Consider the following 144,179-nt stretch of genomic DNA (forward strand, 5'->3'; position numbering starts at 1 on the left):
TTAAGTCCCATAGTGCTCAGAGCCATTTGAACCATTTTAGAGCTAAACACGTTTATAAGATGTGACCAGGGCGAACCTTAACCATTAAAAACGCAGAAAATGTGTGTTGTGGTCCTCAGTGCGAAGACTGGTTTGATGCAACTGTCCATGCTACTCTACGTGCAAGCCTCTTCGTCTCCGAATAGCTACTGCAACCTACAGCACTCTCAATCTGCTTACTGTATTCACCTGTTCGTCACCCTCTACGATGTTTACCCTCACACTTCCCTTCAGTATTAAACTGAAAATCCCTTGATGTCTTATAATGTGTCCTATCAACCGATCCCTTCTTTTAATCAAGTTGTGACACAAATTTCTTGTCTCCCAAAATCTGTTCAGTACCTCCTCATTAGTTACGTGATCTACCCACGTAATCTTTATCATTCTTCAGCAGCACCACATTCCAAACCCATCTATTCTCTTTTTGTCCAGACTGTATATCGTTCATGTTTCACTTCCACATACAGCTATACTCCAGAAAAATACCTTCAGAAAAGACTTCCTAGCACTTAAATCTGTATTTGATGTTAACATATTTCTTTTCTTCACTCACGCTTTCCTTGCCATTGCAGTCTGGTTTTTATATCCTCTCTACTTCGGTCATCATCAGTCATTTTGCTGCCCAAAAAGCAAAACTCATCAATTACTTTAAGTGTCTCTTTCCTAATCTAATTCCCTCAACATCACCAGACTTGATTCAAATACATTCCAATATCCTTGTTTTGCTTTGTTTACGTTCATCTTATATCCTCCTTTCAAGAAGCTACCCATTCTTTACTTTTGAATACATTGTGGGAGTATGCAGTGATCAGTGTTATTACAAATATTTACTATAAAAAACAGTCTTGATCACAAATTATTTAGTCCGGTGACCAGTTTCGACCACAAATGCGGTCATCTTCAGACCAATGAGTAAGAACCTCCTTCTGGTGGTAAATCACAGTAGATGACCACAGTTGTGATCGAAACCGGTCACCGGAGTAAATAATTTGTGGTCAGGACTGTTTTTGATTAAAAAAAAAAAAAAAGCTATCCATTCTGTTTAGCTGCTTTTCCAAGTCCTTTACTGTCTCTGATAGAATTACAATGTCATCGGCAAACCTCAAAGTTTTTATTTCTTCTCCCTGAACTTTAGCTCCTACTCTGAATTTCTCTTTGGTATCCTTTATTGCTTGCTCATTAGATAGATTAAATAACATCGGGGATAGACTCACTCCCTTCTCAACCACTGTTTCGTTTTCAGGCCTCTCGACTCATAACCGCGGGAAATGTATTCGCAACTGCGAATATGAACCATCATCACTGTATATTGGAATGGCGATAATGAAAATTTGTGTCAGACCGGGTCTCGCTGAAATGTAGGCCCTGGATGGTTTGGCATGAAAGGCAACACAACGGGGCATAAATATCGTCGTCGTACCACTGTGCTGTAACGGTGCCACAGATGACAACTAAATGGGTCCTGCTATGAAAATAAATGTCACTCCAGACCATTACTCCTGGTTGCCGGGCCATATGGTGGTGACAGTGAGGTTGGTATCATACTACAGTCTGGTGTGTCTTCAGACCCATCTTCGACCTGGAATCTCATTGACTGGAGTAGAATTTTCTTGAGTGATGAGCCCTACTTTGAATTCGATGAACAGCGAAGACGTGTCTGGATACGTCGTGGTCAGCAGATGGATACCAACCTGACTGTCGCCTGCCCTACAGACCAACAACCAGGACTGATGGTCTGGGGTGCCACTTATTTTCACAGTAGGACCCCTTTTGTTGTCATTTACAGCACCCTTAATAGCACAGTGGCACATCGACGATATTCTACGGCCAATTTTGTCCCCTTCAAGTCAAGCCATCCTGGGTTTAATTTCAGCAAGATAATGCCCATCTACACACGTCGAGATATTTCTATTGCTTGTCTTCGTGTTTGTCAAACCTTACCTTGGCCAGCAAGCTCGCTGGATCTCTCCCCAATTGAGAACGTTTGGAACATTACGACCACGGTCCTCCAACCAGCTCGGGATTTTGACGATCTAACGCGCCAGTTGTACAGAATTTGGCACGACACCCCCCAAAAGGACATCCAACAACTCTTATCAATCAATGTGAAGCCAAATAACTGCTCGTATAAGGGCCAGAGATGGACCAACGCGTTGTTGACTTGCTCAATTTGTGAAGCTGTTTCTCTTGAATAAATCACCCAGTTTTTCTGAATTGTAATTATTTTTTTGTATCTACATGGAGATCACATCTACCGATTTCCGTCCCATGCGGATAATTCCTTCGTGGTGCGTCTTTCTTTTTTTTCCCTTATAGTGTATGTTTGTGACAGACTGCAGAACAATTTACTCTCACGAACGTTATAAAGAGATGGTGAGTCTGTCTTCCAGGCTAGCAATTGTTAAGTTGCAGTACACAAAATGGTCCTATCAGCTGATGTGTGTATTGTTATGAAACAGTGCGTGTACAGTATGTGTAGTGCGTGGAGTGTTTGGGAGTGAGAAATGAATGAACAGTATAGCATTATCCTTTTGCGATATTGAGTAACATATTTGTAAAACAGCTGTCCCATCCTTGTCATACTAGACCTGTAAATAAATAAATGTCGATGTATATGAATTACTTTAATTTTGTTGTTCATAAATTGTTATACCAAGACATGACCAATATTCTTGTAAAACTGATTTACAGACGAATAAAATTACAACTGCTATATCTCGCCAACGGCCTTGCCGCGGTGGTAACACCGGTTCCCGTCATATCACCGAAGTTAAGCGCTGTCGGTCTGGGTTAGCACTTGGATGGGTGACCATCCGGTCTGCCGAGCGCTGTTGGCAATCGGGGTGTACTCAGCTCTTGTGAGGCAAACTAAGGATCTACTTGACCGAGAATGAGCGGCTCCGGTCTCGTAAAATGACATACGGTCGGGAGAGCGGTGTGTTGACCACATGCCTTTCCATATGCGCTTGCAGTGATGCCTGTAGGCTGAGGATGACACGGTGGCCGGTCAGTACCGTTGAGTCTTCCTGGCCTGTTCGGACGGAGTTTAGTTTTCTACTTCTTTATCTCACATAAGCATCTCGAAGACATGAGAGGTCACGACTCATACAGAAGTACCTAATCGTTTTCCGATCGCTGAAGGATCGTTATTTGATGGTTTGGTACTCCAAGAGACATTCTAGAACACATGCAATAATATTATCGCATATTTATGCTTCCGAATTAAAATTTATATGAAACAAACGGAAAAATGACAGAATTTGATAGGCCTGACAACATCTATTGCCATGTAAGTACAACGCAAAGGACGGCATATGAGCTAAAAGCCGTTTGCTAACAGCACTGAACACATGCCAAAACTCAACTTAATAATTTAGTGTCATCCAACAGTCCTTATGTCTGCAGTGTTAAATGAAATCAATCGAGCAGAGACGAAGCTGTTTGAGACGAAACAAATAATGTAACTCCATACAAGAATGTTTGCATTCGACATTATAAAGGTCCGGACAGTGGAACCATTGAGATATTGATGTGTTGCTCGTGATTTTGGTCACCCGGCTGCAGGCAAAGGTTTTACAGCGATTGGGATCATTTTGTGTACAACCTAAAGCAATGGCTGAATGAGTCCTCATAGCTACTTTTCCAAGGTCTCAGGTCATAGCTTGGCACAATTAAGTTGAAAGTTTTTTACACCTGTAAGTGCCAGAGACAGTTCTAGGCATGCCAGAGTAGCCCTTCTGATGGGCGGAAGTCTTACCTTACTGTATGCTAGAAGAACGACGGCAAATAACACAGATTTGTGATTGAGGATAACAGGTGGCACAGTACACCCATTCAGAATCGTCGAAGAACATGTGCGGTGAGGTAAAAAAAAAGAGCGTCTGGCATCGTTGGCCGGGAGGCCCCATCCAGGGGACGTTCGGCCGCCAAGTGCAAGTCTTATTTCAGTCGACGCCACATTGGGCGACTTGCCTGCCGGTGATGAGGATGAAATGATGATGAGGACAACACAACACCCAGTCCACGAGCGGAGAAAATCTCCAAGCCGGCCCAGAATCGAACTCGGGCCCGCTTGCATGGGAGGCAAGCTCGTTATTACCCAGCTAAGCAGGCAGACGTGCAGTGAGGTAATTGTCTTATATAGAGAGCTGACGTTTAGGCAAGATTTGTTAAACATTTCTGGAGACTGCAGCTCGGATTGAAAGGAATAGTTGGATTGGTTTCCTAGGGATGTATTTATAACCACAGTATCGACATCGGACATTACTACAGGATTTCTAATTAAATTTTGACAAATGCAGTTGTGGTTCCTTCCAAAGGGCACTTTTGCAGGTAGTCTTTTGCTGGTCAAGGTCGTGGATAATAATAACAGAGAGTGTCGCGAGTTGAGTGATGAAATGGTCGTGCATGTGGATTTGGAGAAATTTTGCAAGTCTGCTACGTTGTGGAACATTGAAATATGTTCAACTATAATTAGAATTTGAAATATTTCCGACAATCATCGATTTAGAGCCATTCAAGATGAGGTAGACTCAAGGTCAGAACAAGAAAGCGACCAGCAATGCCTGATGTCGAAAGGCAAAGTCTCATCCCATGCAGGCGAAAACAGTTGATGGAGACTCTAATCAGCTCTGTCCCTTCAGTTCAAACAATAAGAAGATAATAAAATGATGGAATTTAAGTTTTAAGTAATATTTCTTCATCTGAGCAACTAGACTTGTAAATGTTAAGCAGTATATATTGGAAGACAGCAATGTAGAATCTGTTCCAAAGTTAGTTGTTGCATAACTTGGAAAAAAACGAAAATACTCATCTGGAATATTTGATGAAATACGTGGCTCAGCTCATTGTCTGGTACATTTTGGGATATTATTCTTGAAGAGGCCAAGGCTTTTCACATTTCCAAGAAGATATTAATTTGTTCAAAATAAATTATTGCAGTATATTTGCAGCTTCAATATAACCATGCATCCACTTATCATTATTAACATACACTACACTACACACTGCCTTCATATCCGATGACTTTGAATTTCTCCTCAAAACTGATAAATCACAAAAGTTGACATTTACATTACACATGGCTTTGTCCACATTCAATGCAGAAGATAAAATTTCATCTTACATAAAGATATGTCCCAATCCATTCTTCCCAGATCCTTTCATAGCCCCCAACACACCAAGACTTTCTCTATTAAACGGAACAAAGATATCACAACTCGCTGATACAAAGTGTCAGTGATGTGTTTTTACAGTAACTCTGAATTAACATTTACCAAAAAATTGTATTTAGGAAATAAAAAAAATTGTAGAACTGAAAAAACTGTGTATTCTGAACCATAATTTTATAATAAATTTTTGGTGATCGAGTAACGCTAAATGCATGAATATCTGCCAGCTTCTGACAAAAGAATCAAATGGAATATCATAGGATAACTAATAGTCTTACAATCCAAGAAATGAATTACTAAAATATTAAGGAAAAATATAAAAGAGGAAATAAATTTCAAATAAATATCTCCAGATAACATACTGACCCTGAAAGCACTCTTCAGGAACATAGGATATGCAGTTTATGAAGAAACACAGTTAAAATCAATAGAATTGAGAGTTGGTTGGACAGAAAATGTATCATCATCTACTGCTTAACACAAGTCCTTACTGTACAGGTTCATTATAAGATGTCATCTGTCTGGAAGGACAAGCCCACTTGTTAGCGGCTAACTCTCATCATATGATACCATTATAGATGTTAAAGCAGTTGTCATACATACACTCCTGGAAATTGAAATAAGAACACCGTGAATTCATTGTCCCAGGAAGGGGAAACTTTATTGACACATTCCTGGGGTCAGATACATCACATGATCACACTGACAGAACCACAGGCACATAGACACAGGCAACAGAGCCTGCACAATGTCGGCACTAGTACAGTGTATATCCACCTTTCGCAGCAATGCAGGCTGCTATTCCCCCATGGAGACGATCGTAGAGATGCTGGATGTAGTCCTGTGGAACGGCTTGCCATGCCATTTCCACCTGGCGCCTCAGTTGGACCAGCGTTCGTGCTGGACGTGCAGACCGCGTGAGACGACGCTTCATCCAGTCCCAAACATGCTCAATGGGGGACAGATCCGGAGATCTTGCTGGCCAGGGTAGTTGACTTACACCTTCTAGAGCACGTTGGGTGGCACGGGATACATGCGGACGTGCATTGTCCTGTTGGAACAGCAAGTTCCCTTGCCGGTCTAGGAATGGTAGAACGATGGGTTCGATGACGGTTTGGATGTACCGTGCACTATTCAGTGTCCCCTCGACGATCACCAGTGGTGTACGGCCAGTGTAGGAGATCGCTCCCCACACCATGATGCCGGGTGTTGGCCCTGTGTGCCTCGGTCGTATGCAGTCCTGATTGTGGCGCTCACCTGCACGGCGCCAAACACGCATACGACCATCATTGGCACCAAGGCAGAAGCGACTCTCATCGCTGAAGACGACACGTCTCCATTCGTCCCTCCATTCACGCCTGTCGCGACACCACTGGAGGCGGGCTGCACGATGTTGGGGCGTGAGCGGAAGACGGCCTAACGGTGTGCGGGACCGTAGCCCAGCTTCATGGAGACGGTTGCGAATGGTCCTCGCCGATACCCCAGGAGCAACAGTGTCCCTAATTTGCTGGGAAGTGGCGGTGCGGTCCCCTACGGCACTGCGTAGGATCCTGCGGTCTTGGCGTGCATCCGTGCGTCGCTGCGGTCCGGTCCCAGGTCGACGGGCACGTGTACCTTCCGCCGACCACTGGCGACAACATCGATGTACTGTGGAGACCTCACGCCCCACGTGTTGAGCAATTCGGTGGTACGTCCACCCGGCCTCCCGCATGCCCACTATACGCCCTCGCTCAAAGTCCGTCAACTGCACATACGGTTCACGTCCACGCTGTCGCGGCATGCTACCAGTGTTAACGACTGCGATGGAGCTCCGTATGCCACGGCAAACTGGCTGACACTGACGGCGGCGGTGCACAAATGCTGCGCAGCTAGCGCCATTCGACGGCCAACACCGCGGTTCCTGGTGTGTCCGCTGTGCCGTGCGTGTGATCATTGCTTGTACAGCCCTCTCGCAGTGTCCGGAGCAAGTATGGTGGGTCTGACACACCGGTGTCAATGTGTTCTTTTTTCCATTTCCAGGAGTGTAGTTCAGTAAACTAGATAAAAAAATCAGTGGTGTCATATCTCAAGGAAGAACTTGAAACTTTTAGCACAGGGCAGGAGCATGTAGAGAAACTATGGCTCAAATTTAAAAGAATAGTTGCTGGTGCTCTGGTTAGATATGTAGCCAGTAGAACAGTTCGTAATGGAGGGGACCTCCATGGAACCAGACACTGTAAAGAAACTTCTAAAGAAACGGAGATTACTACATAATAGGTATAAAACAAAGGGTAGGGCTATAGATAGAGAGATGCTGAATGAAACGCGTTTGGCTGTCAACAGACCAATGGGTGATGCCTTCAATAACTACCGTAGCAGAATATTATCCAATAATACTTCACAAAACCCAAAGAAATTTGCAAAGGTTGTCAGTGGCGCCAAAGTTAATGTCCAGTCCCTACCGAATGGGACAGGAACTGAAATTGAGGGTAGCAAAGCGAAAGCTGTAACGCTTAACTGCATTTTCAAATGTTCCTTTACAAAGGAAACCCCAGATGATTCCGCCCTAATTTAATCCTTTTAACACTGAAAAGATAAATGAAATAAGTATTATTGTCCATGGTGTTGAGAAACAGCTGAAATCTTTAAAACTGAACAACGCTGCAGGCCCCAATGAAATCCCTGTCACGTTCGATACTGAATTCGCGGCTGAGTTAGCCCCTCTTCCACATACACTGAAGCGCCAAAGAAGCTGGTATAGGGATGCGTATCCAAATACAGAGATATGTAAACAGGCAGAATTCTGCGCTGCGGTCGGCAACGCTTGTATAAGACAACAAGTGTCTGGCGCACTTGTTAGAACGGTTGCAATCGCAGGTTATCAAGATTTAAGTATGTGTGAACATGCTGTTACAGTCGGCGCACGAGCGATGGGACACAGCATCTCCGAGGAAGCGATGAAGTGGGGACTTTCCCGTACGACCATTTCACGAGTGTACCATGAATATCAGGAATCCGGTAAAACGTCAAATGTCCGAGATCGCTGCGGAAAAAGATCCTGCAAAAACGCGACCAATGACGATTGAAGAGAATCTTTCAACGTGACAGGAGTGCAACCCTTCCGCAAATTGCTACACATTACAATGCTGGGCTATCTACAAGTGTCAGCTTGCGCACCACTCAACGAAACATCATCACCGATATGGGCTTTCAGAGCTGAAGGCGCACTCGTGTACTATTGACGACTCCATGACACAAACCTTTATGTCTCACCTGGGCTAGTCAACACCAACATTGGACTGTTGATGACTGGAAACATGTAGCCTGGTCGAAGGAGTCTCGTCTCAAGTTGTATCCGGTGGATAGACGTTTATTGGTATGGAGAAAATCTCATGAGTCCACGGACCCTGCATGTCAGCAGGAGTCTGTTCAAGCTGGTGGAGGCTCTGTAATGGTGTGGGGCGTGTGCAGTTGGAGTGATATGGGACCCCGGATACATCCAGACAGGACTCTGACAGGTGACTTGTACGTAAGCATCATGTCTGATCACCTGCATCTATTCATGTCCATTGTGCATTCCGCTGGGCTTCAGCAATCCTAGCAGGACAATGTGACACCCTACACGTCCAGAATTGCCACAGAGTTGCTCCAGGAACACTCTTCTGAGCTTAAACAGTTTCGCTGGCCACGAAACTTCCCAGACATGAACATTATTGAGTATATCTGGGATGCCTTGCAACGAGCTGTTCAGAAGAGATCTCCACCCTTTCGTATTCTTACGGATTTATGGACTGCCCTGCAGTATTCATGGTGCCAGTTCGCTCCAGCACTATTTCAGACATTAGTCGAGTCCATGCCACGTCGTGTTGCGGCACTTCTGCATGCTCGCGTGGGCCTTACACAATATTAGGTAGGTGTACCAGCTTCTTTGGCTCTTCCGTGTGTGATCTATTGTAGATCCCTCGAACAAAAAACCGTCGCCAGTTCTTGGAAAAAAGCACAGGTCGCACCTGTATACAAGAAAGGTAGTAGAAGTGATCCATAAAACTACCGTCCAACATCCTTGACATCGATTTGCTGTAGAATCTTAGGACATTTTCTGGGCTCAAACATAATGAGGTATCTTGAACAGAAGACCTCCATGCGAACCAGAATGGATTCTGAAAATATCGATCATGTGAATCCCAACTCGCACTTTTCTTGCATGACATACTGAAAGCTTTGGACCAAGGCAGTCAGGCTTATGCAGTAGTCCTTGATTTCTGAAAAGCATTTGACTCAGTACCACAACTAATCTTATTGCCAAAAGTACGATCATCACTTGAAATTTGTTTCTGGACTAAGGACTTTTTGGTGGAGAGGAGGCAACATGTTATCTTGGATGGAGAGTCATCGTCAGATGTAGAAGTAATTTCAGATATGTCCCAGGGAAGTGTGTTGGGATCCTTGCTGTTCATGTTGTATATTAATGATCTTGCTGGCAATATTAATACGAGGGTTGGAACTTAAATAGTGGCAACTACTTATTCACAACCAATACAAAAGAGTTACATGTTTGCACCTATTACTGTCCTTCAAAGCAAACACCAGCGTTGGGTAGAAACCGTTGCCAGCGATGTGGAAGGCGTAGTATACCGTTAGCAGAGCCTGTTCTGTTGATGGTGCGAATGGAGCGGTCTACTGTCTGTCGAATCTCTGGAACAGTTCTGAAGCGAATGCCACGAAGTGGTTCCTTCATCTTCGGAATCAAATCAAAGTCACGAGGACTTAAGTCCGGAGAGTATGGTGGATGGTACAATACTTGCCAGTCCCATTGACCGAACAGAGCAGCCACAGCTTGCGCTGCATGCGCACGCGCATTGTCGTGCAAAATGATGGGTGGGTTGGGCAGAAAATGTCTCCGGTTCTTTCGCAAAGCTGGTCGCAGGTGACTTAACTCCTTGTGACTGGAACCGCGCGACCGCTACGGTCGCAGGTTCGAATCTTGCCTCGGGCAAGGATGTGTGTGATGTCCTTAGGTTAGTTAGGTTCAAGTAGTTCTAAGTTCTAGGGGACTGATGACCTCAGAAGTTAAGTCCCATAGTACTCAGAGCCATTTGAACCCCCGTAAACGATGAAACATGTCTGACAAAATTTCTCTAATGTAACCACAGATTTGTCAAGCAAGGCCGTGCACGTTCAAACAACGTTTGTCAATTTAACCTCACTTTGAGGCAGACGCTATCCGTCTTCGTAAGTGTTGTGACACTAATGACAACGGCCACAAATGCAGACAAACCAGTCCTGGCACTAACTTTGGCACTGTGTTTAAAGAAGAAGAAAACAAGAATCTGGTCCAGGGAATGGCTTAAAATGAGAGACTTGTCCATGAATATCTACTAAAGGAAATATTACCCTCAGAACCCGATGATTACATCAACTTTCTTCGAATAGATAATGAAATTTTTTAAAACTTGTTAAGGCCGTCCTAAAGGAGCAAACATGTCTCTCGAGTTCCCTCTTATCTAGCCACGCATGTCTCAAACATGCCCGTACACGTGCCAAGAAAGCTTGTCAATTTAACCTTACTTTTGAAACAGAAGCTTTTCGTATCTGATGTATTTGACACTAGTGGGAATGGCTACAAACGCAGATAAAACATTTTTAGTAGCATGCAGAGCTGCATCAAACCACTCTTGGGACTGAAGACCACAAAAACAACAACACTGACTCTGGCACTGTGTTTAAAGAAGAAGAAAACAAGACACTGGTCCAGGTTGTGGTTTAAAATGAAAGAGAAATATACAACTGGAAACCTGTTAATGAAAGTGTTACATTCAGAGCCTGATGATTACATCAACTGTCTGCGGATGGACAGTGAAACATGCAATAACTTGTTTAGCGTTACTTCGCTCTCACATTGAAAAGAAGACGCAACTATACGAACATTTATTCTCTTCTACTTTTTCCTCTAAGGCAGTTCGTTAAAATACCATAAGGTAGGAACATATAGCCCGCACCGTCCGTGGAAGAACCGGAGGACTTAGATTTGTTTTACTTCATTCCACTTCCTCTTGTACGTGACTGTACTCGAAAAATATCGAATTTGTTCATAACCTTTTTTTTTTGAGTAATATGTGGCAGTGAAAGATTCTATTTCTCTACCATTTTGGTAATTTTCAGTGCTATTTTGTTTTTATACTTGACCGCAGTTTCAATGGTTGTGGAAACTCACGATATAATGAGATAAATTGTAACAAGACAATTTCTCACTAAAGATTTGCGCGAAACATCTCAAAGATAACTTTCGCCATCTTTTTAAACTTTCCGTCAATCAAAATTTCTGGCAAACACCTCAAACAGGATCGATGCTTGACAAACACACCAAACAGAGCCGTACACGGTCAAATTTTGTCACCATAGTTAAGTTTGACAAAATGTTTGACCGTTTACAGGGGGCGTTACTGCTTCTCTAGTGGGAAAACGATTTTAATAAGAGGTCGAGCCACTCCATACTCTCTGCATAAGGGTTAGGTTTCACTACAGTGAGGTTGGCGTACATCTGCTTAACCGTAACCATTAATACGTGCTCATCTGGAGATAGATTGGGTCGAAAGTTGAACGAAGGGTATCAGTTTGAAGGGCGGAGGAAGTGCCCAGGCAAGAGCCAAGGGGAAAAAAACTTCTGCGATAGTTGGGTCGGGTTGTAAGAGCAGTAGCGGTTTTCTTGCTGCCTGTGACAGGTCATGCCAGGGTAGACTTTGTTAGTAATGGATATTTTGCAGGTCGATACCTTTGTCGTTGTGCGGTGGTGTTACTCGGCGACTGCCGCTGGGTGCCGCTGTTGACTTCTCGGTCAGCGTCGGCATACCTTTAATGGTTAGGTTCATCATCGTTTTGTGTCCGGTGGGTCATATATCAGATTCACAGTGTAGGGTAATTAATGTTGGCGGTTTGTTTGTGCGTCAGTGTGCGAGCTTGTCGGTTTCCCTGCTGTAGCCTGTCGGTCGGCTTTAATAGCAGCTGGCATATCCGGTCAACGTTATTGATACACAGGGGCTTGCCGATGTTGCCGCTTGTGGATGTATGTTAGCTTGCCATAGGTGGCTATGCCCTAGCTAGTAGAGTCTTTGGCCACTTATGCTTCCACCTATGGTTGTGATCATAGTTTCCCAGAGTAAGGATGAAAGGATTGTTATAGTGTCTCGAGTTCCTGTATAGTCGTGTGGCGTGTTTTTCTAATACTTCTTTGAGGGTTTCGAGGCGGTATTCATTGTGAAGATCCACGGGGCGTGTGTAGCGTGGCACGTTGCTAATCATACGTAGCAATTTGTTCTGTATGATCTGCAGGCGGCGCAGGCGTGTTGGAGCTGCGTATCCCCAGACTGGAGCTGCGTACGTCATCAGAGGTCTAATCAGTGTCATGTATATGGACCTCGGCACCCTCCTATTCAGGGTACTTTCCCTGTTGAGCATTGGGTAGAGTTGTTTGAGTCTCGCGTGCGCTCTGTTGCCAACGTATTCAATGTGATCCCTCCATGTAAGCTTCCGGTCCAGCCAGACACAGAGGTATCTGACTTTCTCCCGGAAACGTATCGGGCGTGCATGAAGTGTTACCTGTCGACAGTGTTGGTGTTTGCGCAGTAGCTTCGGTCTGTGTGTGAACAGAACTGCTTCGCACTTGTCGACGTATCCTTTAATAAGCCATCATTCCAACCAAGGCTCAGCAGTTCTGAGTGCCATCTGTATTCGTGAATTTATGTTCGACTGTTCCCAGTCTTGCGCAAGGATGCGCGTGGATGGCTAACGTCGTGTTTAGCGTTGCTAGAAAGTCATTAATGTACAGGTTGAACAAGGTGGGCCTGGGAATGCTTCCCTGCGCTACTCCATCTTGGATAACATGTTGTGTCGATTGTTTGCCCTGCACGTCAGTGTTAAAACATCTGTTCGTGAGATATGAGTATGTGAGATGTACGAGTCCGTCGGGGAAACCAGCATCGCTTGGCTTTCGTATAGGGCCGTTGTGTCAGAGACGATTGAAAGCTTTTACGATGTCCACGAACAAGGCCCCTGTGGCTTTGTTCGTGTTGTAGCCGTATGTTACATGTTTGACTACGCCGAGGAGTTGTGTTATTGAGTGGCGATTCCTAAAGCCAAATTGCTCTGGCCTTAGGTTGTCATTGGCGATGCAGTTTCTGGTGATGCGTTTAAGTATTACCTTCTCAACAGTCTTGCTTAGGGAGCACAGCAGACTGATGGGTAGGTAATTTTGTGGGAGGGAGTGGTCTTTCCCTGGCTTCCTGAACATCAGGACCTTGGTCGCCTTCCAATAGTCAGGGAAGTGTTGGTGTCTTCAGATGGCATTCGTTATATGTGCAGGGTATTCTACGGCTCTATCTGTAAACTCCTGGAGGACACGGTTTTGAATTCCATCGGGTCCACGGGCTTTCCTAGCATTCGTAAGCTTGATAGTCCAAGTAACTTCGTTTCTACTAGTACGTCTGATTTCGGCGTGCGGGTGCTGGGCTACAAGTCGTGTAACCTCTTGGTCCGTTTCAAGTGTGAATACTGGATCTGAAGGAGCAAGATTGGGCATTAAAGACGCTGCAAGTGTTGTGGCCATAAGCTTTGCTTTCTCCTTCGCGGATTAGGCTGGGCCGTCTGGTCCCTGTAGAGTGGGAATGTATTGTTCCTCCCTGGTGAAGTGTCTGGCTAGCTTCCACTCGCCAGGACGTGTGGAATCTAGCCCTGCGACTTTCTGCCCCCATTGTTCGTTTCGAAATCTTTGTATTTTGTCCCGCATTATACCCTGGAGACTGTTGACGTGCAGTTTATAGAACAGGCACCTGGTACGCTGCCAGTATCTCCTGAGGCGGTTCCTCATTCAGATAAGGCCCAAGATTTCCTGGGACAGGGCCGTCGAGTGTTGTTTTGGTGTTGTATGTGGAATGGCGTCAGTCATCGCGTCTTGGGCAGCATTAGTAAGAGCCTCCACCGCCTCATCTATTTGTTGCGTGTTGTTAATTTCGTGGGTGTCCGAAATACAACTATCAGGCTTTTCCTTGAAGAGTGTCCAATTCGCGTGCATTTAGTTCAGTATTATGCGTGGTTCTGTGGCTTACAGTGTTTCTTCCATGTGCAGTATTACAGGCATGTGGGCTAAGTCCCGATCGTCTTGAACCATAAGGTCGAGTGTGCATGTGATGCCCTTGATGAGAGCTATGTAACACGTCTGGCCTGTGTCGCGCCTGTGCAGGCACGTACGTGGGAACGTCCGTCCCAAGTATAATGTAGTTTCCGCCTAGTGCATGATCGTATAGTTTCTTGTCGTTGGAGGTATGTATTAGTGAATTCCAGGCGGGGTGTTCTCCGTTTAAAACTCCTGCGGAGATACCCGCGGTGCTTTGTTGAGAACTGTGATGATATCGCGTGTTACTATGTTTTAAGCAGGTTTGTACAGCGATACCAGTGTGGTGTTGGCTCCGTTGAACTTGATCCTGATGGCCGTGGCCTCTAGTCTCTTAAGCGCACGGAGATCGATGTTCGTGTGTTTTATGTCTTTGTGTATGATGATGGCTGTGCCGCCCCCCTTCCTGCCGTCCGCTCGGTCGGTACGATAAACGCAGTTACCTGGGATGTTTAGCTGTTTGTGAGGCGTAAGGAGTGTTTCGTTCACTAGGGTGATTCGGATACCCTTTCGCTCCATGAACGCAACCATTTCGGCTCTTTTGTTTGCGATCCAGTTGGCATTCCAAAATAGGATCTGTGAATTTGTGTTGGCGTTTTCGTTTCGGGGCTGGTGTGGCGTGTTATCCATGTACTTGTGTGAACAGTGGTATGATAATAGTTTGTATCCTAGTCAAGATGAGCGAGCCCGACATGAACTGTGTGAAGTGTTGTAAGACACACCCCGTAATCTTCATGACTACTTCGGTGCTTGTGAATCCAGGGAATAATGTCTCCAATATTCTTCGGGGTGTTGAGTTAATGTTGGCAATGTCAGCCTGTGGGTTATTGGTTGTGTTGCCTGCAGCTGGTACATGTGTTGGCGTCTGGTGTGGGCTAGCTTGTGTGTCAGCTGTTTGAGTCGTAGTTGTGGGCGCCTGTGTGGTCTCTGTGGTGAGTGGGTGTGTTGTGTGGGTCGTTGTTCAAATGGTTCAAATGGCTCTGAGCACTATGCGACTTAACTTCTGAGGTCATCAGTCGCCTAGAACTTAGAACTAATTAAACTTAACTAACCTAAGGACATCACACACATCCATGCCCGAGGCAGAATTCGAACCTGCGACCGTAGCGGACGCTCGGTTCCAGATTGTAGCGCCTAGAACCGCACGGCCACTCCGGCCGGCGTGGGTCGTTGTGTTGGTGTCCAAATTTTGTATGTTCGTATTGGTGTCCCGTTGTCTGTGTACTTCTTGTGGTTTGGTCATGCTTCCCCTGTTCCAGTTGCTTCTCCTTCTCCTTCTCTGGCGTTGCGGTTGTTCCTCTGAGGGTGCGACTTCTGTGGTCTGTGGTGGGCTGCAGTCCGTGAACTCAGGGGGTAGAGTGGTGTTGTAATTTATGTTTTTTGGTGCATAATTTAGCAATTATATACAACCACTCGCTCACAGAAAGATCTGTACCTAAAGACTGGAAAATTGCTCAAGTCACACCAATACCCAAAAAGGGAAGTAGGAGTAATCCGCTGAATTACAGGCCTATACCACTAACGTCGATTTGCAGGAGGGTTTTGGAACATCTACATCTACATACATACTCCGCAATCCACCATACGGTGCGTGGTGGAGGGTACCTCGTACCACAACTAACATCTTCTCTCCGTGTTCCACTCCCAAACAGAACGAGGGAAAAATGACTGCCTGTATGCCTCTGTACGAGCCCTAATCTCTCTTATCTTTGTGGCCTTTCCGCGAAATATAAGTTGGTGGCAGTAAAATTGTACTGCAGCCATTCTCAAATGCTGGTTCTCTAAATTTCCTCAGTAGCGATTCACGAAAAGAACGCCTCCTTTCCTCCAGAGACTCCCATCCGAGTTCCTGAAGCATTTCCGTAACACTCTCGTGATGATCAAACCTACCAGTAACAAATCTAGCAGCCCGCCTCTGAATTGCTTCTATGTCCTCCCTCAATCCGACCTGATAATGATTCCAAACGCTCGAGCAGTACTCAAGAATAGGTCGTATTAGTGTTTTATAAGCGGTTTCCTTTACAGATGAACCACATCTTCCCAAAATTCTACCAATGAACCGAAGACGACTATCCACCTTCCCCACAACAGCCATAACATGCTGGTCCCACTTCATATCGCTCTTCAGTATTACGCCCAAATATTTAATCGACGTGACTGTGCCAAGCGCTACATTACTAATGGAGTATCTAAACATTTCGGGATTCTTTTTCATATTCATCTGCATTAATTTACATTTATCTATATTTAGAGTTAGCTGCCATTCTTTACACCAATCACAAATCCTGTCCAAGTCATCTTGTATCCTCCTAGAGTCACTCAACGACGACACCTTCCCGTACACCACAGCATCATCAGCAAACAGCCGCACATTGCTATCCACCCTATCCAAAAGATCATTTATGTAGATAGAAAACAACAGCGGACCTACCACACTTTCCTGGGGCACTCCAGATGATACCCTCACCTCCGATGAACATTATGAAGTACCTCGAAGAAAACGATTTATTGACACAGAGTCATCACGGTTTCAGAAAATATGGTTCTTGTGGAACACAACTAGCTCTTTATACTCATGAAGTAATAAGTGCTATCGACAGGGGATGTCAAATTGATTCAATATTTTTAGATTTCCGTTCCTCACAAGCGTCTTCTAACTAAACTGCTTGCCTACGGAGTATCGCCTCAGTTGTGCGACTGGATTAGTGATTTCCTGTCAGAAAGGTCACAGTTCGTAGTAACAGACGGAAAGTCATAGAGTAAAGCAGAAGTAATACCCGGCGTTCCCCAAGGAAGTGTTATAGGCCCTCTATTGCTCCTGATCTATATTAACGACATAGGAGACAATCTGAGTAGCCGTCTTAGATTGTTTGCAGATGATGCTGTCATTTACCGTCTTGTAAAGTCATCAGATGATCAAAACGACTTACAAAATGATTTAGATAAGATATCTGTATGGTGTGAAAAGTGGCAATTGGCCCTGAATAGAGAAAAGTGTGAAGTTATTCACACGAGTACTAAAAGAAATCAGCTAAATTTCGATTACGCGATAAGTCACACAAATCTGAAGGCTGTAAATTCAACTAAATAATTAGGGATTACAATTACAAATAACCTAAGTTGGAATGATCACGTAGATAATATTGTGGGTAGGGCAAACCAAAGACTGTGATTCATTGGCAGAACACTTAGAAGGTGCAACAGGTCTAATAAAGAGATTGCTTACACCAGGCTTGTCCGCCCTATTCTGGAGTATTGCTGTGCGGTGTGAGATCTGCATCAGGTGGGACTGACGGATGACATCGAAAAAGTACAAAGAAGGGCAGCTCGTTTTGTATTATCGCGAAATAGGGGAGATAGTGTCACAGACATGATACGTGAATTGGAGTGGCAATCATTAAGACAAAAGCGTTTTTCGTTGCGACGGGATCTTCTCATGAAATTTCAATCACCAGTTTTCTCCTCCGATTGCGAAAACATTCTGTTGGCACCCACCTACATAGGGAGAAATGATCATCACGATAAAATAAGAGAAATCGGGGCTCGCACAGAAAAATTTAAGTGCTCGTTTTTCCCGCGTGCCGTTCGAGAGTGGAACGGTAGAGAGACACCTTGAAGGTGGTTCATTGAACCCTCTGCCAAGTGCTTTATTGTGAATAGCAGAGTAATCACGTAGATGTAGATGTAGATGTATCCGGTGCAGGTGTGGTGTTGGGTGTTGTATGTCTTGGCTGCATGTCTGTTGCTGGGGATGTTTGTTGTGTGTGTGCGCAGCTCTGAGGCTCCTCTGACCGCACCTCGCTGTTGGGGCTGCCAGCTACAATTCCAGCAAAGGATATTCCACTCCTTACTGAGCCCGGGGGCTGTTCGGAACTACGATGGTGGTAGTTTTTGCATGTTAGCTATTTTGCGCCTCAGAGCCTCCTTGTATGCAATACACCCCCTGTAGTGGGCCGGATAGGCTGCACCACAGTTGGCGTATTTGCGACATGCTGTGTTGTGGAGTTTACACCGTTGAGTCGTGTGACTACCATAGCGTTTGTGGCAGTGGGGACCGAGCCCCTATCTGATACCTACATGTGCAAATCGCTGGCAGTTGTGGCATTGTTGGGTGATGTTTGGCGTGTTGTAAACCTCTACATTGGCGACCATGTGAAGAACTAATTTTAACTTCAGCAGGTCGGGGGATTTGGCCGTGTCTGCCAGCTCCACCATGTAGTTATATGATTTACACGAATACATTCCCACCCAAGGGAAGTGAGGTCCTTGTGCACTGTCTCGATTGGGGTTCAAGGGTCTACACCCTTGATTACGTACTGCTGGGTGTTTTCCAAGACTGTCCTGTACGTCAGGTTTTCTAACTTTCTTTTTTTTAGATAGTTCAGCAGGTTTGTATAACCTGACTTGTTCGCCACGTACAGTGTGGCGTGGTCCCTGTGAGTTTGAACCAGTATGTTGTGGGGTTGTGCTTGTTATTAAACTCTTTGTTTAAGAGACTAAGGTCTCCATAGTTGTAGGAAGCCAGCCGAGGACTTGTCTGGATTGTGCGTAGCTGCTTGTGTACTTGAGTATGCTGCAGCCGCAGGGTTGTTTGTATTGTTTCCTATGCTGCTGTTGTTGCTGTTTTGCGTTGTGGGAGTAGACAGCAGCACTCAGCAGTTGCCTCGTGATTTTGTGGGCTCACTTGTTTGTGTGTTTTTACAGGGTGTCTTCATTGCTGTTTGTGTCTTCTGTCGGCTCTGGCTCCGGCTTTGTCGGTACCTGAGCCACTAGAGGTGATAGCGAGGGCTTGGCTAATGTATTTGTGGCAGGCACTTATGTGTGTGGTGCTAGTGTCGGTGTTTGTGTGTGTTCACTCTGCATGAGCAGCTCGATCAGCTTTTCCTGCTCAGCGATCTGCTGATCCTTTGAGACAACTGCCTCTTGGAACGCTGAGAGTGGGACTAAGATGCTAGTGGGAACAGCCGGCATTCCCGCTTCTTGTGGTGCAGCTTTGCTGTGGGTTACTGGAGGGTACATGCAGGAAGGATTGGACATCTTTCCTGCATAAGGATGTTTTATTAGGATAGGTTCAAGAGGGGGTGTACGACAATTTTGCTTCTTTCGAAAACGATAACTTTTGCTTTTTTGGCGAAAATGCAATTTTTTTGTGTAGCTATAGAAGAAGAGGCAACAGCTTTGCTGCAATTGATAGACCGGTTCCTGTCAGATCATCGAAGTTAAGCGCTGTCAGGCGTGGCCGGTACTTGGATGGGTGACCATCTGGGCCGCCATTCACTGTTGCCAATTTTCGGGGTGCACTCAGCCTCGTGATACCTATTGAGGAGCTACTCGACTGACTAGTAGCGGCTCCGGTCAAAGAAAACCATCATAACGAAAGGGAGAGCGCTGTGCTGACCACACGCCCCTCTTATCCGCATCCTCAGCCGATGGGCCACTTGTGGCCTGAAGACGGAGTGCTCTTACAGAAGAAATGAGTCGCAATGGCCTATCTGCACGAAGTGCAATGCGCGGCACTAGAGTGCTCGGGAAGAAGAGAGCGGCCTACTGTACGCGAGGTTATCCGACGTGAACGGATCCCTGACACTGAAAAACCCTCCCAAAGAACAGGAGAGTCCCGCTGGGGGGCTTTGCAACCGAGGTTGCGGTGAGTTGAGCCGAAGCTCTTGCCGCTTAGCGCTCGGAAGCGTTAAGCGGCTTACGTTTGTTCGCGGCGCTCCGAAATGTAATGAAATAAAATGGCGTGTGACGAGGGCCTCCCATCGGACAGACCACTCGCCTGGTGCAAGTCTTTCGATTTGATGCCACTTCGGCGACTTGCGCGTCGATGGGGATGAAATTATGATGATTACAACACAATACAACACCCAGTCCCTGAGCGGAGAAAATCTCCGACCCAGCTGGGAATCGAACCCGGGCCCTTAGGATTGACAGTCTGTCGCGCTGACCACTTTTTTTTTATAAAAACATTTATTAAAAAAAACAATATTACACATTCCAAATACATACTAAGTTATACATAGATGAAGTTATTTTAACAAAACGGTTTGATCATTTCAATTACGCTGACGTTAAGGAAAGACAACAGAAGATTGTGTTACTGACTAATTACTAGAAATAATTAGGCTAAACATCAAGAAATTTTTTTTTAAAGACATTCAAACTTCAACCTGAAGAAGTAAAATCTGCACTTTGAATTACATGAGCTGCAATCTTTACAGAAGCATAATTTCTTTATGATGGATATCAGAAAGTTGGTTGGATAATTTTAAATATAAAACAATTTAATAGTCATATTAGACAATTTCTGAAATACTTGAGAATGGCGGAAAGGAGATATATAATAAAGCTGACTAGCCTTCCAACTACACTTTCTGGACATTAATTGAATCTTAAGTATCTGAAGTGATCAGATCTATATAATCAGTCTTTCACTGCGAAAGTGACTTACACATCACATTGCAAAAATGAACAGGGCAATGTGCCAGCCATTGAATATTACATTTATCAGATAGAATCTTATAATTTTAACCAATCGATAAGGACATTTCTATAAAAACTGTCTATTTCCAAATTTCTAGTATAAGCCAATAATGCACCTTTAATGTTTTGTGTTTTGACACTATTAGACACACAATCTCAATGTCACATAAGTTCTGTACATTAGCTTATAAATTTCAAAAACTACTCTCTGAAGTACAAAAAGTCCACTGTAAAATCTTAAATAGTATCCTTAAGGTAACTACAATACCTCACTGTAAACACAGTCTTCTTTTTTATGTTAACTAATGCCCGTTCTTTCAAATACAATTTTTAACATATTACCGAACTTTTTCTTGTGATTCGAATAGCTTCTAATTTTGTGGAACTCACACAGCATGTGTACCTTGAACTCTATGATGCTATCGGATCCTAATTTGTTAAGGACATAGTTAACAAAATTTCCTGGCGATTTCCTTAACAAGTATATCAGGTCGTCTTTGAAGAAACGTGCCCTGTCAGCTCGACGAGAAGATATTTAGTCCTATTCCCCTTCCGGATTCCAGTCGATCCACCTCGCTTACTGTAATCCCTTCCCTCACGAAAATAGCTGTTCCAACACTTGTTTCGAGAGACACACTTATGTAACTGACAAAACCGGGAATTACCAAATCCGAAATTAGAACTTCTTGTAACAATTCAATATCAGTCGCGGATTCGTACAAAAATTCCTTAAGGGCCGATAATTTCAAACCGGTCGTGATTTTATTTATGTTTATAGTGGTGACAGAATAAGATTGCGTCATTGTGCTGTCACTATGTAGTTGTTTTGATGAACTAATTTAGTTTCCTGTGGTTCAGGGTTCAGTTAAGCTGTAACAGTTTTCTCGGAAGGCTGAACATGGAATAACACTTCAATCAGTTTATTAGTTACTGTCCCGTTTTTTTTCTACTTCTGATGTTTTCTCTTGTAACGCTAGCAGACTGATTTCCTGGTATACTTTCTGATTTTTCCTCCAGTGATTCGTGTACGCCCGTTTCGGACTGAACATTCTTTGGGCTTGGGTCGCCCCTACCGGATTTCCCTTCCCTTGGTTACGAGCTACATTCTCATTTGGTTGCATCGGTATTTTACTTCACGGCTTATCTGGAGCAGCAGCAGACGCTTTCGCAATTTCGGTTGCCGGCGCCTTCCCTGAGGCGTTGACCGTGATTTCAGTTTGGCCACCACTTCCTCGTTCTTTATTAATTTCACTCACTTTCTGATCGAGGGAAACAAATGGAGACTGCAGTTTTGCAACCTCTCCCTGAATTTGTTTATTAGCAGATAGATTCTGATCTTTGCAATCGGCTACTGCACCTGTTGTTTCTTGCAAATTAAAGCTGCTTACACCCCCTTCATTTTCTGGTACCGTACGTGTATTATCTTTCTGTTCATTAGTTTCCACTCGCATTTTGCCTTCAGGTTCCTCTGCCTCCTCATCACACTGTTTTTGCTTGTGAAGTGAGGGAGTGGGACAAGACAGCTCGTCCTCTGAACAACTATCAGTTATCTCCAGAGGTCGTTTTTTCGGTTGCCTTTCAGTTTCACGAGTAGTGGCAACAGGGTTTCCTTTTGTTGTTAACGGAGGAAATTGACTGTTATCGTGAAGGGAGACATCAGCTTGGCCCTCTGCGTTAACATCCTCAACCAGTTGATCTAGGCTATTCTTTGGTAACAGATCATTTAAGGTAAGCTCCTCACGCTGTATCAAATTACTTTTAAGAACAACAGTTCGCCGCGGACATTCCTGTCTGAAGTGGCCGGTTTCGTTAAATATATGACAGGGAGCTTCCTGACCTGTATAAACAATTTGTGCCTTATACCCACAAACAGTTATGTGAGACGGAATATTCGTCTTAACGTCCATCTCTACACAGCGCACCCCGTTAAAACACTGCAGTTTAAAACGAGGCGACCATCTTTCATTTGCAGTTGATTTTACATCTCCGTAGTTTGAAAGAGCTTCCTTAATCTTATCATTTTCAATTTCAATGGGAAGATTCAAGACACGAACGGTTTTGTAATGAATCTCCGCTCTATAGATGGAAACCTTACTTTTATAACCATTTCTAAGCACAAAATCTACATCATAGCCCCACTTTCGTAACACTTTGTCAACAGTCGAAGCACTGATTAACTTGACAAAAACACAGTATTTTTCCTGATCCAGTTGCCGGGTATGGACGGTTTCAGAATTTAGACCAATTACCTGTGTAATCCACTCATCTATTTCCAGGGACGTCGGTTGAACAGGACGGGATTCCTTGTCAAAAGCAAATACCAGAGTATTCTTCCTGATATTTGCATTTTGCAGCCATGGTTAATCCAGCGAAGCAATTTCGGTTACACAACCGAAATTCCAAGTAGCCGCAGCAAGACTAGAAAGAGCGATCAGATCACAAGTAACAGGAACGAACACGGAGATTAACGGAAGGACGGCACTCGGCGAAGCACAAGTACAGCGATGTAAACACTGAAGTGCAGCGCAACAGTTAGCAGCGGCCACTCGCGAGCGCGGCTGAAACGGAACGCTGCGTGCCGGCTAATTTGTTCGTAGCGGACGTCCGATGACAGCTGGTCAGGTTCTTTGTTGATCCGTTCACTCAGTTTTTTTTTTTTTATTACAGAGGGTAGCTAACCCTCTGACCGAGCACGCTGAGCTACCGTGCCGGCGATTAAAACTGTGTGCTTGGCCGAGAATCGCGGCGCAAGAGTGCTCGGGAAGAAGAGAGCGGCCTACTGTACGCGAGGTTATCCGATGTGAACGGATCCCTGACACTGAAAAACCCTCCCAAAGAACAGGAGAGTCCCGCTGGGGGGTTTTGCAACCGAGGTTGCGGTGAGTTGAGCCGAAGCTCTTGCTGCTTAGCGCTCGGAAGCGTTAAGCGGCTTACGTTTGTTCGCGGCGCTCCGAAATGTAATGAAATGAAATGGCGTGTGACGAGGGCCTCCCGTCGGACAGACCGCTCGCCTGGTGCAAGTCTTTCGATTTGACGCAACTTCGGCGACTTGCGCGTCGATGGGGATGAAATGATGATGATTACAACACAACACAACACCCAGTCCCTGAGCGGAGAAAATCTCCGACCCAGCCGGTAATCGAACCCGGGCCCTTAGGATTGACAGTCTGTCGCGCTGACCACTCAGCTAGCGAAGAGCATCACTCGCAGATATGCCTGTTACAGCTTATTACCGACCACTCCGTAGATCTATGATCGGGCAGCTACGCCAGGTGTAGAGATCAGCGGTCCGCTCGGGTCGGCTGCTCGACTGCAAATACTAGAGAAAACGAAACTCCCCGCCTTCTTTAATACCGGCGGGTTCGCCACTCCTGGCATCTAATGGCCAGTTTCGCATTACATATGAGGGTCCAGATACTTTTGATCAGATAGTGTACCAGTGTTTTGGTGGTCTTCAAGGTCTTACCCCCACGCAATATTGTAAGTTATTCAGTATAACAATAGCTAAACTATTATACGCGATCTTCCAGTGTCATAATACGCTATTTTTTCATGATTTCGATTATACATTAATAGTGCTTCCCTTCACAAAAACCAACAAGCAACTGAGCGTAGAGGAATTGAAAATAATCATTCTAGTTAGAAATTATTAGAAGCTGAGGTATCTTTGCATTGTTGCATACGCGATGCTTTTACCAGACCACCTCGCAGCTCCTATTTCACGATAATTGCCGAGCTAGTTATTTCAATTGCTCTGAAATCGCAACTTCAGCTCGGCGCGGCGGCGACATAGAAAAGAGCAAAGCGTGGAAAAAGTACCACATTGTTGTAAGAAAGGTTCAGTCCTTTAGACTTTGCGATTTTGAGAGTTCAGAAAGTTGTATTTGCGCACATTCAAGTTGAAGCATTTGTGTAACTCTAAAATAAGAACATTTCTCCACTTTCTTGAAAACCTACCTGGACAATTTTTAGGGTCCAAGAAAGAGGACACGTCCAGGTAAAAAGAGGTCGTCTGATAACCCTAAATAAAACGAAATTCGTATGGTGATTTACATTAAAATTTTCTAGTTGTCAAACAGACCGATTTAAATACTTTCAATAGTTGTAAAGCAATTAAAGGCATTATTGCTACACTAATGAAGAATTTCCTGAAGAATATGTGCCACTAGGTCACACAACTATTTTAAAACAAACTTCCGAAGTAACGTTGAGCACTAGTTTAGAACACGGCTTCTGAAATGGCTTCATAAGAGGGAAATTGTGTTACACGTTTCGAAAGACCGATGACCGCCGCAGTCTGGTCCCTTTAATCCCACAAACCACGTTTCGAAATGCTAGTTTTCCAGCGTAATTAGAGTGTAACGATGCTCAGGTAGTTAAAATTTTCTTAACTGCCATGAGAAGATTGCTTGATTTTATTTACTTTTCTTCTGCACTCTGTTTACCATTTTGGGTAGAACCTTATGGCAACATTGACTTTTTCTTATAGAGCTGAGATTTATCTATAAAGTATTAATTGCCAAGAACGGTCTGTTACAAACCGTTGAGCATCTTTGGTTCCATTCAGCAGAGTGAGCAGCCTTTCATTTTCGTAGAGTTGGCAGAGGGCATATCACGCATTATTTGTTTTGATGCTGATTTCGTTTCTCAACATAGTCATAAATGTAGTGTCATGGCTGACTTCGATGCAATTTACGAAGAAGAAGAAGAGGAGGTTGAAGTTCCATATGAAGAAAGCTATGTTACCCTTGTCCCAGACCCAGTTGTTGTTCGTGGAGCAGGCAATATGACGGTGTAAGTGTTGCGCGTTTCAGGAATATTTGGAAACTCATGTTCGTACCAGTGATTACAGTTTGCATAATAATAGTATATTTATGTATACTTAACGTGAAACTGAAGTGCAGTGAGAAATATGCTGTTATAATCTTGATAAACATATTTACGACAAGTCCTGTGTGAGGCCGTTAAAGCTCTGTTGGTCTTCAAAACAATGTGGAATATGCATATTAACCATTCCTTTTGTTCTCTGGCAGGTTTGGGTTAAGCAACAGGTTTGAAGCAGAATTCCCAAATGGCCTTGTTTCTCGTGTCGCTCCGGAAGAATACAAGGCAACAATTATGCGTGTGAACAGTGTTTTGAAGAAAACCTTGCCTGTCAACGTCAAGTGGCTGTTTTGTGGCTGTGTTTGCTGTTGCTGCACGTTAGGCTGTTCCTTGTGGCCTGTAATCTGCCTCAGCAAACGGGTATGAGTGAAACAAGTTTTTCAGTTATTTAGTTGCATGCTCATCATTTCACCATAGGCCTAAGTGTTATGATTCAGAACATGTCAATTGAGCTATAGTTTGCTAAGGTGGCCATAAAAAACCTGTATTCTTCTGGAAATTTACAAGTGCAGAATTGATTACTTATGCATACTCAAGAATCCCTTAAAGAAATAGTTGTTTAGAAGAAATTACAAGCCTATGTACTTGCAAATACTTGTGCTGTCTATTAGACATTTTATTTCCACAAGCAGATTGTTAAAGAGTTTCATAGCTGTATTTTTCACTCCTCTCTCTGTTAGATTCACTGGAGTAAAGTGCAGATCATTTTTCCTTCTAGTATCTCTGTTAATCTAGAAATGCTGTGTTTTAATAACAGATCTCTCCAGTGAGTCGTGTTAAAGCTGTGGTTAATACTCCCCAATTGCTTAGACCGATGCCCTCAAGAGATATAGATGGCAATCCCATACATTATGTTAATTACTTTCTTTCATACAATGAATACTTTTTTGCTTATGTGAGGAATTACTGCAGTATATGCTCCGTACTGTATGACTTCAGTGATAAAAAGTCATCTTAGTCATTTCTTTGTTTTTGAAGTTTACAGTTATTTTTATGGCAAAAGTTGGTAAACCTAAATGCTTTAGCATGCCTGTGGTTGTTCAGGTTGTTTTCATCAATACTGATACCCAGAAAGTTAAAACTGTGTATTATTTGTCATTTAGTGATAGTATACAAAATTAATAAAACAGTTGAACAAGCTCTTTCTTCTATCCTCCCTACCCACTCTCCCAAGTACAGAATTAGTTCATTTGTGGAAAATCAGTTAACAGTTTTATCAGTTATGGGAAATTTCCCAGGTTGATACATCTTTGTATTGTTTGACAATAATGCATAATGTATCATCTGCAAAAGGGACTAGTTTTGCCTCCTGATTCAAGTTATTACTACAGTGCAAGAACAAGAAACATGTGGCACTCTCGTTGTCCCTTGCAGGTGATAGGTTGTCTGTGTTTGTGAAGTTATCTTAATGTCCTAGTGTAATTTTCTGTACCCTCTTTCTTATATAGCAACCTACCAAGTCATGTGCTTAAACATGTAGCCCAACAACATTTTATTTCAGTAATAGAACATATTGAATGTCACAATCAAACACCTTCAATAAGTCAACTAGGTCCTATCCTGTGAGTGGTTACATTTATTCCTTGTATTATTGAAGAGTATTCTCTACTGATCTGATATCATAAATGGATCTGTCAAATGCTAAGACTGCTGTAGTGTAAAGTTGAGTGAGGCATGTAATTTCATAATATAAACCCAATTTTCACAGGAGAGACAGATTACTGTAAACTGAGTGTACTGTTTCCCTAGGTCATTCTTTAAGTATCTCTGTTTACACATTTCTCTTTTGTTGGACAATATTCGAAAAAGAAAAGGGGCAGAACACTTGTTTTGGATGTCTACATTAACGCAGATTAAAGCAGGTGTATCTATTTTTGAAACTTGTTTGTTTACAATGTAAGTGGTGTTTTTGGTATTCTATAGGTTATTTGCAGTGAATTGTCTATAGATAGGCCTAAAAGGCAATTTGATATTGCTACTAATGTAAATTTTATGTAAATGTGGAGGTTGCTATGTTTAAAGCAAAACTTCTAAAATTGTCAAACAAATTGCGCACGCACGCACACACACACACACACACACACACACACACACACACACACACACACACACTCACACACACACACACACAAAAAAATCTCATTAACGAATACAAAGTAACTTGTTCGGGCTTTCTGGATTACAACAGAGACTAGAAGACAGCACTTTTGCATAAAGAAAGTAAGAGTTACAGGCTTGGCCTGCTAGAAGAATTAGAGATTTTTATACGTTTTACTCACAAAGATGGATCAGATTTAAATAAACAGGTTCAACTCAAAAATAGAAGATGTTTCAGACCTCTACTTTTGTTAACATAGCAGGGAAATGGCGGTCTTCCATGTGACAGTAGGTTATGTCATTTTCCTCGCCTGTTAATGCTAGTGGCACTTGCGTTTCTTCTTTGTTATGATGTAAGTTATACTTCTATAGGTTTTATGTTCATAGTTTTTTCAATTGTGTTGTATTTGAGAGTATTATACGTTTTACAATCTTCTTCCCCTCCCCGTGCCCTCCCTCACCATCTCTTTCCTTCCCTCCCTCTGCCCACATTCCTCTCCCCTTTCACTCTCTTCCTCCCACCTGCCATCTCCACCCTGGTTCCTTTTGCTATTGTTTCTATTTCCACTATTCATAGTTTTACATAATTTGTTTTTACTACAATTACTTTTTATATTTTATTATTTGTTACTATTTCATTAATTTTAAATGTGTACACAGCTGATTATGAGCAGGTTTTTAATTTTAACTTTTGAAGCAACTTTCGCATGGTAAAGTTTTATTCACTACCATGCACCCTCCTTGTGCATACTGCTAGTACCCTCTCTTGCCAGAAGCTTTCTTTAGCGCAAGTGTTGCATATGTAACACTAGTGCACTAGCTGCACATTGATTTGGAAGTATCATGTGACAATAACCATGTATTGTGTGTTTTAATATATTATGGAGGTGAAATTGTATGTTTGACTGATGCCTGTCAGCTGTATTTTAACATACCTTTGCCACAACATGTAATTCAATAAGTCAGAATAATTTTTTTGTTTTTGTTGATGAGATATGGTTCTGTGTGTGTCTATATTAATCTTAACACTTTTTACTGGTAACTTACTTAGGTTGTCTAAATTTCCTTCTGAAGAAGACATTTTTTATAAAAACAGTGAAACCATGGTAAAGGGGTTTTACTAAACCTTCCAGTTTGCAACTGATTGACCGTTTACTATTTCTGCAGCAAAATATGATTTTATGTAACTTGGACTAAAAGTACATGTGACTTCACAAAAGTTTCTCAATGCAGTTTGGCTTGTGTCCAATAGAACTAACTGTTGATCTATAAAATAAGACAAAAACTAGACAACTGCAATATGCCTAAGAGTTTTAGAACGTGTCCTGTTGGCTGACACACCCATAGAGGTGTTGACTGTGTTTTAAGGAAGTGTATTGAATGGTCGTATATTTGCAAATATGCACCAAATGATGTGCACATTCACATTTGAAATGTAATAAAGTTTTTCAGTATTAAGATGTATGCTGGCTTGGAATGTTTTTAATGTTATTTAGTTGGTGGACTCTCACTGCATGCATGGAGGAATGGGAGAGATTTTGGTGCAAGAGAGGTTTGGAATGTCTTGTTTTTATCCAGAATTTGAAGCATCACATATTCATTGTTTTCTTTCCCAGTAAACAGTTTACATCAGTAACACATAATTACAGTCTGTTACTTTTCTTTCATGTTAGACATTAAATGCATGTTGTTTGTGTAGTGTTGGGGGATTTTTTTCTTTCCATGGATGTAGTGTGGTTTAAAGGTGAAGAAGTTTATGATGATAATCTAAGATACTTTATTATTACCAATTGCGGGTTAAGTATTAGTCTTGATGTTCCTGTGCTTTTGCATAATATTCAAAATATTTGAATACAGTTTTTTAAATGCTTGCAATTTATCGCCTGGAAGTTGTCTGAGCTACAGTGCTAAATAGGAAATTTTTGATTCAGTTGTATGTTCCCGTTGAGCTGTTGAATGTTAGAGTATGAGAGAACTGTCAAAGTTGTAGGTAGCTGAAACATTATTCATGGACAGTATTTCTCTAGGTCTACATGCCGGAGATTGACCTGAGGAAATTTTGCTGAGACCTCTGTCATTCTGTTGGCTTAAGACTACTACCCCCCTCCCCCCCCCCCCCCCCTCTCTCTCTCTCTCTCTCTCTCTCTCTCTCTCTCTCTCTCTCTCTCTGTGTGTGTGTGTGTGTGTGTGTGTGTGTGTGTGTGTGTGTGTGTGTGTGTGTGTGTGTGTGTTGGGAGGGGGGGGGGGGGACATATTTTTTGATACGGTGTTTGTCCATCACATTCCTTGAAGATTTGTACTATAGGGGCCAAGGTACATGTATGGACACAACATCATAAAATACACATTACTGGATTCTTATAATTCGTGCCAGAGTTGGTAAATGTTATAAGTCCAAAAGTTAAAGGTTGAGTTCTTTGACATGCCTGTGGAATTTTCATGACAGTTTCTGTGATCTCCACCTCTCACATTGCTTTGGCATATTGGACAGTGTTTCATACTACATTTTAAGTAAAATGGTTTGATAAGTTTCTTCAGAAGTCAAAGATAGTTGAGGTCATACTACCCCTTTGCAGATGAGAACACTATGATTTTCAAATCAACCTGTTGCGTTCATGACTGGCTTATGTTTGCCTGTCAAATTGTGCAGAATGATGTAGCAAAAGATTTGGTTGTTTTTATGGATAGAACAGTTCCAGATAACGAATAATTTATTCAGCTTCAGGGTTTTTATTGGTTACCAGAGGCTTGGTCCATATTAAGTCAGCTGAGGGTTATATCGTCCAATATTTATTATTTTTTGTCAGTTGTGTGCACCCATGGAGTAAATTAAAGATCATGTTCTTTTAATGTGTTGATCCTGTGCTATTCAAATGTCAAGACATTGAAAAAAAATTTATTATTTGGAAAAGTCAAGAAACAAAGATGCATATGGCTTCCATACCAATGATTCTAAGCAGCTGAAATTTATGTCATTAAAAGGGCTTTGTTTAAGCTTTAATTTGATTCACATCAAAATAGTACTGTAAGATTTGTTTGATTATAATAAAATATTTTCAAAAAATTGGGAAATCTGAGGTGCTACTTTCTCTAAAAAGAAAAGAAGTTTCCTTGTGCAGCCTATGTATACAAATAGTGGTTCACATTTAAATATGGAGAAAGTATGGTTTCGTGAAACATAAAAACATTATATGAAGCAAAAGGACTAAAATCTATCGGTAACAAACAGTGAAATCTATCCTTTTCATCAAACACAAGTTGAGGTGTTGGGCTTCCCATGAATTGAAAAACATGTTTATTAATTATTTATTATGTACCCAACAAGATATTTAAATAATAAGTTGCCTAAAATAAACTACTTCATAAGAATATAATAGAGGGAAACGTTCCACGTGGGAAAAATATATCTAAAAATAAAGATGCTGTTACTTATCAAACGAAAGCGTTGGTATGTTGATAGGAGACAATAAAAAACACACACACAAATTTCAAGCTTTCGCGACTCAAGGTTGCTTCGTCAGGAAAGAGGGAAGGAGAGGGAAAGACGAAAGGATGTCTGCTTGTGTGTATATATATATAACAGAGGGAAACATTCCACGTGGAAAAAATATATCTAAAAAGAAAGATGATGAGACTTACCAAACAAAAGCGCTGGCAGGTCGATAGACACACAAACAAACACAAATATACACACAAAATTCAAGCTTTCGCAACAAACTGTTGCCTCATCAGGAAAGAGGGAAGGAGAGGGAAAGACGAAAGGATGTGGGTTTTAAGGGAGAGGGTAAGGAGTCATTCCAATCCCGGGAGCGGAATGACTTACCTTAGGGGGAAAAAAGGACAGGTATACACTCGCACACACACACATATCCATCCACACATACAGACACAAGCAGACATATTTCAATATGTCTGCTTGTGTCTGTATGTGTGGATGGATATGTGTGTGTGTGCGAGTGTATACCTGTCCTTTTTTCCCCCTAAGGTAAGTCTTTCCGCTCCCGGGATTGGAATGACTCCTTACCCTCTCCCTTAAAACCCACATCCTTTCGTCTTTCCCTCTCCTTCCCTCTTTCCTGATGAGGCAACAGTTTGTTGCGAAAGCTTGAATTTTGTGTGTATATTTGTGTTTGTTTGCGTGTCTATCGACCTGCCAGCGCTTTTGTTTGGTAAGTCTCATCATCTTTCTTTTTAGATATATATATATATGTGTGTGTGTACCTGTCACTTTTTCCCCTCTAAGGTAAGTCTTCCCGCTCCCGGGATTGGAATGACTCCCTTAATACCCACATCCTTTCGTCTTCCCCTCTCCTTCCCCCTTTCCTGACAAAGCAACCTTGGGTTGCGAAAGCTTGAAATTTGTGTGTGTGTTTTTTATTGTCTCCTATCAACATACCAACACTTTCGTTTGGTAAGTAACAGCATCTTTATTTTTAGATATACAACTTCATAAGAATATATTTAAGGTTTTAAATGGTGGTGGTATCAACTAAAGTTTAGATCAGGGCCAGCAACAGTCACGGTGGTGTTTATCTACTGCTCATATATTGGCAACACGTCAGTTTTGCATAGCTAGTAGAAAGATACTTTTACATATCCAGTGAAATTGAAACCATTGTCTTGTTCACTTTTTTTTTTCACGTGTTTGTGAGTTTCAGAGAATTTTTGTTATTGTTGCAGCCAATTATACAGGCTGGTCCATTGGTCCATTGATCGTGGCTGGGCCAAATATCTCACGAAATAAGCGTCAAACGAAAAAACTACAAAGAACGAAACTTGTCTAGCTTGAAGGGGGAAATCAGATGGCGTTATGGTAGGCCCGCTAGATGGCGCTGCCATAGGTCAAACGGATATCAACTGCGTTTTTTAAAATAGGAACCCCCATTTTTTATTACATATTCGTGTAGTACATAAAGAAATATGAATGTTTTAGTTGGACCATTTTTTTCACTTTGTGATAGATGGCACTGTAATAGTCACAAACATATGCCTCACAATTTTAGACGAACAGTTGGTAACAGGTAGGTTTTTTAAAATTAAAATACAGAGCGTAAGTACGTTTGAACATATTATTTCGGTTGTTCCAATGTGATATGTGTACCTTTGTGAATTTATTGTTTCTGAAAACGCGTGCTGTTACTGCGTGATTTCCTGTGAATACCACATTAATGCAACGTCAGCTCCAGTGAACGTGCTTCGAGAACCAATCCACCTGTCATGAAATATGCTATTCAATACCGCTTCAACTGGACGCGAGCTATGTGCCAGACATCCATCATGTTGGAAGTACATCGCCATTCTGTCATGCAGTGAAACATCTTGTAGTAACATCGGTAGAACGTTACGTAGGAAATCGGCATACAGTGCACCATTTAGATTGCCATCGATAAAATGGGGGCCAATTATCCTTCCTCCCATAATGCCGCACCATACATTAACCCACCAAGGTCGTTTATGTTCCACTTGTTGCAGCCATCGTGGATTTACTGTTGCCCAATAGTGCATATTATGCCAGTTTACGTTACCACTGTTGGTGAATGACGCTTCGTCGCTAAATAGAACATGTGCAAAAAATCTGTCGTCGTCGCATAATTTATCTTGTGCCCAGTGGCAGAACTGTACACGACATTCAAAGTCGTCGCCATGCAATTCCTGGTGCATAGAAATATGGTATGAGTGCAATTGATGTTGATGTAGTATTCTCAACACTGACGTTTGTGAGATTCCAGATTCTCGCGCAATTTGTCTGCTACTGATGTGCGGATTAGCCGCGACAGCAGCTAAAACACCTACTTGGGCATCATCATTTGTTGCAGGTCGTGGTTGACGTTTCACATGTGGCTGAACACTTCCTTTTTCCTTAAATAATGTTACTATCCGGCGAACAGTCCGGACACTTGGATGATGTCCAGGATACCAAGCAGCTTACATAGCACACTCCTGTTGGGCATTTTGATCACAATAGCCATACATCAACACGATATCGACCTTTTCCACAATTGGTAAACGGTCCATTTTAACATCGATAATGTATTACGAAGCAAATACCGTCCGCACTGGCGGAATGTTACGTGATACCACGTACTTATACGTTTGTGACTATTACAGCGCAATCTACCACAAAGCGAAAAAAGTGGTCCAACTAAAACATTCATATTTCTTTATGTACTACACGAATATGTAATAAAAAATGGGGGTTCCTATTTAAAAAAACACAGTTGATATCCATTTGACGTATGGCAGTGCCATCTAGCAGGCCAGCCATAGCACCATCTGGTTTCCCCCTTCAAGCTAGATGAGTTTCGTACTGTGTAGTTTTTTCATTTGATGCTTATTTCGTGAGATATTTGGCCCGGTCACTATCAGTGGACCACCCTGTATAAAGTAGAAAGTGATTCAGTTCTGCACGGTGATGTAGTCCGTTGGTGCATGTCTCGTGGATTAATTGCTGAGAAATTAGAATGTGGCAAATGTGGAAGTGAAATGACTCTTGAAAGAGTCAAAGGTTTGTGTGGATGGAATCATATGAAAGTTCAGTAATAGCTCTTGCTTCTTGTAGTGTTCTATTAGAAGTTATTTATGGATTTATGAGCGTACATCAAAATTTATGTACCGAGAACTGGATTTGGTCAAGCAAACTGTTGGATGGGAGACAATTTTGTGTAGAAGTTTAAGTGGAAATCTGCTTGAGACAGAACGAGAAACATGGCAGATTGTTGAGATTGATGAATATCAGCTCGTTATGAAGTAGTTTGGGAGATGGAATACAAAAAAACTGGAAGATACCTGTTTGGCAGTATCCAGAGAGGTACAAACAAATTTTTGTTGTTGTTGTGTGTAGGCGTTCAAAAGCTGTTCCTTTAAAAATTATTCTAGAGAATATTTTGCCAGGGATAACAGTGATATCTCACAGTTTCTCCACATATAAATGTCTAAAAAACAAGGGTTTCCAGACCTTAATGTAAATCACAAGTTGACTTTCAAGTATCCAAAGACAGGTTCCCATTCAAATACCATAGAGAGCACATAGGGTGCCATTAAAGGTCCCAGCATGGCACGAGACAGTGCAAGACATTCTTCGATAGCTGTCTCTTCGAATGTGTGTGGAGGAAACAAAATGGAAATTTGTCGTGCTTGTTTTTATGTATTTTGCAGGCGGCTGCATTGGTGTCCAGGCCAAATGAATAAAATTTGTTGCAGTTTCATTTTTGGTTTGTTTTCACTATTAATTGTTATTCCTAAATAGAGCAGCAATTCTATTAACATATTTTGATGCGACAACTACTTGGCAGATGTGGAAGTGTGCATGGGTGTTGGCAAAGCCAATGATTCTGAAAGTCAATCCGAGGTCTGGGTTAGGTTGGAATATGACAGTTTCACTCACAAAAATACTGCACCGAGCAAGGTGGTGCAGTGGTTAGCACACTGGACTGGCATTCGGGAGGATGACGGTTCAATCCCGCGTCTGGCCATCCTGATTTAGGTTTTCCTTTATTTCCCTAATTGTTCCTCACAGATTCCAGGATGCTTCCCTTGAAAGGGCGTGGCCGACTTCCTTCCCCATTCTTCCCAAATCCAGTGAGACCAATGACCTCGCTGTTTGGTTTCCTCCCCCATAAACTATTATAATGAACTTTCTTGTAACGAATATTTCACTATTTTCCAAACATGTCACAAATTAAGAAACTGTTGTTAGGTAGCATTCTAATTGCACAGCATCATTTGCTGCATGTGAGGCGAGCAGGAATTACGTTAATAATCTTCATTGTCAGAAGTATTTATTGCTTTTTCCCAATCCATTGCGAATAACAAAGTTAGAGATAGGTTTGGAGCTAAAAACACATGTTAAATTGCTGCAAGTAATACAAACAGCAGTTAAAACAATTGTAATCTTTATTGTCAGAAAGTCTCATTGCTCTTTTTGAATATATCGTGGGTTACTAGGCTTTCCTTAGGTTACCAGATACCAGCTCAATTTAAATAGCTGTGACTGAAACAAGAAGCAATTAAATTTAAAATCCTAATTCACAGCAATGTTTCACTCTTTCTTCCACCCTGACAGCTGAAACACTCTTTCATTGCTTTGGTATGGCTCGGCAAGCACTGACAACTTTCCTGCACAATACAGCTAAGTATGCCACTGACGTATTCTAGGCTTTCATCATGGTATCTCATCCTAAGTCTCTGTTTACACTTTTCCAGTAGGTTTGGAAAAGAATAAAAAATGAAACAATAGGTCCCTTTGGATAAAGAACACTAATGCCGAATTTCCTGCGCGCTCGTTTTCGAGAAAGTAAACAAAGTGTTACCAACTTTGAGAACTAAATTATTGGATTAGGCATTTGTAACATCTACATCACAATGTACTACTCCATAAGCTATCTTATGGTGTGTGGTGGAGGGTACCCTATACCACTACTAGTTGTTTCTTTTTCTGTTCCACTCACAGATAGAGTGAGGGAAAAACGACTGTCTGTATGCCCCTATACGAGCCTTAGTCTTTCTAATCTCATCTTTGTGATCCTACATGAAATGCACATTGGTGACAGTAGAATTGTTCTGCAGTCAGCCTCAAATGGTGGTTCTCTAAATTTTCTCAATAGTTCTCCTCGAAAAGTGTGTCGCCTTTCAGTGATTCCCATTTGAGTTCCCGAAGCATCTCCATAATACTTGCGTGTTGTTCAAACCTACTGGTAACAAATCTAGCAGCCCACCTCTGAATTCACTGACAGTCAAATTTTCTGAGCAAGTATGCTGTTTAGAAATGATTTTGCATAAATGGTTTACCATTAAGGAGTATTACTTAATTTCAGTATGAAATTCAGGCACAGGAATAAGAAAATAGTTTGAGTACCTTCAATGATTTTAGAATTGATGAATCGGGACAGTAGCTTGTCACATTGTTCCTCTGTTGTTCAAAACTCAAAGTGGATGCCAAGAATGGGTTTTTATGGAAAACGGTACAACTCCTTAGGCATTAGGATGTGATTTTCATATGATCTCTGTAAACTTGCTTTAGACCCAAGTCTTTCGACAGTGCCTCCAAACCCATCGCAAAAATCAAATGGCTCTAAGCACTATGGGACATAACACCTGAGGTCATCAGTACCCTAGACTCTAGACTTAGAACTAAAAAAGAACCTAAGGACATCACACACATCCATGCCTGAGGCAGGATTCAAACCTGCAACTGTAGCAGCAGCGTGGTTCCAGACTGACGCGCCTAGAACCTCTCAGCCACACCGGCCAGCCCCAAGCCCATCGCAAGTCTTGTTTTAATAAATATTCTGAAGACATGTAATAAGAAAATGTTCTTTATTTTTATAATGTGGGGCATTACCATCATAAAAGTAGAACATATTTGGCATGTAGTAATTCCATGGAAACATTGTGATTACAAAACACTTTATTCATGACACGCTTTAAGTAATCACCATCTTGTCAAATAGTCTTAGGAAAGCTCATACAATTGATCAGTATAAGAAAAATGTACGATCTCATGTGCTGTTGCCATTGGGTGTATTTGCAAAAGATGTTATTTTGATACGTCACATGCCAGTAGAACACATTTCTTTTATGTTAGGCAATTTTTCCTTTAAAACTGAGACCACCTTTGATAGGAAAACAGATGCCAGTGTGTTGTGTTCTTAGCAGTCAGAAATTAAGGCTCAGTTCAGATGTTTTCAATTCTGTGTTATCCTCACTGTAGTCCACAAGAAAAGGATGCAGTGTGGTTGGCTATTCCATGTAATAGGAACTATTAAGTGAAATCAGTGTGGGCCAGTGGTATAGTCAATAGTTGATTTCCCTTTCAACACATCCTTTCCCCATCTTAAAATTATCAAAGGCAATCAGAAATTTGTAGTAAATGCACATATTTCAGAGAAAGTAAAAGAGGGATTTTTGAGATTTTAGAAAAGAAATTGTTTGCATTTTAGTAACTTCATTTTTTTCAAAAGCCCTTCACTAAAAAAGGACTAGCATGGTAGTATTTGTTAACGTTATTGTATTTGCGCATTGTAAAATATTTTTAAAATATCAGAGATAACTGTGACATGAAAAAAAAAAAAAAAAAAAAAAACTAACCGAAGTTGTTGGATTTAATGTGGACAAACCCCTAAACCATTTCAGGCACATGCTAAATGTTCACCACATCAGCTAATAGATTTCCTGCTATTTGATTGCTTATTTACGTGTTCAGTTCTTTGTTCTGGTCAAAAACCTTCCTTGAGGTCTTCTTAAATTTGACTGTACACTTTAAATTTTACAACATACACATAACGGTTAAAAACAATGTATCAGTGTGTCACAGGTTTATTACTCTAATACATAATAGAAACTGCATAAGAATGTAGGAAAAAAAGATACTCTTCGAACTTGCCAAAGATTACAGATCAGAATGTAAAGGTATGCAGTTAGTTCTAATCATTCCCAGAGAACATTTTAGCTTTGAAACTAAAGCTATATGTACCTTCTGTGATGTTAAGAAGCAAGTTACTTCATAATTTAGTGTTAACAACACAGAGGTGGTTGTCTTTGATTTATTGACACGAAGTCAGCATGGATTCAGAAAATATTGTTCTTGCAACAATCAACTAGCTCTTTATACGCACGAAGTAATGAGTGCTACTGACAGGGGATGTCAGATTGATTCCATATTTTTAGATTTCCAGATGGCATTAGACACCGTTCCTCACAAGAAGTCTTCTAACCAAACTGCGTGTTGATGGAATATTGCCTCAGTTGTGCGACTGGATTCGTGATTTTGTGTCAGGAAGGTCATGGATTGTAGTAATAGATGGAAAGTCATAGAGTAAAACAGAAATAATATCCAGTGTTCCCCAAGGTAGTGGTATATGCCCTCTATTGTTCCTGATCTATATTAACGACATAGGAGGCAATCTCAGTAGCCGTCTTAGATTGTTTGCAGATGATGCTGTCATTTACCATCTTGTTAAGTCATCAGATGACCAAAATGAATTGCAAAATGATTTAGATGAGATATCTGTAAGATGCGAAAAGTGGCAATTGACCCCAAATAAAAAAAAGTGTGAAGTTATTCACATGAGTACTAAAAGAAATCAACTAAATTTAGATTATGCGATATGTCACACAAATCTTGAAGGCTGTAAATTCAACTAAATAATTATGGATTACAATTACAAATACCCTAAATTGGAATGATCACATAGATAATTTTGTGGTTAGAGCCAACGAAAGGCTGCGATTCATTGGCAGAACACTTAGAAGGTGCAACAGGTCTACTAAAGAGACTGCTTACATCACACTTGTCCACCCTATCCTGGAGTATTGCTGTGCAGTGTGGGATCCGCATCAGGTGGGACTGACGGATGACATCGAAAAAGTACAAAGGGCAGCTCGTTTTGTATTATCGCGAAATAGGGGAGATAGTGTCACAGACATGATACGTGAATTGGAGTGGCAATCATTAAGACAAAAGCGTTTTTCAATGCGACGGGATCTTCTCATGAAATTTCAATCACCAGTTTTCTCCTCCGATTGTGAAAACATTCTGTTGGCACCCACCTACATAGGGAGAAATGATCACAACGATAAAATAAGAGAAATCGGGGCTTGCACAGAAAAAATTTAAGTGTTAGTTTTGCCTACGCGCCGTTAGAGAGTGGAATGGTAGAGAGACAGCTTGAAGGAGGTTCATTGAACCCTCTACCAGGCACTTTATTGTGAATAGCAGAGTAATGATGTAGATGTAGAGATGCTTAAGCACTTTTAGTTTGAAGGGGATTGAAGATAATAGAGAATGTGAATGTCACCTGGAGTTGTGATAACTGAGAGAACTCTGAAACATTCTTTGTGTTTGTTAATGACACTTTTACTGCCACACACACACACACACACACACACACACACACACACACACACACACACACACTAGAAATTTGTTGACTTCAAACATGGGAGCTCTTACTATTTGAGACCTTACCTACTAAAGTATCATGGTAGTCAAAGAGAAAAAGTTATCTTTCTTTTTGTTAAGTAAGCACATGGCCCCAGACCAACAGAAACTGAATTTTCGTTCTAGATAACTGTTATCTAGATCTTTAAAGGAGTAACTTAAGAGAGATTTTTGCATTATGTAGAAGTGTGTGTGAAAGGATATGTGATCTGATATGTCTTTCAGCTTAGCAAAGTGATTATAATTTGGTAGGTTTGAACTTAGGTTCCGCTTCGTTGGCCCAGTTGTAATCAGCTTGGAGAGATTTGTAAATAAATTTAATGGTCACGTTGAAGATTGAGTATTTAAAGAAGATAGTTGTAAGAAAAGACTAGTGATCCTAGTGCTGGTATTGACAACTTGTAAGCTCTGATTTAAACCATTTATAGACCGTAATAGAGAATCCCGTTCATTATATTTGCAAGCAGAATGTTAAAAAGAAGTGTCAAAACCTGTACAGCAGTAGAGAACAATTGTAATTGCTTGTTGTCAGAACATAGTTCATTTTTTGTTATGTACTGAATGCCACACCAGTACCTGTTACGCAAAATGTGTTGATATGGAAAATGAAATAAGATTTGCTACCAGATTGAAAATATCCTTACAACCACAACACAGTACATTATCTTGTTTGGGATGTCATTTACAGTTATAATAGTAACGTCTGTTGTGTACCACAGAAACATTGTCGGGCCTTACTGTTAATGTTAGTCACTAATGACTTTTGTTATTTATGGTTTCAGAGTTTGAGAAGTATTTGCCAATAAAATTTCCATCCACTGAAGTTTCCACCAGTGATAGATATGTTAATCTTTTATCCACCAACACCAAATTATGTGGTTTCTAAGAAGGCTTAAATCATTGGAACTTTCTAGCAGTTAGAAATTTTGACAGCCTTATATCATGTAGGTTAAGTATAAAATAATGCTCAGCACCTGTTACGAACTTCCAGCAAAAATTAAATTTTCTGTGATTCACATGTAACTTTTGTGGCCTTTCTACAAGCTTCCTCTTGTATACTTTCAAACTGATAAGCAGAGGGTTGATGTGTTGGTAATTATGAAGTTTGCATGTGGTAGTTGAGGGATAATAGCCTCTCTCATTTATTATTATTTTTTTATGCACTTGATTTCTTCTATGACTAATTAGTCCAAAATGAGGCACACTGGGATTTGGGTTTAGTTAATTTGTGTGTTCCGTGGACCATAATTGTGCTCTGTAGGTATGTTATGGTACATTTCAGTTAGTTTACAACTGACACTTTTTGTTTTTAATGTTCATCTTAGGATACCTTTAATTTCATGTTATTGTACTGCATTGTTGCCATTTTATTTGACTTTGGAACCCAGAATAGAAGGAACAGAGTTAGTCCCTGTTTGGTCATACAGATTTAGGTGTTACGTTGTGAAAGTTGGTCTGGTTTCTTGAACAAGGCCATTTCAGGTTTCCTTCACCATCATTACCAATCTAGCTATTGCACCCTCCGCAGTGACCATCAATGTTTATGTATCAAAGTGATTATTTTAACTTTGCATTAATTGTATTTTTTTTGTTAAAAGAATCCTTGCAGTGATGCGAAAACATGTTTTTTCCATGGAAAAAGATTTTATATTCTCCAGCATGTAGCCAGCCTCAAGCGTTTGCAATTCAAGTAGCACACTGAATGTAAGCTTTTGATTTAAGCGTCTTAGATCTGAATTTTTCCTGGAGGAAGGAAAAGTTTTCTTTATGTGGTAATGCGCATAGGTGAATTTCTAATGATTTTTAGATGCAAGATTTATACAAAAATAAGTACCCATTTTCAAAAGATACATTGTACACTTGGCTTCATTTTATGGACTAAAATAACAAATGGTGAAATATCCTCTATTGTAATAAATAGAAAAATGATCATTCAATAATTACCGTGCAAAATAACAATTTCAGTTATACAGTGGAATGTAACGAACCAGCCACATCTGTCTATTCTGGTAATAATGAGCTGCTGCATACTGCTACATTGACTTGCTGATAGTTTCATAGAGATCTCCAACAGTTAGCAGCTTTTGCACATGATGAAAAGGTTGAACATTTGCTAATGTGTACCTCAAGTTTCCACTGGGAAAAATGCTTCTGTTGCACCTAAGATACAGTAAAATTTAATGTACTTAATTATAGCCAGAGGCACCTGAAAGAGTTAAAGGAAAAATGAAGTTCTAAATTTGTTTGAAATTTGTTACTGCTGTGTTAGTGATTGTTTAAACTTTAAAACACTGATTATTAAAATATAGACCTGTTGTTGCTATCAGCAAGCATTTCTTTTGTTACTTATTAGGTATTCATGTGTATTTCTTAACCATTCTTGGACGGGGAGGATGTTCATCAGTGATGTCCTTAAAACCACTCTGACAACTGACATGACATGCAAGAAAATCTGATTTATCGGTGAGGTGAAGTGATGATCGCACTTTTTTTTTCTAGATGGTTTGTGTAGTGAAAATATTGTCCTCTGTTGTATTCTTAATCTTTAAAAGCAGCATAATGAGATGCTTTGGTGGCCTCTAATACAAAAGGCATGTTCAGAAAGTAAGTGTGTTGTGACAGTAATGGGCTGCAGTCTTTCTTTTTTTGAGGCTGGACAACACTGAGTGTTAGAGGGGGAGTCCCCTAACAAGAGCGACTGTAACAGTAACCTGGTAGTTTATAAACTCAATTTGTAGGATCCAATTGTGTGAAAGATGTCGGTAAGTAATCATTTTGAGTGCAAACCATGTGAAGTGATAAAGTTACTGCTCATAGAAGGAATAAAACCTACAGAATTTTTTTTGGGAAATGAAAACTGTTTAAGATGAAGGTGTTAGTAACAGAATGAGTGTGGTTAAGTGATACAGGGAGTTCAGTGGAAGCACAACAAATGTTCAAAACAGAGCAATGGTACATCTTACTTGATAACTAATGAGTTGGTGCAAAAAATTTAGGAAACTGTTTGTGAAGGCAGCAGGTTTACAGTGGGTGAAATGTCTGCGGTGCTTCAACAACTCTCCAGAACTATCTTATATGAGACACTCGCAGAAATGCTGGGCACCAGAACAGGTGCACAAGATGGGTCCCAAAACAACTGACGTCAGTAGTGCAAGAAAAATTGGGTCGGTAGCCCTTGCAGGTTTAAAGAGCGACTTGAATTGCAAGATGAAGATTTTCTGAGATCTGTGGTGCCTTGAGTTAAAACATTGGTGGCTCATTATATGCCTGAGACAAAAAGACAGTCATCACAGTGGCATCACACCAGTTCCACATCTGCCAAAAAATTCAAAACCACAATTTCAGACAAAAGAATCGTGACCTCAGTGTTTAGGGACAGAAAAGGCATCACTTTGATCGAATTTCTGCCTAGGAGGGAGACCACCAATGCACAACGATATTCCAAGGCCCTAAAAAAAACTCAAAGGAAGCATTAAAAACACCAGGAGGGGAATGCAAATGAGAGATGTCTGCTTGTTGCACAACAACACCTGTCCTTGTCCAGCATTGACCACCAAAGTGCTCTTGGACTCAGTTGGTTGGGCCCATCACATACAGTGAACAGGATGGCGATTATGTGGAAAAGTAGTCATCAAGTGTATCAACAGTATACTGTAATTGCTCAAGTACATTTTTTCGGAAAAAAATTATAAACTTAGTACACTTTCTGAACATTGTTCGTACTTTTCAAGTATAAATTTTTGCTGAATATTGAGTAAAATTTTCTCGAATTTTGATATTAAAACATGTCTTTTCAGTTTCAGTAACTTGAAAACTTTGCTCCTTTGTCTAATAGATAAGTGTAATCATTGGACTTATTTCATGTATTTACTCATTTTGCTTTTACTATTGTAGACTCAGCACTCTATAGACAAGTTACTGGAGTGGGAAAACAGTCATTTGTACCATAAACTTGGCCTGCACTGGAGACTTGCCAAGCAAAGATGTGATTCTTCATCAATGATGGAATATGTAAGTGCATTATTTAATCCTGTACTATATTTTTTACTGCCAGAGAAACCAGACAGCCCAAGTACCAGAAAATAATAATTTCCAACCCACCGTCTCCCACTCTGCCTCTCCCCCGTGATCTGCCTCTCCCCCGTGATCTGCCTCTCCCCCGTGATCTGCCTCTCCCCCGTGATCTGCCTCTCCCCCGTGATCTGCCTCTCCCCCGTGATCTGCCTCTCCCCCGTGATCTGCCTCTCCCCCGTGATCTGCCTCTCCCCCGTGATCTGCCTCTCCCCCGTGATCTGCCTCTCCCCCGTGATCTGCCTCTCCCCCGTGATCTGCCTCTCCCCCGTGATCTGCCTCTCCCCCGTGAGCTGCCTCTCCCCCGTGAGCTGCCTCTCCCCCGTGAGCTGCCTCTCCCCCGTGATCTGCCTCTCCCCCGTGATCTGCCTCTCCCCCGTGATCTGCCTCTCCCCCGTGATCTGCCTCTCCCCCGTGATCTGCCTCTCCCCCGTGATCTGCCTCTCCCCCGTGATCTGCCTCTCCCCTGTGATCTCCCTCTCACACTCCTCCCACCCCCATCCCTTCTCCCATTCCCCCCACACCTCACTACCCCCAAGCTCATGCAACCACCCACTCCCCCCCCCATCTCCCATCCCACCCTCTCCCCAACCTCCCTCAACCTCGCTCTCCCTCCTCCTGCTCCAACCCCCTCTCCCTCCTCCTGCTCCAACCCCCTCTCCCTCCTCCTGCTCCAACCGACTCTCCCTCCTACTGCTCCAACCCCCTCTCCCTCCTCCTGTCCCAACCCCCCTCTCCCTCCTCCTGCTCCAACCGACTCTCCCTCCTACTGCTCCAACCCCCTCTCCCCTTACTCCTCCCCCTCTCCCCTTACTCCTCCCCCTCTCCCCTTACTCCTCCCCCTCTCCCCTTACTCCTCCCCCTCTCCCCTTACTCCTCCCCCTCTCCCCTTACTCCTCCCCCTCTCCCCTTACTCCTCCCCCTCTCCCCTTACTCCTCCCCCTCTCCCCTTACTCCTCCCCCTCTCCCCTTACTCCTCCCCCTCTCCCCTTACTCCTCCCCCTCTCCCCTTACTCCTCCCCCTCTCCCCTTACTCCTCCCCCTCTCCCCTTACTCCTCCCCCTCTCCCCTTACTCCCCCCCTCTCCTCTTACTCCTCCCCCCTCTCCCCTTACTCCTCCCCCCTCTCCCCTTACTCCTCCCCCCTCTCCCCTTACTCCTCCCCCCTCTCCCCTTACTCCTCCCCCCTCTCCCCTTACTCCTCCCCCCTCTCCCCTTACTCCTCCCCCCTCTCCCCTTACTCCTCCCCCCTCTCCCCTTACTCCTCCCCCCTCTCCCCTTACTCCTCCCCCCCTCTCCCCTTACTCCTCCCCCCCCTCTCCCCTTACTCCTCCCCCCCTCTCCCCTTACTCCTCCCCCCCTCTCCCCTTACTCCTCCCCCCTCTCCCCTTACTCCTCCCCCCCTCTCCCCTTACTCCTCCCCCCCTCTCCCCTTACTCCTCCCCCCCTCTCCCCTTACTCCTCCCCCCCTCTCCCCTTACTCCTCCCCCCCTCTCCCCTTACTCCTCCCCCCCTCTCCCCTTACTCCTCCCCCCCTCTCCCCTTACTCCTCCCCCCCTCTCCCCTTACTCCTCCCCCCCTCTCCCCTTACTCCTCCCCCCCTCTCCCCTTACTCCTCCCCCCCTCTCCCCTTACTCCTCCCCCCCCGTCTCCCCTTACTCCTCCCCCTCTCCCCTTACTCCTCCCCCTCTCCCCTTACTCCTCCCCCCTCTCCCCTTACTCCCCCCCTCTCCCCTTACTCCTCTTCCTCTCCCCTTACTCCCCCCTCTCCCCTTACTCCTCCCCCTCTCCCCCCACCCCACCCCCGCTCTCCCATTTTTCCGACACCTGCCCGGCCAAACTCCGGCTCCCACCCGTCTCACTGTCCATGCCCACCCGTCACATGTATTCACTATCTTCCCACACATCACTTTGCTTTGTAGTAATCATATAAAACATAAGTCCTTTGTTAGTCTGACAAGATTGACAGCTACTAATGGCAGTTTGTCTCGATCTTCTTGTTCTCTGTTAATGATACCTAGTAAAGGCCTCATACTATTTAGCAGTACTCAAGAATTGGTCAAATGAAAGATTTGTAAGCCACTTCTTTAACGTATGAATTAAATTTCCTTTTTTTCCATTGAATGTCATTCTGGTATGTGCTTGTTTTACATCTAGATATATGGGAAAAGGATAATTATTAAAAATTATCCAGTCCACCCATTCTTTATCTATTTATAAAACATTATAACAGGTTGCTGAATCTGCAGAATCTGTTAAATATCTACAAAATGGGACGTTTGTAAGTGAATACACACAGTCCCTTCAAGCGTCTCCTGTTCTGAACTCTCCACGATTACTTCATAGTAATTGAACTAAATAATTTAGCCAGTTTTTTCTCAAGAGTATTGCATCTTGCTGTACCAGAGTGCTCTTAGAAACATTTAAGTTGCAAAAAAAAGTGTGTAAGTAATGGAATTAAGAGATCCAGTGATGAATTACCAATAACTTCACATATTTCCTTCACTTTCAATTGATGTCATTTGTCCAAGAACATGCAGCCATCAACAAGTTTATAATTAAGACTGTGCATCCTTGTTCCAATGTAATGCTTCTAGTGTCAGAAATTTGCCTATTCTAACCTAAGATCAGAGGGGTAGGTAACATATGGCAAATTGGACTCATACGTCCACATGTCTGGAACCAAATGTTTATGGACATTAGTATGTTTACTTGCTCAGACAATCATATGGTTTTGAAAAGTGATTACCCTGTGTACACAGATAGAAAATTTAATTAAAAAACCAAGCAAATATCCTAGAAAAGTATAGAACGTGTTAAACCTTCACCAGGAGAACTGTTCTAAATACATACATAGCAATACAGATGAAGCTATCAGAATCTCAACAAAGTTAAAGTTAGCCACTAACCTTATGCACACTAACAGCCATACACTTTTGAATACAAGTACATAGTATGAACACATCAAAATCAATCCAAAATGCTGACAACACGGAGAGTACATCTACATCTACATTTATACTCCGCAAGCCACCCAACGGTGTGTGGCGGAGGGCACTTTACGTGCCACTGTCATTACCTCCCTTTCCTGTTCCAGTTGCGTATGGTTCGCGGCAAGAACGACTGTCTGAAAGCCTCCGTGCACGCTCTAATCTCTCTAATTTTACATTCGTGATCTCCTCGGGAGGTATAAGTAGGGGGAAGCAATATATTCGATACCTCATCCAGAAACGCACCCTCTCGAAACCTGGCGAGGAAAGCTACACCACGATGCAGAGCGCCTCTCTTGCAGAGTCTGCCACTTGAGTGTATTAAACATCTCCGTAACGCTATCACGGTTACCAAATAACCCTGTGATGAAACGCGCCGCTCTTCTTTGGATCTTCTCTATCTCCTCCGTCAACCCGATCTGGTACGGATCCCACACTGATGAGCAATACTCAAGTATAGGTCGAACGAGTGTTTTGTAAGCCACCTCCTTTGTTGATGGACTACATTTTCTAAGCACTCTCCCAATGAATCTCAACCTGGTACCCGCCTTACCAACAATTAATTTTATATGATCATTCCACTTCAAATCGTTCCGCACGCATACTCCCAGATATTTTACAGAAGTGACTGCTACCAGTGTTTGTTCCACTATCATATAATCATACAATAAAGGATCCTTCTTTCTATGTATTCGCAATACATTACATTTGTCTATGTTAAGGGACAGTTGCCACTCCCTGCACCAAGTGCCTATCCACTGCAGATCTTCCTGCATTTCGCTACAATTTTCTAATGCTGCAACTTCTCTGTATACTACAGCATCATCCGCGAAAAGCCGCATGGAACTTCCGACACTATCTACTAGGTCATTTATATATATTGTGAAAAGCAATGGTCCCATAATACTCCCCTGTGGCACGCCAGAGGTTACTTTAACGTCTGTAGACGTCTCTCCATTGATAACAACATGCTGTGTTCTGTTTGCTAAAAACTCTTCAATCCAGCCACACAGCTGGTCTGATATTCCGTAGGCTCTCACTTTGTTTATCAGGCGACAGTGCGGAACTGTATCGAACGCCTTCCGGAAGTCAAGAAAAATAGCATCTACCTGGGAGCCTGTATCTAATATTTTCTGGGTCTCATGAACAAATAACGCGAGTTGGGTCTCACACGATCGCTGTTTCCGGAATCCATGTTGACTCCTACATAGTAGATTCTGGGTTTCCAAAAACGACATGATACTCGAGCAAAAAACATGTTCTAAAATTCTACAACAGATCGACGTCAGAGATATAGGTCTATAGTTTTGCGCATCTGCTCGACGACCCTTCTTGAAGACTGGGACTACCTGTGCTCTTTTCCAATCATTTGGAACCCTCCGTTCCTCTAGAGACTTGCGGTACACGGCTGTTAGAATGGGGGCAAGTTCTTTCGCGTACTCTGTGTAGAATCGAATTGGTATCCCGTCAGGTCCAGTGGACTTTCCTCTGTTGAGTGATTCCAGTTGCTTTTCTATTCCTTGGACACTTATTTCGATGTCAGCCATTTTTTTGTTTGTGCGAGGATTTAGAGAAGGAACTGCAGTGCGGTCTTCCTCTGTGAAACAGCTTTGGAAAAAGGTGTTTAGTATTTCAGCTTTACGCGTGTCATCCTCTGTTTCAATGCCATCATCATCCCGGAGTGTCTGGATATGCTGTTTCGAGCCACTTACTGATTTAACGTAAGACCAGAACTTCCTAGGATTTTCTGTCAAGTCGGTACATAGAATTTTACTTTCGAATTCACTGAACGCTTCTCGCATAGCCCTCCTTAGGCTAACTTTGACATCGCTTAGCTTCTGTTTGTCTGAGAGGTTTTGGCTGCGTTTAAACTTGGAGTGAAGCTCTCTTTGCTTTCGCAGTAGTTTCCTAACTTCGTTGTTGTACCACGGTGGGTTTTTCCCGTCCCTCACAGTTTTACTCGGCACGTGCCTGTCTAAAACGCATTTTACGATTGCCTTGAACTTTTTCCATAAACACTCAACATTGTCAGTGTCTGAACAGAAATTTTCGTTTTGATCTGTTAGGTAGTCTGAAATCTGCCTTCTATTACTCTTGCTAAACAGATAAACCTTCCTCCCTTTTTTTATATTCCTATTAACTTCCATATTCAGGGATGCTGCAACGGCCTTATGTTCACTGATTCCCTGTTCTGCACTTACAGAGTCGAAAAGTTCGGGTTCTGTTTTTTATCAGTAGGTCCAAGATGTTATCTCCACGAGTCGGTTCTCTGTTTAATTGCTCGAGGTAATTTTCGGATAGTGCACTCAGTATAATGTCACTCGATGCTCTGTCCCTACCACCCGTCCTAAACATCTGAGTGTCCCAGTCTATATCTGGTAAATTGAAATCTCCACCTAAGACTATAACATGCTGAGGAAATTTATGTGAAACGTATTCCAAATTTTCTCTCAGTTGTTCTGCCACTAACGCTGCTGAGTCGGGAGGTCGGTAAAAGGAGCCAATTATTAACCTAGCTCGGTTGTTAAGTGTAACCTCCACCCATAACAATTCACACGTACTATCCACTTATACTTCACTACAGGATAAACTACTACTAACAGCGACGAACACTCCACCACCGGTTGCATGCAATCTATCCTTCCTAAACACCGTCTGTACCTTTGTAAAAATTTTGGCAGAATTTATCTCTGGCTTAAGCCAGCTTTCTGTACCTATAACGATTTCAGCTTCGGTGCTTTCTATCAGCGCTTGAAGTTCCGGTACTTTACCAACGCAGCTTCGACAGTTGACAATTACAACACCGATTGCTGCTTGGTCCCCGCATGTCCTGACTTTGCCCCGCACCCGTTGAGGCTGTTGCCCTTTCTGTACTTGCCCAAGGCCATCTAACCTAAAAAACCGCCCAGCCCACGCCACACAACCCCTGCTACCCGTGTAGCCGCTTGTTGCGTGTAGTGGACTCCTGACCTATCCAGCGGAACCCGAAACCCCACCACCCTATGGCGCAAGTCGAGGAATCTGCAGCCCACATGGTCGCAGAACCGTCTCAGCCTCTGATTCAGACCCTCCACTCGGCTCTGTACCAAAGGTCCGCAGTCAGTCCTGTCGACGATGCTGCATATGGTGAGCTCTGCTTTCATCCCGCTAGCGAGACTGGCAGTCTTCACCAAATCAGATAGCCGCCGGAAGCCAGAGAGGATTTCCTCCGATCCATAGCGACACACATCATTGGTGCCGACATGAGCGACCACCTGCAGATGGGTGCACCCTGTACCCTTCATGGCATCCGGAAGGACCCTTTCCACATCTGGAATGACTCCCCCCGGTATGCACACGGAGTGCACATTGGTTTTCTTCCCCTCTCTTGCTGCCATTTCCCTAAGGGGCCCCATTACGCGCCTGACGTTGGAGCTCCCAACTACCAGTAATCCCACCCTCTGCGACCGCCCGGATCTTGTAGACTGAGGGGCAACCTCTGGAACAGGACAAGCAGCCATGTCAGGCCGAAGATCAGTATCAGCCTGAGACAGAGCCTGAAACCGGTTTGTCAGACAAACTGGAGAGGCCTTCCGTTCAGCCCTCCGGAATGTCTTTCGCCCCCTGCCACACCTTGAGACGACCTCCCACTCTACCACAGGTGAGGGATCAGCCTCAATGCGGGCAGTATCCCGGGCAACCACAGTCGTAGTCCGATCGGGGGATGCGTGGGACGAGCTGGCCGTCCCCGACAAGCCCCCATCCGGACCCCCACAGTGATGCCCATTGGCAACAGCCTCAAGCTGTGTGACCGAAGCCAACACTGCCTGAAGCTGGGAGCGAAGGGATGCCAACTCAGCCTGCATCCGAACACAGCAGTTGCAGTCCCTATCCATGCTAAAAACTGTTTTGCAAAGAACGTCTGAACTAATCTACAGAGAGCGCAAACAAATCGACAAAATTGAAACGGTTATTAAAATACAAGATTGCCTAGTAAATGCAGTAATGCTGCTACTTGCGCACTGCTGACACACTGCTCGACAGCGGAAGGAGACTACGCGATTTTACACTATTCAGGTACTAAAACGCGATGCTACAACTCTGAAATACTATAATACGCTCGAAATTTATGAATTAAACAATGCAAGTACCAAAAACACGCAAAGAAATTAAGAATTAAACTATGTAAGAAATGAGTGAGCTAGGAGTATACGACTTGCTGCTGCAGCTGCTTATCCAACGGCGGCAGGGAGCATTGGCATTAAGAATTAAACTATGTAAGAAATGAGTGAGCTAGGAGTATACGACTTGCTGCTGCAGCTGCTTATCCAACGGCGGCAGGGAGCATTGGCACTCCACCTTCTTATGCAGAAGACATGTACCTGTGCATGTGCTTGCAAGAAATGCATTTCAATGAAAATGGTATGCGTTTCCCGAAGAAGGTAAAATATATACAGGAAGAACCACAAAAGTTTAAGGACATATGCTTGGCTGAAAAGCTGGGTACTTTCCATTCTGTGAGGACAAAAATTGTTCTGTCAGTTTGAGAGCAGGAATAAAGACTTCGTGGATTCAATTAATTGTTCCACTCCATGTGTTAGAATATGTGAATCAAGTCATAGATGCTCAGTAAAGGCAAAAGCTTTTGTAGTCATTACTGCATGGAAAAATAGTATACTTCAAAACCACATGAAAGGAAACAGTAGCGATGTGTATTGCCGTGCCTTCTCCATCTGGTAGGTGGATTAACCCTTCCAATTTTTCAGAACACTACTGCTATGGGAGGGAGACATGCTTTTTGATAATTTTCTAGAGAATAGATTGCCGTAAAGGAGTGTTTGAATGCCACATTCAATAAAGTTGCCATTTATGGTAAGTAGCCCAGTGATTACTATGTGAGTAATGTTATAAATTGTGAGCTCTGCTTGCACCCCATGCATGGGGCCAGCAGGCTTCACCACTTCTGCCAGCCGGCTGTAGGAACTGAGGGTGGCCTCAGAAACCATGCGGCAGGTATTGTTGGTGCCAACGTGAGCCACAACTTGCAGACAACTCGCACTCAATAGCTGCAGTTACAGCCATCCCCACATCTTGGTTGAGGCCCCTTGGCAGACATTCAAAGTGCACATTGGCTTTCTTTCCAGTCCTGAATGCCTATTTTCCTAATAGGCTTCATAATGCACCCAACATTGGAATTCCTGATAACTAGTAAATCCCTCCTCCTGTGTGTCTGCTCATACCACGCTGAAAGATCTGCCATCTGTCCACTCACAGAGTGAATAGGGAAGGCTAGATGGCCAGTCTCCACATTGGCACTCCACCTTGAGTGACACAAATGCTTTGCCATCTGCTACTCACTCTAATGTGAGAGTGGATCCACCGCGTCATGTACATTCGGCAGCAGAGCCTGTGGGCAATGTGAACTGTGGCCAGCTCCTCTTGTGTCTGCACACAGCATGCACACGTCCTACCCATCCTAGCAAGACTAACTGAAGAAGAAGTAAACCATAAAAGCAGACAGAATCCCAGAGATGCAGCTTGCTTCTCTCCTGACGTGTCACCAGTGTGCGCCGATGCCCCAGTGAGCTATGTAACTAACTGTTCAGAGGAAATGAAAACTGCACTACAGACTGCCTGAATTTATACTTACAAAATGTGAGCTTAAACCTCGTAAACAGAAAAACACGTACAAAATCATCTGATAGATATCACTGAAAGAATAGAAACTTTACTGCTAAAGTGGTTCCCATAATTCAGTGCAGCGTGAAGGATTCAGGATTAAAGTGAAAGAATTGAAGCTTCTTGCACAGACCTGATCAAGAGTGCCAACAGTGATAGACGGATTAGCAACCACGACAATGTTACAGGAACAATGGTCACTAAAGGCAAAAAGGTAGCCAAGAAAGCTAGGAGAGTAAGAAAAGAATTATGTTTGGCCGAACTGATAGTGAATCGGTATCCATTTACTTAAAATGTGAACTGAGAACATTTAGTTCAGATCTGGCAAATGTGGAAAAATTGAGGTTTACCTTGAAAGACATGAAGTTAGTCTGGGTAAGTACTTTACAAGTAGGTAATGGGACTGCAATGACCTGGTTTAATGGTACCATTCATAGAATTTCGTGAAAACAAATAGTAATACACTTTCACTACAAGAAAGATTACAGGGATAGTGGCAGAGAAAAGTTAATAGCAATTTTTGTATCTGTAAGAAGGCCTATGTGTGAAACGCAGAATAATTTTCACATTCAGATCCTAGCAAAAGATTTATCAGAAAATTCTGGGAAGTTCTGGTCATGCAGGTCAGTGAAGGGATTCAAAAAGTCCATTCAATCCCTCATTAATGTGTCTGGTGTCAAAATCAGGAACAGCAGACAGAATTGAGAAATTTTGGATTTCAAATTTAAAAATACTTTACAACACCAATGTTTGACCACAGCACAAACTCACAAATGAGTGACATCCATATTAGCATCCACAGTATTCAAAAACAGATAACACTACCTCAAGTATATGAGACACGATGCTTTGTCAGAATTCCAGTTATGCGTTAGGTTAAATGCAACTCATAATTAACTCCTTTCCTACCTCAAATTTATCATAAATTACTCACACAGTGAGTAGTACCATGTGACTTTAAAAGAGCACAGATCTTTCCTGTTTACGGAAGGGTTAATAGTTTGGGCATGCAGAATTATACACTAATATTGCTAATGTCGTGTCTGTTGCAGAATCCTAGGACATATTGGAAGAAGGAAAAAAATCATGTTTTTAGAGGGAAAAGAGCATCTCTGAAAGTCTGCACTGTTTCAGAAAAAGCCTCGTGTGAAACACAGCTTGTTTTATTCATACACTACCTCTTGCAAACAGTAGATGCAAGTGAACAGGTAGATTTCATCTCCCTAGACTTCTGTAAGGCACTACACATTGTACCACAGTGGTGACTACTATTCAAGATGCAAAGATACAGAGTAAAGTTGCAAACATGTGATTGGTTTGACGAACATTTGGTTAATAGAATCCAGTATGTTATACTAGATAGCAATGGTTCCATTGAAACTAAAGTAACATCAGATGGGCAACAAGAAGTGTAATAGGACCTCTAATGTTTTCAATATGTATAAATGACTTCCTGGATAGGATTAGCAGCCCTGAAAGATGGTTTGCTGTTGTCCAGCGAAGTATTGTCATTCCGTGATCATGAGAAAATGCAGAAAGATTTGCACCTCTCTTTAAATTTGGATAAATCTAAGATAATGCTAGTAACAGTGAGAAAGAACTGTATAGTAGCTGACTGCAAGATTAGTAGTAAACATCTCAATTATGTCACATTGTATTTAGGGGTAAGACTGAGAAGAGAACTGAAGTGGCACAATCAAGTAAAATCATTATTGGGGAGGTGAAATGGAAGAATTGGATTCATTGGAAAGGTTCAGGTAGAGTCCAGTTCATCCATAAAGGAAACTGTACACAAGACTATATGCGAGTAATTCTAGACTATCGTTTCAGTGTTAAGAGTCCTTATCAACTAAGCATGGCAACAAAACAGTGAATGAATTCAGGGAAACACTGCTATAAATCTTAAAAGTTAGTACAGTATGTACAAAAGTATATCAGAAATACTCTGAGAACTTAAATGAGAATCCTTGGAAATAAGACAGTGTAGTTATCACGAGACTGTTGGGTAAATTTAGAGAACCTGTCTTTGAAGAAGACTGTGACCAACATATTTCTTGCATAGGGCTCATGAGAAAAAGATAAGAGCGATTAGGGCGCACATGGTGGGATTTAGACAGTCATTTTTCTTCACTCTGTACACAAGTGGCATAGGACAGAAAATTGATAATGTTGGTACAATGTACTCTTTGCTTTGCATTGTACAGTGGTATGTTGGCATTCATGTAGATGGTGATGTAGTGAAGTCGCTTATGTGTAAGTCTACAGGAGATGCATCACACCTGTATTAAATAGCTACATTCTAATCGGAAACGGATGTTTTTGGTGGTGTAATGACAAAGAGAGGGTAGTTGTGTATTGTAGTGATATTTACAGCTTCTCTCTGTGTACCAGATAAAACCTTTTTCTCAGATTCATTGAAGATAACGGTGTACTCTTTACACACTGGCCGCAGTATAACTCTATAGCCTCAGAGACCTTTTTGGCTACTCCCATTTCATTCCTTCATCTAAATTTTGACACACACAACATGCTGTGTGATCTTGTCAACACTTGCCACTTGGCTCATGTTGTACAGCACATCATTTGCAAAGAGGAAACCTATCTTTTGAGCAGAAGGCAAAGAATGTTCTTCAGCTCTGCGACAAAGCTGTTGTATCCTGTTATTAGTTTCTTCTTGTGCCCTCATCTGCTCTAGTGACCATTTCACCGTAAGTTTCACATATCAAACAGAACAGCAACTGAAAGGAGGCTCAGCAGTGTGAGTTTGCCATGTACAGCCAGCTAGCTGTGTTTTAACACTGTGACTGCACCTGAGATATGACAAATCACATTATCAAATATCCATCGCAAAAATCGTCTAGTTAACTTTGAAGGCAGCTTGTTTTATGCTGGAATGAAATGTTCCTTTGCAATTAGGGCCATGCCAGTGACCCTCTGAGAGTGAGAGTGCAGATTTCAACTATCAGAGAGAACCTTGCAACCTTTCTCGTAGCAAGAGCAAAACCCTTGGCGTGATTTTAAAAAAGCAGGATAATGTGAAATAAGTTCCTAAATTCAGTAAATTATTTACCACTTCAATTACCACAGTATCAGAGTAAATCAGAAAGAGATCTGGCTGTGGCAGATCGATGACAGGAACTACTACACTGAAAGATGAAACACTTTTGACATATACCAGTGAAGAGGCTTAATAGAAGTTTTATATTTTTCAAGTGTGTGTAATAACCCACAGTAACTCCACTTTCTGATGATGTCACAAAGTGAATATGGAGCTGGAGCAGTTAGGCTTCAGTTCCTGTAAAGGGAACTGTACAACTCCCCCTTTTTTTTATTTACGCGTCAAGTTCCCTAGGACCGAATTGAGGAGCAAATCTCCAAGGTCATGGAACATGTCAGTATATGAAATTACAGCATAAAAGTAATAACAGATAAAAATGAAATGTTTATGAACCCAAAAAAAGTCAAGCCATACGTTTCAGTAAACACAGTCAACAATATAACAGAAGAATCAGCTTAATTTTTCAAGGAACTCCTCAACAGAATAGGAGACACCCATGAGGAAACTATTCAGTTTCGATTTGATAGCATGTGGATTACTGCTAAGATTTTTTATGAATTTTCTCCATAGTGGATGCTGTTGAACTCCGTGACTGTTCCTTTATAGGGTGTAGAAAAATTTCTGCTACCAGTCATAATAATTGTGACTGGTAACGGAAATTTTTCTACCCCCTATAAGATTTTTGAATTCTTGTGGTAGCTTATTGAAAATGAATGCAGCAGTATACTGCACACCTTTCTGCACAAGAGTTAAGGAAGTCCGATCCAAATGTAGGTTTGATTTCTACCAAGTATTAACTGAATGAAAGCTGCTTATTCTTGGGAATAAGCTGATATTGTAACAAGAATCAACAGTAAAGTGTGTATATATTAATTTAAGGATTAGAATTCTCTTCATCACTAGCTAATAATACAGCGCCAGAGCCAGGCACAATTCAGTAAAGTATGTTGCTACAACAATATCAAAAGAAATCATTTACATTTTCAGTTAAATTTGGTGAACTATCAAGAGTCACAGTGGAAAGCTATAATCTCTCTTCTATGGGTAGTTGTTGCAGTGTTGCTTTGATAAGCTGTGTAGGTACGATCGTGTAGCTGTGAATCGTTCTCTGGTATAGATTTTGGAAATTAGTCTTTATCAGCTGTTACCAGACTGTGTTCAGGATGTATCGTTCAACTCGTGGATCATCTGAAGCAGTTGTATCTACTGGAGTCTTTACAATAGAAACAACACCTCATACTCATCTTTCTTCTTCATCAAATGAATGATGAAAATATTCTATAACTTCGTCATATTTGATTCCAGAGATTGTCATGCTTCTACAGCAAATAGCATAATACATAAATTGTGTATAATTCCAATGGGAAAAGTACATTGTATTTTTGATATGGGTAACAACGCTCAGGAGGAATCTCTGGGAAGTTATAAAGGCCTCAAGTATCACCTCTGGCACAGTGTTATTAAACTTGTAAAAAAATTGGTAAAAACTGTCCCTCTCCTCCCATCTCCATTACATGCAGGGAATTGCCGTGGTCATTGTACCAATATTTGGAGGAGCCATTGGACAAGTGATGCATATTGACTCTGCTCAAACGAAGTGATGCTCGTTGACTCCGTGTAAACCATTAAGAAGTATAAGAAAACTGATTTTTCAGATCATAAACATTAGTAGAAACAATAAAATACCATTTTTTCTAAATACTGTAAGTGTAAAATAAATATTTATAGTATGAATTGTTGTAATTAGATTTGAGTTCCTACATATATGCCTTTTTCATCATTGTAGCCTTAGTGTATCTTTGTTTATTCTCAGAATTTAGAACATTCCTTGGAAGTGGAAGTTGATGGTGAATGAAGACTATTTAGTGATAGTGAATTATAAGGACTTTTTTTTATGTGCAACTCGGGCCATTCTTTAGAAGCACAGTGAAAGTGTAAAGAGGGTTGATTGAAAAATCAAGCTGTTTTTCAAAAAACAATGTTTTCCTTTTTTTAAAAAAGGTCCCTCGTGGTCTGTGGATAAAGGTTGGTTAAAGTAAGTTGATGTAACATGTTTTGTACATGTATGTGAAACTCCTCTCCAATTAGAGAGAGACTGGAATGGAAACTGTTAAACAAAAATGATAAGGAAAGAATGTGAGAACAATCTGAATAAATAAATAAATAAAAGAAGTACAATGAGTGTTTGTAGCAGCCAAAAGTAAATTCAATGAAGAAAGTGTAGAAAAATGATAAATGAATTAAAGAAAATGAAGCTAATAAGTAATAAGTCGAATTAAGACTGTGAGAACATTCCAGCATTAAATATTTACAGAGTGAAGATAACTATGAGGAGGACATGTCATTGCTGAGTTTATAGATGATCTCAGAGAGATACTCATCCGTGTTAAGACAACTACTGAAGCACAATCACAAGCCCTTTGTGCTTGTAGTACTCTAGGAAATAATACCTTGTGTTACAATCACTACCTGCAACCATCTTAACAGAACCTTTTTTCATAGAGATTCAGTACACCTGACGGATGAAGAACTCTGACCAAATATGGAGCATTGGGGATTGCATTGTATGTTCAGCGTACAAAAAGGGCTTAAGGACAACAGGGCATAAGGACAACAAAATCAACACACAAGCTTTCATAATAATGTTTGAAAGGAATGTCATTCCTGAGAAGGTGGAAGTTTGATATATAGGTTTGACTTTTGACTGTACATTCTGCTGTTGATGTGAGGCTTTCCTTGTAAGTATTTTGATTATGCACCTCAGAACCTATCATGGGTAGCTATGATGGATAACCACATGCCAATGAACGATATATTATTTTGAAATAAAAGGAAATACAGGACTTCAAAACATTTCCACACTGTTTGTATTTCGAAGCACATTGGAATTATGAATACCTTTATCCATTTGCAGTGACAGCATGATTTAGAACCACTTTAATTGGGTTAGACCCCGCCTTGAATGAAGAATCTCTGCCAGACCTACCCATTGTTAGGGAAAAAAAATCAGTTACCTCTCTTAAATGCTAATCATTTGACACCAGTGGAGACATCTGCTGATGGAGCTGAAGACTTCATCCTGATCTGACATCACAGAAATTATCTCATAACCACCTTCCTCCCATGAACCAACAAACAAACAAATCAGCTGCACTCAGCTGAAAGAAGAAATACACGTATTGTGCTGTTGAATAGCTTGGTCATCTCTCAATCCAGAAATGTGGCCTGGGAAACCCTCACAAGAATTGCTTTGTATCCTGCAAGGAAAGTTTAACAGAATGAAAAGCAGACAACTCACCGAACTTCTGTGTGCTGGCTAAAAACACAATACTGGACTGCAGTTTGGCAGGTAGAAAGGTTGAGTGGTTGTCAGGTAGGGTAAGTAGAAGGAAAGAAAAGAGGAAGAACATGGGAGGAGGATTTGGGGAAGGGTGGCTGACAGCTCAGAGGGAGACAGCAGATGTGCAGGATGGGAATGCAAGAGGAAGAGGCGGCAGGTACACTGGATAGGAGTGTGGCGCATGATGGTGCTGATGTGCTGGAATTGATTGGGAGGGGGTGACAGGCCAGGGGAAGGGGATGATGTTGAATAGAGGGTGTGGGTGCAGTGGATTAGCAGAGATTGAGGCTAGGAGAATTGCAAGAATGAAGGATGTGTTGCAGGGATAACTCACACCTAAATAGTTAAGGGAAGCTAGTGCTTGGGGGGAGGGATCCAGATGGCACAGGTTTTGAAGCAACCATAGCACTAGAGCATTTGTACTCAGCCATGTGTTCCGCCACCGGGTTTCCAACACAGTGTGGTGGTGGCCAACCATACTGGTGAACAGCTGGTTTGCGCTCATGATCCTTAATCCTCCCACCACAGCCGAGAACCAGCTGCAAAGGAGCACCCTCACAACACCCAATATCATCCCGGACTGGAGCAAATGTGAGTGATGTCCTTCACCAGGAATTCGACCATTTGTCATCAAGCCTTGTAGTGAAGGACATCCTACCAACAATCCTTCTCACTACTCCTAATTTGGTATTCTGCTGTGGCCCAACCTCCATAATGCCCTTGCTCATACCTGTGCAAATCCCACACCCAGCCCCTTGCCACAGGGGTCCTATCCCTGTGGAAGGCTGTGGTGCAAGATCTGACCAATTCACCCACTCAGCACCTGCTATTCTATTCCTGTCACAGGATTACCCTCTCTCACCAGAGGCAAGTCCACAAGTGAAAGCAGCCATGTCATATCCAGCTCTGCTGCAATTTCTGTACAGAATTTTATTTGGGCATGATCACTAAAAAGCTGTCCACCAGAATGAATGGCCACTACCCACTCTGGCCAAGAACAGAGAAGAAAATCCAGTGGTGGACTGCACTGCTGAGTGCACTATTCTAGAGCTCAATGTCTACATCACAGTCCATACCATCTGGATCCTTCCCCCCAGCACTAGCTTTCTTGAAATATGTAGAAGGGAGTTGTGCTTGCAAGACATGCTTCGTTCTTGAAAAGTTCCTGGTCTCAATCTCTGCTAACCGACAGTAACCACATCCTCTACCAGTCTCCACTACTTCTTTCCTGCCACCCTCTCCCGACACAATCTCTATGCCATTATCATCGTGAACAGAGTTCCTACACTCCTATACTCCCTCTCGCATTCCCATCCTGCACACCTGTTGCCTCCTTCTGAACCCTCAGCCACCTTCCCAACCCCGCGCACTGGCTGCCTCCCTGCGAACCATCAACCACCATTCCCATCCCACTCATCTGCCGTCTCCCTCCAAACTTTCAACCACTCTTCCCATCGTACACACCTGCTGCCTCCTGCAGACCATCAGCTACGCTTCCTATCCTGCACACCTGTCACCTCCCCGCAAACACTTTCCATCACGCACACCTGCTGCCTCCCTCCAAACCATTAGCATCTTTCCGTTCTGCACACCTGCTGCCTCCCTCCGACCCACCAGCCACCCTTCCCATCCCACACATCTGCTGTCTCCGTGCAAACTGTCAACTGCCCTTCCCATTGGAAAATGCTGAAAAAGCAAAGGCTGTGTGCTGTTGCACACTTGGTTCAAAAGAGAACACACAAATGAAGACAGGCAAGTGTTAGCAGAGATTCTTATATCCGTGAAAAGAGGTATACGCTACAAATAAAACTACCACTGTCATCAAAAGATCCGGCTGAGATCCCAAAAAAAAATTGGTACTATGTAAAATTGCTAGGTGGCTGTAAGGCTTCCATCCAGTCACTTGCTGATGTGTCTGGTGTGGTAGTAGAAGATAGTAAAATGAAAGCCTAAGTTTTAAATTCCAAGTTTAAGAAATTTTTACCTCTGGAGAATTGTATGTACATACTATCGTTTGACTGTTGCACAGAGTCCTGTATGGGCTATGTACATTAATAAGCACCACTGGTGTAAAGAAACAGCTGAAAGAGTTGAAAACAAATAAATCTTCAGGTCCAGATGGAATCCCAATTTGGTTTTATGAAGAGTACTCTGTGGCATTGGCCACTTCCTTAGCTTGTATTTATTGCAAATCTCTCACCCAATGTAAAGTTCCAAGCAACTGGAAAAAAGCACAGTTGACACCTGTGTATAAGATGGGTAAAAGAACAGATCTACAAAATTACAGACCAGTATCCTTAACATCAGTTTACTGCAGACTTCTTGAGCGTATTCTGAATTCAAATATATACTGTGAGTTCGAATACGTACTGAGGTGACAAAGTTGATTGGATAGTGACATGCAGATATACAGATGGCAGTATCATCATGTACCCAAGGTATAAGAGGGCAGTGCATTTGCCGAGCTGTCATTTGTACTTGTATGATTCGTATGAAAAGGTTTCCGACATGATTATGGCCACATGATGGGAATTAACAGACTTTAAACACAGAATGGTAGTTGGAGCTAGACGCATAGGACATTCCATTTTTGGAATTGTTAGATAATTCAGTATTCCAAGATCCACAGTGTCAGGAGTGCTAAGAATACCAAATTTTAGGCATTACCCCTGACCACAGGCAATGCAGTGGCCAACGGCCTTCACTTAACAACCGAGTGGAGCAACATTTGTGTTTAGTTGTCAGTGCTAACAGACAAGAAACACTGCATGAAATAACTGCTGAAATGAGTGTGGGATGTAAGAACGAACATATCTGTTTGATCAGTGCGACAAAATTTGGCACTAATGGGCTATCACAGCAGACAGCCGATGTGAGTGCCTTTGCTAACAGTACAATGTTGACTGCAGCATCTCTCATGGGCTCATGACAATATCGGAAGGATCCTAGATGACTGGAAAACTGTGGTCTGGTCAGATGAGTCCTGCTTTCAGTTGGTAAGAGCTGATGACAGGGTTTGAGTGAGTGTTGTGGAACCATGCGAAGCCAAGGACCCAAGTTGTCAACAAGGCATTGTGCAAGCTGGTGGTGGCTCCATAATGGTGTGGGCTGTGTCTTCATGGACTGTAATGAGTTCTTTGGTCCAGCTGAACTGACCATTGACTGGAAATGGTTATGTTCAGCTACTTGGAGACCATTTGCAATCATTGACTTCATATTCCCAAACAACGATGTCACCAGGCCACAAATGTTCGCAATCAGGTTGATGAACATTCTGGACAGTGTGGGCGAATGATTTGGCCATCCAGATCGTCCAACACAAATCCCATTGGTTATTTATGGGACATAATCGAGAGGTCAGGTTGTCCACAAAATACTGCATTGGCAACATTTTCGTAATTATGGACGGCTAAAGAGGCAGCATGACTCATTATTTCTGCAGGGAACTTCCAACGACTAGTCGAGTTGCTGCAATACAGTGGGCAAAAGGAGGTCTGAAACCGTATAAGGATGTATCCCATTAATTTTTTCACCTCAGTGTAATAAATTTCCTCGACACCAAAAAGTTTATGTCCACAAATCAGCACAGTTTTAGGAATGACCATTCATACAAAACTCAGCTTGCCTTTTCTCTCATGATATACTGAAAATGGTGGATGAAGGGCAACAGGCAGATTCCATATTTCTAGATGTCCAAAAAGCATATGACCTGATGCCCCACAGCGTACTGTTAATGAAAGTACGACATGAGTGGCTTGAAGACTTTTGTAAGCAACAGAACCCAATACCTTGTCCTTGGCACTGAGTGTTTACCAGAGACATGGGTTTTGTCAGGAGTGCACCGGGGAAGTGTGATAGGACCACTATTATTTTCTATATACATAAATTATCTGGTGGATGAGGTGGACAGCAATCTGCAGTTGTTTGCTACTGACACTGTGTCGCATGGGAAAGTGTCAAAGCTGAGTGACTGTAGGAGGATACAGGATGACTTGGAGGAAATTTCTAGTTTGAGAGATGAGTGGTAGCTAGCTCTAAATGTAGAAAAATACAAGTTAATGAGTATGAGGAGGAAGAAACCCCCATAATGTTTGGATACAGCATTAATAATGTCCTGATTAACACAGTCACATCATTTAAATATCTGGGTGCAACATTGCAAAGTAATATGAAATTGAATAAGCATGTGAGGATTGTGGCAGAGAAGGCAAATGTTCAGTTTTGGTTTATCGGAAGAATTTTGGGGAAGAATGTTACATCTGTATAGGAGACTGCATATAGGACACTAGTGTGACCTATTCTTGAGTACCCCTTTCGTGTTTGGGAGCCACACAAGTTCAGAGGCAGGCTGCTAGATTTGTTGTTAGTAGGTTTGACTAACATGCAAGTATTATGAAGATGCTTTGGGAGCTCAAACGAGAATCTCTGGTGGGAAGGTGACGTTCTTTTCAAGGAACACTATTGGGAAAACTTAGAGAACTGGCATTTGAAGCTCTCTGCAGAGTAATTCTTCAGTTACCAATATACGTTTTGCATAGGGACTACGAGGTAAGGTACAAGAAATTAGGGCTCGTAAGGAATCATATAGTTAGTCATCTTTTCCTCTCTCTATTTGCAAGTGGAACAGGAAAGGAAATTAAAATTGTAGCGCCACCCCTAATCACATGTAACTTTTTCCTTGTTTTACATGTTCCACTTGACCAACACAAGCATCTTCAGAACTACGATATTGCCATGTGTTATACCACCACCCACTAAGATAAACTAACACATTCAACTTACAACATGATAACTTACATTACGAGGCTAAGGTCGCACTAGTTACAGGTATCGGGCTGTGTGTAACGCTGTTGTCGTAAGTAAAATAGAGTAAGTTTGTTGTGTACAGTTAATGTAATTTCCCTGGTCAGGTGAATTATAAGATTAAACAGCAAGATATACTGTTTCTTGTTGAGCGAATCAAGCCATATCAGTATGGCTTTCATTGAAACTACCTCATGAAGTGTTATGTAAAGCTATGTAATACAAAAAACTCTAATATCACTAAACTAGAGTAATTATCTGCCGCTTTTTTGGGTGTTCACACATACAAGTCTAGAAAACATACCTGGTTCTTAAAATAATTGTAAATGGATATGGTAAAATTACAAATTAAAAGTATAATTACCATGTTTAGAGATGTTAGTACACTATGTTATGTGTGTAACTGGTTATTAATGGCATTAAAACTGACTGACTGTTATTTCCCTAGTTTAGTGATATTAGTGTTTTTGTATTATGTAGCTTTACGTGTGGCTTGATGAGGTAGTTTTAACTAAAGCACATATAGATAGGCCTGTGACTCACTCAACAAGATGTAATATATCTTCCTGTTTAATCTTAGAAGGTAACTAACGAGATAATTTATGTTAACTGTACTCAACCAACATACTTCATTTTATGTATCATGGTGGTGCTATACGCAGCCTGGTATTTGTAATGTAAGTTACATTGTTGTAATTTGAATCTGTTAATTTATCTTATTGTACGGTGGTGTAACACATTGTAATTTCACAGTTCTAAAGATGGTTGTGTTGCTCGAGTGAAACACATAAAATAAAGAAAAAGTTACATGCAACTTGTGGTGGCCTTACAATTTTAATTACTAATAGTCACTGTTCCCCTGCAGGCAAATGCCTGCACTCACAAGGAAAGGAAATAACTAGTAGTGGTACAGGGTACCCTCTGCCATGCACCATATGGTGGCTTGTGGAGTATGTAGATGTAGATCCCGCACACCTGCTGCCTACCTGCCTGCCAGCCAGCCATCAGCCAACCTTTGCATCCCACACATGCTGCCTGCCTCTGAACTGTTGGCCACCCTTCGTATTCCACACACTTGCTGCATCCCTACGAACCATCAGTCCTTTTCTGATCCCACACATGTGCTGCTCCCTCTGAACCGTTGGCCACCCTTCCCATCCAGTACACCTTCTGCCTCCTTCCAAATCATCAGCCACCCTTCCCATCCAGTACACCTTCTGCCTCCTTCCAAATCATCAGCCACCCTTCCCATTCTGCACACCTGTTGCCTCCCTCCAAACTGTCAGCAGCCATTCCCCAATCCCTCAACCCAATCTACCCCCTGAACTGCAGCAGTCCCAGAATTGTGTGTTGAGCCAGCCCATTATATTGTCGATCTCACATTTCCAGTGCTCTGGAGAGTTGCCACACTTATCCTCAAAGCAAGCTGACTGGCAGGCATACATTTCTGCGGGCCTGTTAATCCCAAATATTACAAAAGAAATTGATCAGTATTGTGCAAGATGCTATGAATATCATTCTTTAAGCAACAGAAGCTGCTGTACATCTCCCATCTTGATCCTTTAAACTCAAGACAATTTCCTGGTGGCCCAAAGGAATAGCTGTACCAATTAAAGAGATCAGACAATCTCTACAACAGCACAAATGACAGTCTTTGATTACTAACTTAATCCTCACTAGATCAACAAGGGTGAGAATCTCTTCTCAAACAACAGAATAAACACTGTTGAGAGCACTACGTCACTTCACTGACTTCACGTAACCAGACTGCTAAAGCGTGGGGTAAGTTAGGGCACATTAATATAAACTCCTCATCTGCCAAGATCGCTGAAACTACCACCAGTGAGGTTCTCTGTACTTATACCGATGAAGTCACTGAACTTCAGATAACACATAATCATCATCATCATCATCATCTTCTTCTTCTTCTTCTTCTTCTTCTTCTTCTTCTTCATCGTCAACTGGAAATGAAGAAATAAAAGCATAATGCAGAAATGTCAGCATCGGCCAACAGTTTGCCACCATTCATATCTCCTCTAACTTAAGTGGATTATAATATCCTCTTTTTCCACACCAAGAACATTTGTAACATACACCATATTGTTTTACTGACTGGAAATTTAACACTGTGTTAGCACAATTCAGAGGACCAGATGCAATACATTATCAGGTTCCACATCACATCAACAACAATGGAAAATCTGGTATTTTAGCAGTTTTATAACAAAATATGAAAAGGAGTAATTTTTCCTACCTGTTGGAAGAAAAGTATAGTTACACCAATGTTTAAATCCTACAAAAACTCTCAAAGTGATGACAGTTACTGAACAAGTAGTTTAACAGTAACTACACAAAAGTTATCAGAGCAAGTGGTTGATTACTTCTGGTGGCTGGAATCAAATCATTTGCTATTACTACTTAAGTGTAAATTCATATAGTCCAGGTCTTTTATTTGAAACCTTCTGTACAGACTCTAATGTGCTGTCAAAGATTACACTCTGCAACGTCAACATCTTATCACGATGTTCCTGGACCTGCAGAATACTTATGGTGCCACAGTGAACAAGCTGTGTTTCCAGGGCTACTTCTCCACTTTATACAAGACTTCTTATCTCGTGCATTCGTTTGCATTTGTGAGAGCAACTCTTACCAATTATAGGAACAAGAAAACAGTGTGTTAAAGGGGCCTGTTTTGAGTACCACCCAATTTGTTATTCCAATAAATGGAACTGAAGCTACTGATGGACACAATGCATCATTGGTGCTGTCCAGTGATAATATTTACTTCTATTAAGACAACACAGTATGCCAGTCTGCTGAACTTAATCTCCAAATGGCTTTACCTAGGATGCGGACATAGACTAAAAGTCATGGGTGCTGTAGTATTCAACTGTGAAATCTCAGTGGCATATTAGATTTGTGTTCACCCAAAGCATTAATTGTACTTTTATCTCCAACCTTTTTCAGTAGTTGACTGTACCTATTTTGTGGCTTTACTAGGCAGTGGTAAGCTGACCTTGGTGGCATGTATCAAGCAGCTAAAGGCTGCTTTCATGTAGAACCTTTACTCATTATGTTACCTTGGAAATACCTCCAAGGGAGCAGTTAGAACCATTCTCAAAATTCTACAAATCCTCTTAATCTGACTAGATTAAGTGGCTATTGTGTATGTGTTTGATGCACTGTCTCCTCCTAGTGTTGTTATTAAACCCTGTAGATCATAGTGGAGTGTGGCTGATGACTGGAGCTTACCATACGAATCCAATGAGCTCATTCTCTGAGCAGTCTCCAGGCAATAATGTCTCCTACTATATAGCATGTCCTGTGAGAAACGGCCAGTACTCAGGAATATGACAGCAACAATCATTCAAAACAAAACAAAATCTAGTAAAAGTGTGATCTAAAATGCATACCCTAAGAGCTAGGAGCACTTTTTCATCTTTGCTATTGTAAAACACATCTGTTCTACTGAAAAACTGCTCATAGCTCTTAAAGGATGGATTTTAGAGCTAATGTTCATTGGACATTTTTGCTTCGAATGATTGTTCCTGCCTTATCCCTGAATGTTAACCATTTCACCTGGGACACCCCGTATGACATCCAAGTGCTCTTACTAAACATGAGTCTTCTTTAAGCACAGAGTCACCATGGAATTCTAAGAAATGACCGCATGGATAAACTAGCAAAGGCAGCCTTTCAGATGAGATGATTGACATTCCCACCTCCTGAAGATCTTGCGGAAATGGGGGTAGGAGGAGTACAAAACTAACCCCTGTCATAGCAAATTCAGAATAATTAAATACCTAGATACCCCTAAATATTGGAAATCATCCCATCAGGTATCCTAAAGAATGTTGGCTGTGGCACATCACATTTGCATTGGGCACATGAATCTCACACATGAATGCTGAGTTTGAGGAATTATTGATTAGGAGGAAGCAACTCCCCACCCCCCCCCACCCCTCCCAGAGTCATTGACAAAAATAGAAATAACTTGAGGCACGCCCAATAGAAGTTTGTTGGCACCATTGCCATTAATGGCATGTAAATGGCCTGACAGACAAGAGTAACTAACCATAGACTTCTGTGGAATGTCATACTGTTCGATAAGAGCTGCGTAAATATTCAATCAGAACTACTTTAGATTTCTAAGTGGTGTAGAGATTGATGACTCACTTTAAAAGTTCAGAAATGTAAAATTGTGCACTTCACAAAATGGGGAGGAGGAAATTGTATCCTATGACTATAGCATCACAAATTGCGGTTGGAGTCTGTCAACTCAAAAAAAATACCTAGGTGTAACAATGTTTAGGGGCAGTGTCAGCTGTATATATTTATGATACAGCAATTTTAAGACAGTAACACAAAGCAGTCTGGAGAACTGTGTAATACAATGATTGTCCACCTCAAGTTTCATTCATTCACCAAGCAAGGTGGTGCAGTGGTGAGCACACTGGACTCGCATCCAGATTTAAATTTTCCATGATTTCCCTAAATTGTTTAAGGCAAATGCCACAATGGTTTCTTTGATAAGGGTACAGCCAACTTCCTCATGCTAACTTAATCTGAGCTTGTGCTTCATGCCTAATGACCTGATTGTTAGTTGGAAGTTAAACGCTAATGTTCCAACATTCCCTTCTGAAAGTCGCATTCAGAGTATGCTCATGATTTGCAACATATATTTAGAATTTACTCCACTCTCTCTTGATGATGGTGGTTTGTAATAAACAAACTGAGGTGCAAGTCGTCATTTGCCTGGTGATTTGCATTCTGGTGCAGTGTTGCTGGACACTCAGTCCTTTTATTGCTGCCATTTTTAAGAATAACTTATTCTTGCTTAGAGTCTTGTGCTAACTTTATTGAAAATTCAAAAACTCTCACATAAATCCTGCAGATGTTATGGTCATGTTTGCTGATTCTTCCGTCACTACTTGGATAGAACAAAGTAACTGTAAACGAAAAACATGTTATTGTGTACGTTCTACAAACATAAACAATATTGTGTTTTTCCTTTACGTTATGGTCAATTTCGATATTTAATTATCCACAGTGCTTTGTATGGATTCACTCAGAACTTGGGAAATGTCTTTACATATTGTCTTGTGCAATTTGCTTTCAGTGGGAACCAAAAATGTCATAAGCAGTCTAATAACATTGTTATGGATATTTCACTTAGAACAGTTATTGTGGATTTTTGTACAGAAAACTTTAAGGAAGCAAATTTTTGATTGTTGACAAAGATCCAGTTGTTTTAATTTTTTTGAAAAGGGGATGGGGTTTGCATGTGCAAATGCAAGAAATGTGCTTTCATGTTGAAATTACAAATGTGGTAGTTCTGCCACCCTTTGACATCATTTTTAATTTTTATTCTTTGTCAAGGTTCCATCCATAGACCATCTCTAGCACATGTCTGTCTAATTCCACTAAGATTATTACCACTCTCTCTGTCACATGCACCAGTGGATGTGCTTCTTGTACTGCGGAAATTCTAGTAAGACAAAACACATTATAGGACCTTGGCATCTTAAGATCATGTCATTTCCTGTTGTAAAGCTATGTTCTGCTATTGTAGTTTCCAAAAGAGGGACTGTACTACCTGCATTGCCAATTTCCTGCTTTTGCACATAAGTCTCCCACATCCTAAGTTCCTCCACTCCATCTTCAGTGAAACAAACACCAGCAGTGTTAAGATGCAAACATTGGCTCCGTCTGCCAGTCATCTCCTGGCAAAGCAGGTGACACTGATTCAATTTCTAAGGTTATCTCAACATTATTGATGGATGGAATTTTTAGCAAAGATGGTAATTCCAATTTATGTGGAATATTGTGACTGACCTTTTCATCTAATTCAGGTGGTTTCAGGAGTGGTCTCACATATGTGTGGTGCTTGGAATGTGAGGCACTATTTGTGTATGCCCTTTTTATACTATAACTTGATTTGAAGTGCCTGCTATACCATTTTATGTGCAACTAGTTTCCTCCTAAATGGTACATCACCAAGAAAAAAATAAGTAACTTCTAGAAATTTACAGAAGAGCGAAGAAGCTGTGAATTAGTTATCCAACAAGGGAAATGTTGTAGCCCTAATGACATATATGGATCATAACAAGATACTCTTCCGTCTGTTGACGGCATTGCCCATGGATAGATGTTGACTCCATCAAAGGATTTGAATGAGTACAATGGGACTATGAACAGAACATATTGTTACAGAAAGCACTAGAATTAAGTTGAAGCTACTGTGTTTTAAAAATGTGTGGATAAACATCCTAGGTCAAGATCACTGAAATTACTTTATTAATCACTGGTTTCAACTCATTGACGAGCCATCTGTAGGTATAAAATACAGAAATTGCATAAAAGAGGTGACATAAGAAAGTACATTTGATATTGAAACTTCTTTTCTGTGATACATACCAACAAAAATTATTATTTAATTCAGTGTGTATCAGCCACTAGGCATTACTCATCATTGTATTGTGTTGAGCTGTATCACTCTTGTTGTCTACCCACTGAAAAATTTTATAGATTGTGACAAAAATAAAGACATCCATAAGTACATTTGGTAAGTGATATTTTTCAATCTGTACATGACAACAAGATCAGTTCATCTCAACAGATTATGATGTTGTGTAATACCTGGTGGCTTATTGAATTAAGTAATCATTTTTGTTAGCATGTATGAGAGAATTAAATTTTAAATATCAACTTTATTTTGCTATCATTCAGCTCTTTTATGCAATGTTCTGTGATTTATATCTGAAGGTGGCTCATCAATGAGCTGAGATCAGTAATCAGTAAAGGCATTTTAGCACTCTTGTCGTAGGATTTTTATCCACACATTTCAAAATAACAGATCGCCTGCCTACCGACTTTACAATGTCAAATAAGAACACATTGTGTTTTTGCCAGTATGCGAATGAGAAGTTTGTGGTATTGCGACATGAAATATTAATGATTTTGTCTACCTTATAAGCACAATGTATCCTAATATAAAATTCAGAATAGAACTTTAGAGGTCTACCTTTCCTCAATACATTAGGTAATAAAAGACAACAGATGCCTTGTCCATGGTGTGAAAGTGCGCGCGCGCTATCGCTATCCACGACATTGGAGTCCTGTGTGAAGGTATCTAGTCCTAGACATAGAGTCTATGTGATCGCCGTAAGCTTAGTGACAACAGTGCATCCCAATTTAAGTTATACAATATAGCACTGAAGATGGTCACTCAGTGACAGAAAATCGATTTTGCAATAGTAAAAAATATACGACCAATGCTGTCTCTTTTTTCAAGTATACCTGTTATCTGGTCGTTGTGCACAAGACAACATGGAGTCGCCAATCAATAAAATTCTTTAGTGCTATTTCACATCTTCCATAATATTTGAATGTAGTAGCTATTGAGCAGATAATTGTTTTTACTATATCTATCAGTCAGCAGTTAGAAGCAAACATTTTTTAAACCAGTAACATGGAGAGCCTGAAAAACTGTGCAGTCTCTGGTGACATGATAGAGGAAGTTTATCAGGCAGGAGGTACACTACAAACACAGTCTGAATCTGTGAAATTGGATGTCATCAATGAAGTAAGCACCAGCTCAGAAAGCCTGCATAGTAAGGTCATACAGTTTGTTCTACTGGGATTTCTATAGTAGACCTTCTGATTGGATAGTTCATTTCCATGTTTTCTGAGGCAGATGCTGATCACCACTTCCAGTTAAATGACAAGAAGTTCTGACACATTGGAACTGTCAAGGCAGCATTGTGTGGGTGTGTATTTCTGTGAATAAAGAGTTAAAAAAAGTCATATTTCTGAACACTCATATTGTCACAACTGTGTTTCACATGCATATGTATAAAGTGCTTGTTAATCACACTACACTAATTCTTAATAATCCCCAGATCCATAGATGTCATACTTACCATGGTGGTTATGAGCTGTATTTCAAGTCCCTTTGCATGGTGAAATTGAATCAATCACTGTAATTCAGACCTGACAATATTGTTGAGTTTTGCAGCCACTCTAACTTGTCGTCTTACAAGGAGAATCAAGCAACAATACGAGGAACTTTGACCATTTGCACAAGTAAACCCAAGGCACTTCATACATCTGCATCTATACTCAGCAAGTCACCATACTGTCCATGGTACTACTAGTCATTCCATTTCCTGTCCCACTCGCAAATACAGTGAGGGAAAAATAACTGTCTATATGCCTCTGTTTGACCCTATAATTTCTCTTATCTTGGCTTTGTGGTCATTATGCAAAATGTATGTTGGCGACAATAGAATTGTTCTGCCCTCACACAAATGCCAATTATCAAAATTTTCTCTGGAGTGATTTGTGAAAAGAATGTTGTCACCTCTAGGGATTCTCATTCAATTCATAAGCATCTCCGTAATATTTACATTTTGATCAAACATAGTGCAGAAATCCAGCAGTACACATGTAAATTGCTCCCATGCCTTCCTTTTATCTGACCAAATACCAAACACTCAAGCAGTACTCAGGAATGGGTTGCAATAGTGTACTTTATGTGGTCTCCTTCATAGATGGACAAAACTCCCTAAAATTCTCCCGGTAAACTACTACTACCGATATTACATGCTTATTGCATTATGTGTCACTTTGCACTGTTATGCCTAGATATTTAGTCAATGTGATTGTGTCAAGCAGCACACCACCGACACTGTATCTGAACATTACAGGATTGTTTTCCTTCTTAATGGCATTAACTTAATTTTTTTTCCATTTGTAGCAAGCTGCCATTCATCACACCAAATAGTAACTGTCTATGTAAGTTGTCCTGTATCATCGTACAGTCGCTCAGTGACAACAATTTCCCATATACTACAGTGTCATCAGCAAATGGCCACAGCTTGCTGTTCACTCTATCCAATGACCTAACACACTTTGACGATACCCCTGTGTCTGATGAACTCTTGCCATCTAGGACAATGTACTGGATTCTATTACTTACGAACTTTTTGAGCCACTCGCATATCTGGGAATCTATTCTGTATGCTCAGACTTTTGTTAATAGCATGCAGTGAAGCACTGTGTCAAATGCTTTTCCAAAATCTGCCTGTTGCCCTTTATCAAGGATTCACAGGATATCACGTGAGAAAAGGTCAGGCTGAGTTTCACATGAGGGATACTTTCTAAATGTGTGCTTAAGGACAGAAGCTTTTGTGTGTCAAGTAAATTTATTATATTCTAACTTAAAATATTCTCAAGAGTTCTTCAGTAAACCAATATTAAGGACATTGGTTTGTAATTTTGTGGATCCAGTATTGTACGTTCCTTACATGCGGGAACCACCTGTGCTTTTTCCTATCACTTGGGACTTCACACTGCGTTCATCATAAATTCAAGCTGAGTTAGGGGCCAATGCTGAAGATCACTCTGTGTAGAACCAAATTGAGATTCTATCTGGACCTGGCTACTTATTTGTTTTCAGTTATTTCAGTTGCTTATCATTGCTGGGGATGCCAATTTCCAGTCCTTGAGTTGTAAAACAAAGCTGGTACAAGATAAAGTTCTATCGTACCCCATCACATAATCTGCAGTTAGGTACCAAACAGAGTACCAGTGCATATCGTCACAAATCAAGCATTGCCTATTTCTATGTCTTGCATATGGGAGTCTTTGTTCTGGTAAAATGATAGTATATGTGTTCAGTGGTCCTGTGTGAATGATTTTTTAACACAAAATTTAGAACTTGAGCTTTCATTTTGCTGTTTTCTATTGTCATGTCAGAGTGGTCAATGAGTGACAAGATAGAAACTTTTGAACCGCTTAGCGATTGTTCGTAGGGCCAGAATTTTCTTGGATTCTCGGCAAGATATATTGCTATGTTATGACAGTCAAATTTATTGCGTGCTTCGCACATCAGTCTTTTTTTAGTCACAGGATTTTCTACTAACTTTTGTCCATAGATATTTCTGCCTTTTTTTAGCTGATAGTGCAAAATATCTGTTGCTGCAGTATTTTCCAAATTTTGTTATAAAACCACAGTGGTTTTTTTCTGTCCTTAATTTCATTGGCACATACTTCTCTAGTCTTCAGTTTACTATCAGTTCAAAATTTGTTCATAATTCCCCTATTCCATCATATTGGAAGTAAATGATGTTCATTCACTGTGTAAGTAGAATGCTATCAATTGCTTATGTGCTCTTTCCGCCAAAACAACTCTCCTAGCCTCCTTCATGGGTTTATTAATTTTAGTAACCACCATCATATGATATCGTGAGCATTAATCCCTGTCTATACAGGCTGAACATTGATAAACCAGACAAATTGCAGGGAAAGATTCCTGACTGGAAATTGGGGAGAAAAGGTCCTATGAACATGTGTCCAGAAATGCATTGCTGCAATGGTAGATGACGCTGACAAATGCAGGCTGTATGATTGACATGGCTTACTGTGAGCGGCAGAATGGTCTGGTATTCATGTCAGGAACAAGCGGAGATGGTGTTTGTGTACAGCCAAACAAATGGAAGCATCATGGCTATATCAAAACAAGTACCCTCACAGACACCAAGCACATCACACAACATTTCAAGCCCCTCTTGGGCATTTGTGTGATCATGGGTACATTGAGACGGATGAACGTTCAGGAGGCGGCATACTGTGTGTACACCAGATTTGGAGGACCGGGTTTTACAGGATATTGAGACAAACCCTAGTGCAAGCTCCTGCAAAGTGGCCCCCAAACATGGGATGAGCCAAAGTGCAGCAATCCGTGATGCGATATGTGAATGCTTGCATTCATCCCATGACGACTACTTTGAACATATGTTGGGACATGGGTGCGATGCAGCTCTGTACCGTATTCTGGGTTGATTTGTTATTGTAGCATGCACATCATCCATTTCTAGACACATTTTCATAGGATCTTCTTGCCTCCATTTCCCATCAGGAATCTGACCCTGCAGTTTGTCGGTTTTATTAATGTTCACCCTGTGTTCTGGCACTGTCGATGAAGACAGTCCTGTTTGTAGCTGTGAGGTCTAAAACAATTCCATTGTACTTGAGTTGTCAAGCTAGATGTTCAAGGCAGTTTTTGGAGACTTCGTTGAGAACTGCTTCACAAGACCGTGTGTTTGTACCACCTGCCATGCAACCATTGGTGTTCCACTCTATTCTCTTTAGTGTAGGCTTTCTTTGAATGATTTTACAGCAGTTTCAATGGAATTGGGAGGCTGGTAGAAACATTTGATGATCAGAAGTTCACCTAAGCCAGTTACTCACGCCCAAATAACTTTGCAGTCAGACACAATTTCAACCTCAGAAGACACATCAACTTTTGTTAATGGCAATGGACACCCCCCCCCCCCCCCTCCCTTTCCTGTGGCATATAACCTGACTTTTCGGTACAAATTCTATGCCTCATTAAATATTTCAGATCTTTGTGCTTTGAGTTTCATCCAGCTCTCAATTCAGAGTACAATTAAAATGTAACAGTTTTGCTGAGGGCAGTAAATTAAGGAACTTTGTTACGAATGCTTTCACAATTTTCTGTTACAATTTTGACGTTTGAAGTGTCTTTACTTTGTACATGATCTAATTTTCCTCCCTGCGTATCAGCTGGCGAGCATTCGTCAGGTGACCTCAAACTATCGCAAGCAAAACGTGTATTCCTTCAGTACTCTGCTACCTGAGTAGCTGCTTTCTCTGTGGAATGCACCCATACCTATCAAGGGGAGTCCTACAATTCCCCATTCTGTAATGCATGTCCAGAAACCTGCATCCAAGACTGTAACAGAACTGATGTAGGATGAGACTGTCCACTCAGCCCAAACCAAAGGAGCCCAATCAGTTCTGGTTATCGTACTGCAAATTGTAAACCCTGCTTGAACTCTGCAAGCGAGACCATCGGTCTTCACCACTTCTGTCAGCCTTGTGTGCGAACTAAGGATGGCCTCAGAACCGTAGTGACAAGCGTCATCGGTGCTGATATGAGACACAACTTGAACATGACTGCACCCTGCACTCTCATAGGCACAGGTAGTGTCTCCTCCACATCTTAGATAAGGCTCTCCCAGCAGACATAGTGAGCGTACTTTGGACTAGTTTCTACGAGCCTTGGATGCTATTTCCCTAGGGTGCTCAATGATGTGACTGGCATTGCAACTCCTGACAACTAACTAAAAGGTAGTTACTATCATGAAATAACATTTGAAGATATAATTGCGTAGGCTTCCGCGGCCAGAGTCAGTCAGCATAAAAGTTTTCTGGGGATGGTACCGCGTCATAATGTATGAAACTACTGCTGGAGAAAAACCAACATTTCGGCCACAGTTGCAGTGGCCTATTCTGAGTTTACTGGTGCATTCTAGCTATGCAGTGTCCCTTATATTTTATTATTACTGCTCATTGCACGTGCCTTTACATCATAATTTTTAAAAGGTAATTTGTTTCATTGGTCACTTAAGGAAGAAGGATAGGGAATTTTATTCTAATAGGTCATTGCGGTGGAGAGAGAGCGTAATCTATGTTGTCTATTGGCTCTTGTGTTATGTGCCATGATTGCTGGTCACCGTCGAATGAGAAGTCTGCTCCTGTTTATCAAATGCTGGACATCGGCCGCGCGGCGGCAGTTACTTGATGGTAATGCTCGTGCCTCGAGTTGACAGTGTGGTCTGTTGTGTTCTGATTGCTGGTAGCCAAGATGGGGCGAGCCTGAGTCCATTCTCTATTCATGTTCTTGGGTTGTTTAAGTATTTTGATGGCCTCTCTGACTTTGTATTTCGTCATAACCAGGTGCTTGGCCAACACACAGGCTTTGTTGAATTTTATTTCTTTTCCGCAATCTTGCTGATTGCCCTGTCTTGACTGCCAGCAATCAGAGCCCAACAGACCACACTGTCAACATGAGGCATGAGCACTACCGGCGAGTAACTGCTGCCGCACGGTGTGTCAAGCATTTGGTAAACAGGAGCCAACTTCTCATTCAACGGTGATTCTCAATCATGTATACCTTTTAGTATCTCCAGGGTTCTTTCATGTATACAACCTTCTTTCATGATTCTTAAACCATGTGTTAACTATGATTAAGTTATGCTCTGCACAAAATTCTACCAGGCAGCTTCCTCTTTAATTTCTTAGCCCCAATCCATATTCACCTACTATGTTTCCTTCTCTCCCTTTCCCTACTCTTGAGTTCCAGACACCCATGACTATTAAATTTTCGTCTCCCTTCACTACGTGAATAATTTCTTTTATCTCATCATACATTTCATCAATATCTTGGTCATCTGCAGAGCTAGTTGGCATATAAACTTGTACTACTGTAGTAGGCATGGGCTTCGTGTCTATCTTGGCCACAATAATGCATTCACTATGCTGTTTATAGTAGCTTACCCGCACTCCTATTTTTTTATTCATTATTAAACCTACTCCTGCATTACCCCTATTTGATTTTGTATTTATAACCCTGTATTCACCTGACCAAAAGTCTTGTTCCTCATGCCACCGAACTTCACTAATTCCCACTATGTCTAACTTTAACCTATCCATTTCCCTTTTTAAATTTTCTAACCTACCTGCCCGATTAAGGGGTCTGACATTCCACGCTCCGATCCATAGAACGCCACTTTTCTTTCTCCTGATAACAATGTCCTCTTGAGTAGTCCCTGCCCGGAGATCCGAATGGGGGACTATTTTACCTCCAGAATATTTTACCCAAGAGGACACCATCATCATTTAATCATACAGTAAAGCTGCATGCCCTCGGGAAAAATTACGGCTGTAGTTTCCCCTTGCTTTCAGCTGTTCACAGTATCAGAACAGCAAGGCCATTTTGGATAGTGTTACAAGGCCAGATCAGTCAATCATCCAGACTGTTGCCCATGCAACTACTGAAAAGGCTGCTGCCCCTCTTCAGGAACCACACGTTTGTCTGGCCTCTCAACAGATACCCCTCCGTTGTGGTTGCACCTACAGTACGGCTATCTGTATCGTTGAGGCACGGAAGCCTCCCCACCAATGGCAAGGTCCATGGTTCATGGGGGGGGGGGGGGGGAGGTAATAACAAAATATAAGAGACACTGCATAGCTAGAACGTACCAGTACACCCAGAAGAAGGCCATTGCAACTGTGGCCGAAATGGTTTTTCTCCAGCAGTAGTTTCATACATTATGACACGGTACCATACCCAGAAAACTTTTATGTTAAGATTTGAAGAGTACAGGAAAAGAATGTGAGTTGTCCACTTTTCTTCAAAAATGAATTATGTGTGCCATGAGATGTTGGATTCTGTGTTGTTTAGTATTGTTAACCGGTGAATCTGATAATATGAATAATCCACGTTCTATAAACCATTTTAGATTACACATGCAGGGGAAGAATGTGCCGTCTCTTGCTACAGGGAATAAATTTTCTTTATCCAGTGTTGTGTATTAAGTTCTAGATTCGTTGTGGTTTGTCAAACAATGTTGAAGCAAGAACCAGAGAATTTTTCTTTATTGTGCATTGTTAGTACTAGTGAGAACCATTTCTTTAGTTTGAGACATTGTGTTTAGTATTGCAGGTGTTGTAAGTGATTCTTTTCAGCTTTAATAGTCTATTATTAACACTGAATAATGAGTACTGCATCTTAAGCTGAAAGACACAGACCTTCAGATTCTAACAGTGTTAGGAAAAGGCAAGTAAGAGTGTGAATGAGTACAATCATGAAGAAATTAATAGTTCAGTCGAATGAACTAGGAGAAGACTGCAACTGTAAGTTAGTGTTTTGAGATATTAAGTGCTGAAAAAAGATCAATTATTATATGAAAATTTAGTGATATTGTAGGCTGGAATGAACAATCACTGTATCTGACTGGCCTCATTACAATACTTCAATTCACAGAAGTTGATCAAGGAATAATTAAGATGATGCACAGCTTCGAGGGTGTAATTTCCGCAACAGAGTAAGAGTATAAGGTGATGAAATTGTACATGAAATTCCTATATGCAGAAAAGCTTTCATGGGAGTGCATGGAGTAACAAGGTGATGATTAATGATTGTTCAGAAGTCTTTGAAGCTGCACTTTTCTCTTCGTGCTGGAAGGGATAAGACTGGAAGTAGGCCATGGAAAAATTACGGAAGCAGCAGGAATGGCAGAGGTTTATGATTACATTCATACATTTAAGGGTAGATCAAGTCATTACAGCAATGACAAGACCAAGAAGTTGTATCTCCCAGGAGAACATTTTATGAAAAAAATTGCCTGAAATGTTCCAGGAAAATACACGAATTTTAATATTTCATATGAAATGCATAGAACAGTATTCAACATCAAATTTAATATAGCTTTGGGGTATCCAAAGAATGATACATGGTCAACATGTAATAAGTATACTGCTGATATGAAAGTGCTAAATGCAATGTTAATTGCAAATTTAGATGATGACATGAAGAAACAAGTCTTGAAGGAAATTAATGAGATCACCATTGACCAGAAAGTACGCAAAGTGAAAGCTGAAACATTTTGTGCTAGAAAGAGGAATGCTAGTTTTAGGAGTCAAAAGTCTAATGAACAAAAGCAATCTGTATACACTACAAAAAAAAATGCATGCTTACCAAACCTAAGTACTAATGATGTCTATTACAAAGGGCAGTTGTCTGTTTACTCTTTCAGTATTCATCAGCTTTCAAATGCAACTTCAGTATTCTACACTTACACTGCAGATACTGGAACAAAAGGGGCCAGTTAAGTTGTTTCCTTTTTAAATTGCTTTGTGACGGAATTATTACACAAGAAAGAAACCTCTAAGAAGTCATTTGTGATTCATGTTCAGGGTAGAACAAGAGTTACATCTTGCGAGTGAACTGAAGCTTTTGGAGGCAGTGAAAGTAACTTCACATAGTATGGGAAACACTTTTATGAAACGTGATAATAATATAGGACTGATTAACTCGTAAGCAGAGGCAGAAGTTCTAGTGGATTGGGTGCAGATCATAGTTGGAGCTTGATGTAAACCTAAGCGTTTTGAATGTTGTTGTGGTCAATCATAATATGATACAAAATTGGGGGTCATTTCTGAAGAAGAAATATTTGATGAAATGTCGTTTCCTAACGAGACCCATAAGAGAGGTAATCATCACAAAAACATCCCCACCTCATTCAATATATAGCTCAGATTTTATCAGTGGGAGAGTTTCACAGCAACTTCAAGAGCAGCAGTGTGGATAATGTCAATCCCCAGCTTACAGACATAAAATATAAAAATATAATAAAATTTTCTTTTTGAATAATTTTGTATACTACTGACAATAATAATAGTAATAGTAGTAGTAGTAGTAGTAGTAGTAGTAATTTGTCTTTGTAAGTCCTGTGGCAACATCAAAAGAAAAGTATCAGTACCTCCAGTTTTTAAAGGAGTATTCCAGACAATAAGCTAGAGTGTTTCACACAAACCTTTTACACTACCCTGAGAACTGCATGTTTGGACAAGTGACAGTATACTGTATTCTTTTAGTATTTTATCACATGAAGTTAAAATAGCAAAAAGGAACTGCTTATCAAGAAGTATCTTTATGGTTTCAAACATTGTTTTTCATTACACAGTAATCTGACATAAAATTTAACAAAAAAAAAAAATACAGGTTTACTTGCAGTATCTTCTATTCTGCTATATAAAAGTAGCAAATTTTCTCCTTCAGATGCATTACATCGCTTTAAATGTTATGCCAGTAAATCCATAATTTAAATATTTAAATAATCAATTAATGTTAAATTTAATGTATATAAAATGTCCTTCCAAATGACTTTGGTATTCTTTTTGTCCATTAGTATCCATGAAATTCGGTTTCAAACTTTAAAATTGCTGTCCTGAATGATTTGATAAGCAGACAAAGCACGTTCTTTTCCTGTGCTCTTCATTTCTTGTCATCTCCAGATCTCAGCTAGACAGTTACCTTCTAACCAGACTTAGATCTTAGGCTTTTCTACAAATTAGTTCGTTGCAACAACCTTCATTTGAGAATATATATTTGGTTCATTATAATTTTTGCAGTGTTCTGTTCTTTCCCTACTTGCTCTTGTATGATCTCTCTCTCTCTCTCTCTCTCTCTCTCTCTCTCTCTCTCTCTCTCTCTCTACACTCTACACTCTCACACACGACATCATTATGTCACGGGTCAAAGCTGACATCCAGTATTGGTAGGTTCAACTTGCTTTTGATATTGATGATGTATTACATGATTTAACAGGATATCCAAATCACTAATATGTTGTACCTGTATAACGGAGATAACATATACTACTTGTGTGATGAATGGATGTGCTGTTGCTGTAACTTTTCTTTTTCTTATTCTTACACCTATATTCATAAATATTTTAAAAGGAGGTAATGCTTACAATGATTTTTTTTGTACACAGGATTTTTTATTACATTCCAATAAAATGTCTATGCTTGACCCATGTAGTTTCACATTATGACCACTAAAAAAAGTAATTTTCTTTTGCAGGTTCTTTTGATTGAATTCATTCCAAAAATTCCAATATACAGGCCTGACTAAGAAACTGAAGATCGTTCCTGTGAGACAACACAAGTTCTATCATAACTAGCGTGTGAATACTCCTCAGATCATTTCATTGACACAGTTGTCATTTGTTTGGAATTGTCTGTGAAATTACAGATGTGTAAAGGACATACATGTTCATCCAAAATATTTATGTTGAAAATCTCAAATGCTCTTCGTGCAGTGACTTCTGTTTAGTAATGATAAGGTCGCCCACTTTTGATTGTTCTAGGTTTTAATATTATTTTATTATTAAGGAAAATCTCTTGTAATTCTTTAGTGTTGTTTGACAGTCTCGATAATAATTATTTGGAAATACTGGAATGAAAGGCAGCTAGAGCAGGAAATGAGGTGACTGACAGTTCCTGTGCAGGAGACCTGCTGTGATTGTGTGATAATGTTGTGGAAATTAACATTAATTGTGCTTCATTTTAAAATTATTGAGTGGATAAAATGATTGGACTTAGTAAGACTGAAAACTGAAAGTTAAAGTACCAGAAATTTTGAAGTGCTGACATGTTTACCCACAATCAATGGAAAACAATAAGCTTGAAAATTTACTCACCAGTTTCCATACACTTCATTTTTCGTGGAGGAAAAATGTGTCCTTGTGTCCCATGGGTATTTCAAATGCATATCTCCAATTTTTTAAACATATGTACAATGTGTTGGTTTGCATAGGAGTCTGTGAAATTAAGCCTGTGGTGTGCTGCCGTAAACAGAGGACAATTATTTTTTGTCATGTTCATCACAGAGCTTTGGGTTCGAACTGTGATTCCAGGATATATAACTATAAAACTGTCACCTGGTTCTTGCAGATTTCTGGAAAACAGGAAATAAAAGAAACAGTTTTTAAGTTTATAGTTGCATATATTTTTGTTGGTTGATAATTAGAGTTCTCTGACATGACAATAAAAATGTTAATAAAATCAGAACATTTAATTCATTGAGGTGTTTCTGTGGGGTCTGTAGAAGTGGTGCACAATTGTAAATATTATTCACCAAAAGCTGTTGTAGTTATTGCAGATACAGTTATTTTAACATAGTCTATTTTTTGTGTTCAGTTTTCGGAGAGTTAACATTCTTCACCAGAACATTATATACTGATAGATGCATATCTCTTGACCTTTGATTGGAAATTCTTGTCATGCATTGTGGGAACTGTGTTTCCTTCTTAATTTATGATTTTTCATTGCCTGCAGGTACTTAGATTTGATCTCCAGTATAGCTGATTTTGATGAGCTATCAATTTAACATACTTTGTGAGGTAGAATTCTACACAACAAAGAGTGATGGAATGTGGACACCATGTGTTTCAGTTTATTTCTTAATTGTTGTTACTATTTAGATAAAGTATTTTGAATTATTGTGTGTGTGTGTGTGTGTGTGTGTGTTTGATTGTTCAGTGGTAGATGACTCCATTGCTGTTGGGCTGACCTGTAATTTTAATTTCTAGTATTGAAGAAAGGAACTAGGCTGTACAGTCATTATATATTGCAAAGGAAATGTTGTTATAAATTTAAAAAAATACATGTATATAGTAATAACAAATGAAATTACCTGTTATTTTTTTAAATATGTGTTGGCCAGGTGGCTAATACATCAGATGTTGGAGTTTTGCACAAAGAACTCTTATTTGCTCTCTTTAGTGTACAAGAACAAAGTTTTGCAAACCGTCTTAAGATTGACATCTTAGATATTAAAACCTCTGTTTGAAGAGAAGTAAATGTACTTAAATTTACAAATGATAATCTCAGCTGATAAGTCAGTGATCTTGGAAAGAAGGGAATAAGTAAAATTTGTATGGGGGTCATACAAGCATGGTGCATGTTATTTGCTAAGTGTTTACTTGTTGCTGCATAAGTAAGTCACCTCAATAACATATTTGTGAATGGTTCCATGCAGACACAAACAAGATGGTAGGGTACCATTTCTGCCTTACATATATATGTATGTAAATTGTAAACAATGTCTACAGCTTTCTTATATCACATGAAATGCCAGAGAATGTGTGTTGGAATTATGTAATTCTTCAACAACGAAGGTGACAATGTTGGTGGTTATAGTTATAAATGTGACATTGCATATGACCTCAGTCACCACAAAGAAGATTTTGTTTGAAATGTGGTGCTCATTTTCATAGGACCTTTTCCCAACCATTACTTGTGTATAGGTTATTTTATACTGTAAGATACACCACATTATCTTATTGCGTTTTATGTCTTGACTGATTTGATTGGGGATGCATTCATTCAATTTCTTGATATAGATATTCCAACACTGTGTGTGTGTGTGTGTGTGTGTGTGTGTGTGTGTGTGTGTGTGCTGTTCTTCAGAACTTACTTGACATTTGTTATTGTTAAGTTTCTTGGTGTAATATGACTGTCATCCAGGACCTGATTTATTTCATATAATGTATCAATGTCAGTGGCCTGTTGGAGATGTTCAACAGTTTAAAAATAGCTGCTTGGTTTATACACATTAGAAGTCTGCGTCATTGTGGACCATATTTATTTGCAGCATCATAAATTCTTACACACAAGGAGAAGATTAATACATGTTATGTTGATATGCTCTTGCTAAGAGCCCAGTGATTCTGAGCATTCAAAAACATAAGGTCATCATCCTGTAGATAATGCTATCTTTCTCTCTTCTGTTCTTAAATCTTGGCTACATATGTTGTGATGAGTGAAGCAACCATGTATTTCATTTGTGAAGTGTACATTTATTTTATCTAATGTCAAGACCTTTATTTTTGTGACTTGCTAATTGGTATAAAGAAAAGAAATTTTCTTTACAGATTTATTGCTTTCAACACATTTTCAAATTTTAATTCTATTTAGTATTTGTGGGAAGAGAGAAGAGAAGCCATTCACGTTTGTGAATGCTGATTTTTAATTTCAGTTTTTTAAACACACCAGTGTGGATTATCATTTAATAGGATTAAATGTCACAGCAATCACAACCACTATGGTGACTTTTATAGTATGCTGTTTCAGTGATCAGAACACAGGGATAAATAATTAGCTGTATGTCAGTCAGGTTGGTGTTCATTGTAAAGCATTGTTTGTAGTCAGGTATCATAAATGAACTGCAGTTTTTACTGGTATCAACACTACAGTGAATTAGTATTTGTCTTATGATAGTCAATTTATCATGTCAAGCATTGCTGAGCTAGTGTAACACCACAGATATTACACCATTTTGTTAGAAACGTAAATTGAAGGCTTTATACTTTTAAAATTTCTTGTTGGGACATCTGTCCATTTTATTGGTGGAAGCAGTGGGAATCAGTGAACATAATTTCCTATGTTGACTGAAAATATAGTTTCTTAAAACATATTATAGGACTCCATAGAAATGTTACAAGGAAGTTAAAGTGCTTGATGTCAGAAAATGAATATAGAAATATATTCATATTGATTTTTGGTTAAAATAATCTTCAGAAATTGTCAAAATTATTTTATATGTACTTGTAAAGCATGCTATATTGCACTGCCTGACCCTTACTTACTGTTTTGAAAGGAGTTCTGTGCGCTCTCTCTCTCTCTCTCTCTCTCTCTCTCTCTCTCTCTCTCTCTCTCTTTTCCTCCATTCTTAGCTGAGTGAAGACAGTGTCTGGTTCTCATTCTCAACGATGCATTCTTCAATAGCATGACATTTAATGGCTTACTTATATTTTTTACCGCTGATGTGTTTTGGTGTATAAAGATCTGTTTAATGTTATTACTGTAGGACTTTTCATACTGTGTAGTGTTTTGTTGCGAACAAAGTAAGTTTGATGTAGAATTGCTAAATTTTGCATTGAATATTTCAAGTACATCTGTGGCTCGCACTTCCGTGTAGAAATATTTGTTTTAGGGGCTGGGGAGGGGGGAGATTGTCAGGAAAAAAATAGCTTTCACAGGAAAGTACATTATTTATGTAATGGTAATTTGGTTATATTGAAAGAAAAATGAGAGATTATCAAGGTGCGGGTATTGCATTGAAAGAGCTTATATACACATTACTAAAATTAAGATATATTTTAAAGTAATTGAGACCTGCAGCATGGGTGCAGTTTGCCGTATTTGTAGAGATCTTCACAATGAAGTTTATTGCACATTAAAAATTTTAAGCATTTAAAAATATGAGTAAATCACAGCATTATTTTTTAAGGATAACTTTTGATGATGGGCAGTGTATTATGTATGTACTAGCATATCTGCAAAGTGTGATGGTTGATGAAAACCTCTTACTGTAAATTGAAGTGTATTTGCTGCTGTAGTGTTGTACTCTTCGTTACTGTCTGAGAAGAAACAAATTCTGAGCCAAGGTAAATGAGGAGTTTCACTTTGAAGTACTTAAGCTACTATTTGTAATTGTAATTTAAGTAACACTGAACATACCAACAGAAGGTGACATTTTATACATCACCTCTAGAAAGTGTGTTATTTGTCCAACATTTTTATTGAGAATTTGGAGGAGATAAGAATCAGTAAATAGATAGTGTTTTACATACCATATACATGAGTTGTGTGTTGCGATTCAAAGGTTACATTACATTTCAACATTTCACCTTAAGAAAATGTTACTCCAAAAATGACATAGTAACAAGAATTAAGAAAAATAAAGATTTTTCAATTATGTCTTACTTCAGAGAAAGTAAATTATTCTTGTATTGTTTGACTAGATTACAAGCACAAATCAAATGTTTGGAAACCTTTGTTTTCCCTCTGCTCCTACATAGAAGATGTTTTGAATAAATGTCCTGTGTTGTGCAATAAATTCAGATCTGTTACCTGAATTAATGTTATCAAATACTATATAACCCATAATGGTCAGCAGTGTTCAGTGGTCTGTACTAGTAGTTATGGAAGCAATGTCACTTTGTGGCACTGTTGGTTGAATAACTTTATGCAGTTAATTTTTCTGAGATACTTATGAAAGTATTTGATGTTCCATGTCTATAAGTATAAAGTAGCATAATTGCTTTTAGCTATTTCTGCTGTGTAGATATTATTTCACTGTCTTACAAGAAGAGTGTCTGTATATACATGTGCATGCCTAAAAACTTATATGTAATTCTAAGCAGATAGACACTTAGTTCTTTTTATTAATCAGTCATTGATAATTCAGTTGAAAATAAACTGCTGGAAGACTCATGTTTTTGTCAGAATGTATGTCGCTTGAGACTGCCTTGAAACATCCATCTTTCCTGCCATCCATAACGAGTGATTTCCTGTTGTTTACACAAGTGATATCAAGAAGATGGCTGAATAATTTTATTGCCATAACACTTGTTACAGTGAGATGTCTGTTTTTGGTTATCCCGAATTACTGACATACAGCAGAGCATCGATTATCTGAACTAATTGGAGGATATGGGTATATTATACTGCTCTGATCTTGTGTGACACACTTTTCAAATATAATTTTTTTAAACAGACTCTGTTCTCCCTCTGCCTCCTCTTTCTAACAATACTTTGTGTAACAGTTCTTCCCTGTAATACCATCTGAAAGTCTCAATAACATCTCGATTCATGGGCTGTAATAAGGAGGTTACATTAGGTGGACGAAATGTCACTTTAATGAAGTTGTCCATTCCATTTAAGATATCACTTGATGTATGAGGCAGTGCATTGTCAGGAAGCAGTAATGTTTTCTCCCTTTTGCAATTCCTTAACTGACGAGCTTTTAGAGAGGGTACAAAAACTCTCAGAGACCAATCTGTGAAAATTGTGTTATCCATCCAGGCTTTCTTTTGTGTGGTGTAAGCAGTATGCTTTGCAGACATATTAATGCATTTGAAACTTAGTTTTATCAATGACTAGCATAGGCAGTCAATGAGTACCAGTAGCATTGGCACAAGCTAATGCAGTAATGTGATCCTTGCTTATTTTAGGACCAGATGCAGCTAATTCACAACACGAAGCAAGAGTTCTTCTTGGCTGAGCTGCCCAGTTGAGCCCAGTTTCATCAGCATTGTAAATGTTTTCAAGAGCATAATCTTCTCCCTTCAGTACAACCCTTAGTTTAATTTCGAAAGCATCAGCTGCTGAAGAATCAACACACAGTTTGTCTCCTTTTATTTGAAGCTCACAAATGCTGTGTCTTGACTTAAAGCACTTTAACCAGCCTGTTCTTGCTTTAAAGTTAGACAGTCCTCCAAGATTTTCATTAAATTTAATTGCTTTTTCATGCAGAACAGAAGTAGAGAGAGATTCTCTTTGTGATCTTCTTTCTGTAAACCAACTGTAAACAGCATCCTCTAGATTCATGTTCATATCAACCTTCATAGGTTTAAGACTTGTCAATCCATATTAAGATCAATAATTTTGTGATGTTACTATTTTGTTGTATTATATCCGTAATTATTGACTTATCAACTTTCTAACCATTAGATAACATTGTTGCAGACTCACATTCCTGTAACCATATAAAGGGCAACATGTTTATGTTTAGGCATTTTATTTCAAGAATTCAGCAGATGTCCGATCTGAGTGAGTAACAGTTGGGCTAAGTGGTTGTTCTGTTGATTGTCATTTTGATAATAGATGCTCTACTGTATAAATTAATTTTGAACTTACTGATAATCAGTCAAGTAAATTGAAATAGTTCACTGCCACAGGTATTGAGTAAAGATGTCAATCCAATGTCTGCGGATTTAAATGTGATATGATTTTACTCTCCGCCCCCCCCCCCCCCCCCCTTCCTTTTCCTAAGGAGTATTCAGGGATTGCAGTCTTCGTAATTAGTGGTATTAGGAAGTAATAGTTTTATCTGTAGTATGTACTGAAATGAAAACTGCTAAGTTCCCCGTCAGAGATCAGTTGAGCCACGAAACAGTAACTGCAGTTGATTTGGACATTTGTGACGCTTCTAAAGGGACCAAAAATTACTTTAGCGGTTTTTATTAATGGCAAAGCTGTCTGACCAGGTATATTAAACAGTAGTGCCAGTCTGATGGTCAAAGTGTTGGCTTTTATGCATGTGTGGCTATTTGATAAACACACACATGCACTAGTGATACAACTGAACAAAAGCGTAAATATGCTCTTGTTCAAAATTAAATAAATTTTTGGAAATGTGTGGAACCGTAAGAAAACTGCTGGATTTTCTTTCCTTTCTTTTCTTCCACTGCATTATTAAGTCTTTTATGATTGTTTACCAACCAACCTTTTTATCCCTCCTATACTGGAGTCTTCTTTCTGAGCTGATTTTTTTGTTGCACTGATGTGCTCTGTCAAATTGTCACTTATACCAAATTTAAAATTCTGCACTCCTGTACAGGATGCTATGATTGGTGGGTAACAGTTAAGGGACAAATCTGGTCACTTGTTAATGTTGGTTTCCTTTTTTTCAGACTCCAGTATATCGTGTTTGTGTCAAACTTTTATATGGCTGGTAGCTGTGTCAATGGCCTTTAATAGTATTGGTCATTTTATGAGCACGAGGGCTTCTGTTCGCACCTTCCTCTGGAAAATTCATGTAAATTTGATGAGAACTACTTCTAAAATTAATCTTCATTACCATTCAATCCTGATTAGTCCCTAGGTATATGTAGAAAGTAAACAGCTTAAAATAAAGTATTTTGTCTGTCAGCAGTCAGTCTGTTGATAGAAGCAGAGGTACCCATCACAAGCTCCACACGGCACCTTGTAGATTAGTTAGGAAAAATTATCCCACCTAAGTGGCCATAAAGACTTAGCTCTCTTCACCCACCAATCAGCTCTAATAAAACTGTCAACCAGTACCCGTGGTAAACCAAACAGATGCATTGCCACAGAGACAGTATCTAAATTAGATTAGTACGTACATTTGGATTCAGCTTGTGCAAAACCACTTTGTGCCAAGGACAATGACTGCAAACGCACATCACTTCAGAGATGCTACAACTTAATATCTTAGTAGTTGGTTGCAAATTTGTAAGGTAATTTGACAGTTCTAGTTGCTAGACCTTTAAAATGTAGATTCTGATCAGGCTGGAATCCCATTCATGTCAGTTAGCCCTCAGGCAATGGCCAGAAAAGTGTCCAGTGTTAAACATAACTTTCAGTCCTCTAGATCATCTTGCCTTCAAGGTCCATCGCTTTAATGTTGCTTCATTTTCCAAAAGCTGACTGAAAAATTTGGGAATTAATGTAAAAACAGACATGCTTTGAATGAACTGTTGTTGGGAGCAGTGGGTTGGGGGGGGGGGGGGTCATGGTATCCCAACCCACTTCCACTTCCCATTTGGATATATGCCTAAAGAAGCAGCCTGGAGTGGCTGATGGAATATGAAATAGAAGAATGCAGTGCGGAAGATGAAGACTCTTGGAGTATTGGTAGTTGTGAATTTATGGGTAATGGAGAGGTGGAATATAGGGATGAATATCAGATCCAGGACAAATTATTGATAAAATGGCTACTGAATTGTGAATATATGTAGTAGCAGTATTTGTAATGAACAGGTTAATGAATAATGTGATTAGTGCAAACAGCATAAAGAAAATAGGATACCCTGATGTAACTGAGATAGTGGGCCAGGAAACTTCAGCCATACAGATGGTTATTAACAAGGAAGTAATAGCACAAGACCTGATGAGATCAAGACTGAGAGAAGCACCTCCTCTTTTTTTTTAAAAAAAAAGTTGTGCATATATTTCATAACTGATTACGGAGGAATAGTGTTTAGGTTAAATTGTAGAACTGTCTAGGTTTAGATGAACCTGATTGGCTAATATGAATAAAGATTTGAGGTGGGTCCAGGAGCTTCAATAGAGGAAATTGGGATTTTTCTACTGGAATAGTGAAAAGAGAGAATGTGTCAACTACGGTCATGAACCACAGACAGATGTGGCTATGAACAGTCGTGCCAGTTACGTTCTAATGGGGGTCTAAACATTTTATATTACAACCCAATTTCATACTCTTTTTGTTTATACTGGAGGAACATTAATCCACCAACACAATTTTGGAGGTTGTTCAGGGATATTTTCTGAGTGTAATAATGAGGATAATAATCTAATTACGATTTATTTTTTTGCAACCCTAATTACCTTTGTTTCTATGAAAATACCTTCACATCACATGCACAAACGGCTCAGCATAATATTGTTGGACTGCTCTTCCATTGCATTCGGTGAACCCATACATGAGATGCACATCAGGTGACTCTTTTTATTAGTAAACCTATCCACACTACTGTGTATCACTTTTAATGTACAATTAACGCTTCCAGAGTAATACAATAAGCACTGCCAGACAAACAAATCCGAGACAGAACTGAGTAGTACCGAATGTAAGTTTGATGACATGGCGTTACTGTTGTGAAAAGCAAGTACAGGATGGTTATAATTAAACTTTGACTACTTGTGCCAGTGTAGATGGAAAATTGTTTACTGTAAGGATACCTAACTTTATAGGATAGGTGTTCAGACTGTGCACTGCGGGATTTGTGTTATTAGTAGTGTTAATGCCCTGACGTACCATTAGATGCTGGTACTGTTATGGCGACATTGGGACAAAACACAAGCATCAGTGAGCATTACAGTTGCAGACAGTGAATGTGGATCAGGACAAAGTGAGCAGGGCTTTTCTCGAAAAGTTGTTTTATCGGAACAACAGCAATAGTGCTGCCGTTCTTTGCGAGTATCGATGTATTAAAGTAATACAGAGGGGTCCTCTTTCTGCACCAGGGTCGAAGAACGTGATTCGGAAGCTCGAGTTGCGTGGCGATTTGGCAGTTACTCCTGGGAGAGGCTGACTGCCTCTTGTGCCACAAATTGCTGAAGAGGTGACTGTTTGGCATGGCTGAGAATGCTGGACACAATGTGCGATCTTCGAGTAGTGCACAAGCTGTGTCACGACAACTGAACATTCCATGGTCCGCTGTTTAAAAAGTACTGTGAGCAATTATGAATTGGTATCCATATAAACTTCACGTCACTCGCCAACTTTTGCCATGTGACAAAGACATTAGAGTATACTTTGCTTTTTGCAATTAACAAATGTTACCTTCTCATGTGGAAATTACAATGTGTTCCTGTCAATGATTTATTAATTGTTTCTCTTCTGCATGTCATTCCAAATGCTTCCCCAAAGTTCCATTGTCCTATAGTCACTCAATTTTCATGGGGTCACTCCCAAGTAGCAAAAGTTTAATTATAACCACCCTGTACTGAGAGTGAATGGAACAAGTTTGTTTCCAAATATGACTCTCGGCACACAGTGTCAGTATTTCCTCTGCTGTGGAGATTCTTTCAGTGCAGTACATATACAAAGATAAATGTGGGTAAGAAATCAACACTGTAATGAGGTACTAGAAGACTGCAGATCTCTACAGTAAAATACTCAAAATATATCCCTGAAGAACCACCAAAACTTTGTTGGTGGAGTTGGGGTTCACCCTGTAGAGTTTGAACTGTATGGAATAGACAGAAATGAGAGACAGGACAAACAGCCAGGGCAGAAAGTAGCATCACAAATAAAAAGAATGACTACTTCATTATTCACAAAGTGCAAGAATGTTTAGTATTTATTTTCAAAATGTAGCAGAAAAGGTAAAGCTAAGCTAGAATATTTATCAAAAATGCTATTCCATGTGAATGTAAACAATTAGATAAAGCACAAACTTCCTATTCTGAAAGTAATGTAATTACAGACTCACTTAAAAACAAAAGTCTGCATGATGACGGTGGAAGTTTGAGCAAACCTCTGAATAATTGTTCTGAGTGAACAAGTCATATCTTTAACAAGATACACTCCTGGAAATTGAAATAAGAACACCGTGAATTCATTGTCCCAGGAAGGGGAAACTTTATTGACACATTCCTGGGGTCAGATACATCACATGATCACACTGACAGAACCACAAGCACATAGACACAGGCAACAGAGCATGCACAATGTCGGCACTAGTACAGTATATATCCACCTTTCGCAGCAATGCAGGCTGCTATTCTCCCATGGAGACGATCGTAGAGATGCTGGATGTAGTCCTGTGGAACGGCTTGCCATGCCATTTCCACCTGGCGCCTCAGTTGGACCAGCGTTCGTGCTGGACGTGCAGACCGCGTGAGACGACGCTTCATCCAGTCCCAAACATGCTCAATGGGGGACAGATCCGGAGATCTTGCTGGCCAGGGTAGTTGACTTACACCTTCTAGAGCACGTTGGGTGGCACGGGATACATGCGGACGTGCATTGTCCTGTTGGAACAGCAAGTTCCCTTGCCGGTCTAGGAATGGTAGAACGATGGGTTCGATGACGGTTTGGATGTACCGTGCACTATTCAGTGTCCCCTCGACGATCACCAGTGGTGTACGGCCAGTGTAGGAGATCGCTCCCCACACCATGATGCCGGGTGTTGGCCCTGTGTGCCTCGGTCGTATGCAGTCCTGATTGTGGCGCTCACCTGCACGGCGCCAAACACGCATACGACCATCATTGGCACCAAGGCAGAAGCGACTCTCATCGCTGAAGACGACACGTCTCCATTCGTCCCTCCATTCACGCCTGTCGCGACACCACTGGAGGCAGGCTGCACGATGTTGGGGCGTGAGCGGAAGACGGCCTAGCGGTGTGCGGGACCGTAGCCCAGCTTCATGGAGACGGTTGCGAATGGTCCTCGCCGATACCCCCGGAGCAACAGTGTCCCTAATACGCTGGGAAGTGGCGGTGCGGTCCCCTACGGCACTGCGTAGGATCCTACGGTCTTGGCGTGCATCAGTGCGTCGCTGCGGTCCGGTCCCAGGTCGACGGGCACGTGCACCTTCCGCCGACCACTGGCGACAACATCGATGTACTGTGGAGACCTCACGCCCCACGTGTTGAGCAATTCGGCGGTACGTCCACCCGGCCTCCCGCATGCCCACTATACGCCCTCGCTCAAAGTCCGTCAACTGCACATACGGTTCACGTCCACGCTGTCGCGGCATGCTACCAGTGTTAAAGACTGCGATGGAGCTCCGTATGCCACGGCAAACTGGCTGACACTGACGGCGGCGGTGCACAAATGCTGCGCAGCTAGCGCCATTCGACGGCCAACACCGCGGTTCCTGGTGTGTCCGCTGTGCCGTGCGTGTGATCATTGCTTGTACAGCCCTCTCGCAGTGTCCGGAGCAAGTATGGTGGGTCTGACACACCGGTGTCAATGTGTTCTTTTTTCCATTTCCAGGAGTGTATTTAATGCAATATTAATGTGAAATTTCTGCTGTCAAAATAAAATATGCCACTGTTGAACCTCTTAAGTTATATGTGACAAGCCCGTTATCACCCAGCTATTTTTGAATACATTTTTTCAAAGTATTTTGGGAAGTAATGTATCCTAGAATTGTATCACATTTCTCTAGCACACAGTTTCTGTTCCATCTGGTTTTAATCATATTTGACAAAAACTGCACACTCTTATGCTGAATAATTCAGACAGTGCAGGAGAGAGAGAAAATTTTAGTAACACTGTTGAAATCACGAAAAATCCCCTCTGGGTTCAATTTTGATGCTGCTACTATTCTTCAAAGAAGGTGTCCAAAATTTTTGGGTCAAAATTGCACAGACAGCAGAGGATTCTCCATGTAGTATTAAGAGATGATAAACCAAGAGCAAAAAATGAATATTTCAGGCATATGCCACATGTCTGTAAACTACACTGGTGTGTAAAATTTAAGGACAAATGTAACTTTCCCATGATATGTCACTGCCAAGTAACATAGTGTGGTGGAACTTGGACCAATTATAGAACTGCTACTGAGTAGTACAGAAGGTAACTGAAAGATATACACATGAGATGAGCATAATGGCGCTTTTATTTGAATACACTAATTACATTGAAGTCACTGCTCATTCCACATGCCGCTTCACCTGCACTGTTCAATGCAGTCATCCATAAAAATGATGTCAGGGCCAAATGCACCTTTGTAAAGGGGCGCATGGGGGAAGCAGTACGTCAAATTTTTCTGACCGGTGAGTCTACTGTGTCCAAAGATTTGAAGGTCAATATGCCAATGCAACGTTTTGTCTCTCCACACCATAATGCCTGGACCAACGAAAAGGTCAAGTTCAACAATACCGAACTTACACGCATATGGTGAGAGGTGGAACAAGTGAAGCACCCATAACAATTTTGGAACATGATCTCCAACTTTTTTAACACAGTGCACTCACTGATCAACATTACTATGTCACTGTGATTCTTCCCCATGTGCCTCTTTTCGAGGGAGCATCTACCCCAACTTCATTTTTATGGATGACAATGTGTGACCTCATCGAACAGCACAAATGTAAGAGCTCTTGGGACGAGAAGATATAAAGTGATTGAACTGGCTTGCCCCTTGCTCCCAAGTTAAATCTCTTAGAGCACATGTAGAATGCATTGGGGAGATGTATTGTAGGACATCCATATGCACCAATGAGCATCAGTAGTTGTCAACCGTGCTCATAGAGGATGGAACACCCTACCACAAAGACTCCTTACCAACCTTGTGGACACCATGGTAGGACATTGCAAGTGAATGGACTGGCCTGCCCGTTTCCATGACTTAAATCACACTGAACATGGGTGGTATACTTTGGGGAGATGTATTGCAGTCCACCACATGCACCAATGACCAGTCAGCAGTTGTTGACTATGCTGGTGGGACTGGAATGCCTTGTGGTTAGCATGGGAGCCCATTGCAGATCATGCATAGCCACTCAGGGTGATCAGACATCCTATTAAGAACTCTGTCCAAGGGACCATCATAAGTTGCGGTGACTTCAGTGTAATTACTGTCTTTGAATAAAAGTGTAATTTCTGTTCTTCTCATCACTTATTTAGTTCCCTTACCTTTTGTACTGTACTATACTATAGCAATTCTTTGTATGTATGGTCGAAGTGTCATTGAGCTATAGTGTGGGCCAAAAGAAGAACAAAAAAGTGTATTAAATTCGGGTTGTAAAAGACATACCTTGAGAGGTATGTGCACTTGTTCATATACATTACTCTGAAACACATCTCTTCTACTGAACAAGTGCTCATAGCTCTTAAGGTTTGCTTTTTAGAGCCCATGTTTACTGGATATTTTTCTTTTTTTTATCTTTACTTCCACCTCTGAAAGTTTTGTCAGTGGAGTTCTGGTTCTCCCTGTATATTCAATCATCTGTGATGTGCCCACAGTGTTTACCACTGTTTCCAGTTCATGACTGGTTGTCAAAAACAGTGTGTTACTTATTATCAGCAATTGCAGGTATTATTCATTTAATACATGGTGCAGCAGGATGTAGTGCCATGAGAGCTACATGAATTTCCAGAGAATAGTTATGCAAGAGGCATCATCCTAATGGGAGGAAATTCATTGCCATTAAAAAAGTTACAAAAGACTGGGATGTTAAAACTGCAGAGCTCTCTCCCTCCCCCACCCCTCCCTCTCCCACCCCCTCCCCCTGCCCCTCCCACCCCCTCTCCCCTCCCCCCTCTCCTCTCCTCTCCCCTCTCCCTCAGTAGAATTTGATGAGATGGTATTGGACAGGGGTGGAGAAATTTCATCACCATGTAAAGGTTGTAGTTGTCTCTTTGAACAGTTTTTATGATATTAAGTTGCCGCTGTATGCTGGAGGTTAGTTATATCAATAAAATCTCAATATTTCCTACTCTCACTTCATTTCGGAATCCTGTCTCACAGTATAATTTTGATCTAAAGGTTTCTCACACTCCGTGTATGTAAATTACCTTCCATGTAGAACATGTCCAGAGGAGTTGCTACTTTTTGATCCATTTAGACTGACAGAAACAGATGAAACTGTCAATAATCATGTCAAAGAATTACAAATGATTTACTACAAATAGAATAACACCAATGAGACATGGAGTATATAAACACGAGTTAGTGAATAAAGCAGGGAGAAAGTAACCAGCTTGAATTTATATACTAGTGAAATTTATCTCTGGTCACAAAAACTGACAACAGCTGGGAGAGCGATCAACTGACCACGTGCTCCTTCATAAGTGCATCCAGTGATTTGTACTCGCTGACGATGACATGGCGGTCAGTTGGTACTGGTGAATCTTCTGAGGGCTGTTCGGACAGTGTTTGGTTCAGTTAAATTTTTCACGAATAATCCATCACAATTTGAAAAGCATAGTAATGTTCACATCGACAGCACTATAAGAAAAAGTACTTCCATTACTTCCCACTAAAGCTGCCAGTAAGAAAGGTTTACAATACGTAGAAGCAGAATTACCTTTGGTAATTTGTTCAGTAATGTACAGAGTCAAGATACAGCTGAATCAAAGTGATGTTCCACTTTCTTTGACAAGTCAAACAAAATCAGAATATTATTATCTCATTAAGTACATATATAACTGAATCATTGATTTAATGTACAGGAGACATTAATATAAATAATATAACTTAGACATATACAAAATGTCAAAAAACTCATTTATCTTCATTTGCAACCATCATTACAAGTTTATTACATTACTCTGCAAATATAGCTCTATCAAAATTTAAAAATTCTGTGACTGAAAAATTTTTGCATAAGGACGGCATGTAAATTTCTTTTCAGTTCCATACAGTGAAAGTTAAAAATGGATTGCTGTAAATTATTCTGAGTTGTGGTGTATAAAAGATAGATAGCTGGCAAATTTAAATATCCAGATGAATTAAAATATTTAGATCTCCAAGTAGAAGGTGGCAAGAATCCATAGGCTTAATGTTACATATATTTCTAGTAATAGTTTTTTGTAGTTATAATATCCTATTCACAGTACTTGTGTTTCCCCAAAACATTATTCCACATCCCACCAAGAGATTCAACGTGGCTCTGATAAACAGTTTTTACTAGTGTCCATGTCAGTTGCATAGGACAGTATCGCCTTTACAAATGAGAGACTGTTTAACTTGACTGTCAAATAGCTTATGTGGAAAGACAACAACAAAAATGTTTTCTATAAATATAACCAGGAATTTGACAAAGCCCGCTACCCTAAGTTCCTGATTTTTATGGGTAATTTGAAGGCTATTTGATTTAGATTATATAGTTTAGAAATGTGTTACTTATGCATTGTCGTGTTTCATTTAATGCATTTGAATCAAACCAATTTTTGGAACACTTTAGGATATCAATGGCTCTTTTTCACTTTCAGTGAGTAATATGTGTAAAACTGGCTAAAAAAATGCGAAAAGAGATATTCTTCATATCAGCTGTAAATGTTGATATCACAACAACTGTGTCATAGTAAATCTGAAATATATAAGTAATGAATATTAGTGACAAGCTGACCGTGCATTGTAAGTACAACAAATCAAAGGAAAAATAAAAATATTGCAAAGTTATGTTGTATATCCAGTGATGGAAAGAAATACATAGCATTTGATCATAAATATCACCTAATGCTTGGCAGCATAACAATGAATGGTCATTCTTCACAAAGCACATGGTGTGTGATGAATAAAAAAAATGTATGCAAGTATAATGTGAATGTATAGCATCAGCGACGCCACTATAAAATAAATTTCTAGCCTTAGACTCTAACTGTGATAAAACAAACATAAACATAGCTACAACATGCAGAAGTCTAGCTTTGTTGTGCTCCACAATTTTCAGTGTTTTACAGAAGTAAGTGCTCATCTTAAATACCGTACTGTGACAGGTGTCACGAAACCAGCTAAGTGGAAAATCCATGTATTTCGAATATAAGTACATAAACTGACTTCAGATATATTTTCTTCATGTACAAATTAAATCATGAGTGTCACATAAATTCACTTTGAATATCTTGGTTCTAATACTTCACATAAAATTTGAAGCAAGCTTTTTGTTACCTGTAACAAAACTTGGTTGTGGATCATGATGTATTATGTATTTTCAAATATTGAGTGCTACAAAAAACATATTTCATTTTATAGTATCAGTTTTAATCAAAATTTGAGTTTATACAGTTTGTTCAAAACATTGCTCACCCCAAATTTCAGTGTATGTCTATATTAATAAACATACAGTGTAATTTATAGAAATTTCATAAGTTATGAGTTATGGCAGCTGCGAGCATTGTGCACAACATATTTCATAGTAAACAGGAGTTTGTGACTTATTGTTACTTTAGTGTATATTATAACTTTAAATAGGAGTGCATACTGACAGCAATTATTGTGAATTTTTACTATTTTTGAGTTTGTTACACAAGTTGGTAGTTACCATAATCTCCGAGAAAACCTAAATAGTCTCAGGCAATCAATAAGTTTTATCTCAGGTATTCATTTTGTCAAATTAAAATCTATTGTTCGGTGTTAATTGCTTCAGTTGTTAAAAGGAACCTGTAATAATGTAGCATAACACGTCCAGGAATTGAAAGGGAATCAGCAGTTAGTTTGAAGTTGTTTGTTTATTGCATTAGCCACAAGGCAACCTCCCCGTGAATCCTGTTTACTGGCACAGAATGAATTAGTCACTATTTGAAAGTAGCTGGAAATGTGCTGGCTACCATCATATTGTTATGGAAGTTGCTGCAATTGGGTGTGTTGGCAGGGCCACTGAGAGAGAAGTACCAGAAATACTAAAGGTTTGTCAAGTATTATTCTCGTCTGTCTCCTCTGCAGGAAGTATGGCATCTGACCCCCACTCACCCACTTGATTGTAAGTGGCAATAGTCCTAAGGCCCTGTAGAAGGGAGACAGGTACTAGGGAGAACACAAGGAATGGCACCCATCCTCTAATCGCAAAGTTTGAGGTGCTGCCCTCCCCTGACAATGAAATTGAGCAGGGAGACTTACTTCACCTGTTGAGAAGCCTGCTGTGTCCCGTGTCAAGAGGAAGCAAATAAAAATGGTAGGAGTTTATTAGTTTTCAGTAGTTCAACCCTTCAGCAAATACAGGTACCCCTTACGGAAATGGCAGCAAGACATGTGAAGAACCACAGGTGTACTCAGTGTTAATGCCTGCAGACCTCATTCGATGCATCGAAGAGGCTATTCCAGCAGCCACTGATGGTACAAGTTGCAGCAAACTGCAGATTGTGGTGAATGTTGGAATAAATAGTCTCTCTCATCTGTGGTCCAAGGTCGTACTTATTCCAGTGACCGGTACAGTAGGTTGAGAAGACCAGCCTAGGTCATAGAGTTTCAATGCAACTCACAGTCTGCAGCATTGTCTCCAGAACTGGGCATGGTTTCCTTGTTCTGAGTGAAATGGATGGTTAAACCAGACACGTCAATAGTTCTATGGTGGGCTGGACTGCTATTTATTAGACTCATGCCATAGGGTTGAGAACTGTTTGGTTCCCCTAAATGGGTCATGTCTGTGCTATCATAGGACTGTAGAGTAGAGTATATAAAATGACAACACTCCATCTAGTCCTGATGATGATAGCTGTAAGAAACACCAAAGTATCAGTGCAAGATCCAAAGGAATGTGTCCCACAAGCAAGAGTATTAAAATCCTAGCCAGCAACTGCTGAAGCATTTGCAACAGTGTGCCAAAAGTTTGAAGTGCTTCTAAAAAGCAGAATTCACAGGTTCAGGAAGTCAGTTGATAACACTGAGATTTTTGGAGGAAATTTAAATTACTAAAGAAAGGACAGGGTAGTGGCAAATTGCAGTGGTGTATTTGTCACCAGAGAAAAGAAAATCATACTGGTATCCACTGAGATAGAAATTGAAGCTGCATGCTAGATAGTTTGGGCAGGATTCAGTATCAAAGGTGTGGGAAAAAATATATAATTGGATCCTCCTGTCAGCCACCAGACTCATCCCCGAAGTAACCAAAAACATTAGAGAAAACCTCAGTTCGGTAGTACGTTTGTTCTCTATCATATCGTTGTCATAGGAGCAGATCTAAATCATCTAACATTCAACTGGATTAACTACTGTTTTGTAAGTGGTATGCATGATGACATGCTGAAAAACAATATTAAATGCATTCTCTGAAAACTACGTAGAACGGATAGTTGACAAGCCCACTCGTGGTGAAAATGTACTGGATCTAAAGCGCATTCACACAATGCCTTTTTCCTGTTCATCTTCATGCATGCACTTATGTTTCCTACAACACAGCTATGCGTGTGTATATATGCATAATTTCCCTGAAATGGAGGCCACACATAAAAGCACATTGCTTCCTCAGTTCAGTGTGTGTCTCGTGCTCGGTTCAGCAGGTGACAGGTAGATGGGGCTCATGTATGTTTCGTTTTGTAGTGTGCTAGGTTATGCAAGTAATTCCCAACCTTTTTGAAACCATTACCCTTGAGTGCAATCAGATATTAGCTATAACTCTGCCCCCCCCCCCCCCCCCCGCACACACACAAATCTCGCTCCCTCCTTCCCCCTCCCTCCCTCACTCCCACCCCCCACCTTCATCAACATTAACACCTAACCAAACTTTAGAATGAAAAAGAATTTCTTTGAACACTTTCATTTTTGAGATAACTAAAGATAAATGATATTTAGTTTTGTAGGTGTTTTATTAACCTACAGATTAATGAGACAATTGGATAATTGGTAGTGCTTGTTCCTAACAACCTTCGTTTTGTAGCATGCTGAACCAATTTTTGGTGCATTGTGATTACTACCAGCAACTCCTCAGAAACGAAAGTTAAATGTCCACATAGAGGTTAGACACTTGTTACAAAATATAATTCTTCTGCACCACTCATCTCAGTAGTAGCACCTGCTTGACCCACATCCTGCACCCCGATTTAAAATCCACCAAATTAAAGTGTTTGCATTGTGCTTAGGCCTACTGTGTCTAAATCAATTGACTGCTAGGTTCCTTACTTCTGAACTGAAAAAATTACCACTGCCATTAATAATCATAGTAATAGTAATAATAATATGTAGGCCCTACAGCAGTGTTAATAGCCATCACATAGTTACTGTTGTGTTGTGCTGTCAATTAGTTCACTTATTGTTGCAAAGTGAATACTGAAGCAATTTGTAGTATATTGCAGAAACTACCTGAAACTCGAAGAGGGCAGTTTCATGAGATATATGTGATAGATACGTCTCATTTTTACATTAATAGGTCCAAGGTGCAAAGTATGTGTGTAGTGGGTGGACTTTGTGAAGACGATGTTTATACAGTCATTTAATGAGCTGTAACCTCAAACGCATTATGTCATACATTTAAAAAATGTAATTATTGATATAATATGCAATTAGTAGGTCAGGCATATGAAATAATGATAATAGTAATGATCTTTTAAAAATTTAGTTTCATGACCAAAACAGAATAGCATCCTTTTGTTTTTACCCCTCCGAAAATTACATTTTACTCCTCAGGGGATAATTATCCCAAGGTTGGGAACCACTGGGTAATGCTTTAAAGTGATTTATGTGCAATAATGTCTGTTGATCAGATGTGTGCATCATGCAATGTGAGCCCATGCTAGCCCACCTCAGCAGGTCTAACAAGGGTGCGCTCAGTCCAGCCCTGGTCATTGGGGCACACTCACTGTACAGAGGCTGTCCTGTCAACAGCTCATGTGTTGTGACACAGGCTGAACTTGCTGATCTACTAGCTAGCCTCCGAACCACCACCATCCATCATATTGAGAACGGGTGATCCTTAATGTAAACATTTGCTTGTAATTTCACTTTTTTGGACAAAATTAAGAATAATTTGTTCTATAGTTATCTTATAGTGAATTGTTATCATTAATTTTTTTTTCAGTTCCTTATGAGAAACAGACTGTGGTGACCCAATTGGTATTACATTTAATTTGTCTTCTCTAGCTGAAGCACTGGCACCTCATGCAATATGCTCTTATTTGGTAAATATAGTTGTTAAGTTTAACTTAACTGTTTGAAAAATGAACTAATAATTGACATAAACATTGTGGGAGACTGTGCTATTTTGGATACAGGAATGATACAGAGAACATCTCAGACCTGTGAGATGATGCTGCTATGTTGTTCAGTTGGGGTTGGGTTGTCTGGGGAAGAAGACCAGACAGCGAGGTCATCGGTCTCATTGGATTACGCAAATAAGGGGAAGGAAGTCGGCCGTACCCTTTCAAAGGAACCATCCCGGCATTTGCCTGGAGTGATTTAGGGAAATCATGGAAAACCTAAATCAGGATGGCCGAACGCGGGATTGAACCGTTGTCCTCCCGAATGCGAGTCCAGTGTCTAACCACTGCGCCACCTCGCTCGGTTGTTGTTCAGTGTGGTAACAAAGTCTTCCAACCATCAGCCCAGCTAGCTGGTGGAAATGGTATGATCTGAGCCTCAAAGAAAACTGTGCTTTCACATATTTTGTGTCAGATGAAGAATCTGGTCCTTAAACATAAAGGCAACTATCATTACAGTTATGTATGTAGTACGATTGATTGAAGGGAATTGATGTTCATTGCATTCTTTTAATTGGTATTGTTTAAACTGGTCTGGTTTGATAGGAATCTAGTGCGAGCTACTGCAGTTGCCAAGTGATAATGTATGAACACTGTGAACACGCTTACAGCTCAAATAAAATAATGGATAGCTACTGGGTCTGTTAATGTGTCATCATGTGAACTTTCTGACAGTGAGAGAGAAAAAGTACTTGGAGAGGAAACAGATCAGGAGGAGGAGATGTTTTTTGATAAAATGTTCTCAGTTAACTTTCTGTGTCAAATTTTAATAAATTCTTAAACTGTGATGTTTTAATTCTCTTAACATCGTATGACAGTGACTTCTTACAAATATAGTTATTTGATTCTTTTTCCAGATTTTCAAAATGAAACTACACCAGATACTAAAAGTCTGTCATCCAAGAAGAGCAGATTTGAAGGCTGAGCTTCTGAGAATGATGTACTTTAGAATGTCAGTATATGTTTTGAAGATAAGATGAGACTGTAGCTATCGGCAGACAAGCCTGACAGCAAACACCCAAATATGTTGATTTGCTGCTTGTAATCACAAGATCATTGCTTCCAAATTGTTATATGTTTGCACACATGTTTTAGTCATTCCTCCTATTATTTTATTTTGAGAATTAGTTAAAGAGCCTATAAAAAGTGTAAATGTATTAGATCTCTAAAAATTTCAATCACCAGCTTTCTCCTCCAAATGTTAAAATATTTAGTTGACTTCCATGTCCATAGGGAGAAGTGAGCATAGTAAGAAAATATGGGAAATGAGAACGGAAAGATTTAGGTGTTCATTTTTTCTACACACTATTCAATGGTGGAATGGTCGATAAATAGTCTAAAAGTGGTTTTATGACCCCTCTGTCATACACTTGAATTCTGCAGTAATCAAGCAAATGTTGTGTCTTGGCGGAATGTAATTTCAGTAGTGCAGGACTTGTCATTTCACAGAAAATGTTTACAATAGGTGCCCAGAATGTGAATGGTATTCTACTTATACACAATTACTTGTTAACGTTCTCACCAAAATTATTTACTGTAAAATTGTATAGTTTTTTTTCGTATAGGTACAGATGACCAAACAATTTTTCATTCTTTTTCTTTTATTTTCAGTCTGAATCTGACATAGATGCTTTACAAGAATCAAAAGCCTCCTGCTCCTTGCTTCTCAAGACTGTTACCTAGATGAGATATTTCATGGTAGCTATGTTTGTAGTGGGTTCATTTTTAATGAATCTCTTTTATGCTTGTTCTTTAGTAAAATAGCTCTTGCAGCTTTAGTTTACCATATGCAGTTGGTAGATTACATTTCACTTTATGACTCTTCAAGATGTAGATGAGATGAACATATAGTAGTGAAGATTCAAACATAACACATGGTGTGAACATTGCAGCTTGGGCCTGGTCGCAACTTGTGAGGTATGGGCTGGCCAGCCTGGATGATCTGACAGCCCAGCTGTGTGTTGTGGTGGCCAGCAGGCAGACAGGATGAGTGGGGTAGCAATCTGTAGTGCATGGCTCTACTGTTGACTCCAAAGAGAGCATACAGAGATTTATAGATGATTACAGACAAAGAGGAGTCATATGGAATGCTGCATGTAAAGATCATTTGAATAAAAATGTGAGATGTGATTCCCTGAGTATTGAGTATTAAATAAGAAGTTGCTGATCATACCATTGTAAAGAACAAGATAAGTATCAAAATAGAAAAATGGAGAAGAGGCAGCCTACAAATTTGTGAAAAGCACAAATGAAAACTGTAGATGACTATTCATTTTATGTGACTTAATAGAAAACTGACAGAGGAGCCTGATATCAGAACAAAAGAGAAGATGGGGTAGATGAAGCTCCTCAACAAACTATTCAAAATGGAAATCAAGGACATTGACAATGCAAAAAATACAAAATTGGAAAATACAGCCCCTGTTCTTGTGGGTTCTAGGGTCTGTGTCATTAACAAGTCTATCGAGTACAAGGATGTTGCCTGTATATAATATCTTTTCATTGAAGTAATTTAAACAAGTTTTTATAAAATAAAAGCAAATGACAAGTTGGAAGCCACAGTATGATTAAGAATGTCCGTTCAGCATTTCTCAGTTTCAGGAACAATTACTGAAATGTGAAATAAATAGCTCAAACTGGAGCTCAAACTGATATATGGGTTGCTGGTTGCCAGCTGATGAAATTTTATTGCCATCCCTATTGCTGCAGTTTCCCAAGAAGAAAATCTTAAACCTCACTGTGACCTCCTGTTGAAATTTTTAAACCCTTTGTGTTTCTCATACCTCTGTTATTTTGGTGCTGTTTTGCTCATAGACACCTTGCTTTTTTCTTGTTATGTTGGCTTTTATCACAGGAAACACAGCACAAATTGCAAAGCAAAGAAATAGATGCACAGTTGACTGCTTGAACAGTGAGGCAATGTGTGCACTTGAGAAAACTCATGTGTACATGCACTCTTTCTACTAATTTTTGTGCATGCACCTTTGTTCCCTTGTGTCAGCAGCTGTGCATGAGGAAAGAGGAATTGTGGACAAACTTGAATGGCAGTAAATAGACCTGACCTCTGTATAGATGTCCAGGTTAAAGTTGATGTCAGAGGCCATTAGACAGTCATAGCAACAATCACTACAGAAGTACAAATGGCAACTTAAACAAATAAAAAAGTGTATGTGTTTAGTAAACTAAAGAGGTAGTAGTGTCATATCACAAAGAGGAACTAAAACATTTAACTCTGGACAGGAACAAGTAGAATAATTGTGACTGAAGTTTATAAGAATAGTTGACCATGCACTGGTAGATAAATACGTAGCAGAACAGTTCCTGACAGGAGAGACCCTCCATGGTATACAGTCATTGTAAAGAAAGTTCTTGTAGTGCTGCCACTATTTTTTTTTCCTACTTAGTAAAATAGAGATGCTGTCACAGCTGTTGCAAACTACCTTTGGAGCAGGCAAGCACAAAGCGCACCAAAACACCCTTACTTCAGAGGCAGAAACATCCCTGATTTATTCCCGCATAGCAGGCTGGCACAGGGGCTAGCAACTCAGTAACACTGATACAATGAAAAGGCAGTGACTGTGGCATTGGCAGGCTTGTTACTACAGCTCCTTGGGCTTGTTTTGGTGTACGTCATTGGAAGTGGCACTTTGGTAAAACTAATAGGCAATGATCCAATATAAACATGCATCATTTTTAACCAAAGGGCTCACAATCTTGCAGCATCATCTAAGAGGGCAAGTATATGCCAGTCAGTGTGGTGACATGGTCCTGCAAGCAGCCACCATGAGATTTGGCATCTACCAGCCACAGGTCTACTGCTGACACTGACGTCCACTGCTGCAAATTTAGCACCTTGCAGCCTGTGGGCCATCTCCAGACTCACCTCAGCTGCAGCCAGCCTTCTTCCCTGGAGGCCCAAAACGAAGAGGCCCAGTTGGATGACACCTGTAGTGGCAGGTTTGATTTGAGGTGGTGGATGATTTTTGTCAGGCACTTGATTGGAGAGCAAACTGCAGCAATCATAGTGATACTCTGCAGTGGCAACACCCCTGGACATCGCCAACTCCCGTGCCCCCCCCCCCACCTCCCCCCCTTTTCTGGGCAAGTACTGACAAAAGCGGGTGTGGCAGGACTGATGCATAGGTGGCTGGTGGCCTGTTTGACACCAGTGGCTAGGCAGGAATACTGGAGTGCAGACTCTGCAGCAGCACGTGTACCATCCAAGCATGGCTGTGCAGTCCAAGGAAGGGTGCACTGGTAGACTTGGAAACACACCATGATTCTTGCTGATGAAGGCAGCCTTAAGCAGTGGTGTCTGCCCTTGCAAATGGAAGTGCAGAGTGTAAGTATGCCCACCCGGATATAGGAGGTTAAATGGCTGTACTGCCCAGGTTTCTAGCAGCTGCCCTCCGGTGCAGAAGGCTGTCTGTGGCTGAGGCGAGCCTGAAGGTAGCCCACTGGCTGGAAGGCACTAAGTCTACAGCAGTGGACTGTGACCCCTTTGGCTAACAATAATGTGTATTTACATTGGTTTGGTGCCTCATTTGTTTTGCCAAAGCACCATTTCCAATCATGCACACCAAAACAAACCCGAGCCTTGGAGATGTAGTAACCAGCCTGCTGATGCAGCTGTTGCCCTGCCATTCCACTGGCCCCCAGCTTAGCCCACTATGTGGAACTTTACCTGTGACATTTCTACATCTGACATAATGATATTTTGGTCTGCTCTGTGCTTGCCTGCTCCTGTGGCATTTTGCAATGGCCATGGCAGTGTCACTACTTTACTAAGTAAGGCCAAAAAATACACACTTGCCCTCTCTGGGAGATCCATTCTCCAGATCTTAGCTCTGAGGAATTTTGCAAAGACTCAAACAACACATTCTCAAACTGATAATTATGTACAGTACATTTTTCTGTAGACTAGTCACTTTAAAGCACATGGTTCTTTGGTTGCATACATAACCTATGGTATTAGCCCAGTACCTTTGTACATTTTCCTGAGACCAATAACTACCTTGAATGTCCACTTATAAACTAACAGAGTAATGTTACCAGATTGTTCATTCCTAGTTACCATCCATTAACAACTTTTTAACTGTAAATTGGCTTAATAAATTTCCCCCAAAATTAGACAAAATGGAATACAACTGATAACACTGACTCCTGCTGGTCCTCCTAGTCACTCCCAAGTATGCATGTGTTGTAAATTGTTTACATTCCTCATTTATCATCACACAAAAAATTCCTTAAGGGCACTATGTCATTAATCTCATCAGTGCATTATAGCATATGAAAAGAATCTTCTCTGTCATTCGTTAACCCCTTAATGCTGAACATCATAAATTCACAGCGTACCAAAGTGATATTAATGAATGGAAAGTTAATTGTTTTTGAGTGCCAGTGATGGTAGGTGTAGGTTCTACACAAAGCTGCCAATGCTTCTGACATGTCCTGAGTGCTTCTGGTACTTCTAGAGTGACCTGCTGATCGTGCCTTTGTTCACAACACACACACAAGAAGTTATTGTCATTTTTTGATACAGCTAGATATAGAGGTAAGTTCAGTTCTCCAAATTATTTGTTTTTTCTGTAGTATCGGTGATGTGATGTGAATAATATATTGTTGTAACAAAGTAATGCCAGTTGCATGTACAAATTAATGCAAAAATACTGTTTGTGTAAAATACACATCACTATGCATTTGTGTACCTTTGTGGCTGCATGCAGGAGATGAAATCAAGTGAAGTGGAAGCGAATATTTCCATTGATCTGCTACACAAGAATACTTCAGAGACCAATAGTGTTCATTATTAATGTATATATAATCTAATTTATTAGAAGTTCCCAATGATTCATATGAACATGCCAGAGCAACATCTTTCAACTGATTATACACCAATGAACTAAAACATTATGACCAACTGTTTAATAGCATGTTGTTCCACTTTTCAAACACAATATAACAGAGATTATGCTTGGCATGTATTATATAAGTCCTTGACAGGATTCCAGAAGTGTGTGGCACCAAATGCTACGCACAGCTCAATCAATTTTCACAAATTATGGGATTCTGGTTTACGGGCACACAGCTGGCGCCTGATATGTGTTCCAGTGGGTACAGATCAGGCACATCTGCTGGCCAATTCATCAATGTGAATTCACTATCCTGCTGGAAGAAGTCATCACCGTCGAGGGAGACTTAAAGCGTGATGCCATGCAGGTGGTCTGCAATAATGTTCACATAATTTACTGCTGTCATGATGCCTTTGATTACCACCACAGATCCAATGGGAGCCCAACTCATTGTACCCCATATCATAATTCTGCCCTTACTGGCCTGCACCTGTGGCACAGTGCATGTTTCGTGCAGCCATTCACTTGGATGATCGCATGTAAGGACCCAACCATTGATCTGGTGTAACAAGAAATGTGATTCATTTGACAAACAACACATTTTCTTTGATCCACTGTGAGAACTCAGTGACATTCTGCCCACTGCAATCATAACTGATCATGTTGTTGGGTCACCACAGGAAAGTGTATGGGTCATGTGATGTGGAGCTCCATGTGTAACAATGGCCTTTGAACAGTGTGCTCCAAAGCATTTGTTCCTGCACCAGCATTGTGCTCTGTTGTCAGATCTGCCTCAGATTGGTGCCTATCCTTGATTAAACAGTGAGGGATCCTCCTGCCTCTACGGTTTATGATGAGACATGGTTGTGTGATACCATATAGGCTACACTTTCCATAGGTGCTCATGACAGTAGTATGCTAACAGACAGCGAGCTTTGCCATTTCAAGAATGTCATTAACAATGTGCCCTTTGTCAAAATCACTTATGTCAGTGGATTTCCGCATTTTCAGCCCGTATATTCGCTATAATGACTGCCCACTCATCTCTCTTCTGCTTACATTCCTTCCTTACTGCGTCATGTGCCTGCAACACTACCAGGATGCAGTCATCCTGACGGTGGGCAGTGAGCATAATGTTTTGGCTCATAAGTGTACGAGGTGCTATCCAAAATTTTTGGGACTGGTGCTACCATCTGTTGAAAACCTTACCTTTGGACTAATGGTCACCATCACCCTCAAAGTAGTTCCCATCTGCACATACACATTGGTCCCAGCACTTCTGCCACTGGTCAAATGTTTTCTGGAAGTCCTGTTCTTTGAGGGTGTTTATCACCACCAGATTCTTCTTGAATCTTCTCTAGAGTGTTGAACCGATGGCCTTTCAACTTCAGTTTAAGTTTTGGGAATAACGCAAAGTCGCAAGGTGCCAAATCTGGTGAGTACAGTGCGTGAGGTACAGCAGCCATGTTGTTTCTTGCCAGTTCCCTTGACGCCGAAGTTCGGGCTGTCGTCGCCGCACATTTTCACGGAGCCATTGCAAAGCATCACAGTAGTACATGGAATTCACTGTTTGGTTGGGTGGGGCGAATTCTTTGTGCAAAATTCCCTTGGTATCAAAGAAAACAATGATCATGCTCTTCACTTTGCTCTTCACCTGTCTCACTTTTTTGGGTCTTGGAGAGCCCGGGCTCTTCCACTGGGACGATTGTTGCTTTGTCTCTGTGTCATGGCCGTAAATCCAGCTCTCGTCACCAGTGATAACCCATGACAAAAACGTTGGATCATCAGATGCAGTCTGACAAAGGTTCATGCACACTTGAACACGCTGTAACTTCTGATCGGCAGTCAAGATCCTTGGCACAAATTTTGCGGTGACACAACGCATGCCCATTTCATCAGTAAACATTCATTGACATGTCCCATAACCAATACCCACTTCATCCGCAAGGCCTTGAATGGTTCAACGTCGATCCGCATGAACCAGTTGTTGAAGTTTGGCAATAATGTCTGGCATTGTGCGGCTAACGGGCCTTCCAGTGTGAGAGTCATCTTCGACGTCTGTACAACCCGCCCTGAACCGAGCATGCCACTCAAACACGCACGTACGGGTCATGCTCTGTCCCCCAAACACTTGTTGAATCATTGCAAGGGTCTCCATAGCACTTTTCCCAAGATTTGCACAGAATTTGATACACATGAGCTATTCTGTTCGTGGATCCATCATAAAATCACCACACACAGAATATTACAGAAATCACTGTGGACACGCAACACATCTTTCGAGCTGAATGCCACTCTGCACACTGACACATCAGATATGCAGCTCTCACCACCTACTTTCCAAATAGCAGCAACAATCCCGAAAATTTTGGATTCCACCTCGTATATCACTTTTATTGCAATGTGGAAATTCTAATGAACCTCTGACACTCTGAGGCCTTTATTTTATTAGTGATCGATCTCTGAAGCCTTGTTATTCATGAAATGCAAATGGAGATTTCAAAGATCATGCACTACCTGCAGTGAGGGACTGTGACAGTTTTAAAATTCCCTGTAACAAACAAAATGATCTAGAATTCAAATCCAGAATAAAAGAGGCACTCTGCAAGCAGGGAAAGAGATATAATGAATAAAAAGAGAGATAAGTCTTCAGACAGTATAGAGGAATACCTACAAAGCAATATGCATCAGGGTCCAACAAAACCAGATAAGTCTACCTGAACTGATGTAGTAGGTCATGGGCGTTGTAGAATCTTACCCCAGGATAAGATGAAGGTGAAATTATAATGACACGGTGCTGATCAGAACACACTTTATTTATCATATGTTGTAAATATGAAAGCATGTGTCACTGCTTGGCAGCCATAGAATGAACTGAGTCCACCTTACAAAAATATGCTTGGTGAAGATGCAGTCAATTGTCAGAGAGGTTCCCCTTTTGTGGCATCCCTACAACCTCGTGTTAGAAACATGAGGCAATGATGTAGAAAACCAAATTGTTAAGGACAGACAGTACTCAAGTATCTGTGTCTGAACAAGAGAATAAAGTGTTTCTAAGAATTTCATGAATGAGGCTACACTGTATTATTTATAATTATTTAAAATGTCTGTCATCATGTATTGTACATTTTTAATCATGTAAATCCTATAAATGTATCATCAAAATATTAAATAAAAATCTTTTAATAAATGAAATGTTGTAAGTATTCAGTTATTGTAAATATGTGCTGTACCCAGTTATACTTGGCATGTATAACACATGTAGCATTTGATCTTATGTACTCTACAACACTTCATTACTAGTTACAAAATAATTTTTGATCTTTTCTCTCAAGCAGAAATTTATTCCAATAGGAAGGAGCTAGACATCTTAATCATTGAAAAATAAACTCCTACCATTAATCGCAATAAACATTCACACTAAATAACTAACCCTCTAGTACCATCACCAATAAATAGAGAACAAATTAAAAATAATACTGGAAAATTCTTTCTCTCTTAACACAATAGCCTTACCAAATCATCTAACAGTAAACAGTCTGACTTTGCTGATCACTCACGTTTTGCATCTCCTTTTGTCTATACACTGGGCTATTAACCTGCTGTTTTGGTACATCATATGGAACTTCATCTCTGTGACAATAGTTCCCATTCCGTATTCCTAGAAAACACGCTTCTAAAACTATGCTCACACAAAACCCACATATGGTACTACCACACCACAATGCAAGTACATTGATGGATAATTCCCCTTATTTCCCTCATTGCAGTTTAATCACAGACTGAATGCTTCTCATAATACTATGCTTTCTTGTACCCTTGATCACCCAGAGCAACTTCTCAATGCCACACAGCAGTATATCACGTAAATTTAATATCATGCAAATTAAGCCCAGGTACTTTGTATGGTTTGTCTCTCATGATAGACAAACCTTGTGACAGTATTTTATTGGGGACAGCTTCCTCTAGCTGGAACATTGCCCCCGAGTTCCACTGCATCTCACTGAAGATCAATTTCTTCATGACGATTACATTAAAAATCTAACTGTAGTCTTGTGCAGTATCTCTTCACCTATACATAACATCTGTCATGCTCAGTGAACTGCGGCTGTGTTGCGAACAGTATGCATCAGCAACCTGCACTTTCTGCCATTCCACAAGACTGTGACCTAGTGCCCACACCACCATAACCATCCTGAATCTCAAAAGATTCAGCCTTGTTGGCACATCATTAATCTTAATAACACATTTATTTCCTTGTCCTTCTTCTACCCCTACATTACCTCTGAGGAGGCAGTGCTACCACAGGTGGTAACAAGGCAGATTCCTTCGGGAATAAATGCATCTGTACCATTTCATTAGTCACAAAATCTGCAACATAATCAGCTCATTGGTAGCTTCCTGTGCCTTCTTTGCAGTATTTACAACAAAATTACTGTCTGGAGTCCCACTCTGCGTGACACAAAGGTCATCGGCACATGCACTTCCCTGTATTTCTGGCCCAGGCCCCACGACCTCTGCGCTACACCAATTATCACCCAGTAGGGTAGATACCACTGCTCTTAAATCACCCATGTTTCTATCCACACACTTATGTACTTGAATATAGTGCACACTTAGTTTTACTGGCACTACAGATACTACAGAGTCCCCATTTGTACAAGATATTGAAATTGCTAATTCTACATTACGCCACTTTTACAATGTTACTACTTTCTGCATCCATGCAAGTACTACCCGTTTTCCTTTCTTCCAGCTACTCCAAAATCCTCATCTTCCTTACCTCTAGAAGCTTGTTTTTAACCAACTGCTCATCAAATTCTATTGGCCTTTCTCTGCATAGTCTGGAGTAACTCTTCTACCCCAGGCAAATTAAGAAAAATGGGAGAAATAATGTATAAAGTTTTGAAACTATGGGAAGACACTTTTATGGGATGTAGTACTACTTAACAGACAAATTTGCTTCCCTAGCAGATTGTCATCCCCCACCCCCACCCCTGAATTCAAATTTTTTACCTTTTTCAAGTTTTGCAAAAAATGTTTCATTTTTTAAGGCATTTACTAGGGCAAAAAATATTTTTTGTGAAATTCTGCTCAGGGAAGGCCATTTGCATGTTTAAAGCTAGATGACCAGTTACTGAGATATTCTATCTAGAATATTAAAAATTCATTAGCCTGTGAGTTTGGAATAATTTGCTGCTTAAATTTTAATGCAGTTAAATCTTTCTCCTGTTTCTCCACAAGTACTTGTCTGTTGCACATATAGAAACATATTTGCAAGACGTAAATGTCAGTACTAAAATCTGAAGATAAAAAAAGTGAAAATCTGTTTAAAACTGACATGTGTTGATTCAGAACTATTCTGCCATGCAGTTTTTTGATCAGTATTATTTACCTTATAGTTTGTATTGGAATCAGAATCGTTTGTCATGAGAATTAAGAATTACTGAAGAAATAATCAACAACTACTGCCTTTATAATAAATTTACAATCATCACATGTACAACACCTACACAACTAAAATACCACAATATCTTTTGAAAGAATAGGCTTTTGCATATAATTATGTACAGAAAACCATCCTCCAAATCTTCTGTCAAATTGCTGCAAGTCATGTTAGTGCAGTGTTGTGCTTGACAGCTTTTGCACATTGTTGTGCAGTGTAAGTCAGCCTTCACACTCTTACATTGCCGTATGCAACCTTGAGTATAGCTGCATGAAATCAATAGTAATATCTTGTCTACAGCCGGTGGTCATTTCATGTGAATTGGAGAAAGGGATAAGTTTTATTCCTTCTAACCCCAGTTTGTGGGGTTCAAGCTGTTCCCCAGCCATAGCTGGACTTGTAGATATATTCAGTAGAAGTGGAGGCATGCTGTGTTAATAGCAGTTGGCAAACAAGAGATTATGACAGCATTGCTTGCCTGACCCACAAGTACATTCAAACATTGAAATCTGGTATCATTTAAGGTGTCATCACCAGGACTCTTTCCCGTTTTTGTGTGTAGAGAGAGAGGATGAATTAATCTCCTGCTTTTTCAGTGGCCACAGGAGATGAAGTTGGATTGTTGAATATTAGTGGAATATTATGAAGATGTGGCTGTTGCTAAATAGTTAGAAAGCCTGCAACTCCCCTTTACTAAATGAGGCTGAAGTGCTGTTGTAACCATTTACTGCTTGGAGAAATAGGATTGATTCCTTGCAGTTATGGCTGAGTGAGGTGTTACATATATCTTTAGAACTGTTCCACCTCATTCTGACGCTGCCTTTACCTTCCTTCAACATAATAATATCTTTGTCACCCGCAGCAAGATCTATATATAGCACGAGAAGATCAGCATCTTGACCGAGAATAACAACATGTCGATACAATTTTGAGTCAATTATTGTTTTTCCAACAATGTCAAAATCTGCATCATCATGTGCAGTACTGGTTTCAATACCAAAACTATCTATTTTTTTTTCTTTCAGCCTCTAAGTCAAATTTTTCAGCACACATGAAACTGTTGTCTTTGAAACTGAATGGATAAGACAAAGACAATCTTAAACTTCTATCATCTATCTGTGCAGCTTTCTGGTTAATTAGATCCTTTACATTACATTGCTTAATATATTCACATCGACATACTTTATGCATGTCAATCATTCCAATGTTTTGTAGGAAATTATGACCACATCCTTCCGTTCTGTGCTGGCACATATCAAAATTCCCAACATCTTCATCACTTCTGACATCTCTCCTTCCAAAACAAATTTATTGCAAATAAAACATGGGTTAGGAGCCATCATTATTCTTCTCTCAGTCCACAGAAAAGAAAAGAGAGTGAGAAGAAACACTACATTATACAACAAACTGAACTTTTCTGCATGCGTTTAATAAGTTTGTGACATATACTCATTTAAACTGGACACGTGTAGGGAAAAATGGCAGTGTCAGTGGCAGGGGAATGGTGAGTGAATTGGAAGGGGAATTTGCTGTTTTCATTGTTGGAGATCTAATCCTGATTTCAGCATTACTGAACACACAAAAAGTTTTATCAACTTGAAATATATGAAATATTTCCATATACTTAATTATTCTTTTTATTTACATAACTGTATAAGCAACAAAAGCTGCAAAAATTATCCATTAACAGAATGCTACTCCAACTCTTACACTACCACTCATTAATTTCAATACACCCTGGTATTTCAGATTTACAACACAAATTCAAATGTTATTTGTCACAAAATATAATTATATTAACTTCCACATATATAATACAATCACAATCATTATATTTTACTTTCATCAAAGTATCCTCCTTTGGATTTAATGACTGTCTCACAAACTCGAGGCATGCGGTCAATCAGTTTTTGTAGATATCAAGAATCTATATGATTCCACATATCCTTAACAATATTCCAGAGATGTTCCTTGCTGGATATATTAACTTCCCTGATACGTCTGTCCACTTCATCCCAGACCATTTCAGTGGGATTACAATCGGGCCTTTGGGACGGGCATACCATATAACTGAGTACTTTCTGTTTTTCCTTTGATGCATTGTAGTTCATACAGTATGCTGATCAATGTTTTGGGTCATTTTCGTGTTGTAAGGTGAACCCTTTCTCTATTAAGCACAATCCACTTCGTATTGCATGATACTGAAGTATTCGGTGGTACTGCTTCTGATCCATACATCCTTCTATTTTCACAATGTCGCCAACTCTATCTCCGGCAAAACATCCACAAACCATAATAGAACCTCCAATGTGTTTAACTGTAGGTAGAACACACTGCTGGGCTACCCTTTCCCCTACAAATTGGCGAACAAATATTCTCCTTCTGGTTCCAAAATTCTCGAACTTTGATTCGTCGGTGAATAACAACTTCATCCACTCTTCCAATGCCCAATTACGATGTTTTCTAACCCATTCAAGTCTCTTCTTTTTGGTCCTTAGAAGGGGTTTTCTTGCTGTGACACATCCTTTCAAACCGGCTTCAGTCGGTCTCCTTTTTACTGTTGCAACAGATATTGTTGTCGTGTTCATTTCTACCAATTCTGCATGAATTTGTGGTGCTGTTTTGAATCTATTTGTTTTATTGGTAATTATGATATATTTATCATCAATTTTAGTTGTTTTACAAGGTCATCCTGGTCATGGTATGTCCTTATTGCTACCTGTTGTCTTCTGTCAATGAAGGGTGTATTGAACTCCCCCTATAGACACACTACACTGTTTCGCAGTTTGGTGAATAGATAAACCAGCTTGGCTAAGTGCTATGATTGCAGCACATTTTTCTATGGATATCTCCACTCTAGGAGCCATACTAGTGATGTGCACACATCAATGTCATGAAGGAACTGACATGCAGGATCCACATGTTATGTATTGTAGCAATGCTTGCCATTCGCTGCGGACATCACATCACTACAGTGAACAACACAGGTGCACCAAATGCGGTGTCCATCAGCAAATAGGTAAACAAACATATCAGATAGGTACATAATGTTTACATACACAACATTGTTTGTTGGATACTATTGTATCTCAATGACCACAAACAAAAATCATGACATGTGTACAACTGTTGTACTATTCCTTTGCTTCCTCAACTGTACCCATGGTATTAGACCTTATCTACAGAGAACTAGATGTCATTTGTTGGGTTTATTGAAATTAATGAGTAGTAGTATATATCTCTAAAACTATTCATCTAACTCAAAATATGCACAATACCTTTTTTGTGTAGAATTTTATGAGGGATACTTTTGCTATTGCAATTCTCCTCTGAAAATGAGCTATTTGTGCAAAAAGATTACAACATTTGAAGAAATTGACATTTAGTGGGGGAAATGGGGTATGAACCCTCCATACTACTACACCCCCATATGAGTATTTTCCCAAAGTTTCAAAGCTTTGTAAATTGTTTCCCCCATTTGCTGTTTTTATTTTTTCCAAACTTGCCTAGGGTATTCTACACAGAGCTCTGATCTTTTTGAAAGTCAGCACGCAATCAAGCTACTCAGTTGCTAAAATTCATAAAATTTCATTCAGGGTAGCCAGCTCTGTTATTGACAACATGATTACCCCTTTAGCAGAAAACAACAAGAATAAAACAGAATGGTGACAAGGACACGTAAACATAATACTATCCAAATACTTCTTGACAAAACCCAGCATCACTTCCTGGATTGCTACACATGGTTAATGCCCTGTACACATCAAGACAATGAGCCACAGGCACCTTGCTCAAGATAAGACATATTGCCCATATTAACTAGGTGAAAACTAACACTCATATTTACCCATCCACATAACACTGCTTGAGTTTAAGTGCCACATACTGCACCTACAAATACAATTTAACCTCTGGAGAGAGGGGAAAAAAAAACCACTGCACTTACCCCAGTGATTGTTGGCACTACAAGCTGCAGCTGGAGATGAGGTTCCCAGTCCAGCTGCAGATGTTGATCCCACTTATGACACCAAAATGAAGAGGCCTGGGGTAGATGACCTCTACAGTGGTAGGATTGAGATGGTGGTTTTTTTGATGATGACTAATGGTTTCTCAAACGAACATCATTACTAGTCATACATTTTATTGGAGAGTACACTACAGCACATGTAGTGACACTCTGTGATGGCCATGTCGCTCTTGTGTGCACAGTCAATGGCAAGTGCTGTGGTGCTGATGCAACAGGTGGCCAGTGACATATCTGATGCTAGCAGATGGGCAGGAATCCTGATATGTGGAGTTTATGGAAGCATGAGTACTGTTGAGCATGGCTCTACAGTTCAAAGCTGATAGATGCAGAACCCCACCCCCGTGGTGATCCTTGTGGAGGAAGGCAGCCCTCAGTAGTAGAGTCCGCCCTCGTGATTCAAGGCTTACAATGTGAGTATGCACACCCAGGCATAGGTGGTTAAGTGGCTGCACCACTTTGGTCTTGAGTAGCTGCCCTCCAGTGCAGAAGGCTGTCTGCAGCTGATCTTAGCTCAGAGGTGGTCCATCAGCTGGTCGCACTAAATTCACAGCAGTGGACTCACTGCCAGCAGTAGATATGCAGCTGGTGGATACCAAATCTCATAGTGGCTGCTTGAAGGACTATATAGCCCCATCAACCAGCATAGATCTTCCCTAGTATATAGATGGTGCTGCTAAACTGTGACCACTTTGTCTAAAAGTGATGGGTTTTTATACTAGTTTGGTGCCTACTTGTTTCACCAAAGCACTGCTTCCAAACAAGTACACGAAATAAGTCCAAGGCTTGGAGGCATAGTAACCAGCCTTCCAATGCTGTGGTTGCCCTGCCTTTCTGCTGTATTGGCACTATTGAGTTGCCGCCTGCTATGTGGAAATTGACATGTGACATGACTGCATCTGATGTTACAGTGTTTTGGTCTGCTCAGTGCTCACATGCTACCATGGCCTTCTGCAACAGCCATGCAAGTGTAGCTACTTTACTCAGTAGCACTAAAAATAGTTGAGGTACAACATTCTAAAGAATCAGAGACTACTGCATAATAGCTGTAAAACAAGAAACTGGGCTATAGCTTGAGAGATGCTGAATGATGCATGCTTGTCAGTCAAGAGAATAATGTGTCAGGCATTCATTGACTTCTGTAACAAAATATTATCAAAATATTCTGGTCATATGTAAAGGCTGTTAGTCATACAAAAGTCACTGTCTAAACATTTGTGGATGACACAGGAACTGAAATTGGAGACATCAAAGCAAAACCAGAAATGCTGAACTACATTTTCAAACGTCTTTTTGCAGAGGAAAATCCAGGAGTGTTACCCAAATTTAATTCCTGCACTACTACAGAGATGAATGATATCATTATTGGTAGAAGAGTTATAGGTAAACAATTGGAGTCGCTAAAACTGAGCAACGTGTCAAGGCGTGATAGTATCCCTATGAGATTCTACACTGAATTTGCAGCTGGGTTAGCCCCACTTTTAATCATAATGTGCCACAAATCTCTCAAACAAAAAACTGTGCCCACTAGTTGGAAAAAGGCACAGGCCACACCAATGTATAAAAGGGTACCAGTCGCAGAAGTTATACACAAAACTACCATCCAGTATCCTTGATATCTATCCACTGTGGAATCTTAGAACATATTCTCAGCTCAAATGTAGTAAAATATCTTGAACAGAATGGCCTCCTCCATACCAGTCAGCATGGTTTCCACAAGCATTGCTCATGCAAAACACAATTCACACTTTCCACACATGACATCCTGAAAGCCAGGCATCAAGGTGATCAGAAAGATAAAGTATTTGTTTGTTTGTTTCACCAATTCAATGACTAATATGTGTAACTATGAGTCACATGTAGTTCAGACAGAAATATCTGATCATCATGGACAACTAATCAGCTTTTGCAGAAATAATGACACAGTATCAGAACCAAAACAAACAACCAAAGAAATTAGGATCATCAGTGAACAAAATATCAACATCTTTAGAACAATGTTAAGTAAGGAAACCTGGAATGAAACCCTAGAGGCCCAGAGCGTAAATGAAAAATATGATGCATTTATTTCAACAATTAAGTACCATTTTAATGTAGCATTTCCCAAAGTAAAGAGACAAGAAAGGCATCAAGATCAAGCACAGTGGATTACGAGTGAAATACTAGAACAGCGAAGGAAGCTTCAGGACGTGAGACGGATGGGCGAAGCTGAAAACTATAAAATGTTAAAAAAGAAGTATAGAAAAACAATAAGAGAAGCGAAAGCAAGAGCAATTGACACCACTATAGCGAACTCAAAAAACAAGGCAAAGGCAGCTTGGAATGCAATCAATGCTGAAAGAAAGGAAAAAGATGGGTCAAACAAAGAAGAAGGTATTAGGTCAATTAAAGTAGACAACACAGTGGTCACAGATGGTATGGAAATAGCAAACATACTGAATAATAACTATATCAGTGTAGTAGAAAACCTAAAATTGGAAAGAAATAGTCAAAAACAGAAGGGTATTAAGGTACCAAAAAGATTATGCAGTACTATGTTCTTAAGACCAGTCACGGAAGATGAATTGCGGAAAACTATACAGGAACTGAAGTCCAAGAAATCAGCTGGTGATGATGAAATATCAAATCATGTAATAAAGCTGGTATGTGAGGAGATAATAACACCACTGCTGAACATAGCAAACTGTTCTTTCAGAGATGCAATTTTTCCAGAAAAACTGAAGATAACGAAGGTAGTGCCAGTGTACAAGAAAGGGTGTAAGGATGGTCCCAACAACTACAGACCAGTTTCACTGATATCAGGTTTCTCAAAAATCCTAGAAATGCTTATGTATACCAGATTAGTTAACTATTTGGACAAACATAACATTCTCATGACCTCACAACATGGTTTCAGAAAGGGTAAATCTACAGAATCAGCAATTGTCAGTCTAACAGAATACATTTTACAGTCCTTAGATGAGAAAAAGGTTGTCTCTGCAATGTTTCTGGATCTTTCAAAGGCATTTGACACCATTGACCATGAAATGCTGATACAAAAATTAAGCAACTATGGCATTCGGGGGCAACCAGGTGAATGGATAAAATCATACTTGTGCAACCGCAAGCAGTATGTATCATTAGGAAACTCGTACCAATCAGAAACCAAATCCATCAAATATGGAGTGCCGCAGGGTTCGGTAATGGGGCCATTGTTATTTAATGTATTTGTTAATGATATAGGTGTTGAGGAGGAAGAAAAGAAAATATTGTATGCTGATGACATGACAATACTAAATAGTGACCAAAATATGGAACAGCTTGAGAGAAGAGCATACATATCTGCAAATGTCACAGCTCAATGGCTGTTGGAAAATGAACATCAACAGAACAATTTTACCATGTGATACTGGGCAATATAGTACACTACAACACAAGATTAAAAATGCATTTACATGCTCAACATTATATATCTGGGTTTGAAACTTCTGGTCATAATCACCATAGAATATTTCATTTTAAATATAAAAATAGTCCACAATGGAATACAATGTGATTTGAAACTTCTATATCTACATCTACATCCATACTCTGCAAACCATCATGAAGTGCTTGGCAGAGGGTACATCCCATTATACCAGTTATTAGGGTTTCTTCCCATTCCATTCACATAAGGGGCACAGGAAGAATGATTGTCTGAATGCCTCTGTGCATGCTGTAATTATTTTAATCTTGTCCTCATAATCCCTATGTGGGTGTTCTTGAAACTTTGTTAGTGAACTTTCTTCAGATAGTTTATGTCCATCTTCAAGAGTCTGCCAGTTTAGTAACAGCGTCACTGTGACACTCTCCCATGGGTCAGACAAACCTATGACCATTTGTGCTGCCCATCACTGTATACATTCAATATCCCCTGTTAGTCCTATATGGTATGGGTCTCACACTCTTAAGCAATATTCTAGAATAGGCCACATTTTTTTTCTGTGAAGTGCATTTACTTGTATGAAGATTTAAAGCAAGCTGCCAATCTTTGCACCACTTTGCAATCTAGTTTTATGCAGACACTGTGAACAACATGACCGTGGCATTTTGCTGTATGCACTTTATTATTGACATTTGCAAATATTGTGATAGGCATAACCTTCTGAAGAAGGGAACTAAGTGCTTGAAACTGGTATATATGATTACAGTTGCTGAAGATCGACACTTAAAAAGATCTGACTGAATATTTATGCAGGTTCTTTCAGACTGTACTTCTTTACAGTTAACTGCATCACTTGTGAAAAGTCTGAGGTTAGTTGTCCACCGGATCATTAATATGCTGTATGAACAGCAAGGGCCCCAACACACTTCCCTGGGGCCCATCCAAAGTTACTTTTACATCTGATGATGACTCTCCTTCCCAGATAACAAGCTGTGTCGTCCCTACCAAAAGGTCCTTAACCTATTCAAAAATTTCACTTGATATCCCATATGATCAAAATTTTGAAAATAGGTGTATGTGTGTTACTGTGTCAAGTGCTTCTTGGAAATCAAGAAATACTGCACCTACCTGGCTACCTTGATCCAAAACTTTCAGGACATCATGTGAGAAAGTGCAATTTGGGTTTCACATGATCGATGTTTTCAGAAGCCATCTGGTTGGCATGGAGGAGGTCATTCTGTTCAAGATATCTCATAATGTTTGAACTCAGAGTATGTTCTAAAATTCTACAACAAATCAATGTCAAAAATATTGGATGGTAGTTTTGTGGATCACGTCTACTACCCGTCCTATAGTCGGTAGTTACTTGCACTTTCTTCCAACTACTGGGCACGGTTTTTTGTTTGAGGGATCTACAATAGATTATAGTTAGGAGAGGGGCTAACACAGCTGCAAATTCAGTATAGAATCTGAAAGGGATTCCATTGGACCTTGGAGCTTTGTTCAGTTTTAACAATTTCAGCTGTTTCTCAATACAACTGACACTAATACTGATTTCACTCATCTTTTCAGTGGCACAGGGATTAAATTGGGGCAATTTGCCTGGGTTCTCATTTGTAAAGGAGCATTAGAAAACAGAGTCAAGCATTTCAGCTTTTTCAAAAAAAAAAAAAAAAAAAAAAAGAAGACGTTATTCTGCTACAGTAGTCACTGAAGGCTTCACACATTGCCCTCTTGACACCAAACCTGTTTCATTAATAACTCTTTACCTACAACCCTATGCTTTACTTACACCTGTTATACAGTAGTCTGTTTCTTTAGAATTTTCTTCACAGTGACTGTGTACCTTGGAGCATCCCTCCCATTATGAACTGTTCTTCTGAGTACATATCTATCCAGTGCATGGTCAACCATTCTTTTAAACTTGAACCATTTTTCCTTTACATGCCCCTGCACAGTGCTGGAAGTTTCAAGTTCCTCACTTAGATATGGCATTACTGATTTTTTATCCAGTTTGTTGAACATATATATCTTCCTGCTTGTTTTATTTGCCCTTTGTACATTGGTAATCATTGTTGCCACAACTTGATGTGCAATATAACAACACAATGGAAAGATTGTTTACCTATTAATAATACTCCTGGACTCTTCTATAAGCTACGAAGTGAAAACAGATTTTAATTGTTTAAATTAAGATTGCATATTCGTAAGTTGTTGCATAGAGCTTAAAGACCTTAGTACGTTGATCATTTCAATTTACAGAATTCCAGAAAGGGCTTTAATCACGCCATTGGTCTTTAAATTCCAGTGCTTACTAGATAAAGTAAAGAAAGAAAAGAAGAAAAAATTGTAATAGCAGAAGATTTTAATATAAACACTGCAAATGACAATAAAGAATCAACAACATTTATTGATTTAATTAAAAAGTCTGGTTTTAAACTAAATTTTTCAGAGTTCACCAGAGAAAAAATTCACTCAGCAACATGCATCGACAACATTGTAACAAATTACTACTTTCATGATGTACATAAATTCTGTCTAGACTTAGAACTTTCTGATAAGTCAGCCTTATTTGTCTCACTGCCAAAAACTGATAAACATAATACAAGAAAAACGTATCAAAAGAAGTTTCAATAAATCAAATATTGAAATATTCTATGAGAAACTAAGTAAAGTTAAGTGGTGTTTTGGGGTTGGTGATTCAACAAATGAAAACTTAAGTACATTCTTAAACAGTTTTCTTGAAGTATTTAATGAAGCTTTCCTACCAAGATCATATTGCAACAAAACATCAAGTAAGATAAGATGGATCACACCAGGAATAAAAATATTGAGTGAGAGGAAAAGGAAGCTACACAATCAACTGAAGTACAACAAAAATCCTGATTTTGTAAAATATGTTAGAAACCATAAAACTATTTTTTAAAAAAGTTGTGAAAGCTTCAAAACAAATGGCAAATAACAAATTCGTTCTAGGGCAGAAAAATAAAACAGGGTCAGTATGGTCTGAATTAGGTGCCCAAAATCATAAACAAGACATTTTAGAAATCAAACGTAAGGAAAAATCAGTTGTAAATCCAGCTCAGATATCTGAGTGCTTCAATGAGTACTTCATAAATGTAGCAAAATCTGATTTAGACATAGCAAATTATGAGCAGAAGGTAAATAGTTGTGGGTTAAAAGGCAATACCAGTGAATGTCTCAAAAGATTCAACACAATCTCAGCAAAATTTGTTGAAAGTGTCATACTCTCCTTAAAAGACAAAAACTCTGCTGGCTGGTATGGGATACCCATCAAAATAATTTAAAAAATTTACAGCATAATAGCTCATCCTCCCTCTCTCATAATAAACAAATCCTTTGAAGAACGTTACTTCCCTGATCTCTTGAAATATGCAGAAGTAAAATCATTGTTTAAAAAAAGTTCAAAAGATGATATGGGAAATTATTGCCCCATCTCTATACTCCCTGTCATATCAAAGATACTCGAAAAAATTGGTGCTTTACAGATACAAAGCTTCACATAACCAATTTGTCTTCCAATAAGGCAAAAACACAGTAAATGCAATAAATGAGTTTATCGAAAAAATTACTTCATCACTAGATAGGAAAGCTAAGGTCACAGGAATATTCTGTGATCTTACACAAGCATTCGACTCTGTAAACCATGCCCTGATGCTTTTCAAACTCAACAGGTATGGAATGAGGGATATTGCTTTGAAATGGTTTGAATTATATCTCTTGGAGAGGAAACATAGGGTAGTAATCACATCAAATGGAGCAGATCACTTCTCCGAGTGGAAAACTGTGTCACAAGGTGTTCCTCAAGGCTCAATCCTTGGACCCATTTTATTACTGTTCTATGTTAATGACTTGCCTCTCAATATAAATACTCATTTAACTTTGTTTGCAGATGATACTTCTGCCCTAATTGAAAATGAAAATTCTGACAATATACCACAGAATGTCATGAATATGTTAAGTAACCTGGAAACATGTTTCAGTCAAAATGGCTTAAGGCTAAACATTTCAAAAACCCACATGATGAGTTTTAAAACCAAACATTCAAATACTGAAGAAATCTATGTCACTCACAACAATAAAAAATGGAACAACTTGACTCAGTCAGGTTCCTGGGAATAAACTTAGGCAGAACTTTGAGTTGGAATTCTCATATAGAATATCTAGCAAATAAATTAAACAGCATTGCATTTGCAATGGAAATTTTAGCCAGTGCCACTGATATGGCCACCAGGAAAAAAAGCATATTATAGCTACTTTGAATCGGTTATTCGATATGGAATAATTTTTTCGGGAAACTCGGGAAATGTTACACGAATTTTAAAGTTGCAAAAAAGAATCATTCGCAACATGTGCTCTGCATGTCGGCCATTATTTAAAGACCTAAAAATATTAACTGCCCCCTCTTTATACATCTTTGAGGTGGTTCTTTTCCTACGCATTTTGAACACTCATATGACACAAAACATAAAGAGAACTTTATGCTCACCTCTCATCACTTAAAACTGCATGCTCAGACTCCTCAGCTATGAAAATGCACAGTACAATAAAAGGGTGTGACATAATGAATATGAAGATAAATATTTTAAAAAGCAAGTTACATGATTTTCTAATTGAACAATGCTACTACTCTGTGGAAGATTTCGTGATGGACGAAGTGATACTTTGAGCTGGATCCCTACAATGGAATAAAAATTTGTGATAGTTATAGTAGCTGTAAATACTGTAAGTCTGACAAATTGCAAGTAATTGCTCTACAAAGTGTTATTGTAAATGTGACAAAATTTTAAATAAGCAAATTGTAACCTTGACATGTCTCCTGTACATCAGACATATGTTCTGAAATTGTGTGCGTTATGAGATGAATAAAACACATTTCACAAATAAGAATATTTTACAAGCTATAGTAGACAGTCGATATGATTCTCAACACAGGTGCAACAGATATTCCCTCAGGGTTGGTTCAAGGCACAAGCGATACAAGCAGCTGCTTGGGGTATCAAACTGAGAGATGTGCCAGAGGTGCACAAGTGCAAAATTGGTATACTGCATGTATCATAATTAGTAACAGAAACTGACATGGCTGAAAGTATTTCATAGCATAAGCAAAAATGTTCTGCAAATGAGTCGTTTGTGAAATAACTGCAACTGTCTGGTTACGAGTTGTCATTGACTTTTAGTAAGAAGTGCTAGCCTCGTCAGTATAACTATATTCCAAATGTAATTTTTCTGTCCAGTCCCCATCTGATTCAGTTCAAATTTCATGCAAGGCCTACCTGAACAGGGAATACTACACTGCTTCAGCATGTTACGTATTGCTGTTTACTGTACAATAGTGTCTGTTAAAGAAGGTGTTCCATGTATCATCATCACATTTGGTTGCTATAGTGCACCACTCTCTGCAGTGAGATACGGATTCTTTCAAACACCCCTGCATCATCTACTAAATCTTGAGAAGATTGTACAATTCACTGCTCCAATTCTTTAACTGTATCAATGGTAGTGCCATATACTTCACTTTTCAGATGACCCCAGATAGTAAAAGCCAGAGGAATCAGGTTAGGTGACCTACGAGTTCAAGACACCTGTACAGACCATGCTTGATCCATTCATCTTGTATGATACTTGGGCATTAAATTTCATTTTCTATTAGCACCAAAATGTGATGCACCTCATTGTGCCACAGTCCCCATCGTGGTGCACAATGTGGTATATTGTGGGTGAAATTGAAGCCCAATGGTAACTTAGTCTGAAACTGCACATGCATATACGTTCTACATCTACATCTACATCCATACTCCACAAGCCACCTGGTGGTGTGTGGCGGAGGGTACTTTGAGTACCTCTATCGGTTCTCCCTTCTATTCCAGTCTCATATTGTTCGTGGAAAGAAAGATTGTCGGTATGCCTCTGTGTGGGCTCTAATCTCTCTGATTTTATCCTCATAGTCTGTTCGCGAGATATACGTAGGAGGGAGCAATATACTGCTTGACTCCTCGGTGAAGGTATGTTCTCGAAACTTCAACAAAAGCCCGTACCGATCCACTGAGCGTCTCTCCTGCAGAGTCTTCCACTGGAATTTATCTGTCATCTCCGTAATGCTTTCATGATTACTAAATGATCCTGTAATGAAACACACTGCTCTCCAATGGATCTTCTCTATCTCTTCTATCAACCCTATCTGGTACGGATCCCACACTGCTGAGCAATATTCAAGCAGGGGGTGAACAAGTGTACTGTAACCTACTTCCTTTGTTTTCGGATTGCATTTCCTTAGGATTCTTCCAATGAATCTCCGCCTGGCATCTGCTTTACCGACGATCAACTTTATATGATCATTACATTTTAAATCACTCCTAATGCCTACTCCCAGATAATTTATGGAATTAAATGCTTCCAGTTGCTGACGTTTGTACTAACCAGGACAATATTTCATAATAAAGTGAATGGCAGCTCATAACCACAGATTAAAAATTGTCTCACAAATAGTTCATTTGTGGGCCCAAGTTTAAGGGAATATTTCAGCTTCTGTTATTGTATCCTTCTATGTGTGTTATACCTATTAATTTTGATCTGTCATCTATAATGATACATCTCATTTCCCTCACAGATTTGTGCAGATATTTTCATCTGACATCATTTCAATCATGGGTTTGTCAGTCTAAATTGGGGAATTCACCACAGATTGAACCGGGCTCAATCACATGAAAAGCATGGACAATATCTTTCAGGAATGGATGAGATGATTGTAATTATTAATAGAATGAATAAAAGCCCATGGAAGGCTGCCAGTGTCTGAAGGAAAGGGGGTCAGAGCATCAAATGATTTATCATTCGTGAGGAAAATTGTTCTCAAACTGGCCCTGTATGCCCTAATCGACTTCTGACATAATTTTGTAGTACCATTGTTCTTAATATATGCAGAAAGATATGAAACAGCTTAATTTCTATAAGTAAAGTTCCTCTCTTTGAGTTTGCATGTAATACACACAGGTTGTCTTGCATTTTTGTACTATGGTTACGGATACTGTTATTTTTTTTGCATGCTGATGTCACTACCTATGATACTACTTTTAAGAAATTGCAGCAATACAAGACCAAGATGTGGTAGTATTTCTAGTTTACTAACTAGAGACCTAAAATTTTCCCTACTTTTATGTCAGTTACTATTCCAATAGCTCTATTTTTTTGATTTTGAAAGTATTTAATCTACATCTACATACATACTCAGTAAGCCACCTTCCAGTGCATGGTGTCTACATGCTTCAGTATGAACCTTAATTTCTCTTATCTTTCTTTGCAGCCCTTAGGCAAAATGTATGTTGGTGACAGTAGAATTGTTCTGAAGTAAGCCTGTTTTCTAAATTTTTCCAATTGTATTTTGTGAAAAGGAAATCGTTTTCCCTTCAGGAATTCCCATTGGAGTTCTCAAAGCATCTCTGTAGTACTCATGGACTGATCCAACCTATCAGTAATGGATCCAGCAGTATGCCTCTGAACTTTTTTGTTCTCTTCTTTAATCCAGCCTGATGGCTATCCCAGGCAAGGCGCTCAGGAAGTGCTCAGGAATCGGTCACACTAGCATTTTTTATGTGGTCTCATTTATAGATGAGATGCACTTTCCTAGAAACCATGTTGATTTCCCTACTGCTAACCTTACATGCTTGTTCCATTTTGTAGCCCTTTGCGATGTTGCACCTATATATTTCATCAAAAAGATTGTCTTAAGCAGATCACCATGGATATTATATTCGAACATTACAGGACAGTTTTTCCTACTCATCTGCATCAGCTTACATTTTTCTACATTTAAAACCAGCTGTCATTCATCACACCAACTAGAAATTTTGTCTTAAGTCATCCTGTATCTTCCTACAGTCACTCAATGATGACAGTTTCGTTAACAGTAGAACATCATCAGCAAACAGTCACAGATTGCTGCTCACCATGCCTATCAGATCTTTCATATATAGAGAGAACAAGAACAGCCCTCTCACACTTCAGTGGGGCTCTCCTGATGATACTATTGTCTCTGATGAACACTCACCATCCATGACAATGTATTGGGTTCTGCTGCTTAAGGAGTCTTCAAACCACTCACATACTTGAGAATCTATTCTGTACAGACCGTGGTTAACCATCTGCGGGGGGGGGGGGGGGGGGGGGGCACTGTGTCAAGCAGTTTCTGGAAATCTAGGAATATGTAATCTGCCTGTTGTCCTTTTGTCCTTCACCAGTGGTTCACTGGATAATTTGTGAGAAAATGGCAAGCTGAGTTTCACAGGAGCATACTAATTTATGGACAGAATCTTTACCAAGCAAGGTTGCGCAGTGGACTCTCATTCAGGAGGACAACAGTTCAATCCCATGTTCAGCCATTGTGATTTAGGTTTTCCACAGTTTCCCTAAATCACTCCAGGCAAATGCTGGGATGGTTCCTTCGAAAGGACATGGCCGACTGACTTCCTTCCCCATACTTCCCTAATCTGATGAGACCAATGACGTCACTGTTTGGTGTCCTCCCCCAAACAACCCAACCCAATCCAACAGAATCTTTTCTGTCTCAAGGAAATTTATTACATTCAAACTCACAATATGTTCAATAATTCTGCAGAAAACTGATGTTAACTCCTTCTACTCATTGGCTGAATTTTTAGATATAAATCAAGGGAAAAAAAACAACTTAAACATTAGTGTCATGCAATATTTTGTGTAATGTAATATCTTGTACAGACATCTTTTATTAACCTGACACATTCCACATCATTACCAAGTGTCGTATTCATGATCTATGGAACAAGTATTTAAAAAAAAAAAAAAAATAAAAAAAAAAAAATATTGGTCTATAATATTGTGGGCTCATTCTTTTACTTTTCTTATATACAGGAGTCACCAGCACTTTTTTCATGTCATTAGGAACTTTGCACTGGGTGAAAGATTTGCGATAAATTCCAGTTAAGTAAGGGCTAATGCCGAAGAGTACTCTTTAATATTTAATCATGATTCCACCTGGACATCTCTACTTATTTGTTTTCAACTCTCTCAGTTGCTTCTGAATGCAAGGTGAATGATTTTTTGAAATGTGGCACTTAGAACTCCAGCTTTCCTTTTACTGTCTTCTATTGCCCCATCAGACTCGTCAGTGAGTGACTGGGTAGAAGCCTTTGACCTGTGTAGTGATTTTATGTAGGACCAGAATTTTCTCAGGTTCTCTGTAAGATTTTTTGCTAACGGATGACAGTAGAAATAGTTGCATGCTTTGTGCAATGATCTTGATATAGACACACAAATTTATAGTAACTTTTACTTCTTGACATTTCTTTTCTGAACCGAAAGTCCATCCTTCTTTGCATCCTCTTCATTTTCTGAATATTGTTATTAAAACACATTTGGTCATTTCTGTTATATGTCCATATGGAAGGTGGCTATGGAAACATGCAAAGCATGTTTTACTCGATTTTGAGCTCATGGACTCAATGTGTTTATTCCATATGATGTTATTTTGAATCCACCTATCCAGGAACATAGTCTCTTTGCTGTTCTCAATACTTCACTAATTGATAGTGTCATTAGTATTAGATATATTTATGATATATCAGGTTTTCTGAGCATGACTGATTAATGGTGCAGTTCCAGTTGTTCAGTCAAGTTTTTGTTTCTATTTTAGCACAATATTCTGATGATTGACCTTGCTGTAACCTTCAGGTGCTGTGAGTTGTGTGTACTTGCTACTTGGGCTCCAACCACACAGATGGAAAAAAACTACTCTGTTGAGTAATGGAGCTTGACTGGTTTTGGACCAAGGGGTCCATTTTTCTCCTTATGTAAACAAACCAGCTGCCTGCCCTAATGTCCTTATGTTAACAAACCAAGCAAGGTGATGCAAAGGTTAGCACACTGGACTCGCATTCGGGAGGATGACAGTTCAAACCCACATCTAGCCATCCTCATTTAGGTTTTCCGTGATTTCCTTAAATCACTTCAGGCAAATGCCGGAATTGTTACTTGGAAAGGACATGCCGATTTCCTTCTCCATCCTTACCTAACCACCCCCTGTGGGTCTGGGGGTTAGAATAAGCCCAAGGTATTCCTGCCTGTCATAAGAGATGACTAAAAGGCGTCTCACATGTTTCGGCCTTTATGTGATGGTCCCCTGTACGGTTTGACCTCCATTTTTCAAAATGTTCCCTAAGAGCGAGCCAATTGGGGAAGGACACCTCATGTGATGTATAGTGCCCATCATGCACTGAGACCTCTCGCATCCTTTGTCAATGTGGATCTGCACTTCCGCTCATTCTCCAGCTGTTGGGCAACATCACCCTCCTAAGTGCATTTTCCTCCATCCTCTGTGCAGTATCGCTTTCTGTGCTGTCGTGATAATGGACTTTGCACCTGACATCCAGTACGGCAGCCAGTCCATTGTGGTAGGGCTGCCGTGCACCCTGTTGGTTGTAGCCCCCTCACCACACAGGGATCACTCTGCTGATGCCTGCACTGTTAACTCCCCACGTATACCAAGGAGTAGATGCCTATCACCCTCAGACATTGGGACTCCCAGCAATGGCCATCCTGGCAGGTGGCCTTTGCTGTGCCTGCGTGGGGAGGGCCACTGGTTGGAGTGGGTGGCATCAGGGTGGATGACACACCATGAAGTGTAGTATGTCATCTCTTGCTGGTGGTCATACATCAGCAGTCTCTAAGCGATCAAGGTGTAACTTCAATGCTAAGAAATACAACCAAAATCGTCTCCCCTCCTAGTCACACCATGGAAGGAACACCAGGCTAAGGATGGCAGCGAAGCTTATGCACCCCAGTACTTCGTATGTACAAGAGTTGATGGGGAATCTTACTTGTTATTGAAACCTCAGTTTTTTGTGGAGAATTTAGAGGAGAAGTTTTTGGGGAGGTAGAGGGCTTGTCCAAAATGCGGTCAGGTTTGGTCTTCATCAAAACAGCATCCTCTGCCCAGTCACGGGCGTTACTCGCTTGTGACAAGCTAGGGGATGTTTCTGTTTCCATCACGCCCCATGAGAGCTTAAATATGGTCCAGTGCACCATATTTCACAGGGACCCTTGCATTCTGACGATGAACTGCTCGCCAATTTAGAGCGGTGAGGAGTCCATTTCATCTGGCACGTCCACCGGAGTCCGAGGCATAATCAGGTTGCCATCAGTGCTTTCATCTTGTCCTTCGAGGTTGACACATAACCCGAGAAGGTCAAGGTGATGGTCCTCCACTGTGACGTAAAGCCATATATCCCTCCCCTGATGAACTGGGGCCAACCACCCAACCAACCAACCTTCCCTAATCCGAGCTTGTCCTCTGTCTGTGATGATGTGATGATCTTGTTGTTGACGGGACATTAAACATCAACTACTACTCCCCTCCCCCTCTTATGTAAATAAACCACGCACTTGGGCTCTTAATTGCGTTTATTTAGGATTTAATTATGACCCATAACTGTAATATTAATTACTCTAATTTATAACCCAAGATAGCCACCGAGTAGTGCACTTGCATTCATGTTTACACAGGTGTCCAAATGCTTTTAGCCAAATCTGATAACTCTCGTCTTAACTCTCCAGCTGCAAGCAATTTTCCGATTTTTCTATTACAAAATTGCGGGACATTTTTGTTAAATGATTACAATAGTTGTGAGGATAATATTAAAAGAAACAAGAAAATCAAAAACGGAATTTTGAAGTGAGTTTTTATCGACACGTAACCTACATAATGCCGGAAAATGGAAAATCACATTTAATGTTTTAAACACAGCAGAATCTCATTAAAAAGTTTCTGAGTGTGGTAAAGCTTGAAGCAAGGTTCCATAGACAAACCCACGATGCAGTCTTCGCATCAGCCTCTTATTTCTTTCCGTATTTTTCACTTCAGCGTTTCTCCTTCACACCTTCTACAAGGTTCCTTTTTTATTGGATTCAGAGGTATGTGGGATATGAAATGCCTTTCTATCAGACTTGTTGTTCTTGAGTGTCTTTGTAAATGTGGAGGTAATGCATGTATGTATTTCTCAAAAATCACTTCAGTTACTTCCATTCTAAATTAAAAAAAAGTGTTTTCTTCATGTTTGCATATTTTGGGGACAGGCCTCTATAACAAATGCATTGAATAGAGAATGATCGATAAGATGTCGGTCTGCATTGTACCATATAATCGGCAAGTTCGGGTGATGCATAAAAATTGTCAGTTGTTCCAAAATAGCCTTTGGCTAATAGAGAATCCATTAACCTAAAATAGTTTTGTAGATATGGGGTATTTCTCATACTTATCCAAGTATGGTGATCTTTTGCCAACATAAAGTAAGAAGTTCCATACATAACCTTATTGTGATATACCCAGAACAAATGATTTTATACCAAAATGAGATCTTTTCATTGGTATATACTGTTTCCCGCTAAACCTTTCTTTGAACAACAATAAACTTTAATCAATACTGACACTTCTTTGTGGAACTGAAGATGAGCTGAACTTTTTTGTTAATATTCAGTGACTTAGTACACTTTTCGTAACTTTGACATTTATGCTTATCTTGGTTGAAAGTAAAATTATCCGAAAAGTGACAATATTTCATAATCAATCTGAGTCTGTCTCATTGCTCGATTTTCGAAAAAATCGAATGAATTATTTCACATTTGGACCAGTATCTTACTTATTCATGTGAACTGACTATAATTTATAGTAATAAACTGACTATGAAAACTTTCATTTTATCTTTACCAGCATCTGTCCATTTCTTTCAGTTACAATTCGTATTTTTGTACAACTTTGAGATATCCTGGTATGCATACATATTTATTTCAGTTACCATAGCACAAATCAACGTATCGTCTAAAATATTTCAAATTACATCCTTAAATGGTGTAGCGTTTGTATCTAAGTTTGTTTTTACTACGAGGATTGAAATAAAAGGGAAAACTGGTGGGGCAGGAGCAAAAATACATCAATTTCATTCAGCACACGGCAACTTACAAATGTATTATCTTCATGTGATTCTTCACTACTATCGCTGAAGCTTTCCTCAGAACTGCCTTTGTCGTCTCCATATCTATGGAGTCTTCACTAGATTTGCTGTGTTCAGTATCATCACCAGAAGAAAATTGCATGTTTCGACGTACTGAGAACATAGGCTCACTGTCAACAGCGCTGCTGCACAACTGAATGTAATTTATTGAATTTACGATATCTGTTCCCTCAGACATGCATGTCTGAAAGAAAAGACACTGTAAATTAAAGAAGTATTACATGCCTCAATGGGAAAAACGACTATACTAATATTGATCTTGATTCATTGCAATCTCATTCTCCCTGTTGCAGGAATCATGTAATGTTTGAGGATTAGGGGACGTGACATATGGAGTTTTGGATCGGCCTGTGGTGCATGCTCGAACAGCTAAAGTGATTAAGGATACAGGGTACTTATAAATGGTAGAAAAAACGAAAATTTTTATGACTTTATTAAATTCTATAGTCTTTCCTGATTACATTGATATATACATTATAGGGTTTCAAATGAAAAATGACATATATATACCAAATTTTAAAGTTATGGTCATATATGCCGCCATGCCCCCTTTACTTTTGTTACAGAAACCACTGTTATTTCGAAAAGAACTGTGAACTTTCTGTTTCCAGTGATTAAACATATGATACATTGTATATGTTGGTAACAGTGCAGGTTTCTGGTGTCTGTAAATGATTACCTTTGCTAGTATTTACTTTTGTTCTGCTGAAGCAGTTTGTTCATGTGCTACTGAATGTTGCCCAAGTGCTACATATATTTGTGGAAGTATATATCCTTTAGTGTGCAATAAATACAATCTATGTCACACATCAAGAAATTGAAAAAAAAAGGATATTCCGTGGTAACCAGCTCACAAACAAAGCAAGCCACACTATTGAAAGTAACCGATGTATCTGTTCTTCAGAGAAGAAACTCCCACATGACATGCCTCCTGGTGATTCAAACTTTTGTGTTAACAATGATGCTGTTTGTAGTGGATTTGTTGTTGTTGATGTAGGCATCTTATCTTCTTCTATAAAGGAAGTGGCGAAATGTAAACAATGTGATGGTGTAGGCTCTGGAAATAACTGAACAACAATGTAGCAGGGAGGGTTTAGCATCAAAATTAGCTGTTCTGTGTAGATCCTACAATAAATATACCTCGAAAATGACTTCGAACATTGTGCATAATTCATATGATGTGAATCTGAAGTTAGTGTATGCAATGTGTACAATAGGAAAAGGAAAAAAGGCTGCTCAAACGTTTTGTGGTTTGATGGACTTTCCTCCTCCTCCTATTAGGTTCAGCAAGTACATAAAAATACTTTTAGGTGCCTTGACGTTAGTATCTAATGCATCTATAAAACGTGCAATAAAACAAACTGTAAATATTAGTGGAAACAGGGACATTGCTATTGCAATTGATGGGACATTGCAACGTCAAGGACATCGTGCCTTGAATAGTGTTGTAAGTGAGACTTCCCTGGAGAATGGAAAAGTTGTTGATGTTGAGTGCTTATCTAAGTACTGCCACACCTGCCATGGTAACATTGAATGATATATTGAACATCAGCGTCCTAAGAATTATGATGGTTACAGTGAAGGTATGGAGTGTGATGGAGCTCTAAAAATACTTCAGAGGTCGGTGCTCATTTATAATGTTACATATACGAAGTACCTAGGCAATGAGTACTCTAAAACTTTCAAATTAATGAGTTCAATGTTTATGGTGCTACCTGGGTAACAAAATTGGAGTTTTGTGGACATGTGCAAAAGATGATTGGTGCTAGATTGAGGAGGCTACAAGGAGAAATGAAAGGAAAGTTGCTATCTGATGGAAAATCTCTGTTTGGCAGAGGCATAAACTGAAACAGACCTTCTTCAGAGTTATTATGGACTAGTCATTAGACAAACTGCACCTCTGAATGACGTTACAGCAATGAGAAAAGCTCTATGGGCCAACTACTTTCATAAGTTGACCATAGAAAGCACCCTGCTCGTGGACTTTGCCCTAAAGGAGCAGATTCTTTGTGTGGTTACTAAAAAGCAAAAGACAGTAGTCAAATATACCATCATAAGCATTCTCTTCCTGAGCCTGTTATGAATGGAACAAAACCAATTCTAGGGACCTGAGTGACCCTGTTTTGCTTAGTAAATGTCTTCATGGAGGCACTCAGAATACAAATGAAAGTTTCAACCATTGCATATGGGAAAGATTCCCAAAGAATGTTTTTCTATGACTAAATGCATTGAAAGTTGGTGTACTAGATGCAGTGATATGCATCAGTGATGGAGTGATAGGAAGGTTGGAAATCCTGAGAAATTTAGGCACAAAATGTGACTAATATGGAAGATCAATTGCTTGCATGTGACAGACAAAGGATGCATGAAGCTGGAAGATTCAAGAAGTGCTAAAAGGTATGCCAAGAGGAAGCTTGAAGATGAAGAAATGCTGCAAGATGAAGACTATGCTTCAGGAATGTTTTGAGGCACACTTTAATTGGACTTATATCTTCATTCACAATTTCCCTCAAGTTGTATTTTTGAGAATCCAGGCACAAATATTTCCTAAAGTTTATAAAGCATTGCGCTAATTTTTTTCTGTAACTTGCAATAGTCCATACTTATGTAGTAGACCTAAGCTTTATTGCAGAATCAACTAAATTAGAGAAAAAATAACATTTTTATTAGGAAAAAAATTAAAATGTAAGATGTGATATTTTTTATCCTTCTAATATACATAATAAAAAAAGCACTGTCTTCATGCTGCAAGTGGCCAATTGGGACCATCTGACTGTTGTGTCATCCTCATCTGAGGATCTGGATAGGAGGGGTGTATAGTCAGCACACCGCTCTAGGTTGTTAAATATACATAATACGTGGAATGAAATAGATCTGGTACCTCAGCCATCATGTCATGCATATCTGGTAAAAATTTGGTCTCCTTTAAATGTATTAAATGGTAGCTCAATTCGAGGAAGCATTTTGGATAAAAATTGTTCAATTTCTTTGTAATTTTTTAATAACCCTAAGCAGGTTCAAAAATATTCAAAATACTTCTAATTTGTTTAGAAAGTGTGCTGCATTACCTGATATCAACAAAAAATCTGTAGAACATACACATTATAAACAGTGCCTGAAAGAAATAGGTATTGGTTTTTATATAATATTGAGCTGGAAAAGTATCCTGTGTCCTTAAGATGATCACTCACAATAAGCAGAAAATCTGGATTAAAGGCACAGCCAGGCACCAATTTTTATTTTTCACAAATTGGAGGTATATCTATAGCTATATCTATATATATGTCAAAGAATTCGCCACTAGTGAAAATTCCGTAATGAATGTATATTGTTATTATAAGCTCTTCCATTGTTGGCATTTTGCAGCTGTTGAATGATAATTGAATGAATAATTCCAACACAACAACAGTATTGTTTTGCCACCAGCGAACTGAGACAGTCACATTCATTTTCAAGTAAAATACAGTAGTCGAAAATAATGACGTGAGTTGTACAGCAAGTGAAATAGTTTAATACATTTGTTTTGCGGTGTAAATATCCTTTTCCTAACTAGATGACTGTTCGTAGTTTAGTCGAAAATCGTGTGGAAATCCTTGGTAGCAAGAGGTGGGTAGAGTAACGTATTGACACTTTGTCTAAGAATTTCATTGTCACTGTTGTACATCAATCAGATACAAAGCATGTTACCACGAAACACAGAGCTCAAGAAGCCAGCCCAACCGGAATTTCTGGAACAAAGATCGTGATTTTAGGCTGCAGATAAAAATAGGTTACCACATGGCCCATATATAACATGTTATATATGGTCTATGGATTAGTAGTTGCTACAATCGATGTGTTGAGTGAAGTCGGCCCTGATGATTGATGTCATCACAGAGACCTTTTCATCCAGTGCAGAGTACTGTGTAGTGAGTAGGGCTGGCAGTTTACTCTTGCATGTAGTCCCACTAAAATGATGGGTGTGGAGAGGTGCTGCCATAGCCAAAGCAGCGATATCATGGCATCAGTAGGTAGATGTAGGCAATGGATGGAAGAGCCCCATGCCCTCTTGTGGCACAGTATTTTCTGCCCTTATTGCGTTAACATGTGCCATCCTTCGTTTCTCCTGCTCTTCACTGCCATCCACAGACCTTAAAAATATCGAGTAACTGTTCTTTTGACAGTGCCCCAACGAATACACATTGTGTGTTAATGGCAAAATGTGAGCTCATCATGGTACACCATTCCTCATCTATCATTTTGTCATACAACTATCCTGCCATAATGATAAAGTGAGCAGCGCGTGTTACCATGGATTGACATGACTGTGACACATACTGTCTCTGATGTATGGTTGTATTCGCAGTGGCCTGTGCGACCATGTTCCAGTACATTGTGCATAACTTGTTGCAGAAATCCTTGTAACTATGGTTCACATGAATTGTTACATAAAACCAGGCAGCCTCTTTGTGGTCGAACGTCAGCCGCACAGCAAGTAAAGCATTGCATTCCGCCACTCCTTTTGCAAGCAGATACGTGTCTAATTTCTTTAGGTATGCCCTTGGGAGGGTACTGGATGTTTGACTAAACTAAGGCAATGGTGCGTTCGCCCTGTGCATCAGGAATGCGGCATGCAGATTCGTTGGCGTGACCTGCATTACAAAGACATTACCTTGTTGTAGTTCAGATACTTCTTATTCCAGGACTGACGTTCTGGTTTGTCTTTGCTTGGATGATTTACTTTCCTCACCTATTCGTGTGGAGATGTCAGTCATCTTCGCGTTTATCCACATTTCTATGTTGTCAAGTTTCGTTTCACACGCTTTTTTCATCTCGTCCAGGCTGTTGGTGACCTCTGGCCACATATTTTTGGTTTCAGTCTCCAATTCACGCCTAACTTCAGCTATCTACCCATCAATCTTTTGACTGCAAAATTTTAGCTTGGCTTCCAGTCTTTAAAATTGTGTTTTATTTTCCTTCCTTATGGCAGTTAACTGAGATGTGTGGTTTTCTAATATCATGAGAATTCGATGCAGTCGACTCTGACTTTGTGGATCCCCTAAAGATGTGGCCTGTGTTTCCTCGCTCACCCCCAGACTTTCCTCGGTTGGCCTGTTGGTTTCTTGTGTACTCTGAATTTGTGTTCTCCCCACAGACATGCCCGGTGTTTCTGCAGCCTGCCCAAAATTCTCCTCAATTAGCATGACAGTTTCCTGTGTACTCTGATTCTGCATATCGCACACAGATATGATTTGTGTTCCATCACTCATCCCTCAACTCTCCTCCATTGATTTGTCGATTTCCATAGTTATCAGTTTCCCATACCGCAGTTACCAAGAAAAAAGCGACCACAAACCAAAAATGTGCAATACTAAAGCATTGCCTGTGCACCGACAGCTTAATGCCACAAAACAGCATCAAGAAGACATTGACCCACACGCCAATGGAAAGACTGTGCACTGCCACACCTCCAGGAAGACAGAGGACAGCGCCCCGTGTCGATGCCAACTTCGAGAGCATCATTACTGAGTAATAGGAAGAAGATACTTAGCCTGTATTTTGCGAGTGGTAATAGTGTGTAAAAGTAATTGCCTGTAGGAGGCACAGAAAGTGCATCAAGCCACCTCATAATGATAAGTTAAGTATGTTTCTTTCCTTTTTAGAAATAAATTGTTGTAAATAGTCTTCACGGGTATGCCGCCGGACCACGTTGTGTAAATTCCACAATATTTCCTCGGAGCAACTGTCCGACTTCTTCAGGTGGTTCAGCCTTGCTCATGGCTAGGTACGACTGACGGTACCCGCACACCGACGCCCCGTTTTTAGAACACGCGCGCGAAGAATGCGCAGCCGCGGAAATCGCGCATGCGCAGTGATTTGCCATATTCAAACTCCCTCTGCCGAAAATCGCAGAGCGGCTCTCCCGCGCGAGCGCTGTACGCTGCGTTTGTCAAGCGAGGCCAGACGTTACTCACCAACGGCCGTACTAGGCCAGTGTTATGACGGGCCTGTTACCGAAGAATCTTGATTTTCGCGTCGTGATTTAATAGCAGCCAATGCAGGGTTCCAGCCTGTACTCAGTTGAAATCCCGTATCCTTGTTGATGAGATTATCGGCTGTATGGATATGTATTGCTTCCTTAATGAGGCAGTCCCAGAAAGATGATGCCGGGGATAAAACTTCCGTCTTTTTATAAATCATACGATGTCCTGTATTCAGGCAGTGTTCCGCAATTGTTGACTTTTCCGGCTGACGAAGGCGTGTATGACGCTGATGTTCATCGCAGCGTTCTTGTACTGTGCGGCATGTCTGGCATATATACGCTGCCCCACACTGACAAGGAATCTTGTACACACCACATTTCCTCAGTCCAAGGTCATTCTTAAACGAACTCAACAGGTTTCTCAGTTTTGCAGATGGTTGAAAAACACACTTAATTCCGTATCTCCCGAGGACTCATCCGATTCTTGACGACATGGCACCAAAACACGGCAAAAAGGCCAAAGTGGTGGGTGTCTTCGTATCTTCATTCTGCTCCACAGATTGAACTCGCCTGGGCCTGAATACATTACGTACCTGTCTCTCAGAATAACCGTTTTGTCTGAACACTGTCTTCAAATGTTGTAATTCACTCGACAGGCTCTCAGGATCAGATACCACATGCGCTCTATGAACCAACGTACGTAATGCACTACTGCTTTGTGCAGGATGATGGCAGCTTGTGGCCTGCAGATATAGATCTGTATGCGTTGGCTTGCGGTAGACGCTGTGTTCCAATGTTCCATCTGCTTTCCTTCGTACCAAGACATCAAGAAAAGGTAAAGTACCATCCTTTTCCACTTCCATTGTGAAGTTTATTTTCGGATGAAGCGAATGCAGATGCTGAAGAAGCGAAGGTAGAGTATCAAGTCCATGTGGCCACTCCACAAATGTATCATCCACATACCGCAGAAAACAAGGCTGACTGTAGTGCTTTTTCTTCAGAGTCCTCCAGAAAATAATTGGCCACCACAGGAGACAGAGGGCTTCCCATGGCGATACAGTCCACTTGTTCAAAATATTGGTCTTACTGCGTATAATGGTCAGAACTTCCCTGTGCTTGGTACATGTAGTTTCCCTGCCACATTCCAGTCTAACACCAGTACAGTGGCATTTACAATATGGCGTCTGTGAGATTATGAAAACATTTTTGCGTTAGATTGGTTTGATTTGTTTGGTCTTCGTACATTACATTATATTTATCGTTTTCTATGGATCCCTTGGAGAGGAGTCTCTAGGATGTGGAAAGACTCAAGGTTTTTTTTTTTTTTTTTTTTTTTTTTTTTTTTACTCAGATGCATGGATATTGTACAATTCGAATGCAGACAGAGTTATGAGCTATAATCCTTGTGAAGATATTCATCGATGGAGTAGAAGGAGTTGGCCAACAGGAAGTTCTTTAGTTCACTCAGAAACCGATAATTATCACTTATAAGACCTTTGATATGTTTTTCATTTATACCGGGTGAATTGTATACATCTTTCCAGTCTGTATTCCTCAAACAGTTTTTTATACCTTCAATTCATGTTTCATTTATTATTCGTATAGTTTTCCACTTCCTGTTATTAGTTGAATCAGACCCCACTATATTAAATGTAAGCAACTGGGCGTCATGATCTGAAAGGCCATTAAACATTGGATTTATTCTATGATTTGCTAGCGTGGTAGTATCTATGAAAATTTTATCAATAGCAGTGCTGCTGGTACCCATAACCCTGGTTGGGAACTATACTAAGGGAATGAGATTATAAGAAGTGGTAAGAGACTCTAGTATGGATTTGAGTAACTATCCTCCAAAAAATTTAAATTAAAATCTCCACTTAGTAAGAGTTTATTATTTTTAGAAGTTAAGAAATTTAATACTGATTTAAGCTGTTTAGTGAATACTTGCAAATTACCAGTTGGAGCCCTGTATACCATGACTATAATTATTTTTCTTTTATAATTGTGACCGTTTCTAATGTAAGTGGCAAATCCTCCTTTCTCCATCTCTTTTCTACAATACTTTGAAGCTAAGGAATACCCTTCTATATTAAGCATTCTAATTTCACTACCCAAATGATGTTCATAAATATAAATAATATCAACAGGATTTGTAGACTGTAGCTCATCTAGACAGATCTGAAATTCATTAATTTTGTTTTTTAATTCTCTGATATTTTGATTTAGTAAATTTACTGTTATTTTTTTTCACAAGTAATATGCTTAACATTTTCATATACATCTTGTTTCAATATTCAATGTGTGGATACTGAGCTTAACCTAAAAAAGAACTACTTCCATGAGTTGCAGTGTACCTCCTTAAAGAATTTGCTATCAACCTAGCCAGTATATGCTTCCCTATTCTATTGAGACGCAGGGCATGAGAAGTAAAGCCCCACCTACCAATAGTGTCAACAGGAACCAAACCAATCCCTGACCCAACAGCAGCCCGAAGCAGTTGATCCAACTCCATATTGACCCTCTTCACAGAATTGTTCAACTGGGATCGATCGTGCCACTTGAAAACAGACCCAAACTCAACATTAGTATGGTTCGTTGCTGAGGCTATTTTTACCAGGTCACTCTCAATACTGTAGCTCTGGTCACTATTGATACTGCTCCTTGCTCCACCCACTATTACAACATGATCCATGATTCAGGACAATGTACTTTTTGTTTCTGTTTTCAACCCAAAAGACAATGTTACTAAATTGATTGAGGAGCTTCCAAATTTATTTTCTGAAGGACTTGGCAGAGCAAATAATTTTGTGGTGCATGTTACAATCAAGGACAATGGGCAACTAAGTTTTTTCAGGCGCATCCCATCTCTCATACACTTTGAAACAAAATTGCAAGTGAACGTAAAGAATGGAAAGACAATGGTGCCATTGCTCCTCCCCAGGCTAGACAATGGGCTTCTCCCCTAGTAATCTTACCTAAGCCTTTTGGAAACCTTTGTCTTTATTTTGTCTTTAAATCCACTGTGAATCCACAAACAGTAACTGATACTTATCCATTGCCTCACCGTGAGGAATTAGTGGACAGGATTTATGCAGGCTGCTATTGTAGAGGACAAGGGGTTATTTTTAGGAAATATGGTGCGAAATTGTGATTTTATGCGTTTCAGTGCGTGATGTGCCAGCCTCAGGGCAGACAGCAGACGGAGGATGGCCGGCGCGTTATGCAGGTGACACAGTTCTGCAACGAGCATCGGTATGTGTGTACGTGAGCAGTAGCCATCAAGAACCAGAACACAGCATTAGCAGAATTACGCAGGCACAGACCACGTGTGGCGCGGTTGTGTTAGCCAACTCATTGAGAACATTCCAATAAACACGGCGCTGTGTAACTGGCGGATTCAGTAGCAGTCTGCACTATTTAAGGACATCAGAGGTGGGCGTTGGCATTGGTTCCACCGATTGGGCGTTCGGTCGCTGTTATGTCGTCGTCATCAGTGACGCTGTCCACGAGGACTGGCCAGTGGAGGGCGTTGCCCGCTGCTGCACCGGCGACTCCCAGCATCATCACGAGCCACAGCGTCTGCAGGAGGCGAGCTAGGCCGGGCCTCGTGCTGCTAACCTCCTACCGCCTGTGCAGCCACTGACCGTACACGGCGTCGGGTTCCCTGGGCTGCGTGCATCAGCACATCTCCACCACGACATGAGTGATGGGGCTGAGCTACCAGATAATGTGTTGGAAGAACCAACAATAAAGAGGAAGATTGCTAAAAACAGCCACCTTCTTCTACCCAGCCACGCCCTACAACCCCGACCACGTCACCTGCTCTGATTCATCCTATTACAAGTGGTATCAGTCGGGCAACCTGTGCATCACACACTCCTGTTACAATTGGTGGCAGTAGTGGTCTTCTCCCTGGATTTGGAGGAAATTGTGGCTGGTAATAGACGAGGATATGTGGCACCTGAGAAGGGCAACAATGGATCAGTAACTCCTGCAACATGACAAGTAAGTGCCAATTTTTCGTTTGGTAGTTTGTCTGAACCTGTAGCATAGTTTGTCTTCCCTTCCTGTTCTTCTTTCTGGGCTTACTCTAGTCTTGATTCGAGCTGCTAATGATGGAGCAGTCTGTGTCAGCCGAGGTGGCTATTCAGCAGTTACTTGAGCGAGTGTCAGAATTAGAGAAAGAGCTTGCTCGGTCTAAAGAAGCGAACAACGAACGATTTCCTGTTAATGCAGTAATTCTTGACACTAACGCTGCGTCTTGGGTCACCCCTTTCTCAGGAAAAGCTGGGGAGGATGTTATGACTTTTTATGAGAACCTTATCACGACCGCTAAATTGGGAAATTGGGGTTCAGAAACACTTTTGCATGTGGCTAAGTTGAAAGTAACTGGGGATGCCAGAGCGTACGTTATATGCCACGAAGAATTAAGGGATGCTCAGACATTTGAAGTAT

At 40.4% G+C, this 144,179-nt stretch overlaps 1 protein-coding gene and 1 pseudogene across 1 annotated transcript; both read left to right on the plus strand.

Annotated features, from left to right (window-relative positions):
- Positions 1-2,758: 2,758 nt before the first annotated feature.
- LOC126250397 (5S ribosomal RNA) lies at positions 2,759-2,876 on the plus strand (annotated as a pseudogene).
- A 22,539-nt stretch (positions 2,877-25,415) lies between these two features.
- Positions 25,416-82,761, plus strand: LOC126248360 (cysteine-rich hydrophobic domain-containing protein 2). Its single transcript, XM_049949280.1, has 4 exons — positions 25,416-25,632; positions 25,872-26,082; positions 43,652-43,768; positions 81,135-82,761. The coding sequence occupies exons 1-4, from the start codon at positions 25,511-25,513 to the stop codon at positions 81,183-81,185; spliced, it is 501 nt and encodes a 166-aa protein (XP_049805237.1). The 5' UTR covers positions 25,416-25,510; the 3' UTR covers positions 81,186-82,761.
- Positions 82,762-144,179: the final 61,418 nt, after the last annotated feature.

This window comes from Schistocerca nitens, chromosome 3 (genome assembly GCF_023898315.1).
Source record: "Schistocerca nitens isolate TAMUIC-IGC-003100 chromosome 3, iqSchNite1.1, whole genome shotgun sequence".
In the NCBI taxonomy this organism is placed as follows: domain Eukaryota; kingdom Metazoa; phylum Arthropoda; class Insecta; order Orthoptera; family Acrididae; genus Schistocerca; species Schistocerca nitens.

What these genes read in the sequence shown, in the direction of transcription:
- LOC126248360 (XM_049949280.1), top strand. Translation starts at nt 25,511, where the DNA reads ATGGCTGACTTCGATGCAATTTACGAAGAAGAAGAAGAGGAGGTTGAA. An exon ending in GGAGCAGGCAATATGACGGT is followed by an intron (nt 25,633 to 25,871) that starts GTAAGTGTTGCG and finishes GTTCTCTGGCAG; the next exon opens with GTTTGGGTTAAGCAACAGGT. An exon ending in TAATCTGCCTCAGCAAACGG is followed by an intron (nt 26,083 to 43,651) that starts GTATGAGTGAAA and finishes TTACTATTGTAG; the next exon opens with ACTCAGCACTCTATAGACAA.